Source organism: Trichomycterus rosablanca, chromosome 22 (assembly GCF_030014385.1).
Source record: "Trichomycterus rosablanca isolate fTriRos1 chromosome 22, fTriRos1.hap1, whole genome shotgun sequence".
NCBI classification, from domain to species: Eukaryota; Metazoa; Chordata; class Actinopteri; order Siluriformes; family Trichomycteridae; genus Trichomycterus; species Trichomycterus rosablanca.
In genome coordinates this window covers 7,708,246-7,830,141 of record NC_086009.1, presented here as the reverse complement: position 1 = coordinate 7,830,141, position 121,896 = coordinate 7,708,246, and the positions used below count along the sequence as shown (strand labels likewise).

At 41.5% G+C, this 121,896-nt stretch overlaps 7 protein-coding genes across 9 annotated transcripts; 2 read left to right on the top strand and 5 right to left on the bottom strand.

Moving 5' to 3' along the window:
• Positions 1 to 242: 242 nt before the first annotated feature.
• Positions 243 to 19,229, top strand: cramp1 (cramped chromatin regulator homolog 1). 2 transcript variants are annotated; one of them, XM_063018975.1, is made up of 20 exons: positions 243 to 339; positions 2,174 to 2,547; positions 6,678 to 6,880; positions 7,725 to 7,878; positions 8,003 to 8,083; positions 8,172 to 8,220; positions 8,334 to 8,419; positions 9,375 to 9,498; positions 10,285 to 10,366; positions 10,759 to 11,577; positions 11,673 to 11,838; positions 12,736 to 12,902; positions 14,145 to 14,216; positions 14,349 to 14,430; positions 14,560 to 14,667; positions 14,768 to 14,964; positions 15,166 to 15,352; positions 15,826 to 15,990; positions 16,618 to 16,754; positions 17,828 to 19,229. In XM_063018975.1, the coding sequence occupies exons 2-20, from the start codon at positions 2,175 to 2,177 to the stop codon at positions 17,939 to 17,941; spliced, it is 3,366 nt and encodes a 1,121-aa protein (XP_062875045.1). In that variant the 5' UTR covers positions 243 to 339; position 2,174; the 3' UTR covers positions 17,942 to 19,229. The 2 variants fall into 2 exon arrangements, with proteins under 2 accessions (XP_062875045.1, XP_062875044.1); XM_063018974.1 differs by lacking the exon at positions 243 to 339 and adding an exon at positions 1,625 to 1,777.
• Positions 19,230 to 20,373: 1,144 nt separating this feature from the next.
• On the top strand, positions 20,374 to 26,265 carry dhrs7b (dehydrogenase/reductase (SDR family) member 7B). The gene is made up of 7 exons (XM_062984737.1): positions 20,374 to 20,400; positions 21,689 to 21,846; positions 22,383 to 22,498; positions 22,993 to 23,203; positions 24,248 to 24,340; positions 25,273 to 25,425; positions 25,560 to 26,265. The coding sequence occupies exons 2-7, from the start codon at positions 21,693 to 21,695 to the stop codon at positions 25,754 to 25,756; spliced, it is 924 nt and encodes a 307-aa protein (XP_062840807.1). The 5' UTR covers positions 20,374 to 20,400; positions 21,689 to 21,692; the 3' UTR covers positions 25,757 to 26,265.
• Positions 26,266 to 28,280: 2,015 nt separating this feature from the next.
• On the bottom strand, positions 28,281 to 36,415 carry tmem11 (transmembrane protein 11). 2 transcript variants are annotated; one of them, XM_063018734.1, is made up of 2 exons: positions 36,311 to 36,415; positions 28,281 to 29,349 (listed from the first exon to the last, which is right to left on the bottom strand). In XM_063018734.1, the coding sequence occupies exon 2, from the start codon at positions 29,340 to 29,342 to the stop codon at positions 28,830 to 28,832; it is 513 nt and encodes a 170-aa protein (XP_062874804.1). In that variant the 5' UTR covers positions 29,343 to 29,349; positions 36,311 to 36,415; the 3' UTR covers positions 28,281 to 28,829. The 2 variants fall into 2 exon arrangements, with proteins under 2 accessions (XP_062874804.1, XP_062874805.1); XM_063018735.1 differs by lacking the exon at positions 36,311 to 36,415 and adding an exon at positions 35,822 to 35,883.
• Positions 36,416 to 36,607: 192 nt separating this feature from the next.
• natd1 (protein NATD1) lies at positions 36,608 to 41,546 on the bottom strand. Its single transcript, XM_063018736.1, has 3 exons — positions 41,363 to 41,546; positions 39,478 to 39,596; positions 36,608 to 38,793 (listed from the first exon to the last, which is right to left on the bottom strand). Exons 1-3 carry the CDS (start codon positions 41,457 to 41,459, stop codon positions 38,677 to 38,679), a joined length of 333 nt encoding a protein of 110 aa, XP_062874806.1. The 5' UTR covers positions 41,460 to 41,546; the 3' UTR covers positions 36,608 to 38,676.
• A 4,658-nt stretch (positions 41,547 to 46,204) lies between these two features.
• Positions 46,205 to 49,932, bottom strand: phospho1 (phosphoethanolamine/phosphocholine phosphatase 1). Its single transcript, XM_062984712.1, has 2 exons — positions 49,885 to 49,932; positions 46,205 to 47,513 (listed from the first exon to the last, which is right to left on the bottom strand). The coding sequence occupies exon 2, from the start codon at positions 47,477 to 47,479 to the stop codon at positions 46,634 to 46,636; it is 846 nt and encodes a 281-aa protein (XP_062840782.1). The 5' UTR covers positions 47,480 to 47,513; positions 49,885 to 49,932; the 3' UTR covers positions 46,205 to 46,633.
• Positions 49,933 to 59,456: 9,524 nt separating this feature from the next.
• On the bottom strand, positions 59,457 to 70,808 carry znf652 (zinc finger protein 652). Its single transcript, XM_063018876.1, has 5 exons — positions 69,636 to 70,808; positions 68,526 to 68,673; positions 66,142 to 66,257; positions 61,878 to 62,022; positions 59,457 to 60,321 (listed from the first exon to the last, which is right to left on the bottom strand). The coding sequence occupies exons 1-5, from the start codon at positions 70,587 to 70,589 to the stop codon at positions 59,762 to 59,764; spliced, it is 1,923 nt and encodes a 640-aa protein (XP_062874946.1). The 5' UTR covers positions 70,590 to 70,808; the 3' UTR covers positions 59,457 to 59,761.
• A 23,435-nt stretch (positions 70,809 to 94,243) lies between these two features.
• On the bottom strand, positions 94,244 to 102,066 carry phb (prohibitin). Its single transcript, XM_063018877.1, has 7 exons — positions 101,995 to 102,066; positions 99,605 to 99,703; positions 99,197 to 99,358; positions 98,744 to 98,886; positions 95,887 to 96,003; positions 95,709 to 95,804; positions 94,244 to 94,896 (listed from the first exon to the last, which is right to left on the bottom strand). The coding sequence occupies exons 2-7, from the start codon at positions 99,687 to 99,689 to the stop codon at positions 94,684 to 94,686; spliced, it is 816 nt and encodes a 271-aa protein (XP_062874947.1). The 5' UTR covers positions 99,690 to 99,703; positions 101,995 to 102,066; the 3' UTR covers positions 94,244 to 94,683.
• Between the last annotated feature and the right edge of the window lie 19,830 nt (positions 102,067 to 121,896).

Below are 121,896 nucleotides of genomic sequence, written 5' to 3'. Positions count from 1 at the left end.
GTATCGGAATAAAAATTTGAAGTAAAAAAAAAAAACGTCAGTATTGGAGTAAAAATTTGAAGTAAAAAAAAAACGTCAGTATTGGAGTAAAAATTTGAAGTAAAAAACTTCAGTATTGGACCAATCACAAACAAACAGTCACACGTCACTTGCAAAAACACGTGACCAGAGCTTATCCAATCAATGGTTTTGTTTTTGAGCGGGAGTGGGCGTGACTTGTTACAGCGAGGAGAAACAAGGAAGCAGGGTGCTGTCATTAGTGAAGCTAGGCTCTCTGTGCTGGATTTTCGTTTATGTGGATAGACCTCATTGATACTGATCTGAAATCCAACAGGCAAGGTAACAACTTCATATAGAAAATAGTACTTTTACGCGTTACTTTTGATCCCAGTGTCATTATATTATTATATATCTACTCTACTAGTTTCATGTGTAGATGGTGTGAGGTTAGCTGTGTAACATGTTAGCTTGTTAGCAGACTGAGCTGTTCTGATTGAAACTTGGTTAGCTTAGTACGGTTGCACTTGTTGTATGTATTATATTTTAATAAAACTATTTGATATTTTATCTCATTGTTGATCGGGTAAATTAGGAAAACATGCTTTGGTATGCTGGATGACATGGCTGAAGAAAAAATGACATTAATTAGGTGGTTACACTTGATCACTGGTTTTATGGAGGTTTATGCTGCTTTCGTGTTTGTTATTTATATGGCCAGGTAACCCAGACAGTGCCTGATCTTGCTACTTTTTAATGGGTGATTTTATATATATTTAATTTATATTTACCAGGCTGCTTTACAGCCCTGTAAATAATATACAGTATGAGATCATAAAGCTTAATCGTGCTGTTTGGTTTGAATGTTACTCTTGTATAACGGCACAACTGTAAAATTACTATGTAAAACTTTATTATAAATAAGACAAATCACATCCAGTGAAAAATACAAAAAGTACTGTATTTTATTTGTACTTTTCTCTTGATCGTATGTGCATTGTATGTTTTAAGGACAACTTATGTTGCACAGAATGGCACCACCTTAATTAGCACAATATACAATCTGTCAAATCTCTTTACACTGTAAAAAAACAACGAATATTTGTATCAGATCAGAGCATTAAATCGATTGCAATTTATTGCATTAATTATTAACGCATATATAATAAATGGAGAAAATGACAATATGCGGGTCAAACTTGCCTTGCTGAATAGGCTGATATTGGTTTAACATATTCACTGTATTGATCGACACCATTACTAAATGTTCACTCAGGTTTTAATAGGTAATAGTTAATGCTTTAAGACTGTAAGGATGATTTAGATTGTAAAACAGTTGTTAAAATGATGATGACGTAGTACAACAACAAAGTCCATTCATCGAGGACGTGCTGAACGGATTTGTGTTGCTCTTATACAAGCACAAACCTCGCTGAAATTCAGCACGCACACCCCGCTATGATCCGTTTGCCTGGTTTAAACGTGTATAAAGGTGCACATTGTGAATTACCGCAGTAAAATGTTTGTAGTTTAGAGTTTGTGCGTGTATTGAAGTTGATGTTAGTTTACTACAAGGCAATTGAAACAGTTGAGTTGAGGAGCTGAGGGTTCAGTCCAGGCAGCAGCTGTAGCAGTAGCGGTGAGGACAGAACGAATCTAGTTGAACCGCTTCTCTGGCTTTAAAATATGTTCAAATCGGTTCGAAACTGGTCTCCAAAATCTTTGGACTCATGGTGAAGAGAAGGAAGGTCTCGTCTGTTGGTGAAGAGCTGGAACATGGGTAAAGATGCTTGAAAAACATGCACTTTAAGTAGAGGTCGAATGCGCGAAAGATTTTCCGTCGTCGTCTCTGTGTGGTTGTTCAGGGCGCTAAAGTGTATTTCTTTCTGCACGTCGGATTAACCAAAGCACAATTTACAACTGAATTTAACTAATATAAGAACATAAAAGGATTCTATTAGAACAAAATGTGATGGTTTGTTGAAATTATAAGTGTACATATAGCTGTTTTTAGACGGAGGTTTGTCGGGACGGTGTGAGAGGATTTGAAACAAACAGCGGCGGCCATGTTGAGTTGAGCAGCCACAACGTCGTCTTTTCTAACTTCGTTTCTGTGTTTTTATTTCAACATAAATGTCTAAAACTGTTGTTTATTCGGATTTCTGTGTTTTATCAGGATGACAGTGGGCCATGGGGCCGGTTCGGGGCTCGAACAGGAGAACAAAGCGAGCGGAACGCTGGAGGCTTGCGAGGACGACGAGAGCACCGAGCAGCTACAGAGCGAACAGCCGAGCACAAAGAGGGACGCAGATGAAGCGCTGAGTCCAGACGCCTCTACATCACCGAACCCGGTCTCTACATCACCGAACCCGCTCTCTACATCACCGAACCCGCTCTCTACATCACCGAACCCCGGTGCACTAAGCTCTCCTCCTTCTGCTACCGACCAGCATCACTTTCTCCGCTCCAGCGTCCGACCACCGAGCAAGCGTCTCCGCAGAGACTGCACAGGACCCACACTTAACGGACAAAGCAGCACCAAAATTAAAGGTCAGTACAGCACATTCAGGTTCAGAACTTAACTGCGTCACATTGTCAGAATTTGACCAAATGACCTGCACATTAGAACTAGAATCTAGTTTTAACTGGCATCATCCTCCTGTATGTCCACTGAGCAATATTTATTGGTCCCACTGTTACAACTAAGATGTAAACATCTGGCAAATACACTGCCTGGCCAAAAAAAGGTCACACACTCTAATATTTGGTTGGACCGCCTTTAGCTTTGATTACGGCACGCATTCGCATTAATTTTCCCCCCAAGATCTTGTATCGATGATGGGAGATTCGGACCACTGCGCAAAGTCTTCTCCAGCACATCCCAAAGATTCTCGATGGGGTTCAGGTCTGGACTGTGCTCCCTGAACCACTCGTTCACAATCTGAGCCCGATGAATCCTGGCATTGTCATCTTGGAATATGCCCGTGCCATCAGGGAAGAAAAAAATCCATTGATGGAATAACCTGCTCGTTCAGTATATTCAGGGCAGGTAACGTTGCTGAACCTAGACCCGACCGACTGCAGCAACCCCAGATCATGGCACTGCCCCCCACAGGCTTGTACGGTAGGCACTAGGCATGATGGGTGCATCGCTTCAGCCGCCTCTCTTCTTACCCTGATGCGCCCATCACTCTGGAACAGGGTAAATCTGGACTCATCAGACCACATGACCTTCTTCCATTGCTCCAGAGTTTAATCTTTATGCTCCCTAGCAAATTGAAGCCGTTTTTGCCGGTTAGCCTCACTGACAAGTGGTTTTCTTAAGGCTACACAGCTGTTTAGTCCCAATCCCTTGAGTTCCTTTCACACTGTGTGTGGAAATGCTCTTACTTTCACTATTAAACATCCCTGAGTTGTACTGGAGTTTTTCTACCATTTGATTTCACCAAACGTTTAAGCGATCGCCGATTATGATCATTCAGGATTTTATTCCGACCACATTCCTTCCTCGAAGATGATGTTTCCCCACCGTCCTTCCACTTTTTAATAATGCATTGGACAGTTGTTAACCCGATTTTAGTATTTTCAGCTTCTCCTTAGATGTTTTCTCTGCTTGATGCATGCCAATAATTTGACCCTTCTGAAACAGATTAACATCTTTTCCACGACCACAGGATGTGTCTTTCGACATGGTTGTTTAACAAATGAGAAGCTACTCACTGCATCAGTTAGGGTTAAATAACTTGTTGCCAGCTGAAACATAATCACCCATGCAGTAATTATCCAATGGGAGGCTCTTACCTGTTTGCTTAGTTAAATCCAAGTGGTGACCTTTTTTTTGGCCAGGCAGTGTATGATGAAACACAATTGCTGAAACAGTTCCATGAAAGTGGATAGCACCGTCGCCTCACAGCAAGAAAGTCCTGGGTTCGATCCCCTGGTGTGGCGGTCTGGGTCCGTTCTTTGTGGAGTTTGCATGTTCTGCGTGGTACAAGTGAGGTGAATTGGAGATACAAAATTGTCCATGATTAAACTTGTGAACGGATGAATCTTGTGTTACGAGTGGCTACTGGTTCTGTCATGAATGTAACCGAAGTGTGTTAAACATGACGTTCAAATCCTAATAAATAAATAAATATTGTTCCCACTGTTACTAGTAAGGTGTAAACATCAGGCAAATATGATGAAACAAAATTCTATGAAAACAGGTGTGTCATAAACCATCTAAAACAGTTTCAGGTTGGACTTTTTACATAACTTGAGTCAGTTATGCTACATTCAACTCTAATCGTTGGAACTGTACATTTTCAACTTCCAACTAGAAAAAAAAAACAGCCGAAAAACTTAAGCCCAAAATAAGGCTTATGAAGTAATTTACCATGGATAGTCAACTACAGTAGTTGTTGGTTACATCTATAACATGTGCAGGTCTTGGGGGCAGTAATACCACCACCTCAACAGGGTTCTTTCCCCGGGACATTACCATACTAAACAAGGACTATTCCCATATCCCTCCACTTTAACAGAATGCACATGGATTTTAACACACATGCTGCACATCACATGCAGTCAATGCACATATGCACCTTATCTGCTTGTAAATAAACTCTGTTGCACATTCTTTTTTGTTGTACTTGTCTGTCAGTGTACTGTACATCTTCATTGCACACTTTGTGCTGTATTGCTTATTCTATGTTTATATACAGTGTTTCATTTTCTATTATTTAATTAGATGTTTGTGCTGACGCATGCAAATTCCTTGAACATCTGGTAGTTGGCGAATAGTAAAGATTCAGCCAGCTGTAAAAGAGTTGGTACTGAGATATAAAACTTACTACTGATTGTTAGTACAATTGCTGAAAACATAGTCTCAAGAACAAGGTTAACACCTTGAGAGTCAGCTCTGTCCAAACTTCCTAACCAGGAGAAAAATATTGATTTAGACCTCACTTTTTTATACTGTGCATACAATTTTAGAGGTTGTTTTTACATTTTCCACGAATGGCTCCAATGCAGCGAGTAAATGCATTTAAGAAATCATAACACTGGGCGCTGGAGCTAGCACACTACAGCGGAGAGTTTAAATCTCAGCAGAGCTCAATGCTTTTGTTAAAGCTCTGGTGCTACATGGCCCTTTCTGTAATAAAAAAAGGCAGGTCTTCTTTAACTCACTGTGTTGTTTATGGATAATGTAGACAAGCCATGTGGTTTCCCATTGTGGTTGCCATTTGATTTGCCGTCCATAATCATTAGCACAAAACGTGCATGCAGGTGAGATAAACGACGACCTGTCATGAAGCAAGCCTGATAAGAAAAGAATGTATCATGTGTGCTGTGCAGTTCTAGTGCCCGACCACGATCCCTGGCTGTAAATCCCTTCATTTCTTTGTTTGTTATTCGGACGCTGCGCGCCAGGCTTCAAACACAATTCCTGTTAAATGGGTTTGGACTTCGCGTCAGGATTTTCACTGTATAACAAAGTAAATGTGAATAAAGATTTGGGTTTTTCTGGTCTATGCTGGGGGCAGCGTTTTTGGCTTCTTTTTTCAAGCATGTTGTTTTTGGATTGGATTAGTGAGCAGCAGGTCTGGAACACCTCCGAATGACTCCTCACTCACGCTTCCTGAGGCGTGTGGATAATCTGCCAACATCCACTTTCGTTCATATGCCACAGAAAAAGTCCGTATTTATAATTTTCTTGTTCGTCGTCTATTTTTCAAATGAGAACTGTGCAACCCAGAGTTCGGTTTGGACTTCCAGTATAAATACAATTAAATATAATCCTGATGGACAGGTACATTTTTACTTTTGTCTGTATGTTCTTGGAGATACCTCTTAAAACATTAAAACATTTATAGGTACCTTAAAGCATCTTAGAATCAGATATCGACTCATATTTGGAGCACGTAAGCTCCCTGGTTGACCCTGATTTTGTTTAGCTTGTCGGTCTGAATAAAGTAATAGTATTTATTTAATTTTTTTTATTTTTATTTTTTATTATAATTTTTACCCCTTTTTCTCCCCTTTTTTTAGCGCATCCAATTGTTCAATTAGCATCGTGCTTCCTCTCTGTCTATGCCGAACCCTGCCCTGACGGAGGTGATTGAAGCTAACCCGTATCCCCTCCGAAACACGAGCAGCAGCCACATGCATCTTTGCCACCCACACATTGACGAGTTTGGCGCCACCTAGCGTTGCATGCGGAGAGACACACCCTAAGGGCACCCTCTCCCATCTCTGTGTAAGCGCCTCCAATCAGCCGGCAGAGAACGCAATCGCATTCTGACAGAGAGAGACCCACATCCGGTTCTTTGTCCCACCCCCCACATGAGCAACCGGCCAATCGTTGCTCATATAGCCACTCAGCTTCGAACCGGTAAAGCAAGGCTGGATTCGATACCACGCTTCTCAGAATCCAGCCCTGGTTGCAGCCCGTTTCTTTTTACCGCTGCGCCACCTGAGCAGCCCTTTTTGTCATTTTTGTATGCTGTAATACATTAGGTACAAGTTGGCGAAGGAAGGAAGGCGAAGGTTGTTATCCTGTTGCGATAATTAGGAAACGTTAAGGATTTCCACGACTAGATAAGTGTCGACCCTGACAATTTAGTGGATCCACACGACGAGGCTCTTTTTTATTTTCTCATTTTAGTTTGTTTCTAACCTTCCTTTTTGTGCCCCAGGAAGCGATGTGGTCCCGGCTGTGTCTTCATCGGGCCACGTCAGCGCAGGAGGAGGCTCTACACCTGGAGGCAGCTCCCGCGCGACCCCTAGGAGCCAGGGACCTGTGGAGAAAGACGAGGGAGGGAACCAGAAGCGAGCACGGAGACAGTGGGAGTCCTGGAGCACCGAGGATAAAAACTCTTTCTTTGAAGGACTGTATGAGGTATTGTGTTTCTTTCCCTGGATGATTAATGATAATACAGATTAATCTTTACGTTTCTTTGTATGCAGAGGAAAACAGTACCTATTTTAAGGCAGATTTAAAAAATAGGAAATATGATGATTATACAAATAATTAAAGAACACTTGAAGGCCAAAACAAACCTTAAACAGCTGTGTCAGTACCTCTGTATTGAGAATCACCAGACAGAATTCACAGTGTGCTCTCATACTAATGAGAAGACTAAGAGAAAGGCCAGCAGTTACCTGTACAGTTGCAGGATTACCTAAAAAAGCAGTAACAACAGTCATGCAATAAATTTCACCTCATTCTTCCCATAGTAGACCAAGTATGTTCAAGAAGTATGGAGGCGGAAGCATCATGGTATAGGGCTGCTTCCCTTCAAACCTTCAGTATTGGGGTATTACCTGTTCACAAGAAAGAAACATAAATGGAGTGATTGACATATCGGAGAACAAGTTGTTCTTATCAGTCAAGAAAAAAAATCTGGATGTTTAAACAAAACAATCAACCAGTCTATCAGGAAGGACCTCGGCACAGAATTGCCAGTCAGGCAAGGACCTAGGACCTAGGTCAGAATTGCACCATAGTGTTGCACAAAGGGCGTGCTATGTAAATGTGAAGTAGATATATGCACTGTAAGTATATTAAATAACAAAAACTAAAATAGAGTGGAAAAAGCAGTGGCTGAGGCTCCTCTCCAGTGTGGGTGTCTTGAATGCGAGGAAGGTGGCGAGTGCAGCAAGAAATGAATAGGAAAACTGTTTTAGGCTTTGCATTTGTCAGTCATCTAATTTCTGTATCCTGCTTTTTGTTGCACTTTCAGCACGGGAAGGACTTCGAGGCCATACAGAACAACATCGCTCTGAAGTATAAGAAGAAAGGCAAACCTGCCAGCATGGTGAAGAACAAGGAGCAGGTTCGACACTTCTACTACAGGACCTGGCACAAGATATCCAAGCACATTGATTTTAATAACGGTGAGTCACACACGCACACTGTTGTATGGCAGCTGTGATCCATGTGTTTTGATAGACATGTTCTTAATACAAAATTGCCTAAAATATACCAGTTATGAAATGTATTGTGCACTCTAATGCAAAGATTCCCGAGCACTGAAGAAATCCTCGCAGGAGCTCTACGGCCTCATTTGCTACGCTGAGCTCAGAAAGAAGGTTGGAGGATGTAAGTAGTAGCTCTTATCAGTAGGACTTTTTTTAATGGTTGCTAATCAATAGGCAGGAGTAACTGTTCTGTTTCTTATTCCTCTTAGTGATGGATGACAAGAACGTGGCCAAACTGAATGAGCTGATTCTTCAAGGGTATGTTTGTGTATAAAACCAACATTATTTGCATTGGGAAAAAATAGGGAAGGGATTGTGTAGTTGTTTTTCTAGATGATTATGTAACTCTGTGTGTGTATGTGTGGTTTCAGAGCTACCACGGTTCGGTCTAAAGGCAGGAACTTGAGGATTAAAGCACCAATGTGCCGTGCACTGAAGAAGCTGTGTGACCCAGATGGTGTGTACAGTATGTGTGTGTGAGAGAGATTAAGTGAGGGTGTGTGAATTTGTGAGAGGCAAGTTATCCTGGTCAGGGTCATAAATGTGGTTTCCCCAGAATCACAGACCCCGAAGAGGGTGTCAGTCCATCGAGGGGGTTTTTCACCGGTTACTGGCTGTGAGGATTTTTTTTTATTTATTTATTCATTTTCCTTAGAAGAGACACTTATTGCCATCCATGATCAGCTACCCCAATGCACCTTCACCGGCCAGCACAGGTTGGAATTACAGCAGCGTCAAGGAACCCTGTTTGACCATTGTCTTTTTCCACAGATACAAAGCCAATTAGGGCGGCACGGTGGCTTAGTGGGTAGCACTGTCGCCTCACAGCAAGAAGGTCCTGGGTTCGAACCCCAGGTGGGGCGGTTCCGGGTCCTTTCTGTGTGGAGTTTGCATGTTCTCCCCATGTCTGCGTGGGTTTACTCCGGGTGCTCCGGTTTCCTCCCACAGTCCAAAGACATGCAAGTGAGGTGAATTGAAGATACTAAATTGTCCAAGACTGTGCTTAATATAAACTTGTGAACTGATGAACCTTGTGTAATGAGTAACTACCGTTCCTGTCATGAATGTAACCAAAGTGTAAAAACATGACGTTAAAATCCTAATAAACAAACAAAGCCAATTGTCTGTCTGTGTAGGCCCCTAGCTGGTTGATAGCACAGCTGGGATTCGACCTCGAGAGCTTAAGATCCCATCGGTTGTGGGCTAGTATGTTAAACAACTGTGAAACCCAAGAGCCAATGCTGTTGTTTTAGTTTGCTTTCTACTTTCCTTTCATGCTACCGAGCTATTTATATGGTGAATTGGCTGCTATAAATCCCCCCTGGGTGTGACTAAATAAACATCAAGATCCAGAGCCACTCTGACTTGTATAAATAGGTTAGTAAAAGCTCATTTCAATTAACTGTTTTCAGGAGTAAGTGATGAGGAGGACCAGAAGCCAGTTCGGTTGCCACTGAAGGTCGCGGTGGAGCTGCAGCCACGGAGTAACCACTCTTGGACTCGGGTTCAGAGTCTGGCTCATAATCCTCGTCTCAGGTGAGTTTAATCTACCTCACACGGTTGTGTAGACCATGCCTAAAACACATTTTTACAGTCTTGTCTTTTACATAAGTCCTGGACCAGGCCCCCACTTGCCCCCTCTGTGAATCAAGAACTTCCATCAAACACATGCCCTATTCATGCCAAAAAATGAACACCATCAGAACATTCTACCATATAGACAACTACAAGAAAATCTTTACACCTCAGTAACAACCCCCCCCCCCCCCCCCCCCCCCCCCCAAAAAAAACAGCTTAAATTCCACTAGCTCTTAAAAACATCACGTAAGTTATGACAAAACGATTAAACTCCCTTATAGACACACAAACCTTCTAACCACTATTCACACAAGTAAAAAAAAAACCAGGCAAATCGACCCCCTACTTTGACTTTTAAAGACTGAATCTACAGTACTATCCAGCCATGATAATAGCCATAGTAGCTAACATGGCGATAAGAATTAAACAAACAAACATAAGTCCTGATTATGTATGTATCGCCAAGTGTCTGGAGATGTGCAGCGGTCAAATTACCATCAACTTGTAGTAGTAGGGCTGATTTGTTTAGAAATTGTATACATTTACTTATTTTCAGGATTATTTACTGCAACAATTTAGCATCATACAAGGAAGGTTTTCATCTTTTCAAAAATGTTGGTTTGTTTATTCTGTATCTCTTTTGTTTGCTTTTTTCAGCTAAATATATTCCTATTCCTGTAAGCGTCTGTGTTTTGTGGATGATCTTTTCCTGTTGTATTTTGATATCTAGAATGTTGTTTTTAGGATGGTCGTTGAGTTGCACAGGAAGGTGTCCAGCCTTATCGAATTCCTGAAACTAAAATGGGCGGCTCAGGACCAACGAATTGTATCCTTTTCCACACTGACACTCGCTGTACATCTCTGCTGCTAGGCAATGTCATCTGTTAATGTTCTAGATTAAACACAAATCAAGCAAAACAGGAACGTCGATGAACTTTAATTCCCAAGAAAGCCAAATTTTTAAGATATGACTTTACTGTGCACAGTAAATGCAAGTTAGTGCTGTTTCTGGACCTTGTTGACATTGCTTTAGCTGTGCATAGTACATACCATATATATATATGATTTTTTTTTTTACAGAAGCATGCTGTTTGATGAATGGTAGGTCAAGGGCATTCAGATGTCAATCCCAGTCAATCGCCCAGTTGCGTCATTACATCACATATTATGTCCATATTTGCTCTCATGGTTGTCAGCCCTTAATCCTAATGTGTGTAGCTTAAGAGCCTGGCAGAGCGAGAAGCTCTAGAGGGTGTGGTCCCACCTGGTGAATCTGAAGACCTGGTCCTATACCCAGCAGAGAACAGTACAGTCATCACATTGCCTGGCGTGGCACGTGTTGTACACTCGAAAGCCTCCTGCACTGTCCACTGGCAAGAGAGTGGACGTCCACGGCCAGGTGTGAGAGACCTGCCAGCAGCCCAGATCCTAGGAATCCAGCCTGTTCGCGGAGCGGGAAAACCAGGCAAGGGTGTCTCGGGGGGTGGAGATGTAAAAAGAGCTGATGGACAGGTACCTGAAAGTTCAGAAAACAGCAGCTATGCTTCTGGGGCAGAGAGCACTTTAAACCCAGCCCAGAACGGCACTCCTTTCGTCACTCTTGCTTCAGCGAATTCGCCTCCATGCTTAGGACCAGACAGCAGCGGGAATGAAACCGCAGACCCATCTGGCACAACTTCGTCTCAGACATGCACTAGTGGTGAGAGTAAAGAGACTGGAAATCAAGGAGATCCCATCCAGGTAGACCAAAGCACAGAGGTTCCAGATGGGTCTTCACCTCCTGCCGAGCCGACCGGCTGCGTCGAAGAGTCAGCCGCGACCGGCCGCTCCCCTCAGCAAATACGCGAAGAGGGTTGGAGCGCCCAGGCCTCGGAGAATGTGACGCTGGCAGAACTCTACCTCATGATGGGCAAGCCTGGAAAATTGCAGCTGGAATACGAGTGGCAGCCCAAGTCCCGTCCTCCAGCTCCAAACACCACTCGGAGTGTGCTTCGCAGCCTCCTCAGGCTGGTTACTTCAGAGGTCAACCCCAAACCTGTAAGTCACTGTGGATAGTTTTGAAACCAAACTTACTGCTTGTAAATGTAAAATAAATGCAAGAATTTCTTATTTTGGGCTGTGTCTGTCTCCAGGCTTCAGATGTGTGTTCAGTAGGGACGTCTCCGCTGAAGCCGGGTCAAGAAGAGCAGTCTCTGACACCACCAGGCAAAATTCAGACCGCGGGGGCTCGCAGTCCCAGCTGTGGCCGACAGCAGCACACAGTACGCTCCAAATTCCTGTCTAACGCAGCCAGCACAGGTATGTGTACGTAACATGAATGTGTTACACAGGGTTGTGTGTTTGATTTTCAGTCATCTGGATTAAGTTTTAGGGGTTCGTAATGCATTACTTATGTACTTCAGTAATTACTGCAAGCCAATCAGGGTTGCCTGTTCTTACTCAGATCCCTCTAAATTTTATTCCTAATTATATATTTTTATCGTTTATTATGGGTGGCACAGTGGCTCGGTGGGTAGCACTGTCCCGTCACAGCAAGAAGGTCCTGGGTTTGATTCCCAGGTGGAGCAGTCTGGCTCCTTTCTGTGTGGAGTTTGCATGTTCTCCCCGTGTCTCTGGTTTCCTCCCACAGTCCAAAGACATGCAAGTAAGGTGAATTGGAGATACAAAATTGTCCATGACTGCTTGAACAGATGAATCTTATGTAGCCAGTGACTACCTGTCCTGTCACAAATGTAACCAAAGTGTGTAAAACATGATGTTAAAATCATATTTAATTAAATAAATAAATATGGTTTATGATAGTTTTAACATTGTTTGTTCAGTGTATTGCTTGTCAAGCGGATTTGTCCTGTAGATCTGGCAACTCCAAGCATAGATGAATGCACAGGCTTTGAGGACGTGCTAAAGAATTACCGGTAGTAGTGAGCACACATTGTCATACACCCAGTGCGCTAGCCTAGCATGGCAGTTTGCATTTCATTAGGAGCTGGACAATCTGGGAGAACTGGCTGAAAGCCGCTTGGTTTCTCACTTTGCCGGCATTTGCTTGATTAACTATATACAACTTTGATAACTGAGGCATTCATATCAGACTTGTTGCAGGTTCATATTGCCACAGCATCTTTTATCTTATGTACATTTACCTCATAGTATTTCAGTGCCTATTACATGGTTAAATTTGTTGTTCGTCCACAGGTGGGCGGAATCTACCTCGTTCTCTGTTGGTAACTAGCAGTGATTGTGATGGTGGCGTGTTTGCTGTTCCAACAACCTTACCCCCTAACAGCTCCCGACACTTACGGATGTTCTCTCCTAACAAGGAGGCCGAGTTGGCCTTGCGCCAGCAGCTAGACTCCATCAGCGTAAGTTTCCTCCTAATGTTGCCCTCTGAAAGGAATAATGAGGTAGCAACAGATTAATAGACTTATTGGGATAGTATTGAAGTAAATTTAAGGATGGGGGGAAATGTCCTGAACAGTTAGCTATAGCTTTATCAGCTGATCGTGGCACAGTTGGGATCTAAAATGGGTCTCAAGCAGGGGGAAGGGACCACAATTTCCAAAACTAAGCACCTCTGCCAGTTGTGCAACACTCTTGCTGGTTGAGAACAGCCATAGGTTAGTGCATTATATTTCTCCCTCTCATGGAGCAGCAATTTTCTTACCTGCCCTTCCCTCGTTCAGACCGCTGAGACTCAAGAATTGATCCACTGTGTCTTCGTTGACAAGCACTACTGACTTGTGTACAGCACGTGTTTATGATTTCCTTGCTGGTTACATTATGAAAATGAAGCAAGAGATCTCACTTCCAGATGTAAACATGTTATTTACATTTTTATACTGATTATATTAAAACCTGACATATAATTGGTTTATAATTTTATTTAAACTGCCTCTTAAATCATAATAAAGTTGGCTTTGTGGCTAGCAATACTGATTTGAGATCGCATACAGCATGTGGTTATTTGATCTAAATAAGCCAACAGATCTTAACGGTAAGGGTCCTAGATGTGGGACAGTGGTAGCTTAGTTATCAAGGGACAGGGCTAGTGATCACAAGGTTGCTGGGTCAAGACTTGACTTCTGGGCTCTTAAGCAGGCCGCTCGACCCTCAGTTGCTTAGATTGTACTGTATTTATTCAAATTGTAAGCTGCTTCAGATAAAAGTGTCTGTGTCTGCAATTTTGTGCTGTATATATTTAAATCCAAATAAGCCATAACAGGATTGTTTTTAGACTTTATTTAAAACAAATATTAAAATACTGCAGTACCTACAATGCCGAAGCGAGAACGTGACCGAGTAATAGCAGATGTCATGGCTAAGTATCTGAGATCAAGAACTTGGGCACAGTCAGAGTAGACAATGTGCAACGCTTGTATTTGTTACTATGCTTTTATTATTATTAATTACAATGTTGTGATTAATGTGCTGGCTCAACACATGCCACACTATGTTTAAAGTTTAAAATGATCACTTGCAGGATGATTTCTACCTTATGTTGAGCTGAAATACAATTCCAGCAGCGAAAAATTGCCAGGGTTTCAGCTTTGACACTTGGCCGTGTACTACTGTACTAACATTAACACTGATGTTTCTATCCACAGCCGGATATTTTCCTTCCCAGGCCAAGGAAAATTGGAAGGGGTCGTCCTCTGAGGAAACCACTAGTCATACAAGTAAGACAGTCTATATAAATAACTACGTATTTTATATAATTTGTAATTTTGATTCTCATCGCAGAGGTTGTATTTCAATGGCCAGGGGTGCCCAGACATTTACGTATACATTTAACATTGCTTTTCTTGCAGAGAACATTGTTACCCCGAACAACAGGAGATTCCTCCCAACATGTGTGTTCCTTCTCAATTTTCTCCAACTCTTCTGCTACTGGTAACATACACAGCTTTAAGTATCGGCCTTCTATTTAAACATGAGTACTGTAGTGAGATTTCTTGACTGACTCTAATTGGCCCTGATTCAACCAAAATGAAATGTTTTTCTATTTATTTTTATTTGTAGGCACTGGTTCTTTTCGACCCATCCAAAGCCGACTCCCGTCCTCCCGAGGCCTTCCCCCTAAAGCCACATCCACTACGACGAACCCCACTTCCTCTACTCAGCTGTCCAGTAAGATTAGCTTTACAAGTCTTCTTAGTTTGAATAGACAGCTTTTCAATCTGCTTTTACCTTCTTTGCTTTAGTGACGTTTTCTGTTGTTGTACTATAGGTGCAATTGGCCTAGCAGCAAAGTCAGCAGGCATTATACCAGGCAGCCCTTGTCGAGAGATGGAACCTTCTGCTCTAGAGACCAACCTCCTGGGACCTGAGGCTGCCACATCACCAACCCCTGCTGAGCCTGAACCTGAACCTGAACCTGAACCTGAGCCTGAGCCTGAGCCCCACCCTGAGCAGCAGGAGCCTGAGGTATGTATAATACCATTTTTTTTTCTATTCATCACCAATTGTTCCTGTCTTTTGAAAATGTAGCAAAATTGTTAATACCTACCAGCATACACTTGTCAGTGTACTTCAAATAAATATATATATTTTAAATATACATTCTTATAATATAGTGGCATTGTGTTGATCTTGTTTTTCTTTCTCTCTTTCCTGCTGCTGTATTAGTGCTTGCAGAACGGTGTTCCTTCTCCATCTCCAGAGGCGGAAGACTCCCTATTGGCACCTCCAAGTGTTGCTTCTCTATTGGACATTTCTCTCCCTGGCCCCCCAGATGAATCCCTGCCTCCTGGGGAGCCTCACACGCACATTAGCGACTCCATCATTGAGCTCGCCATCAGTTCTGGACAATATGGTAAGCGTGTGTTGTCAATCATGTTTTTTTAGCCAAAATATTACTATGCCACACTCTCCCTGCTGTAAACGTACATATTTGAATTACATTTTTGAAAGTGTTACTTCAGTCTGTCCACAGTAATAAGCTACAAACTATTTTTGGAAAAGTTAGGACATTTTTTTAGGTTTAAGAAAATGAATAAAAGATTCCTTTTTTTTTTACTGACAGGCTTAGTTGTGTTTTGTAAATATAAATAATAGCCACACATGCCTGACATTGCCTTGCTGAAATAACCATGGACTTCCCAGGAAGAGACAATGCCTTGATAGCAGCATGTGTCTCTTTAAAATCCTAATATAAACCTCTGTGTCAGTGATACCTTCACACATAAGCATTTTTGAGTTTGTTGCAGGCATCACATTTAAAATGGCTTTTATAAAATCATTTCCCAGCTGGTGTTCAACTCTTTATTTTTCATCGTTCTTTTATAGGTGATGGACCAGGACTTTCTCCTCCCAGGCTCAATGGGAGTGACCGATCTAAGCTCATCCCCTCTCTCGGTGACAGCCCCGCCCACAGCTGGATGCCATCTCCTGCTCATGATCCCCAGTGGTACCCCAATGAATCTAGTGACTCCACTCTGGGTTGCTTACTCTGTAAGTCTCGCTCAAGCAGTTCTTGACGCTAGGAATTGTGACCACTAGTATAAAACAGCATAACACAATCACAGATTTAGACAGACTTGTATGTAATACAGTTTGGGACATATACCCAAGCTGTTTATACAAACGCTATATGTCCAAAAGTATGTGGACTTCTTATATTTATTTATTTCAGGGGTTTTTAGCAACTCCAATTGCTAACATGACTAAAATTAATTACATAATATAAATGCCCCTTCTTGTTCCAACTAGTTCAGTAATGACATGGTTTGTTGGGTTCGGTGTGGAGGAACTCCTGGGGTGAATTGGAATGTCAGTCGCGATTCAGGCTTTCTTGTCCGACGTCAATTTTTTTGTGGGTGGGGCGAGGTGGGGCAAGTCCAATGTTTTAAATTGGGATGCTTATCCAGCTTGTAGTAAGGTGTCCACATAATTTTGGCCATATAGTGTACAGCAGTCATTCATAGACAGTCTGCATTTTGTCAATGGTTTAGAGAATTGGGATATCAAAGGTAATCAGTGTGAACCTACCTTAAGGGTATAATTAGAATACTGGCTATGTTGTCTAACCTGAACTTAATTCGTTTTCGGCCTCCCCCTTTGCTCCCTCTATCTTAACAGCAAGCCTGGTGTCACCAGATAAACCTCGTAGGACTGCCCCTGTAGGACCCTCTAGTGGGACAGCCTTACTTGGCCCCAGTCTACTGGACAGCAACTCCCATGATTCATTTCAGGCTCGCCTGCCTGATGTTGTCGAGGTAAGAGTCTTCCATGGTTATTATTGTAGTCTCAAGTGTACATTTTGAATAGTAATGTAAACCGATGCGAGCAGTACATGTGAATCTAATATATCCCAGTTCTAGGATTGCCTCAAAAACTTTTGTCTAATTCTTGGAACTGTTGTCCAGCATCAAAACAAACATCAATTTACGTGCATCTAATAATAAAGTAGTATTAAAATAACTCTTTTACATATTATTTGAATCTGACACCCCCCCCAATTCTGCCTTATTTACATTAAACCCATTCTAAATTATCCAGGTGGAATAAAGTACAAACTTACAGAAAGGTTAGGATAAATAAAGATAAATAAACATGTAACATTTGATGCTCATATATTTCATAAGAAAAGACAGGTCTAGGCGTGCCACTTGTTTGCAAGGCAATGCATTACTAAATAATTTACCCTCCACCTCGCATAATATTATCACAAGATTCAGAAATGGATGGCCTGGCCATGTACTCAACAAACACAATGGGTGTATCTGAGGGAGGAGGGTTGAATATGAGTTTTATTGTCCGACCGAGGCACCAGCATGACCAATGTAGGTATAAAACAAAGAATAGCATGATCCTGTGTACATATCAAAGAGTGGAAATTGTGGGGTGGGGTGTTCACATGGGTAATAGATGTGTTACATAACATTTTCTTGTTTAAGAAATCAAATGGCCATTTAAACAAGAAAAAACGGCTCACCAATCACCTACCAGCATGTGGTTCCCACACAGAGCTTTTTCATGTACAGAGAGCCACACTAGGGCCCATGTGACCCCGCACAGGTGCACATCACAAAGCGCAGTGGGAAGAGACCTCATCCGACCTTCCCTTGCTTAAACCCGGCCACACTTAGTGGTGTGCTACTACATTACACCGCTGTGCCACCCAAGCGCCCCCATTGCATTATATTTTCATGCACATTTGAAACCATAGTGTGAAAAAATGAAAAACTAGGAGGAATTAGGAAGGGGTACTGTAATTTTGTACTGTATGCTGTGCACACCAGTGTACTTTGTCATTAGAATGTCTGATTATATATACTGATTTCTATAGGTGGATAATCAGCTGGCCTGCATGATGAGTGAGAACAGCGTTGACTACATTGCCCGCTTCAACGACCTCGCCCATGAGCTGTCTGTCTCAGAGCCGAGCCTTCCTCCCCTGTGATTCTGTGGTGTAAAAGGATGTGGAAAGCACGAAAACCCAATGTGTGGAACAGCCATGTGGGGAAATTTCCAGTTTCTTCTATTTAAAGGAGAGTGTGTGTATGTGAGAGTGATTCAGCTTATTGGAAGTGCAATATTTCTGCTGTGATCAGGATTGTGTGTGTGTGTGTGTGTGTGTGTGTTGATGGGTTGGTGCCTGCTCTTCATTTTCTGGCTCATCAGCTACACCCGGGACACTTTTATAAGCAGTTTGTTTACAGCGCAACCTCATGTACGTACAGATAACTATGATCTGCCGTATCGGAACAAGCCTCGCCTCCTGTAGATTTATTTGCTAACTCTGATGTCCGTCTCGTTCTGTTCGTTGTGTGAATGAGAGCGAGCCAAGTTTGCTGGGGGTGTTTTTGTGACTATGCTTTATAGATCCTGTAGATCTGTTCTTATTCGCCTCTATGAATCCTGAAAAAAGCCATACATGTCCATCCATGTGCAGTCTGTCTTTAACTTTGGCTTCGTAGTCTGATTGACTTGATTTTAATCGTTACACATTGAGGAAGATTTCTATTTATTATGGGATTAATAAGAACACATTGGAAAGTGCTCGAACACTAAAACAACTAAAGTGAAAATTGTAGTCCAAACCTGAGATTCCCTGTGACAAGTAAATAATAAAATAATCGTCGGTTTGATGTTTGATATTGAACACTAAGTATATGTTTGCATTTGAAGCCAATAATTGGATTGTTGGATGGTCATGCCTGTTTTGTGGCCCTTCTGTCTGTGATGGAAGGAATGTTTTTTTCTCATGTAAATAGACCAGATCAGATTCCAGTGTTGACTGCTTTTATATCATACTGTAAATTATTCGGATTATTTATTAATTTACATGTTGCCTGTGTTTTATTTCCTTTTTTAAGCTTCTTTCTGCTGTTTTAAAGATTTCTGCATTTGTACAAAAGGGGTTTTATGCCACCATGTAAATATAGACTTCCCACAAACATGTTCTGAAGTTCCTTGGTGTTCCGTCTATATAAGGTCTTGTTATTTTGAAATACTAAGTCATAATTTTGAAATTTTATTAGGCCTAGAAATGGCCTTCTATGCAAATTTCAATCCTACTATAAAGAATAAAGTTGTGAACACAGGAAAAAGTCTACATTAAACGTTTCTGCTTGTATTTAATGCTGAGGATTTGTTTCTTACATTCCCATACATTGTTTTACTCATTTATATTTCATTTCTCTCAAGTGAGGATAATGATTCTCTTTTTGTTGGTGTAGCCACATTTGAAACCCAATAAAATGCATTTTTTCAGTCTTTATTGTTATTTTAGCAGTTTAAGTGTAGTGAATAAATGAACAGTAATAACTGTAAATGGAACAGCTGAGCCATTGGGTGTTGCACATGTTAGTGCACCCTGCCAGTCCTAAGTTTGGATTAAAATAGGAGGGTTGTGTCAGGAAGGGTCAGATCTGCTGTGGTTACCTCGAAAACTACAGGAACAGCCGAAAAAAAGAAAAGTGTCAAAAGTGAAATAAACAAAATAGTCTGGACTACCAAAACAGGAAAATATTTCAATTTCAGACATAAAAAGGCTTTAACAGGCAGGGAACAAGTAATTGATTAACAACGTACAGCTGTTCTGTTACAGCAGTGGAAGTAAATTAATGCAGACAAACATGTTCTAGATTTCTCAAATTTTCTATTTTTTGTTTTTCCAAACATCCTGTCTGAATATGTGTTGGAACAGACTACACCCTCTAGGTCCGGACCAAAGACGAAAAGGACCATCCATACTGTCATCAGCAACAAGTCCAAAATCCAGGGTCTGTCATGGTATGGGGCTGTGTCAGTGCCCTTGGTAAAGGTCATTTACACTTCTGTGACGGCAACATTAATGCAGAAAAGTACATTGAGATCTTAGAGCAACATGCTGCCTTCAAGACGTCATCTTTTCCAGGGACGTCCATGCATTTTTCAACAAGACAATGCAAAACCACAAATGCATGGCTGGGAAAGAAGAGGGTACGGGTACTGCGGGTACTGGACCGGCTCACCTGCAGACCTGACCTGTCCCCAATGGAGAATGTGTGGAGAATTTTGAAACCAAAAATGTGACAATGACGACCCCGTACTGTTGCACATTTTAAGACGTGTTTGCAGGAAGAACGGGACAAAATAAAACCTGAAACACTAAATATAAATAGGTATCCTCGGTTCCAAAACGTTTTTAAGTGTGGTGAAAAGGAGTGGCAACATTACAGTGGTAAATGCTGTACTGTCCCAACTTTTTTTGGAATGTACTTATGACAGTTATGGCTTTCCAGACCAAATTATTACATCATCATGAGTAGCGGTTTGCGTGCAGCTCAGTGGCTCCGCCCATCTGGTAATACTGAATTCCTATTGGTCAAAGTGCCTTTGTCGCTTCCGTGTTGTTCACATGGACTTTAGCGTTAGGTAAGGAGCAATCATTTCGGTCCTGTTTGACCGTTGTATTGAAATATTTATCACCAGTTCATAAATGCGTTCTAATAAAATGACATTTCAGAGTACTCACGTCCTTATTTATATTATTACAAGTCTACATATAATTGTATAGTTGTTTTTTGTTTTGAAACTACATAGAACGGACGAAGCTAAATGACTGGTTAGCTTGTTTTGGCACAGTGTTCCGTACAGTCTGTTTTCTAGACCTTTTTATTATTATTTTTTTTTTTTCCAGGTAAATAAAACAATATAAAAATAAATAAATATATATATATATATATATACTTATGCACATACGTCTGTGTAAAACTTCAACTGTATAAAACACTGGTCTTACCTGAGTTAATCCGGGTCCTTTCTGTGTGGAGAGTGCATGTTCTCCCCGTGTCTGAGTGGGTTTCCTCTGGAGGCTCCGGTTTCCTCCCACAGTCCAAATACATGAAATTGAGGTGAATTGGAGATACAATATTGTCCATGACTGTTTGACATTAAACTTGTGAACTGATGAATCTTGTGTAACGAGTAACTATCGTTTCTGTCATTAATGTAACCAAAGTGTAAAACATGACTTTAAAATCCTAATAAATAAATACCTAAGTTAAAAGGTACCCCTTACACATCTAGCAAAAGCTTTATAATCAAACAAAAAGTATAATACAGATTCTTAAATTTCAGGTAAGTTAATAAAATGTGTCCTCTTAAACATTGGGGTTTTTCATCCATTAAAATACCGATTTGAAGTTGTCACCAAACACCTTTTAAAATTGTATTGTCTGAAATAGTCTATGCATGTTTATATGCTTATTTTGTGATAACAAGCGTATGCTTGCCTTTTTAATCAGTTGCCTTTAACAATTGGAGCAACTTGTTTGTTTAGATTTAACCCCTATCTTAAGACTTTCCTCTCTTAAGTCTTCTTAATAAGATTTTTTCCTGCAGCTAAGGAGGTGTAATGTCTTTAAATATGTAAGTGAATCTAGTGCCACAACATGTCAGTGTTCAATGAATTTGCTCAGGAGTCACCCCCCACACACACTCCAGACATAGCCAATCATGACGCATGGTCAGCATTGCTGTGATTCGAACCCGGATGTCGGTGGCACAAATTCCCACAGAGGAGTGAAGGCATCTATAGACTTTTAAATGTTCTTGTTGGATTCTTGCACACTTGATATATAATTTAAAATGAAGGTATAATTTAAAATCCCTGGTATATATAAACGGACTTGATCATGCATGTGTATTTCTCTTTGTGTAGGTAAATGGAGTGTTTAAAAGGTGTTGGTTTGGGGCCACTTGCTGCAGGGGCAGTTGGGTTACTCGTATTGTTGAGGATGATCCAGAAAGCAAGAGGGCAGCAGATTGTTCAAGACAAGGTTGTGGTTATCACTGGAGCCAGTTCAGGCCTGGGCAAAGGTAAGAAGCCTAAACAGTGAATCCACAAGAGATGAATAATGAATATGGGTATCATGTAGGAACATATGTTTGTAAGAATGGTACATAGTATGTAAGATTAACTAAAACTCTGTATGTCTGACCATCTTAACCTATGCCACCTGCATAAACAGATGTCACTATGCCATTGCCACCAACAGATGTTCATTCAATGCAACCACTGTGAACATGTCTGTTTTATGCAATCATCACATATAGATTTCTGTACTATGCCACCATCATTAACAGCTGGTAATACTATACCCTATAAGTGCACAGGTACTGTGGTACTATGGCGTAGTCATGGTATTATGCCTCCCTCACAAACAAATACTTGTACTATGCCTCCAGCATAAACAGTGCAAATAATATATCAGCATAAAGGACCATCAACTATCATATGCCCTGATCAGCCATGACTTTTGAAAAATCTCCAGTTGCAATATGTAGCTCTACTGGCAAAGTATAGTATTCTGTCCATGCACTGCATGTCTAATATAATGTTATCATTTTGTCAGAATGTGCACGAGTTTTTCACGCAGCGGGGGCTCGACTTATCCTGTGTGGACGGGATCAGACGAGACTTCAAGAGCTCGTAGAGGAGTTAAAAACCTTGACAAATAGCGAAACAAAGGTACATACACAGTGTATTTACATGCCCACTAACACTCTGGCTTTATATTTCTGGCTTGAGAACTGTTTTTGTACTAGCATTGACACCGAGGTGTTTAAAACTATCAACAACACTGCTCCACCTGATACTCATACCAGTACAAAACACACTACTATGCCATTACCACGAGTGTCCTGTTCGGTTGATAAATGGGATACAGGTCAATTATTGTATACCAGCAGCTTTAGCCCCATTGTGTACATACCAGAGAGGAGTACTTATTAAAGTGACTGATTAGTGTATTTTCATTCTACATATTTAGAGAAATAATTCTCCACTTTCAGGATTATTACTGAGTTTAACTGAAATCCATATCTGAGTTACTTACTAAAAACCATTAGGATGGTGTATACAGAATATTTAAGTAGGTCTTTCAAATGTGCTGTGTCCAGTGTCATTGAACTTCTAGCTGCTTAATTAATGCATTAATAGCCACTTTGTGAATTTATTTTCAGACCCATACCCCATGCATGGTAACTTTTGACCTCTCTGACATGGACCGTGTCACCAAGGCAGCAGAAGATATTCTGAAGTGTCATGGTCATGTGGACATTCTCATTAACAATGCAGGCATTAGCTTCCGCGGCTCCATACTGGAGACACACATCTCTGTGCAAAGGAACGTCATGGAGACCAACTACTTCGGTCCTATCGCTCTTACTCAAGGTAACAGCAGCAATAGAAATGAAAACAGTATGTGACATACTTTATTAAACTCTTTGTTAATATACTGTACAGTCATTTGGAAAAACTGGGACAGAAGTTGTGACTTCTTTGGGCTTAAGCATACCTGAAATGGACTGATGCGCAGTACAAATATATATTGTGCTCTGACAAGTCAATATTTTCCATTAGAGTAACAGATAATGTGTTCTCTTGCCAACAAAGTAAAGAACCATTCAGATTGTTACCAGTGTAAAATTTAAAAGCCTGGCTCTGTCTTTGTTAGGGGATGTTTTTCTGCCTGTTATATGGGTAACTTACACATTATGGCATAAGGGTACTATTCATTCTGAAAGATTAATACGCATTGTGAAGCAACATATGTTTTCAGCAATATACATTATTTTGTGACATTTCCAAGAAAGTTAGAACTGCACATAGATAGATAGATAGATAGATAGATAGATAGATAGATAGATAGATAGATAGATAGATAGATAGATAGATAGATAAATTATTGAAAGTGACACAAAATAAAGAATAAACACCTTAGAAGTACAACACTTACTGAGCTACCGGAGAGGCTGTCGCTTGCGACGGCGCCTAGACTGACCAGATGTTTGCATAATCAAAGAGTGCAGGTGCTAGACTGGCTTGCCTGCAGTATGGAAATGCCTTAAATTTAAAAAAAGTGGACATTATAAGGGTATGACAACAAGGTTGAGCACCTGTTGATTAGCTTAATCAAAGAAAAACAATCTGCTGTCTAAACCGAATGTATTGGTGTCTTGGTGGGTTAGTGTATTAGACTGTATTAGACTTGGCTTGTTTGCTTCAATTGAATTGTTTTGCTTATCGTATGTATTAAACTTATTTAGCATTAAACAGGTAGGTTTAGAAAGCCTGATTAGTGTAGCTGTGCTTGTTTGTAGTGCTGTTTATTGTCACTGTCTAGAGATTTTGTTGGTCAATGTAATGTTTTAGTAATTAAAACCATCAACAAACGTTAAATATTAGTTTCCTTCTGTTTTTTTTCTTATTTTCCAGCTATTCTTCCCTTCCTGGTGAAACGAGGCAGCGGACACATAGTGGTAATCAGCAGTGTGCAGGGAAAAATTGCCATTCCTTACAGATCAGCCTGTAAGTAAGCATGCACAAACGTTTACTTGTCTGTCTGACCTTGTTTAGCGCATGGCTTTCAGCCTAATTTCATCCACTTATTGTGCTTCCCAACAAATTTCAATATATCTAAGTCACATGCCTGATCAGAACTCATTGTCAGGTATCTAGCTGTGTACGTGGATGAAAGATTTTTCACTAGATCATGCTCAGATAATTCCCACATGGGGGATCACATGGTTGGTCATGTCATTGTGATAAACAAAGATAATGTTTTAAAAAATAGATATGTATATTGAGTGGAGCTATTTACTATGCCATGGTAAAAAAGGAATGACATTGCTATATCATTTATTCATTTATTTTTATGTTTTACCATTGCTTTATCTTGGTCAGGGTCACAGTTGGTCCTGTTTTTCCGGAATCACAAGACAAAATGATACTCTCACATAAAAGATATTTTTTCATGAAAGTGTATTAAAAGGGATTCTCTATATGTTGCTGTATGTTTATATTTACTACAAATGAACAAACGTATTAAAATGAAATGAGTTTTTCTGTTTGAACGATAAGTTCTGGGGAAACCGGTTCCACCATGACCCTGACTGGGCCAAGATAAAGCATAAAATCAAAAAATGCATGTTAGAATACACAGCTGGGTGACACGGTGGCTTAGTGGGTAGCACTGTCGCCTCACAGCAAGAAGGTCCTGGGTTTGATCCCCAGGCAGGGTGGTCCTGGTCCTTTCTATGTGGAGTTTGCTCGGGTTTCCTCCCACAGTCCGAAGACGTGCAAGTGAGATTAATTGGAATGTAAGTGTGTAAAACATGACATTAAAATCCTAATAAATAAATAAATAGAATACACAGATGTTATAAGCTGAATAACAGACCTAGTTGTTCGCTAAAATTAATTGTATTGACATTATACACAGATGTCTGTGCTGTTTTTAGATGCAGCCTCCAAGCACGCGACACAGGCCTATTTTGACTGCCTGCGGGCGGAGGTGGAAAGATTCGGTCTACACGTGTCAGTCGTCAGCCCTGGATACATCAAAACCAACCTGTCAGTTAATGCGGTTACAGGAACCGGATCCAAATACGGAGGTGAGGAAGTTAGAACCTTGGCTGAGGAGTAGTGTGTTTGTGCATTCGAATCCCATTCTGAAAAAGTTGCCAATATTGTTATATGACACGTCTTGTATAAAGCCTTTGCCTTATTCTGCTTTGTTGTTTCTTAGTGATGGATAAGACCACAGAGGCAGGAAGCGACCCGGTAGACGTTGCTCATGCTGTTCTGAAGGCTGTCACTCACAGACAGAAAGACGTTCTCTTAGCTGGGCTGCTGCCCACTCTCGCTGTCTACCTCCGCACTCTCTGGCCCAGTGTCTTCTTCAAACTCATGGCCTCTCGGTCCAAAAAAGAGAAGAAGGATTAAAGAACAGTAAGAAGTAGCCACAGGTGTTTAATTCAGAGAGAAATCACATGCAGTGTTTTAAAGATGTTTTATTGAGTTGCTATCGTTTAAAAAAATTTAAAGGTGAAGTACATTATTTATAGACTGATTATTATTGTAATGAATCTACAAGTTAAACTTCTTTCTTATCTTAGGGCCACTGTGTAGCCAGATTTGTCTATAGTGATTTACTATTCAGTGATGTTCTACCTACCTTTCAGTATATATTGTCATGATTTAGACCAGAGGATTCCCACACTTGGTGTTGACCTGAGCAACATGCCATTCTTTAAATCAGAGTCCATGTAATTTTGTTTTCTACTGTCACCTAGTTGGTTGATTCTGCAACTAATCATCAGTCAGGTAACCACTACAACAGCTAAGACTTTATTTATGTTGTGCATTGTATTGTTTTGCTTTAAACTGTGTTCTAATTTGTAACTGAACATGAGCTTGTTTGATATTTCATTTCTAATAAATGAGCAATAATGCATTTGCTTTACTAGGAGAGCTTCCACAAGATTTTGGGCCATGTCTGTGGGAATTCCACACACACACACACAAATCCCAGAGAGATTTGATGCACTTGTGTGTGGTGACACGTTAACTTATTACCAGTATTAAATGATTCGCAATATGAGCCACAATAGCCCTTCTGTTGGTCCATACCAGACTACATAGTCTTCATGTCCTCTGGTAACAACCTGTCAACGGTGCATGGCTTGTTCCTTATCAGACCGATGTCGGTGGGTACTCACTTTTCTGCCTGTGTGCGCCCCCTGCTGTTTCAAATGTGTTTCAATCACCAGGCCGCACAGAAAGAATAAATAATTAGAGATCGCTACATCAGCAATGAAAACACTACTTTTTACAGGTGTTATTGTTTCTAAACACCCCTAGGTGGGAGCAGCGTCTCATTGCAGAGAAAAAAGATCATTTGTGAGTAGTACAGTTATTCTATTTTTTAACCCCCCCCCCCTTGCCGGTCCATGAAATTATATCTTATATGAAACCGGTCCGTAGTGCAAAAAAGGTTGGGGACCACTGATCTAGCTATACCGATATGGCTCTGAAGTCACCTAGGTCTGTGTGCAGATTGCATGGCATGCACACCTCCCCTCCTCCCAATCTGTCTCTTACTGCAGTCAAGCCACTTGCTGTTTAATTTCTTTAGGATTTAAATTAGGAAGCTAATGCATTCTTAAAACTGTCTTAACTCTTACCAGATAATGTATTGTTAACATAAACCCTTATGGACAAGGTGAGCAGGTATGATTACATTATTTTCAATAATAAATTCAGCGAGATATTCTCTAATATCTCACATCCTAACACATTTATTAAATATATAGTATAGTATATAGTACTTCATATTGAGATATTGCACAAACCCTGATCTAATCCAGGAGAGCTGGATCACCACACACCCGCTATGCCAATGTTTCTGGCTGTTGCCAAACCTACAGCAACCTTGGCCAGAATGAAGCAGTTATGAAAATGTACCCTTTGTAACGATCGATATTTCAGTTTCAGAAATCCAAAATTAAAGTCATAGTTCATAGTTGAGAAAGCATTACTGTCTTTAAAAAGTGCTTTTATGAGCAGTGTGTTTGTTTTAACTGAACTGTTACAACTCTTTTACACACACCATAATGTTCATGTCACTTGGTAATCCCTGCAGCCCACTAGCTACCACTGCTACCCCAGATTAAGGCCCCTTCTGTAACATGTTCAACTGTATAGAGAGGCTGTGTTTAAAATCGCAATTTGATCTCTTTACTCTGTGTATAGTGTACAGTTTAAAGGAATTGGCAGACAAAAATAAAAAAAGACAATCAGTTCTGGTCTTTAAATTTAGGGGTCACCACAATAGATCATTCTGGTCCACATACCTGATTTGGCACAGTTTTTACACTGGATGCTCCTCGTGTTGCAACCCTCTTTTTGAACATTGACATTGGCTAGGTTATTCGAACACCCGGCCTACCCAAATAGTCAATCATGTCTGTGTAGACACCCAAATAGCCTATAGCACAGCAGAGATTAAAATGAACTGTTAAAGGCTTGTTTTAAGCAATCAAATTAATAAAATCTGATTCTTTTAATTATCCAATGCATGTAAACTCGTTTTCTTTTTTTTTTTTTTTTACATTATTTCTGTTAACACTGTGTAAGGTAAATATCGTTTGCTATGTGGTCACCCGGGTGGTGCAGTGGTCTATCAAGCTAGCCCACCACCGCTGAGGTCCGGGTTCAAATCTTACAATGCTTTTGATCAGCTGGGCGTCTACACAGACATGATAAGCCGAGTGGGGTGGGATGGCCGAAGACCTGTCCTGGGTATTCCTGCTTCGTTTCCTGAAGGAATTGGACTAGCCACAAAATATTTGCTGTAGTGTGTAGATACGTTTAAGGTTAAGTTAACTTGAGGGAGGGAGGGAAAGATTTTTTCTTAATTACCCAATAACACTGAAATTAAAGATGAAAAAACAATCAGAGATGAAAGTCAGGTTAAATCTCCTATTGTTTAATGAAAAGGTGAATCATCAAGGCAGGGTACAGTAAAACTACACGGGGGAGGGAGAGAGGAAGGGCTTGAAAAGTAATACTTAAAACATGTCTGTGTTCGCCTTTCCACCACAAGGTCACTGTCCACGTGCAGGAGCTCAGCGAGGAACATGGACAGATCAGAGGGGGCACAAGTGCATTGCTGTTGTCACTTAATAGTGCAGAAAAAGGGGGAATTCTGTCTCATTTTAACATAACCCCCCCTGCTGCATTGTTGTCTCATCTGTTAAATTCTCCCATCCAGTCTAATCAGCTGTTCTTCCACTGTTAGGGTGCAGATGGGAGAAGAGTTGAAGAGTAGAGTGCTGCTCCGTTCTTGCTGGTCTTTTCTTTAGCGTTTGTTCTCTCCATCCATTTGCATGTTAGTTTTCGACCGTGGTTGTCTGCTGTTTGTATTTAGTAGTGCTTCTCACCTCCCTTCCAGCATGTCTGTATGTGTGTGAGATGATGTATCAGTGCGTGTGTGCGCGTGTGTGTGTGTGTCGGTTCATACGGCATACAGTTCGAAGATCTTCTTCACGCAGTAGGCCAGGGCGGCGAGCGCTATCGTGTTGTGCAGTCTCTTTCTGTGCACGTCGTCGCGGCGCACCAGCACCACGGGTGAAGACGAGGTGAGAGTGTGCAAAGGAAGACGCGCCAGTTTGCGGCTGTCGTACTCCACCTGATACTTGCAGCACGGGTCAAACTGCCACGAGATGCCGTAGAGAGTGGCGCAGGCCAGGCTGATGGCGCCGGCAGGCAACGCTACGTAGCGCGAGTACTCTACGGGTAGTGCCAGTGGCGTCAGGAGGCAGGCGGCTCCAGCCAGCACGGCCGTTTTATGCAGACAGTTACCCACGGCGACCCAGCGGGCTGTCTCGTCGCCGATGCGTGTGGGTTCGATGACGATATAGCGGTACTGCGCCTCGAGCGCCTGCTCCAGCTCGTATTCGAACTGCTCTTGTGCATTCTCGCCATTGTAGATCTCATGCACAATGTAACACTCGGCCGCCGCCGCCATCACTCCCCTAGAAGACGATCAAAAAAAGGAAAAAGGTTAAGTTTCATTACAAAAATAGAAAAAGACTAGATGGCTACACAACAGTTTCTTATTAGGGATATTAATGATTAACCAGTAATGCTGTCAGAGTGAAGATAGAGATCACTACAAACACTAGGGTTAGACTGCTAAGTTGTGACTCACCCATATACTTACCTGTAATAGTGAACTTTATTAATTTAAACTTTAGATGGATTGTGTAGGTCTTATTGTGCTGTTTGTTGAACCATGCTGTGTGTAGAGATTTTGTATAGGTCTGTTATGCTGTTTTTATGAATCGTGTAATGATTCTATGTGTTGTGATGTTTGTTGAACCGTGTTGTGTTTGTGAATAGGTCCTGTTGTGGAGTTGGAGTTGAACCGTGCTGTGTGTGCAGTTCATTTCATGCTGTTTGTTGAACCGTGTTGCATGAATGGGTATTGTTGTGCTTAGGGCTGAGTGGTATGACCAAAAATCATGGTTTCACATTGTTTTTTTTTCTGTTACTGGGACTTTTTATATGTCTGTGGCTTATTCTACTGTCATACGTACATAGAACAGAACATAGAAAGTTTTAATTTTACCATGTATATAATGAAGGTTTTGAGTACTATACGCTTTGCTTGGCCCCACAAAATGACAGAATATATGATGGAATCAGTATGCATGAAACGGCTGCAATAAATACAATTTTTATTGTTTATTTAAGTATTGTACAGTTACCCTTAAGTCTCCCTTTAACAAATAAAACACCGTTTGCAAACTCCACTGTACAAAGTGGACAACTTTAAATATCTCAGATTCCAGTTCACTTATAACGTTGGTTTAGCAACTGACCTTAAGTATTTTGCCCCGCAAGACACACCTGGAATCCAGTGTTTTAATTTTTGCTCTAAAAGCTTCTCTCGACTGTCAATAGAGGAATATTATATGATTTGCTGCCTACTGGAGACTCGGGTATGGAGGTATTTGAAAAATCTGTATGGTATGGGGAATCAAAGACGGTATACCAAATGTACCGTCATACCGCCCAGCCCTAGTTGTGCTGTATGTTGAACCGTGTCATTCATAAAGAGATAGATACATACATACAGATAGATAGACAGATAGATACAGACAGATAGACAGACAAGCAGATAGATAGAAAGATACAGACAGATAGATACAGACAGACACAGACAGATAGATAGAAAGATACAGACAGATAAATAGATACAGACAGATAGACACAGACAGATAGATACAGACTGATAAACACAAACAGATAGACAAGCAGATAGATAGAAAGATACAGACAGATAGACACAGACAGATAGAGACAGACAGACAGATAGATAGATACAGACAGATAGACACAAACAGATAAATAGATACAGACAGATAGACACAGACAGATAGATACAGACAGATAGATACAGACAGATAGACAGACAAGCAGATAGATAGAAAGATACAGACAGATAGATACAGACAGATAGACACAGACAGATAGATAGAAAGATACAGACAGATAGATAGATACAGACAGATAGACACAGACAGACAGACACAAACAGATAAATAGATAGACAGATAGACACAGACAGACAGATAGATAGATAGACAGATAGACACAGACAGATAGATAGAAAGATACAGACAGATAGACACAGACAGATAGATACAGACAGATAGAGACACAGACAGATAGATAGATAGATAGAGATAGATACAGACAGATAGACACAAACAGATAAATAGATACAGACAGATAAATAGATACAGACAGATAGACACAGACAGATAGATAGAAAGATACAGACAGATAGACACAGACAGATAGAGACACAGACAGATAGATAGATAGATAGATAGAGATAGATACAGACAGATAGACACAAACAGATAAATAGATACAGACAGATAGACACAGACAGATAAATAGATACAGAAAGATAGACACAGACAGATAGATAGATAGATACAGACAGATGGATAGACACAGACAGATAGATAGATACAGACACAGACAGATAGACACAAACAGATAAATAGATAGACAGATAGACACAGACAGATAGATACAGACAGATAGACACAGACAGATAGATAGATACAGACATATAGATAGATAGATACAGACAGATAGACACAGACAGACAGATAGATAGATAGATACAGACAGATAGACACAGACAGATAGATAGATAGAGATAGATAGATACAGACAGATGGATAGACACAGACAGACAGACAGATAAATAGATACAGACAGATAGACACAGACAGATAGATAGATAGAGATAGATAGATACAGACAGATGGATAGACACAGACAGATAGATAGATACAGACGCAGACAGATAGATACAGACAGATAGACACAGATAGATAGATAGATAGATAGATACAGACAGATAGATAGATACAGACAGATAGATAAATAGATACAGACAGACAGACACAGACAGATAGATACAGACTGATAAACACAAACAGATAGACAAGCAGATAGATAGAAAGATACAGACAGATAGACACAGACAGATAGAGACAGACAGACAGATAGATAGATACAGACAGATAGACACAAACAGATAAATAGATACAGACAGATAGACACAGACAGATAGATACAGACAGATAGACACAGACAGATAGACACAAACAGATAAATAGATACAGACAGATAGACACAGACAGATAGATACAGATAGATAGACAGACAGATAGATACAGACAGATAGATAGATACAGACAGATAGACACAGACAGATAGATACAGACAGATAGACACAGACAGATAGAGATAGATAGAGATACAAACAGATAAATAGATACAGACAGATAGACACAGACAGATAGATAGATACAGACAGACACAGACAGATAGCTAGCTAGATACAGACAGATAGACACAAACAGATAAATAGATACAGACAGATAGACAGACAGATAGATACAGACAGATAGACACAGACAGATAGATAGATAGACAGATAGACACAGACAGATAGACACAAACAGATAAATAGATACAGACAGATAGACACAGACAGATAGATACAGATAGATAGACAGACAGATAGATACAGACAGATAGACACAGACAGATAGATAGATACAGACAGATAGACACAGACAGATAGATACAGACAGATAGACACAGACAGACAGACAGATAGAGATAGATAGAGATACAGACAGATAGAGATAGATAGAGATACAAACAGATAAATACAGTGTATCACAAAAGTGAGTACACCCCTCACATTTCTGCAAATATTTCATTATATCTTTTCATGGGACAACACTATAGACATGAAACTTGGATATAATTTAGAGTAGTCCGTGTACAGCTTGTATAGCAGTGTAGATTTACTGTCTTCTGAAAATAACTCAACACACAGCCATTAATGTCTAAATAGCTGGCAACATAAGTGAGTACACCCCACAGTGAACATGTCCAAATTGTGCCCAAATGTGTCGTTGTCCCTCCCTGGTGTCATGTGTCAAGGTCCCAGGTGTAAATGGGGAGCAGGGCTGTTAAATTGGGTGTTTTGGGTACAATTATCTCATACTGGCCACTGGATATTCAACATGGCACCTCATGGCAAAGAACTCTCTGAGGATGTGAGAAATAGAATTGTTGCTCTCCACAAAGATGGCCTGGGCTATAAGAAGATTGCTAACACCCTGAAACTGAGCTACAGCATGGTGGCCAAGGTCATACAGCGGTTTTCCAGGACAGGTTCCACTCGGAACAGGCTTCGCCAGGGTCGACCAAAGAAGTTGAGTCCACGTGTTCGGCGTCATATCCAGAGGTTGGCTTTAAAAAATAGACACATGAGTGCTGCCAGCATTGCTGCAGAGGTTGAAGACGTGGGAGGTCAGCCTGTCAGTGCTCAGACCATACGCCGCACACTGCATCAACTCGGTCTGCATGGTCATCATCCCAGAAGGAAGCTGACGCACAAGAAAGCCCGCAAACAGTTTGCTGAAGACAAGCAGTCCAAGAACATGGATTACTGGAATGCCCTGTGGTCTGACGAGACCAAGATAAACTTGTTTGGCTCAGATGGTGTCCAGCATGTGTGGCGGCGCCCTGGTGAGAAGTACCAAGACAACTGTATCTTGCCTACAGTCAAGCATGGTGGTGGTAGCATCATGGTCTTGGGCTGCATGAGTGTTGCTGGCACTGGGAGGCTGCAGTTCATTGAGGGAAACATGAATTCCAACATGTACTGTGACATTCTGAAACAGAGCATGATCCCCTCCCTTCGAAAACTGGGCCTCATGGCAGTTTTCCAACAGGATAACGACCCCAAACACAACCTCCAAGATGACAACTGCCTTGCTGAGGAAGCTGAAGGTAAAGGTGATGGACTAAACCCAATTGAGCACCTGTGGCGCATCCTCAAGTGGAAGGTGGAGGAGTTCAAGGTGTCTAACATCCACCAGCTCCATGATGTCATCATGGAGGAGTGGAAGAGGATTCCAGTAGCAACCTGTGCAGCTCTGGTGAATTCCATGCCCAGGAGGGTTAAGGCAGTGCTGGATAATAATGGTGGTCACACAAAATATTGACACTTTGGGCACAATTTGGACATGTTCACTGTGGGGTGTACTCACTTATGTTGCCAGCCATTTAGACATTAATGGCTGTGTGTTGAGTTATTTTCAGAAGACAGTAAATCTACACTGCTATACAAGTTGTACACTGACTACTCTAAGTTATATCCAAGTTTTATTTCTATAGTGTTGTCCCATGAAAAGATATAATAAAATATTTGCAGAAATGTGAGGGGTGTACTCACTTTTGTGATACACTGTAGATACAGACAGATAGACACAGACAGATAGATAGATACAGACAGACAGATAGATAGACACAGACAGATAGCTAGCTAGATACAGACAGATAGACACAGACAGATAAATAGATACAGACAGATAGAGAGACAGATACACAGACAGATAGATAGATACAGACAGACACAGATAGATAGATACAGACAGATAGACACAGACAGATAGATAGATACAGACAGACACAGATAGATAGATACAGACAGATAGACACAGACAGATAGATAGACAGATAGACACAGACAGATAGATAGACAGATAGACACAGACAGATAGATAGACACAGACAGATAGATAGACAGATAGACACAGACAGATAGATAGATACATACAGACAGATAGACACAGACAGATAGATAGATACAGACAGATAGATACAGACAGATAGATAGATACAGACAGATAGACACAAACAGATAAATAGATACAGACAGATAGATAGACACAGACAGATAGACACAGACAGATAGATAGACACAGACAGATAGATAGATAGATACAGACAGATAGATAGACAGATAGACACAAACAGATAAATAGATACAGACAGATAGACACAGACAGATAGATAGATAGACAGATAGACACAGATAAATAGATACAGACAGATAGACACAGACAGATAAACACAGATAGACAGACAAGCAGATAGATAGATACAGATAAATAGACACAGACAGATAGATAGACAGATAGATAGACAAACAGACACACAGACAGACAGATAGATAGATACTTTGTTAATCCCGAAAGAAATTAAGGAATAGAGAAATTGGAAAGGTTCTGTTGTGCTGTGATGTACATATATGTTTGAACCCATGTTACATGTATAGATATTGTAGGAGTCCCGTCGCAGTATTTGTCACAACTATGTTGTGTATGGATATTAAAAGAAGTCCTTTCATGCTGTTTATTGAACCGTGAGTCTAGAAGGAATAGCATTTTGTCTCTGTGTACTGTACACTGTATATAGCTGAGTTGACATTCAAACCTTCTTGTAAAATGGACACGTCATAAAAATAAGCTAATAGGTAACAAATAAATAGTAACTAATTCGTCGGTAAAACAGATGTATTTTTTTTTCTCATTTTAATTGTTTTAAAACAATTCCTAACCCAATGTTTGGTGTGCACTGCATTAACAAAATATTTAAATAAATAAATAACTGCCTTGTTGTATTAATTTAAATGTTATTGCTTACCCAGAATAGTTAGATAACTGTAGACTTGGTTAGCTAGGAATGCTAACCAAACCGTGCTATGTCACTTTGACTGACTATGTCACTCCTTTACAGCTTTTACAAATATTTCCTGCTATGTTTTTTAATTTCTTTTAAAAAATATGACACTGTCATACAGTTTTTAATAATTATAACTAATTCTAGCCAGCGGATACCGTTTCGGTTGTACAGTTTTCTGCGTTAGCATACTGGCTATTCATCAAAACATCACATGAAGCAAAACAAACCCGTATTTTCAGACTTTATGTAGCTTTCTCGCACATTGCACGGCGCAGGCTTTAAACAATACTGCACTGCACATTTACCACATTAAAATACGCGTATTTAAGTTCGTAAAGACAGCGTGTATGAACTAATTCAGGGCTAACTGACCTCTCCCTGTTGACTGGGACACCGCGCCTCCTTCCAAACGACGCCATCTTGGAGAACCAGCGCGATGCCGTGGTGCAGTGATGCACACTGGGTAGCGTAGTTTTCTACTCACTGATTTCCACTCACACGCGACTATATTAAACTACACTTTCCATCGGCCGATTCACTTGCTACGTATCTACACGTTCATTATTGTGTTTTAAGATATTAATGAATTTAAAATAAAGCATTTAAACAGTCTGTTTATATACGATCTGATTGATATACCATAACTTGAATAGTAAACGATTTAAACCCAAGAGATAAATAATTGATTATATTTTTACTTTGCTCTGTAATGACCAATCAAACACAAGGACACTACATGTAACTGTCAATAGCATGCAACCCTGCAGTTCTAACACCCATGCACACACAACACGAGGTTTCTCTCAAGGCCATCAGTGTTAGAACTGTGGAGGATTAGGGAAACACTCGGTTGAAACTCACCCATACTGTGTCCTCCTCACGCTGCAGGTCTGACTGTGGACCCGCTGGCCGTGGCTCGCTGGGAGGAGAAACAGCGATGGTTAAACTGGTTAACACGCCCCCCTTACCGAAAACCCTTCCATACATTCAGTAGAAAGACCTGCATACAGATCCAGATTTGCCATTCACTGGATGCATTCAGACAGTGGTGTATAAAGTACCTGAAAGCCATACCTGAGTAAAAGTACAAGTATTTTACCAGAAATTTATTTTGATAGAAAAGTCACCTTTCAGATCAGTACTAATAAATATAATATGTTTGTTTATTGTTATTGTTTATTAGAATCTTAACATAGCTGTTTTACACTTTGGTTACATTCATGACAGGACAGGTAGTTACTCATTACACAAGATCCATGAGTTCACAAGGTTATATCGAACACAGTCATGGACAATTTAGTGTCTCCAGTTCACCTCACTTGCACGTCTTTGGACTGTGAGAGGAAAACCGGAGCTCCCGGAGTGTGTTGCAACCATGGGGGAAAGTAAGAAGCTGACACACAAGCTAAGCATGTAGATTATTCTTTAATCGTTTTAATAAAAGCAATAGGTATTAGGAGACATTCAAGACCTTGAACGTTCCTAGAGGCAGAACTGGGAATACTATCCGGAGGTTCCAAATCTACCCAACCCCATCTGCTTGGCATGCCTGTCTGGCCAATAGCACCACTGAGGTTTTGAGCACTGGATCCCAGAGGTAGTGGGCTAGCATAATTATTACAATAATTATAACATAATTATGCACCATCCAACCTGTTATAATCACATTCTATATTTTTTTTTTTTCTCATGATTGGTAGATGTATCATAGAGGAAATAGAAAATTTCAATAGTTCCTTTATTGTTAATATTAAATTGATTATTCATTTTCATTAACATTTTAGTAAGGGTTGTGGTGGGTCCTGTGCTACTCAGAACCACTGGAAGCAAGATAAGAATAAATATTAAGATGTAAATACAACTGGTAGCAAGATTACTTGGTACATCTATTTTTTTTTATTTAAAACACGAAAAAAACAACACAGAGTACATAAACGTGTATGTACTCTGATGAATTTCAGGCAAAACAGTTTCCGACTAACCTCTCAGTATTGAGAGCACAACCTTCATTCTCATCAAAGTGGTTGATGTTGCTAGTGATGAAAGAGTGCCAAGGTAGATCTTTGCGCTGTCATCTGAGCACCTTATTCACCCTGTTTATTAGTGGGCACATTAAAGACCATTTCAGGCCTTTACTGAGACCATATATATATACATTGATAAGGCTATGTGGGAAGGAGGCTGCAGGAATAGAACACACATCACAAGAGACTGAGGATGCACTGTATGGCCAAAAGTAAATGCACACCTGACCAGTTGGACATCCGGTTCCCAAACCATGGGTGTGAATATGGAGTTGGTTCTCCACTTTGAAAATATATCAGCAGTTGTAGAGTGTGTCGTGAAAATCTGTGTCCGTTTACTTAAAAGAGAATTTGTCACATTAAGCACCAATGTCGGATCAGAAGGCCTGGCTGGCAACTGATGTTCAAATTCATCTTAAAGGTGTTCAGTGGGGTTGAGGACCCAAGTCATGCTGGAACAAAAACAAGAGCTGGGAGCATATACTTTAACTCAGTTGTACACACTTGTTAGCAATGGGTGTGGCTGTAATAAGGAGGAGTTTTTAAACACTTTTGGCCATATAGCTTAAGTAACACGTAGCCATTACCTGATCACACCCAAACAGCCATTATAGGCTCCCTAAAGGGCAGTGCTGACTGGTTGAAGTGTCAATCCTGAGAGTGTCTGTATCATAGTCTACTGTACAGAAGAGGATTGTCTGAGGAGTCCCTGGATTTCACACAGCACCTACCACACACTCACCCACACATATGAAGTACATAGCGGGTGTGGCACAATGTTACAGTGAGCTGTGCTGTTTTTGCATGCACGTGGAAGTGTTTCATCTGTCTGTGTATAAGCACCAGTGTACCTGAAGGCAGCAGGCTGGAGTAGCATGTGGAGTGTGACAACCCTGTAACCCAATAAAAGGTTTTTGTATATCGTTTCGGGCACCCATAGAACCCTTTGTGTTGACGTGAGGGTCCCTTAACCAAAGAGACTGGTCCATTGCAAAGCGCTGTTATGAAGTTCCCATCAGAAACATAGTCTGCAATAAAGTCTTTTGCAGATTATATTAGTCCTGTCATGTTCACACTATCTGTCATTTACACACACAATATCTCACTCTCGCACTAACCATTGGGAACTCCCATCAACCCTCACCCCAGTCACAAATTCCCCACCTTATCAGAAATGTCTTTTACTCCTGGTTGGCATCTGTTTTAGTGGATGACATGCTCCAGGTAGTTTGGGTGAGGGTTTTCCTTCACATACTTTTGAATGTACCAACAAGTCAGGTGAGCCTTGAGGTCCTCCTCAACCACAAAATCCATTGCTGCCTACAAAACAAACCAGAATAGCATGTCAACATCCACCACAAAGAAAAACAAATGCTATCAACAGAATTACAAGCAAATTTAGTCATTTCTATTACTCAGTGTAATTCCTCTAATGCAGGCTTTACGCCCATGCTGGCACAGAAGGCCGGCACCCCAGTCATACAGCAGGATTTGCTGTTGCAACTCCAAGAAGATAAATCCCCATCCGACCTTTTCTTCCTCAGACAAAAACAACTGTGTCTGTATAGCGTTTCAATAGGCCAGTGGCACCCAACCAGTCTGAACTCAGTTTTCTGTTGTAATGGGATTAGATTGCGGCACCACCTAAGCACCAATGGTTTCTGAAGTGTTGCTTTCTGATCTGGAAAGGGTTACAAAGCCATTGCTAAGGCTCTGGGACTCCAGGGAACCACAATGAGAACAGCGGTGAACTTTAACAGGCCAACCAAAATTTCACCAAGAACGCATTGAGGTCACAAAGGAACCAAAACAAGCACAACTTTAAAAGCTGCAATTTGTGTTTACTTGTGTTGTCTATGTTGTTACATTGTTATTACACTGTTACAATGTAATGTAACAAATTAGCACAAATATAAAAAAAAAACTTAAGTGAGGGGCAAATATTTTTCACAGTACTGTGTATATTAATTGATAATTAAAGTGCAAAATTTTGAAATACTTAACCTTGGCCAGGTGCTTGGCGATGCCACGTCCCCTGTAAGCATCTGGAACCTCAGTGTGTTGCAGGTCCACTGTCTTCTTCCCCACATATTCATACAGCAACACGGCTTTATCATAAGAACCTATGATAGAAAAAATTTTGATCAATATGCAAAAGGAACCTGCTCCTATGTCCACTATTAAACCCTTACAACTCATCCAGAATGCAGCCGCTCGGCTGAGGGGGAGGGGGTTGGGTTTCTGGAGTACATCTCTCACCATCTTACGACGCCGTGATAGGAGCCATACCCCAATCATATGTGAAAGGCACACATGACCATTGTAATTAATGGTCATTGTGATTTGCATATGGACCTGATCACCGATTTCATTGTTATGCAGTGGGCAGTGATCGGTCGTTATGTAAATCGTCTGCATATAAAGTAGGGGTTATTCACCACCAGCTCAGACTGAAGAAGTCACTTGGATGAGTGACGAAACGTATCTCTACAACAAATTTGAGTCCAGATGAACTTATTCAACCAGGGGCGTAACTACCGGGGGGGAAGCAGGTGCACAGCACCACCACAGAGCAGGTATTATTTAGGCGGTGGATCATTCTCAGCACTGCAGTGACACTGACATGGTGGGGGTGTGTTAGTGTGTGTTGTGCTGGTATGAGTGGATCAGACACAGCAATGCTGCTGGAGTTTTTAAATATCGTGTCCACTCACTGTCCACTTTATTAGACACTCCTACCTAGTTGGTCCACCTTGTAGATGTAAAGTCAGAGACGATCGCTCATCTATTGCTGCTGTTTGAGTCGGTCATCTTTGAGATCTTCATCAGTGGTCACAGGATGCTGCCCACGGGGCGCTGTTGGCTGGATGTTTTTGGTTGGTGGACTATTCTCAGTCCAGCAGTGACAGTGAGGTGTTTTAAAACTCCAGCAGTGCTGCTGTGTCTGATCCACTCATACCAGCACAACACACACTAATCTTGTGGGGGTCCTGACCATTGAAGAACAGGGTGAAAGCAGGCTAAAAAGTATGTAGAGAAACAGATGGACTACAGTCAGTAATTGTAGAACTACAAAGTGCTTCTATATGGTAAGTCTTTCAGGATGAACTCAAGTTCATATGCGTGTGAAGGCAGGTGAGCGAATACTTTTGGCAATATAGTGTGTGTGTGTATATATATATATATATATATATATATGAAATTTGTTGAGGGGGCACAAAAATAAAAGAGGTATTTATGATGGGTGCTTATAAACAGCTACGGCAAAAAAAAAAAAAACAACCACTAAATGTAGTATCACGAATTAAAAATAAAAAACGTAACATACCACAGATAACAGTGCAGTGGAAATGGGACATAAATAGGGAAAGTCTAAAAATACACGCAACGTAAAAAAAGCGTTAAACACCAAAACAGCCCCATATTTTCCCAGGAACATAATTTGTTATTGTTGTAACAGTAAGTTTAACGAAAACTGGCTTGTTTTGGTCCTGCTGGCGAACAGTAAACATAATAAAAGGTCATTTGCGCCATTAATGAAGAATTAAAACGGTTTACGACAACTATGTGGAGCTGGTCGCTGTTAAGCAAATATACATCACTAGCTAACTATGCTAAGCTAACCCTAGAACTTGTTTAGCTAATTAGTTTAAGGTGCCTGTTTATACACGACACACTTTATATAACCGGGTCAGTCGAGTTAAAACGTTACACGTATATAAGGACGCATCTTGATATATAAAAACAAGTTTTAAATATGGAAATATGACCGTAAACAAACACCCAGGTTAGATAACTAGCTCAGTAAGCATCTCGCTAGACAGCTAGTGTGTATAAACAAAACAAAGCCCGAACAGACTGTAGTGTAAACAACTTAAAAACACTGTACCGTTCAGACGGATACTGAACTGTCGGCGCTTCTTATCGTGTTCCACTCGGATCGGACTGTTGATCTCAATCACATTGATCTGAGCAGCTTGGGCCATAATGTCTCACAGCGCTCAATTCAGCGAGAAACGAGGCAGCAGCTCAGATCCGCACTGTACTGCACCGCTCAGCCATCAGGCACAAAACGCTCCGTCCATGGAAATCAGCTGTGAGGTCACGTGGGTCGTCTCCACCAATCCAAACCGTCTCTCAATGTTTTGATCTTCAGCCTCGTGGTGGCGCCTACTGAGCATCGCCGCCAGGTGGCGCATTTTCACCCCGCAATCCTTTCAATTTGATTGTATTGTTTATTTTTATCAAGCGCTTTATGGTTAGGGTCACTGTGGGTCCGGTTATACCAGCAAACTAGGCAGGAATACTCTGGACAAGGAGCCAATCCTACATGTGTAGACGCCCTTTAAGCCAAAGCGTGATTTCAACCCAGATCAAAATATTTAGGCATGTGTCTTCGGGCTTGGGACCAGCACTAACAGTGCACTAATTCATGCACCCCCAATGGATAATTGTTTTTGTTTGTTTATTGTTTATTAGGATTTTAATGTCATGTTTTACACACTGTGGTTACATTCATGACAGGAACGGTAAGTTACTCATTACACAAGGTTCATCAGTTCACAAGGTTATATCGAACACAGTCATGGACAATTTTAGTGTCTCCAGTTCACCTCACTTGCATGTCTTTGGACTGCAAACCGTGTAGACACAGAAAGGACCCACACCACCCTACCTGGGGATCAAGGACCTTCTTGTTGTGAGGCGAAATCAGCCGCCCTAATTTGACTGTATTGTTCATTTTCATCAACTGCTTTATTCTGGTTAGGGTCACTTATGGTCACTGTGGGTCCGGTGTTCTGTCGATTTATCCTACACATCGAAATGTCCAACCGAGGATGCGCACATCTGTTTCGACTCATTGAGTAAAACGCCTATAATTTTGTGCTATAATAAGATATAGATCTATCAAGATGTGCTACTACTAGTTATAATAAGATACACTTCTATCGAGATGTGCTATCAGTAGTTATAATACTGCATTTGAATAATGTGGCAAAATAACACAAGTAAATCTTGTGGGGTGAACAGTTAAAAATATATAAAATATTTTTAAACATTCCACAGTAAGCAGTTGCATTGGTAACAGGTGAGGGAATCATTGTTGGCACTGATATGTGCATCCCAAATGGCTAGCTTGGATGCCATGAGATAGTTGTCAATTGGTTAAAAACTAAATGCTAGATTCATATGCAAAACAATTTAGGTTTTACCATCTACTGTACCTCGTATTATTAAAAGATTTAAGGAATCCAGACAAATCTCTGTATATTTCTATCAGTTTTCTTTTTTATAAACATGCCAGCAGTTCCATTCCACATGACAAATACCTACCACATCTTATTACCTAGTATATACCAAATCCAGTTTCATATACTAGATATTTAAACATTTAAGACTAGTAAATAAATTGAATGCAATTCAAATCAGTCACAGGTTCAGTGTAGTTTATTCCGTTTAATTCCATTCCAGGTGCTTTACAGCCATGTTTTTTATATTTTATTTGGCCCAATACAGCTCCAGAGTAGTAGGTTTAATCATCACCTCTGTCTACTATGTGAAGTTTAGCAAGTTTTCTCGTAGAGTTCTCCAGTTTTTTTCCAAGTAGGTAGGGCTGGCTTCTAAGAAATTGCTACGAGGTGTGAGTAGAGACACATAGGCATACATAAAATCACAAAAAAGCAGACAAAGGCCTGGTACTCAGCATTCACAACTGATGGTGTCTGAGGGAGGAAAGGTGTCTTCTGCAACATCAGCTTCTGCTGTCTGGTCAAGGCACTGGCACAAGTACTGGAAGGCAAAGCATGATCCTCTGTTCGCAGTACTTTTCCACAAGAGAATGCACTGTAGACTGGTATGAGGAGGCAGTTGACAACTTCACATGTGCTTGGAAGCAGGTGCTAGTCTAGGCCCTCTTTTGCTAGCAAGAGGGTGGTGCAAGCATCATATATTGTAATATGTAAATGTAAATAATCAGATTGGGGAAAAAGGGTCCAAAAAAAAGAAAAAGAAAAGAAAGACAGAGAAAGACTGGCAGATATACAAATGTATGTAGGCCAACAGACATACACATAGACATACAGAAAGACAGACAGATAGACAGAGACAACAACAGACAGACAAAACCAAACTGAAATTCAAAGACACACAATGGCAGACTGAATGACAGACAGAAAGACCAGCATACAAACTGATACAATAAATAAAAAGAGACAGACAGACACACAGACATGCTGGCAGATTAAGGCCAAGGCACACAAAAAACAGCCAGGATTACAGACTTAGAAAAACACTGGCAGACAAACAGACAAGGACAGACAGAACAAGAATAAGGCAGAGATAGATAGACAGACATACAGGCTGACAGACCCAGACAAAGGCAGATTGAAAGACAGACAGGCAGAAACTTAGAAAAACACTGACACTAAAAGAAACAGACAAAAAGACTAAAAACAGAAAGACAGAGAAACAGACATATACAGACTGCAGACTCAAACAAGGGCAGGCAGAACGACAATCAGGCAGATATAGACAGACAGACAGACATACAGACTGGCAGACTCGGGCAAAGGCAAACAGAAATACAGACAGAAAATGCTGACAAAGTCAGACAAGAACAAAAATAACAGGTAGAGATAGACATAACAGGCTGACAGACTTGGACAAAGACAGACAGACAAAAACCAAACTGAAACAAAGACATACAATGACAGACTGACTCAGACAAACAGAAAGATGGGTGGACAGATATAGACAAATGCAGACTGAAAAGAAAGAAATACAGATAAAGACTGGCAGATATACAAATGTCTGTAGGCTCACAGACAGACATACAGAGACAAAAACCAAACTGAAACACACAGACACACAATGACAAACTGACTCAGACAGACAAATGCAGACTGAATGGCAGACATGATGAGATACAGACAGAAAAACAGGCATACAAACTGACAGACTCAGACAAAGGCAGACAGAAAGACAGATCCAGACAAAGAGAGACAGGCAGGCAGAGTAAGGCCAAGTCACACAGAAAGACAGACAGCCAGACTTAGAAAAATAGACAAAGAGACAAATACAGACTGCAGGCTCAAAGGCAGAAAGAATTAGAGATATATAGAGAGACAGACAGACTCAGACAAGAGCAAACCAAAAGAGAGACAGGCAGAGTTAGACAGACATATAGGCTGGCAGACTCAAGCAAAGGCAAACAAAAAGACAGACAGACAGTGTGTGGTACCGACTGCATCTTTTCACCTGCACGAAGCGAGTATATAAGAGGATCAGCATTGTGCGCGGAGAGCCACACCCTGATCAGCAATATTCCTCAACTGTGCAGACACCATCAATCAGCCAGCAGAGGTCGTAATTGCACCAGTTATGACAAACCCGGTCTGGCTTTTCAACAGCCAATGTTGTTCACGTAGGCGCCCAGCCCTGTGAGTGTCTAGAATAAAAATATTCTTACCACTTTGCTTTAACATAATTCTACAACCCTGCTAGCAATGTATTAATACAAAACACTTTACTAAAAGAAATAAATGCACATAATATAGGCCTTTCTTGGATGATGTATACAAGCAACACACACAAAGTAATTAAAATAAAAAGACACTAACTACCATTTTAATAAAGAATAAACAAACATGAAAGAAACTAAAATTCTGTCAGAATAAAAGGTCTAATACTGTATATTTGTTATAGATATGATAGGATAGAATTTATACTGCACCCTTTGCCTTTAGAAACTCTCTGTGTCCATTGTCCAGCTTTTAGACATAACTCACATGTGTACCTAACAAGACTTGACACTTTACTGAAGTACAATAATGTTAAATATTAAAAAAGAAAAAGCAAACTGACATTTCCTGCACTCATGGACAGAATGCCAATCTCTGATTGGGCCTCGTCTAAGACATAGCCAACCATTTCTGTATGCAGATGCCTGGCCGGCTGATAGCACTGCTGGGGATTTGAACTCTGGATCCCAGTGGTAGTAGGCTCGCATAATTTACCCCAGTGCCACCCAAGAATACAAGCTAAAAAAACAGTTTTGTTACTTTTAATTTCCAGCCAGCAGCATATTCTTTCAGACAGCACTAACACTCAGTCTTGGTAGATCAACCAGTGAGCAAAAGTTGCTGTTGCATGGGCCACACTTGCCAAAGACAGTGCCAATTGTGTCTATTGAGAGCCTGCCCGTGCCGATGGCACCACTGAGACTGAAACTTGACTGGTCTCTAAACTGTGGCTGCTAACTGGTCCCCCCCCCCCCCCCCCTTTTTCTCCCATAATCTAGTCGTGTCCACCTGAATTACCCTGAATGCGTCGTCTATACTGATTCGACCCTTCACCGCTGACTGAGGACGCCTCTCAACTGACATACGCCCCCTCCGGCACGTACAGTCAGTACAGACTGCATTTTTTACCTGCACGAGTCGAGTTCATATACTGACAGGCACTGTGTACGCCCTCAGTCAGCCAGCAGGGGCCGCAGTTGCACCAGTTATGAGGACCTATGATCCGACTTTTTACCCCTAACCCTGAACAACAGCCAATCGTTGTTCATGCAGCCGCCAAACCCAGTCGGAAGGCAGAGCTGAGATTCGATACGATGTATTCGAAACCACAACTCTGGTGCGCTAGCGTACTTTACCGCTGAGCCACCTGAGTGGCTTAAAATAGCTTTTTTAACCCTCAAAAAGCTAGTACTCCAAAGTGGGTATTAAAAATGAAGTTTTAATATTGTGTGGATAAGAGAATATTACATTTATGGCATTTAGCAGACGACTTTATCCAAAGAGACTTACTTTACAGTTACAGTACACCGTCTGAGCAATTGAGAGTTAAGGACCTTGCTCAAGGGCCCAACAGCAGCAACCTGGAAGTGGTGTGACTTGAACCAGCGACCTTCTGATTACTGTCCCGTACCTAACCACTAGGCTACAGCTTGCCTAAACTGTGATAAAAATAACTGTCTGCATGAAGCAAGTACCGCATTGTATTTAACTACGTAGTGCACTATACAGGGTGTAGAAGCCATTTCTATACGTAGTGGACAGATGTAGAAAGCATTTAGGATTCTGCCAATTCCACACAACTGAAATTACACAAAAATGTTTGAGAACGGGTGGAATTTGTCAGTGTTATGGTCAAGTTTTTAAGGCCTTTCTTCCACGATCTTCCTAAGCCGGTTTACAATGTCCTCCCCGCTACTCCATGGCACGACATTGGCTTTAAACTCTCCGGGTTTGGCCTCATGCATCTCTTGGATCAACCTATGCATGGGGAAGTTACGCCGGGGAAATGCCACATCACGTGGTGCCAGTGTCAATGACGGGCAGAAATCATTAGCACCATCACCTACATAAAGCACCCTCTGGTAGTGCCTGCCGCCTCTCTCGAGCACCCGCTGAGCCGTGTACCGCCGCACAATCTCTGCCTTGCACATGTTTACCGGGCACCGCTGACAGTCGTGGGAGTGGAAGGGGCGAAGCTGCAGCTGTCCGTTCTCATCAAAATGAGCAGGATTTGTAAAGATGCGTAAGAAAAGTGAGCGAAGGCCAAGGTTCTGCAGCCAGGTCTCGATGAACACGGTGTTGGCATCAGACACGCAGATGACCTCAAAGTCCTGTGGCGGGCACGACATCAGGAAGCGCAGTAGAGCAGGGATGCCCGGGCAAGGTGGCAGACGCTCTATTGTGTTACGAATGTTTGATGGTGCGACCCCTTGCTCGGCAAGGTATGCCAGTACTCGCTGCATGTACTCGTTGTACCTGCCTGCTCTGTATGTGTCTTTGAGCCAGCCAGGCAGAGAGCCACCGGGTGCTGCCGAAACCATTGCATCATCGCTGCACTCGTCCACAAGCGTCTCATCAAAATCAAAGAAGATCAGGAAACGCCTGTCGTTCGGGGGCAGGGCGTGGGCTCTAGCGCCTTGTGTGGGGAATTCGTCTTTTGGAGGATGAGGCGGGTTAAAACAGCAGTTGAAGACGGAGTCCCGCATTGTCAGCAGTGACCTCAAAGGCTTTCTCTTTAATCTGTAGGGTAACAAGAAAGCAGTTTTAATAACAGTAATAATACATAATACTATTAATAATATTAAGAAGAAGAAATATAGCCACAAATGACAATCATCTGGGTCTAAGCATGTGTGGTCAACCAAGAAATTGACATATTTAATTCCCATAATGATTGTTTAGTGCCAAGCATACCAACTGCCCACATAAATCCAATTGGCCAAGAGTGTTAACAGTACTATCTATTACTGGTCATGCCCATGAATGACTGTTTCTCTCTCCATTTTATGTCTAAAACAACCTTTAGAAGAATCCATGAAGGCATTTATGACCTAAATCTGTTCAAAACTAAATACGCTCAGCACTATGGGACACTCTGTTGCTGTTGTTAAATGATTAAACTAAAAACACGTTTGTGGATTACACAAACTGTACTCAGCTTGAACCCTTGGGCCATTGTTAATCTGCTTTATATCTGCTCAGCACGGGACCAGTAAAAAACGTTTGTTCAAGCGTATTATTAAATATGCTTAAAATTCCACCTTGATAAGCGAGTTCTCTTTTTGTATTCATTGTGTTACACATTAGTAGTAGTTAGTGTAATAAGATGTGTCAGCATAACAGTTCAAGACTTTATAATTACAAGGACTGAACAAAATAATACTTAATATGTTACTAAACAGATCAACTTAATTAAAATATTAAGAATGTACAGAATACATTACTAAATAGGTCAATAGAATAAAAAACTAAGAATGTACGCAATAACCTGTGCTTACATTACTAAATAGGTCAATACAATAAAGCACTAAGAATGTATGGAATGCTGTGGCACTACATTACTAAACACAACAATAGAACAAAACACTAACGTAAAAAAATACTGTATGCTTACATTAACGCTACACTACTAAACAGGTCAACAGAATAAAACACTAAAAGTGTAGGAAACACTGTATGTTTTTATCACTAAACAGAGAAATAGAATAACACACTAAGAATATACTGAATATTCTGTGCTGTATAGAATATTGTATGCTTACATTACTTAACAGGAAAATAGAGTAAAACACCAAAGATGTATAGAATACTGTATGCTTATATTAGAATAAAACACTAAGAATGTACAGAATACTGTGTGCTTACATTACTAAACAGGTAAACAGAATTAAAGATTAAGAATGTGTGTAATACTGTATACTAACATTACTAAATAGAACAGCAAAATAAAACACTAAGAATGTACAGAATACTGTGTGCTTACATTACTACACAGGTCAACAGAATAAAACATAGACTATACAGAATATTGTGACACTACACTACTAAACAGGGCAAAGAACAAAACACTAAAATGTATAGAATGCTGTATGCTTACATTACTAAACAAGTAAATAGAATAAAACACTAAGAATGTACTGAATATTCCATGCTGTATAGAATATTGTATGCTTACATTACTTAACAGGACAACAGAATAAAACACCAAAGATGTATAGAATACTGTATGCTTATATTAGAATAAAACACTAAGAATGTACAGAATACTGTGTGCTTACATTACTAAACAGGTAAACAGAATTAAAGATTAAGAATGTGTGTAATACTGTATACTAACATTACTAAATAGGTCAATAGAATAAAACACAGAATTTACAGAATACTGTGAATAATGTGTGCTTACTAAACAGGACAATAGAATATCGTCTTTAAGAATGTATGCAATACTCTATGCTTATATTACTAAACATGCCAATAGAATAACACAGACTGCACAGAATATTGTGACTACATTACTAAACAGGGCAAAGAACAAAACACTAAAATGTATAAAATACTGTATACTAACATTACTAAACAGGTCAATACACTAAAATGTATAGAATACTGTATACTAACATTACTAAACAGGGCAAAGAATAAAACACTAAGAATGTATGGACCACTGTGTGCTTTCATTACTAAACAGAGCAATAGTATAAAACACTAAGAATGTACAGAACATTGTGTGCTTACATACTAAACAAGGCACCAGAACAGAACACTAAAATGTATAGAATACTGTATGCTTACATTACTAAACAGGTAAATAGAATAAAACATCAAAGATGTATAGAATACTGTGTGCTTACATTACTAAACAGGTAAATAGAAAAGTAAAATAAGACACAAAGTTCAATTTAGTTTTAGTGTTTCATTTAGTTGACCTGTTTAGTATTGTAAGCTTACATTACTAAACAGGTCAATAGAAAAAAACATACAATACTAAACATGTCAACTAAATGAAACACTGAAACTAAATTGAACTTTGTGTCTTATTTTACTTTTTTTAATTGTAAGAAATTATTTAACGTACAATAAATAAATAAGTAAGAATAAAAAAGTGGTTTACCTGACAGAAAACACAGCTGCATTTAAGAGCAAACAGATGTGTTCCAGTTGCTGTCCTTGCCGGCTGATGCTGTAAAGCTTCCTCTCTCAGCTGCTCGGCTTTTATACCATGTAAGGCAGCCATGCTCCTCCTTGCTCTCAGCCCACACATTCACACTTTGAATACTGAACTGATGAGGTGAGATTTCAAAAAACGTGGAGTACCTGTTCTGTAGGGCTTAAAGTCAATAATACATATATAATGTACTGTAATAACAAAAGACGAAATGTATCTATCAGATTAACTTTTGCCTCTATTTATTTATGAACTTATTTCCTAACTTAACTGTTCCATTCTTCCATTCTTTTTCTTGGTCACCTTGAAAAACTGTGAGGCAACATGAAGCCTATTTGGCTGTGGATAATGTTTTTTGTGATTGTTGGAATACATCTGATCATTTAGACAAAATTTTTGTTCAGCCGTGTCCGGTCATCCATGTGATCTTGGAGGAAACTGCATTTGTTGGACCAGTCAACCTACTTCTGTTGTTCCAATGTCCAGTTCCAATTCTTTTTCTTGGTCATCTCGAAAAACTACATTTACATTTTCAGCATTTAGCAGACGCCTTTATCCAAAGCGACTTACAATACTGTGACAGTATATATTGTCTAAGCAATGGAGGGTTAAGGGCCTTGCTTAAGGGCCCAACAGTGGCAACCTGGCAGAGGTGGGGTTTTAAACCAGCAACCTTTGGATTACCAGTCCAGTACCTTAACTGCTAGGCTACAACTGCCCTAAAAACTAGGTGACAATATGAAGCTCATTTGGCTGTGGACAATGGTTTTTGTGATTTTGTGATCATCCGTGTGATCTTGGAAGAAACTGCATTTGTTGGACCAGTCGACCTGCTTCCATTGCTCCAATGTCCAGTTGCAACAGCTGTGTGCCCATTGTGGGTGCTTTTAACAGTGGACAGAATTTAACATTTAAACTTTGACTGGTTTGCAACTACGCAGCCTCATGCACAGTGTTAGATGTACTGACTTGGAGTATTTTAATACTACAATTATTAAAATCGAGTGCAATTGAAGCCACCATAGCCCTTCTCTTGGTCCTTACCAGATGCCATAGTCCTCTTGCATGGATGAGTCTTGGCTGGCAAACAACCTGTTGGTGGTTCATGGCTTGTCAATCACCCCTTGCTGTTTGAGAAATACTTCAACCCAGTCATCTAGCCATAATGATTTTGTTCTCATCAAAGTCACTCCAATATTTATGCCTGCCTATATATTCTGCATTAACACATGTAAACATATCAGCTCTTGGACCAGCTACAACCTAAGAATAAAATTATGCTTCTTTTAACATGGACACAACATTCGCAAACTGCCTTGTCCTATTTTTCCAAATAAACCTTGATGGTCCTTTTCATCCGCACCTTCCCCCACTTCACCATTTTTCTTTACTTGTAACCGGCCTCTAATAACAGACTGCTTGGATATTTTAAGCTGTGGTGGAAAAGCACAAAGTTACCGAGTCTTACCAGCACACTCAAACGCCCAACTTGTATTTTACAAACTTGCACCCTCCTTAAGACTCCGAGAATTGCTGAATTTTGGAATTTGTATGCACCAGATGGTGTCCGAAAGCTAGACATTGCCAGTGTGAAATTCTTACAACATATTTAAGGGTGTGTGCAGGTCTCCTCAGAGATAACCATCTAATTTCTTGATATAATTATGTTTAATCATAATTGTGACTAACTACAGCTTACTGTGCCCAGTGAAAAAAGGTAGTTTGACTGCACCAGTTGGATTAAGGCCAGAAGGATACTGTTCTGTTGAAACATGGGTTACATTGTCCAGTCCAGGGTGGCAGCCTTTAAATCCATGACAATGTAATACTAGATAGATAGATAGATAGATAGATAGATAGATAGATAGATAGATAGATAGATAGATAGATAGATAGATAGATAGATAGATAGATAGATAGATAGATAGATAGATAGATAGGAAATTAAATAAATTAAAGAAACATTACTTGCACAAAAAAAACTGGGTTTGGCAAGCAGAATAAAAAAAGCAAGATTATTAAAATTGCGACTGTTAAGCCAACAATAGATCTCCACTGTACAGTGTGAACAAGGCTCAACCTGGCAGTACTTTATCACACTGAATTACAAAAGAGCAACATTTACTGAACTAGTAAATAGGCTCATCAGCTGTTGATCACTCTGTGGGCTTTAAGTATTTACATAGTATGGTAATAGGCCTTCAGTGACCTGTGTTTTGCTAATGTTTTTGTAATCTTATCACTTTTGTAGTCCACCACAATCATGCTGAGCAGCTGTGGTTTTCTAAAATTTACAGAAAAGGGTCAAAGGGTGGAAAATAGACAAACAGGAGCTAAAGTGTGTTTAAGCAGTAGGACAGAAACTACTGAATCTTTAATTTTTGAATGGTCTAAAAACATTATAAAGTAAACCTAAAAAATGTAGGCTATCATAGACCTCTCATGGTGAAAGTGCAAATGGAGAAACTTGCAGACCCAGTGGTCACACAAATATGTATAAAAATGTGTATTAATAAAACACTTTCTGAAAATATAGTAAATATAAAATGCATAAAATTAATTTAAAAAGTCATCATTAACCAACTAACTTTGCTAGTGTCACAAAACCATTAGGATTAAAAGTAAAGATTTGGAAGCAATATGTAAAAGATGGAAAATTAACAGCTGAATATGCTAACATTTTTAATATTGTGGTATCCTGTATAGCCAAATGTGCTGAATTGTGGTGAATTGAAATGTCAGTTGCAATTCTGCTGAATTACGATGGTTTTCAAATGGTATGTCCAACATTGGTCATGTGTCCTCAAAGTTTTGGCTATATGGTGTAGCTTGGTAACACAGGACAATGACTGCAATGAAGACAACACAAGCCATGATTCAGTATGGTAAGGAATAATGATTTTTAACTAACGAACTGATTCAGTATCAGTGTAGAACAGATGCTTAAAGTTTGAATTTGACTCAATTTTCAATGCCTGAAATAGATGAATCAACTCTTTGGAATCGACTCATACAGTTCAGTCCACATGTGAACCACCTCATTCCTAATAATGACTAAAAAGCAACAGTCACTGAACCGATTCAGTATCAGTGTAGAATAGATTCTTAAAGTTTAAAAGTGATTTAATTCTCAATGTCAAAATCTGATGAATCAACTCTTTGGAATCGACTCATAACATTCTGTACACATGTGAACCACCTCATTCCTAACTATTAGTAAAAAGCAACAGTCCTACCTTCTGAAGTCACATGATTGAACTTATTTAGTATCAGTGCAAAATAGATTCAATTTCCATGCCAAAATCTGATGAATCAACTCAGGAATTGACTCATACAATTCAGTCCATATGTGAACCATCTTATTCATTTACATTTACGGCATTAAGCAGACGCCTTTATCCAAAGCGACTTACATTACAGTTACAGTCTGAGCAATTGAGGGTTAAGGGCCTTGCTCAAGGGCCCAGCAGCAACCTGGCAGTGGTGGGGCTTGAACCAGCAACCTTCGGGTTACTAGTCCAGTACCTTAACCACTAGGATATGGCTTGCCCTAATAATTCCTAATAATTACTAAATGCAACAGTGCTACCTTCTGAAGTTAAGTCAATTAAGTTAAGTGATTCAGTACCAGTGTAGAATAGATTCTAAAAGTTTGAATTTGACTCAATTCTCAATGCCTGAAATTGATGAATCAACTCTTTGGAATCGACTCACACAATTCAGTACACATATGAACCACCTCATTCCTAATAATTAGTAAAAAGCATGAGTGCTAGTGATTGAACTGATTTAGTATCAGTGTAGAATAAATTCTTAAAGTTTAAATTTGATTTAATTCTCAATTCCAAAATCTGATGAATCAACTCTGGAATCGACTCATACAATTCAGTCAACGCATGAACCATCTCTTTCCTAATAATTACTAAAAAGCAACAGAGCTACCTTCTGAAGTTAAGTCACTGAACCGATTCTTCTGAACTTAATTTTCAATGCGTGAAATTGATGAATCAACTCTTTGGAATCGACTCATACAATTCAGTACACATGTGAACCATCTAATTCCTAATAATTAGTAAAATGCAACAGTGCTACCTACCTAGAACAGATGCTTAAAGTCAATTAAAGTCAATGAATCAGATGCTGAAATTGATCAATCAATCATTGAATCGAATCATTCACATGTGAATCTCTTCCCTAAAAAAGCTCATTTATATAAAAAAGGCACAAAGAACACGTGGGGCAAAGAGCCACCAGCAGCCACCCACACAAACCCTCCAATAATAAAGACAGCACAATAGTAAATTTGGCTACTTACATTGTTTACTTTTTAAAGTTATCAGAAAGCATGTTAAATGAACATTATAAAAAGCCCATGAGTGATACATTTCTGTGATCAGCTCTACACAGAATCAGAAGATTAAAACATCCAAACAACTTGGAAGTTGGCAAAGGCGCACTTGTGAGTACCATACACAGTGAATTAACCACACTGCTACAGCTAAGTGGCAGAAACAGGAATAGTTAACCTCTGTGGGTTGAAATATTCCTCCCTCTAGAGTAGACATCAACACAGTCTGCTTATATTACTCAGCTAAAAGACGTTTTAGTAGAAAGTGCATTCTGTCAACCAAACAAAAAGGAGAAGAATCAGGAAAAAAATGTCCTATTTTTGTTTAAGGTAACATGGCTGAGAAAGGGACGCCATCAAATGTCCTGTCACATCCACACACTAGCCAGAGTCTCTGCATGTATGGAGGAACATGCTACTCTTTCTGTATTCCTCCACCACCACTTTAGAAGTCATTGTTTCAGCGTCAAGGAGGCAATACCAAATCTGGCCTTTCATATTTCAGACTCAGTCAATTGTCCGTTCAGCAGCTAGCCAGGCTGTCGGCGCCCTTAAGACTTGAAATCAACAGGCGAGCCTATAAGACTGCCACACCACCCGAGTCCAGGTCAAAAACTGACCAGCTAAGCTTAAATCTAGCAGAAAAAGGAAAGTCTCATTTCTTTCCAAGGATTCTCCCCCTTTTCCAAACTCCAATCCGCTTGAAATGAATAAGAATGTTTGTCAGTTTAACTCACATCTGTAATGCAGCAGTAAAGTGCAGAGAACAAATGAACTAAATAGGGTCAAACAATGTCAATTATGTTGCCGAAAGTATGTGGAAACTCCTCAAGGTGTTTCAGCCACTCAATGCTAACAGATTCATTAAATCAATCATACGATAATACGATACACTGCATGCCTCCAAATTGGCCTACAATGTTTAAGTGAGGTCAAAACATGGATTAATAAATCTGAGCAAAATACACCATTGGGATGAACTAGAACACCAATGGTGAGCCAGGTCTTCTTTGAATGGGTATAAATTCCCAGACCCACTCCAAAATCCTATTCAAAGCTTTCCCAGAAGAGTGTAGGCTGCTATGGCCATCAAGGGATGGGACCTCAACTAGGTCATTTACAGATGTCCACATACTTCCGGCCATAAAGTGTACACACACATCAGACATTAGATAGATGTAAAAACCTGAGGCCCTTATTTACTAAGATCCCAAATAAGTTTTTCATTTATTTATATTTAGAAACCGCTTGACTTAGCGCAGGGTCGCAGTGCGTCCAGGGCCAGCTCCTGAACACTGGGTGCAAGGTGGGACAAAATACTATAAACTGTGCCAATTAGAGTAGCCAATCCATCTGCTGGTAGGTTTTTGGGAAAGAAATCTGTGCAGACACAGAAACAACAAGAGATACAAAGACCTAACAGACAGTGTCATACAATTGCAGCATGTTTTTTCTTTGTGTAGAAGCATTGTGGGTTCTGTCATATAATAACCAACAATAACTAAATAAAATAAGACAAGCCAGCTTTCTTTATGATGTGAATGGGCTATATCTAAACCACTAACACACCACCACCATGTCAGTGTCACTGCAGTGCCGAGAATGAGCCACCACCCAAATAATACCTGCTCTGTAGTGGTCATGGGAGAGTCCTGACCATTGAAGAACAGCATGAAAGGGGGCTAACAAAGCATGCAGAGAAACACATGGACTACATTCAGTAATCGTAGGACTACAAAGTGCTTCTATATGGTAAGTTGAGCTGATAAAATGGACAGTGAGTGTAGAAACAAGGAGGTGGTTTTAATGTTATGGCTGATCACTGTATTTCACACCCAAATTACATACTAAAGATGACAAATACACAAAACGGAGAATATATTATGTTGGTCGTTTGATAGGAATTTTTCCATATGTTGATCAGTTTGTACATTTTTTGCAGATGGCAAAAGATATACGAGGGATCTTCAAAAAGTTTCCGGTAGAAACAGTGAGGGCGGGAGGTGGAGTAATTGGTCGTGTCTGAGAGACTGATAGAGAGCTTATAGTCTGGAACTAGCGCCATCTGATTTTCATGTGATGATGTGAAAGCAGCGGTGAATCAGTGCCTACGCACTCAACCAAAAAAATTTTTTGCCGATGGCATTAAAAAGTTAGAAGGACGCCGCTCATGTGGAGCAGCGGTAAAAACACACGCTGTTCACCAGAGCCGAGATCATGACTACATCGTATCGAATCTCGGCTCTGCCCGCCGGCTGAGGCCGAGCGGCCACATGAACAACGATTGGCCTGTTGTTCAGATAGGGGTGGGATTAAAGCCGGATGGGGACTCTCTCTCAGACTAGTGAGATTACGACCTCTGCTGGCTGGTTGGTGGCGCCTGCACGGAGACGGGAAAGGAGTGCGGTAGAGGGTGTGGCTCTCCGTACACAGCGCTGTACTGCACTGCACTGCACTCGTCAAGTGTAGGTGATGAGATGTTCGACTGCTGTGCACGTGTCGGAGGGGGCGTGGAGCAGCCTCGTCCTCCCCAATCAGGAGCAGGGACCAGCATTAGTGAGAGGATGATTGACGGGTAGAAATTGGATGCGCTAAAGTGGGAGAAAAGGGGGTTAAAAAAAAAAAAAAAAAAGTTAGAAGGACGCTGGGAAAAATGCATCAGAAGGTGATGTCATTTGTTTTTAAAATTCTTAATAAATAGAATTTAAAAAGTGTGGAAACTTTTTGAAGAATGCTCGTACATAATATATTTGTATTTTTTTATTATACAGGCCATATTACACATCACGTACCCTTTATTGTTATTGTTTATGATTATGATTAACCATTTTTAGGCTTTTCAGATCATTCACAACATGATATCATACTGGTAATGGCTTGCATGATATCACAGTACACTTGCAAACCCTTAGTAAATGAGGGCCGGAGATCCTAAACAAGCAGCTTTTAATATCAGAACCTACAAAGGCATAATGACACCGCTGTTCACTACAGCACCCTTTCCACACATTCGCTTCCATTTTTGTCTCTTTCAGTCCAGGACACACTCACACACTTTAAAAAAAAACCTTAAAAACAGTAATAAAGTGTACAAATACAAGATCAGTTAAGTGGGTTAGATTACACAGAACATAAAGAATGAGTTTTTTTAATCGATTCTTTCAGTCTTGTATGACACAGCGCATCATACTGTATAATCTCTTTCCTTTCACATGTCAGTTATTAAACACAGACCCAAACGTTCTGAAAATGTATCACTGATACACACAATGATGGGTGTTACATAATCTAGTCATGATCAAGTGCCCCGGTCTGTATGCGCACACGCACAAGCGTTTGTTACGAATCGGATCCGTTTTTACCATGTTCTCTAGTAAATGTGTTGAACCCGTAGAACCTTGGCAGCAGCAGCTGGATATGTTACAAGAGAAAGAGACTAAGATAGAAAAAGAGATTAAAGGTGCACCAGCTTAAAGCTGCAGTATGCAAGTTCCAAACTTTGTTTATTCTGTCATTTCCTATTGATTTAATTAATTTATGCCTATTGCAGATTCATTGCTGGGCCACTGACAGTGATGTCACTTCTTAATAAATCAAAATTGTACACGCCGGGGAAGTTGGGGTAGCACTGTCGCCTCACAGCAAGAAGGTCCTGGGTTCGATCCCCAGGCGGAGCGGTCCGGGTCCTTTCTGTGCAAAGTTTGCATGTTCTCCCCGTGTCTGTGTGGGTTTCCTCCAGGAGGTCCGGTTTCCTCCCACAGTCCAAAAACATGCACTCAGGTTAATTGGAGACGCTGAATTGCCCTATAGGTGAATGGGTGTGTGTATGTATTTGTGTCTGCCCTGCGATGGACAGGGCGCCAGTCCAGGGTGTTACTGTGTGCCTTGCGCCCATTGAAAAGCTGGGATAGGCTCCAGTACCCCCCGCGACCCTGATTGGATAAGCGGTTAAGACAGTGAGTGAGTGTACACGACGGGGTACAACGTGGGGTTTTAGGCGCTCAGACATTTACATTTTCAGCATTTAACAGACGCTTTTATCAAAAGCGACTTTCAGTACTGTGACGGTATACTGTCTAAGCAATTGAGGGTTAAGGGCCTTGCTCAAGGGCCCAACAGTGGCAACCTGGCAGTGGTGGGGCTTGAACCAGTGACCTTTTGATTACTAGTCCAGTACCTTAACTGCTAGGCTACTGGCCCACCTAGCTATCGCCTGACCTGGCGTCTAGACAGACATCAAAAGGCAACTTCTTGAAACAGATTAGCGCTCTCTCCAAGGCATTCTTGCCTTGCACCCAGTGTTTCATGGAGGAACTGGACCCGTCTCAGACCCTGAAAGCCTAGTGGTTAAGGTACTGGACTAGTAATCGAAAGGTCGCTGGGTCAAACCCCACCCCTGCCAAGTTACCACTATTGGGCCCTTAAACAAGACCCTTAATACTCAATTGCTTAGACAATACACCGTCACAGTACTGTAAGTTGCTTTGGATAAGAGTGTTCTACGTGACTTTGGTGGAACTGAACCCAGGACCTTCTTGCTGTAAGGTGACAGTGCTCCCCACTGGATCACCATGCCCTGTTCATGAGGGTTCAAGGATAAATTATTCCTAGCGTGACATTGCGCCATGTCAGGGCACAAGCAGGTAATGACCAGCTCAGTGTGCTTTAATGGCCTTTCCCTTGCATGTCTTTGGACTGTGGGAGGAAACCGGAGCTCACGGAGGGAACCCACACAGAGACGGGGAGAACGTGCAAAGTTCACACAGAAAGGACCCAGACAGCTCCGTCAGGGATTCGAACACGGGACCTTCTTGCTGTGAGGAGACAGTGCTACCCACCGAGCCACCATGCCACCCTATTTTGGACAATTAAAACTCCATAGAGATGATCACTAGGGCAGCTGTAGCCTAGTGGTTAATGTACTGGACTAGTAATCAGAAGGTTGCCGGTTCAAGCCCCACCACTGTCAGGTTGCCACTGATGGGCCCTTGAGCAAGGCCCTTAACCCTCAATTGCTTAGACAGTATTAAAAGCGTCTGTTAAAGGCTGAAAATGTAAATGTAATGATCAACACGCTCTGCTTTTATTTGTAAATTAGCTGTAAATACCACCTGTAAAAGGGGTAATTATTTCCACACCCCCTTCCCAGACAAGAACAGGACCTAAAAGCATTCCCTCACACACAACAAGGCTACTTCTTGCACTTTTGAGTTACATACTGCAGCTTTAAGTTAAGTGGCATGTTCTCATCATTATGATGCAACTGGAACTCTTACAGTACAAGGTGTAAAATGCTAATGCTAATGTTTTTAAGAAGGTTCACTGAGGTCAGCAGTCAAGCTCACTTTCTGATCAGCCGAGCTTCTGACGAGAAAATGCATAGGCAGCACTGAAGTGTGTACCCTCACGCGTGAGTTTTCCTTGATCACGTCGACGCAGTATCTGCGTGTCTGCGAGGCAGAGGTGCGGTCACTTTTAGTGCTGCTGTGTCGAACCCGGCCTCAGGTATGCGTCCTCGCGGGCGCAGTGGTTGATCGGTTCGCTCTTAAAAAGTGCAGGAGGCGACGGCAGGAGAGAGGACGGGACGGAAAGGTGCTGAGGGGCGCTACCGGTTATGGCCGCGTGGCCGGGGTGATGCGCGTGGGTTTGATGTTGATGATGCGTGGCCGCGGCCTGCATGTGCAAATGGGAAAAGCCGTGTCCGATTCCGGAAGCCAGCATTCCCGAGCCCACGGACGAAGGATTGGACGCGGGTGGAGAAGATAAAGGTGGGCTGGAAGCATGGCCCGAGGAAGAGGCGGGGTTGCCGGGGAGATGAACACCGAGGGGCATGTTGGAAGGCTGTGGAGTCATGGGGCTGGTTACCCGGAAGCACTTCTCGCGGTGAGCCTTGAGCATGTTGGAGAAACGAAAGCGCTGGCCACATACCTCGCAGGGGTAAGGCTTTTCTCCCGTGTGGGTGCGCCGGTGGCGCTTCATGTTGGGCCGACTGGTAAAGCTTTTCCCACAGATCTCACAGATGAATGGCTTCTCACCTATGGAAACAAACAGAAAGCAGAATTTTTGCACATGCCACAACCACAAGACATAAACCGTGACTTACAGTACTGCAACAGTCCATATTGTCTAAGCAATTAAAGGTTAAGGGCCTTGCTTAAGGACACAACAGTGGCAACCTGGCAGAGATGGGGCTTAAACCAGTGACCTTTCAATTACTAGTCCAATACCTTAACTGCCAGGCTACAACTGCCCTACTAAAGTCTATAGTATAGTGGTATAGTCTATATAATGATTTGATATAGGGCACTAAAGTGGTGCAGCGGTAAATTGCACTAGCCCAGTGCCACAGGGATCCAGGGTTCGGTCTGGCGTCTACATGCAGTCATGATTAGCTATGTCTGAGATGGATTTGTGGGTGTACGCCCCCTGATGGATTGGCGTCCTGTCTGAGGTGCATTACCGCATTGCGCCCAGTGATTTCAGGAAAACCGCACCCACCGTGACCCTGACCAAAATAAAATGATGGTAAAACATGAAACTGAATATTAAGTAGATCGAATTATTTACCAGCTGTATGGTAAATATGGTATATGTAAGGGCACTTATAATTTCTGCATGTTATAACTATCACTTAACATTTATTATTGAGATAAAAGGAGGGGCAAGCACTTAAAAAGCTATGAGTAATTTATTAATAATTTAATTAATTTATTTATTTGGATTTCCCCCCTTTATCTCCCAGTGTAGTCATTTCCACTCCCCCATTCTGAATCCACTTGCAGGACCCCCTGATCCAATCAAGCCGGATCACTACACGCCCACTCCAAAATACCAGTGATGGGACCTGTAGGCTCCATGTGACTTACCAACCCCCCATGTATGCGCTTGGATCGGTCCCAGAGACCCCATCTGACCTTCCCTTCCTCAAACACAGCCAGCTGTGTTCGTGTGGACGCACGACCAGGTCGCAGGTCGCTGCCTTTGAGATTCTAACTCCGCAGTAGTGTGCTAATGTGTTAATCTGCTGCGCCACCCAAGTGCCTTAACCCTAGATTACCAGTATGGAACAATAAACCTACCTATGGTGGAATCACTGAGCTTATACATGACTTTCAGGGATCCCCAATTGAGGGTAAATTTTCCTTTAAACCCTTATATCTACTGTGCTTTTCTTTTTTTCTAGAGTGAACCCTGCCACCCTCCATCTGTCCAAGCTTTGTATTCCTTAACCAGAATAAACCTGATGTTAAATCTATTCTACAAGACATACGCCAGTATATCCCTGTTAATTGCGCTATGTTCAATATGGCTCGGCTTTTGAGCTGTTCTGTTGTAAAGCTGTAATTCACACTAGCCAGCCAATCAGAGACATGGCTTTTGTGTAAGTGTTATTAAAGAGCACATGTTGGGAGGTCAGGGTGTGTCCCACCACAAGCATTTACATCTGTTCTGTAATGTTCAAAAAAGAAATGGGGGGGGGGGGGGGGGGGGGAGTAGAGCAGACTACTAATTTTGGTGGTGTGTACATGGCACCATTACAAAATGTCCCAACTTGCTGGAAATGGGGTTTGTGTTGGTGTGTGTGACCCACCTGTATGCGTCTTCATGTGTTCATCGAAATACTGCTTCATGTTGAAGTCTTTGCCACACCACTGGCACATGAACTGCTTGTGCCCGATGTGGATGCTCATATGAGAACGCAGCTGATACTTATACTGAAACCTCTCATCACAGTTCTACACACACACACAGAAATAGACAGGGTGGGTGAAAGCAGTACACGATATACACGAAGAGTGCTTTGTAATATAAGCTGCATAGCATGCTATTACATCTTATAAGCCTGTAATTACAAAGTTATTTAAATCCGACTGAGCCTGACCCTGCCCGAGACGTGGCCGCTCACACGCTGTTCTACAAACACACACAGCCTGGGCTTTTGACTGAATAAGCAGCCCCACCCACACCTAGCCCTGTTTGAGGCCAAAAATAGGTTACAACGTTCTTCATCCTCAGAATTAATGATAAGCAACTTCCAGACACTGATTAAGCCTGCTCTACAGTTAGCAGAACAATTAAGTTACAAAGGAAGCCCAGTGTATAATCAGAGTCTGGAAGACTAGCCTAAACAGGTTCAGATTAAAAAGGTTCTGGTTCTAATCCTGGAGCCAGGACATGCAAATGAAAAACCACAAGCCAAACAATTTGGCAAACCCTTCTGGAAAACCCTGGAACAGCCAGACTGGTGTCTGCTGTCAGTACTCTGGTGAGAGTCAGGATGCACCAGTGTACATTCTATTTTTGCAAAGCGGCAGGTTGGCTGGGTCAACAAGTGTGACATTATGGTTCATTGGACCAGCCAATAGCAAATTCACAAAGCAGCATTGATTGGCTCATGAAGAGTCGGTCCTGCCTGGTGAAAATAAGCAGCTGGCGACTGCAAGAGTGTCGGAAGAAGCTGCGGCTCCACTCGGTCAATGTGCTTACATTTACATTTTCTGCATTTAGCAGATGCTTTTATCCAAAACGACTTACAGTACTGTGACGGTATACTATCTAAGCAAATAAGGGCCTTGCTCAAGGGCTCAACAATGGCAACCTGGCAGTGGTGGGGTTTAAACCAGTGACCTGTACCAAGTCCTGTACCTTAACCACTAGCCCAGGCACTACGGACCGCTTTCATATAAGATATAATTTCACAGACTAGTGGGGGCGGGAGGATTTAAAATACAATAACAATAGAATGGAAACTCAGGGTGAATCTTGGGCTTTTTTCGCTGCAACGAGATGCTGCTCCCACCTAGTGGTGATTTGGGACAATAACACCCAAAAAGTATTGGAAATGTAATTGCTCTTGCTCTTGTAGCAATCTCTAATTGTTCATTCTTTTTGTGCGGCCCGGTAATAAATGACCCACGGACCGGTACCGGTCTGCGGCCCGGTGGTTGGTTCTAACCTACTAGTTGGCGAAGAGTCAACTAGGTAGCGGTAATTATTTAGAAAAAAAATGAAATTGTATGGTTGAACATTTAAATTACAATATTTATTTATGAGGATTTTATTTATTTCTTTATTTATTAGGATTTTAACGTCATGCTTTTCACACATTGGTTAAATTCATGACAGGACAGGTAGCTACAGGTTACACAAGATTCATCATCAGTTCAAGTTTTAATGTCAAACACAGTCATGGACAATTTGGAATCTCTGATTCACCTCACTTGTATGTCTTCCCGCAGGAAACCCACACAGACACGGGAAGAACATACAAACTCTAGACAGAATGGACCAGGGAAGGCTTCATCTGGGAATCAAACCCAGGACCTTCTTGCTGTGATGAGTGACAGCAACCAAGCCACTGTGCTGTCAGTATTGCTAAATCCTGTATTGCTTTTAATGACTTCAACCTACTTGTATGTAAATGTATACCTTAATAGTATAATGGTTTAGAATGATGACTATAATGACTGTAATGTACAGTAGACCCTCGTCGAGAAGAACGATCTTTTTCAACTTAACGTACGAACAAATTTCGGATTAGGAACCGAAATTCGCGAAACACGTGACGTCACGAACAAGTTGACTCTGACCGTCTCTCTCTCGCTCTATATTTACAGTACAGGCCAAAAGTTTGGACACACCTTCTCATTCCTGTGGTTTTTCTTAATTTTTTTTTTATTTTCTACATTGTAGATTAATACTAAAGACATCCAAACTATGAAGGAACACATATGGAATTATGTAGTAAACAAAAAAGTGTTAAACAAACCAGAATATGTTTTATATTTTAGATTCTTCAAAGTAGCCATCTTTTGCTTTAATGACAGATTTGCACACTCTTTGAAATTTTCTCAACCAGCTTTATTAGGTTTCCACCTGGAATGGTTTTCAATGAATGTTTGTGCCTTGTCTAGAGTGAATTTTTGGAATTTGTTGCTTTTTTAATGTGTTTGAGACCATCAGTTGGGTTGTGCAGAGGTAGAGTTGGTAAAATATAAAACATATTCTGGTTTGTTTAACACTTTTTGGTTCACTACATAATTCTTCATAGTTTGGATGTCTTCAGTATTAATCTACAATGTAGAAAATAAAAATAATCAAGAAAAAACATTGAAGAGAAGGTGTGTCCAAACTTTTGGCTGGTGTGTCCAAACTTTTGGCCTGTACTGTATATACTGTATATATACAGTGAGCGAACATTCGGACAGCGGACGGTGTTTTCTTTATATTTTGTAAAATTCTATATTAAAATGTCCCCAGAGAATGTGCAGAGAAAGCCAGTTTTTTGTTGTTGTATAATTATTCCTGCCAGTAGATGTCACTGTGTATCAGACAGAGGGGACATTACACCTACAAATTACACCTACAAAATACAACACTATTGAAATAAAGAAGGAAATAATAGAGAAATATGAGTTATTGTTGTTTCTGTTAGATACAATGTATTATGGTGTATGGTACAGCACACGTACTGTACTGAAATGTGATGTGTGTTTATGTACAGTACAGTACTACTGTGTATTGTTGTTTATTACAGTAATGACTATTCTATAATTTAAGATTAAGGGAAAATATACTTGTATTCATAACAAAAAAGACCATTTAAGACATTAGAGAGGTTAGGCAAGTGGGTGGTTTGGAAGGTCTGGCACGGATTAATTCTGTTTACATTATTTCTTATGGGAAAAATAGGTTTAACTAACGAACATTTTAACGGAACCACTTAAATTCGTAAGTCAAGGGTCCACTGTACTACTAATGATGACTATAATGTACTACTAATGTACTATACTACTACCGTATATTTGGAGAGTTTGATTCATTTGTTTATTTAAATGAAGCCCTGAATAAACAAATGAATAAACCAATAAAAGCCTTTTCAGAACAGCCTTTCCAAAAGAAGGCGGAAGGGTTCCATATTAATTCATATGGTTTTTGGACTGGGATGTCCAACCTAATTTGGGTAATAAAGTTTATTTGACAAATACAAATCTATATTCGGCTTTAAACAGTGTACTACCACCCTGGTGGTTTCTCTTTCCGCTCAGAGTTTGCAACACTGCATGTTTATTATGCAGCTTTAATGTAAATACTGGGTTTTACAGAGCCTGATTTTCATGTCGGACAGGAAAGCCGACGCCCGTCACCTAAACAGGAACATAAAGTTCTCTGCCTGTGCCTACACAGCATTATACACTGATTAGGCATAACATTAAAACCACCTCCTTGTTTCTACACTCACTGTACATTTTATCAGCTCCACTTACCATATAGAAGCACTTTATAGTGCTACAATTACTGACTGTAGTCCATCTGTTTCTCTACATACTTTTTTAACCTGCTTTCATCCTGTTCTTCAATGGTCAGGACCCCCACAGGACCACTACAGAGCAGGTATTATTTAGGTGGTGGATCATTCTCAGCACTGCAGTGACACTGGCATGGTGGTGGTGTGTTAGTGTGTGTTGTGCTGGTATGACTGGATCAGACACAGCAATGCTAATGGAGTTTTTAAACACCTCACTGTCACTGCTGGACTGAGAATAGTCCACCAACCTAAAATATCCAGCCAACAGCGCCTCGTGGGCTGCGTCCCGTGACCACTGATGATGGTCTAGAAGATGACCGACTCAAACAGCAGCAATAGATGAGCGATCGTCTCTGACTTTACATCTACAAGGTGGAACAACTAGGTAGGAGTGTCTAATAGAGTGGACAGTGAGTGGACACGTTATTTAAAAACTCCACTGCAGCGCTGCTGTGTCTGAAGTCATTACTCATCACTGTCTCATTAGACACAGTCATGTGATGATACATGCATGTGTGTGTGTGTGTGTGTGTGTGTGTGTGTGTACCTCACAGCGGAAGGGCTTCTCTCCGGAGTGCTGAAGTGAGTGCACCTTCAGAGACATGCTGCGTTTAAAAGATTTCCCACACGTTTCACATGTAAATGGCATGTCCTTAGTGTGTGCTGAAAAGAGATGAAGAATGTCACTTTTCTAATCATTTTTGCAAACACACCAAGCATAAATTGAAGATAAACCCAGTGTGCAGGATGCTTAACCAAGGTAGAACAAAACTGGCCTGTGTATATTAAGTGGCCTGTGTATAATAAGTGGCCAGATCTAACTGCACGCATGTCCATGAAAACATGCAAACTCCACACAGACAGGACCCGGACTGCTCCATCTGGGAACTGAACCCAGGACCTTTTTGTTGTGAGGCAACAGTGCTACCCACTGAGCCACCCAACAATAAAAAATAAATAAAATAAAATACCATCAATGATGGATGTGGTCTTTGCTTTATGGTCCAGTAGGGGTCTAGTTACGCTGTTGGATATCTACCTTGACAATGACTTTGCCTCATTTGATCAGCACAATAATGTGATATCCCAAGACCACATTTTTACAGATATTTACAGCTCTGAAACTTCATAGCTTCCAGCTCAGACTGCTTCCCAGTACGCCCTCCCACTACTCTATTGGACTTAGTTTAATTCATAGGCTAATAGTAAGGCTATAAGTACAATATACGGCCAGCTTGACAAGTCTAACTCGACACCACTGGACATTTCTTGGTCATAGAAACTTGTGGTGATCAGGGATGTTGGGTTGCTGTCGTCCTGCCTCTCTTGTCCGATCACTCAGGTTTGATGATGGTGGGGAGATGGGCGCTGATGTCCTGTGAAAGCCTTCATGACCTTGTTACCTGCTCGCTCTCCCTTTTAGTTATGCTGTAATAATTAGGGCTGCCGGAGTCTAAAACTCTCTGTAAAACTGTTTGTCAACTAGCATTGTACATTATTAACTACATTCACTGTTGTTTTACCCCGAGGGCATTCTGATGGAAACCTGTTTACCTGCCGAGGTTAAGGATTAAAGTCGAGACTGCCGGGACAACGATGCTGCTCCTGTCAGATGTGACGGGTCTGGAGTAATTGCAACGACAAGAAATCACTACAGACTTTATTGAAGACTAGAGCGGATAACAACTCTATTATTATTTAATTGTTTATTTATCTATTTATTACCAGTTATGACTTTTAGATCATTTAATTCTGTGTTTGTATGATTTGTGTAAATCGTGTATTTATTTAAAGTATCCTCCAGGCCACCCAAGAAGGATGGGCCCTGCTGAGTCTGGTTCCTCTCAAGGTTTCTTCCTGTAATTTTCAGGGAGTTTTTCCTTGCCACAGTCGCCCTCGGCTTGCTCAACAGGGGTTTTTGTATCTGTTGGTCCTGGATTTTGTAAAGTTGCTTTGAGACCATGTATATTGTAAAAAGCGCTATATAAATAAAGTTGACTTGACTTGACTTGGACCTTTGTAAAGGCAAATGGGAATAAGATGTCAACCAAACTATGGCACAAATTAATAAAGAGAATTTTCTCCTCATCCATTTGTCTAAGACATGCGGTTATTCAGTTCAAGGCTGTACATCGGCTACACTGGACTAAGGTCAGACTCTCTAGGATTAGGGCAGACAAAGATCCCGCATGTGACCGATGCAGACAGGACCCGGTCTCTCTACCGCATATGTTTTGGACATGTCTGAAGCTCCATATTTTGTGGCATACAATCTTTGAGACTTTCTCAAAAAATTTTGGGACAGTAAATGACCCATCTCCGTTCATTGCCTTGTTTGGTGTGGCACCTGAGAGTAGCACCATCAGCAGGAAAGAAATCGGTGTTATGGCTTTTAGTTCTCTTGTTTAAATGGAAGGACTCTGATCCACCCACATACAACCAGTGGTTTACAGAAACTACTAATCATCTTAAACTAGAGAAGATCAGATATACTGTCAGAGGGTTTACTGAGAAATGTTATAATATTTGGCAGAATTTCCTGGCATAAATTGGGGAGATGGGGGTCAACAGCAGGGAATTATAATTAATATATGTAACTTCACTGTGATGGTATTTATTGTTTTGTTTTGATTGGATACTGGCTGTACGTTAAGTTTACATTTACATGTCTGGTTAAGGGGAGAAGGGGAATTTCTTAATTATTATTTCTTTTTTCTTATTCTTAGTTAAAAAACTAAATAAATAAAAACTATAAAATAAAATATAAGTAGCAAAAATCTTGGAAAAAGTAGAAATGATTTAATGTGACAGTAAAAAAATCAGTGGACTTTTTTAAGTGACCCCAAAGTTAAAGAAATGTATAAAAAGTAAAACTGTAATATAAAAAAAAAAAAAAAAAAAAATATACACCTCTGAAATTTCATTACTTACCGACCATGTGCTTGCGGACATGCGCCATCGTGTAGAACTTCTTCTCGCAAATCTCGCAGGCGAATTTCTTTTCAGCATAGCCGTGGACGATCTTGATGTGCTCATGAAGTGACCACAGTTTTTTAAAGGATTTATTACACGATGCACACTGAGGAACAGAAAGCACAATTATAAAAAACACAAATATATCTGTACACTTTGCATTCATCATGAAGCAACAAGCCATACTGTACCAGCTTCTTTTTTTACCTTTGTTTCCCTCTGCTGGAAACATGAGAACACTGCTCCTGTCCTACCAAAGAATCAACTCAATGGTTTGACTGTAAAACGTCAATTATTATTACATCATAACATACACCAGGTGCCACATTAAAATTGGCTTCACTTACACTATATGGCCAAAGGTATTTGGACACCTGACCATGAGCTTGTTGTACATCCCATTTCAAATTACAAATGGTATTCAAATACAATCAATCACGCTCTGCAAACTTTCCTGAGAGTAGGATTCTCACAAGACTTGGAAGTATGTCTGTGGAAATTTGTGACCACTCAGTCAAAAGAGCATTTGAATGGATGGGCACTGATGTTGGTCAACACAGCCTTATCGATGCCATAATTCCTCATCTCTGTGCGGTTATGAGGAATCCCCTCTGGCACCCACCCGACGAACACATGCCAATCATTGTACGTGTAGGCGCCCAGCCTGCCGGTAGCAGAGCTGAGATTCGAATGGCTTTTTGGATATTTTTTTATGCATTTTCTCCCAATTTAGCATAGTCAATTTGTCTTCCGCTGCTGGGGGATCCCTGATTGCAGTCGAGGTGGTTATATTGCTGCTCACACCTCCTCCGACCCACGCACAGCCCTTAGCGGAACCCTTTTTCACCCATGCATTCTGCACAGGCGCCTCTCTATCTGCCAAACAGGGTCCTTACACGGCGTTTGAAAACCCCACCCACATAGTCCGGTCATCCCGCCCTAGCAGAACTGTGTCTGCTGCAGGCACTGCCGATTGTGCCCGCTAGAATTGTTAATAACATCCCTATTATTATCTAATTGTGATGCTGTCTGCTTTGTATTATTATTCCAAACCCCTGACCCTCTCACCTGAATGTTCTTCTCGCAGTCAGTCTGCTGGTGCAGGGTCAGCTCGCTTTCCAGCACGAACTTCTTCCCGCACTTGTCGCAGATCTGCATGCGCCTGTGCGTGACGTTCATGTGCTTCTCCAGGTACCAGCGGGTGTTAAACACGCGTGGGCATTTCTCGCATGCCAGAGTGCCGCGCTCCTCACAGTCCTTTACTGCTCCTGAAGCCGAAGAGCCGGAGCTCTTAACGCCGCGGCCTGACCTGGGTCGCTTCAGGGGTGGAACTTCTGCGCTCCTCCTTCGCCCTCTGGTGGTCACACCGACTGTCTCGGGGGCCACGTCGGCATCGAGGCTCTTTTTCTGGGTCCGGTAAGATCTCGTCCTCCGGCTTTCTTTCTCATCTTCGTCCTGGTCCTCTATTTCGTCGGGCTCTTCCTCGGGACTGTCATCCTCTTCTATGCTATCGTCGTCCTCTTCCTCTTCTTCGTCCTCCTCGTCTTCCTCATCGCTGCCGCTCTTGTCCACCTCTGCGGGAATGTTCTTCTCTCCTTTGGAGACGTGCAAGGTTTGGTTGTTTAGGTTCACCTCTACAATGATCTGCGCTCGTTTGAACTCCTCCTCTTCCTCTTCTTCTTCTTCTTCGTCCTCCGTCTCTTGGGACATCCCTTTGTTTCTGCTCTTCATTCCTCCCTCGCTCCCGGCCGCTCCGGAACCTTCTTTGTAGAAATGCTGAAGTGGGGCAGGATTCGGCTCGAGGGGCAGCTCAGAAGGGACTGCTTTGGTGCTCATCTTGTTATCGACGAGCACCGAAAAGGGTTTGGACATGCCCTCCTGCTTGAAGAGCTTTCCTGAGAGGTCAGTGTCTGCTAGATTGGCATGGTGGTAGTAGGCCTGGGCAGGATGACTCCTCGGGCCCTCCTCCTGTGACATGGCTTCTTTTACCGCCTCTTCTTTGAGTGTCTGGGACGATTTCATCAGCGCTTCTCTGCGTTCTCGAGGGGTGCAACGTCTCCTACAGGTGGCGCCCAATCTCCATCCCCTCCCGCGAGGGGAAAAGGAGGAAAGATGCCTCAGCCCAAACCAAACCAAGCCTCCATATCCTCCATGATTAAGAAATAAACACGCATTGAAGAAAAAGATGGTGGGTTCAGGCCAACTTTTCAATCAGGTGGTAACATTACTGCACTAGATCTTAGATTTAAGCCTTTATGGACTGGAGGAATTGGAAATGATACCTTAACCTTGGTTAATGTGCTGAATCAGCTGAATGAGCAAGCATCTGTGCGCTAAGATTAGCCTCTTGTGGTCCAACCAACCTGCCGACTCGGTTTCAGAAGCACGCTGTTACACGATGCCTGCACGAGCAAAAAGAACAAACAAACAAACAAGTAAACAAAAAGCTTCAGTGCAATTCAATTCAACATAAATAAATGCAAAATATGACACAAAAATTGAACTGTACAAAGCCTAGCAATGAATATAAAATAGAATTATCATCCATAAACAGGTTATTATGCAATATCTTACTAGAAAAAAACTCAAATAAATTTTATATAAAACCTGAACTGACGGCAGAAACCGGCAACGCCAATAATATTCTCCTCACGCGGCAAGTCAGCTTTTCGCTCCTGATAAACAAGTGTAGTAGACAGAATCGAAACTATAGTCTGGTTAAGGTGCAGAGATCTAAAAATCTCACTACCGCGCACACAAAAATATAGGCGTACGCTCACGCTCTCACACACCAACTCCTGACCGCAACCGTTTCACTTCAGTGTGGGAGCGTGTGTGAGCGACTTCAATTAAAACCACGAAGGAGCTGAGTAGAGAAAACTAAAACAACACACACACACACACACACACACCTTCACCTGGATATGTGTGCGGCCGACTGCTTCGTATACAAGTCACCGAATAAACTGAAACATAAATGTGTCAATCGGTGACTTTATTAAGTCAGAAGTTTTAATACGCTCAAGAGTATAGAGTGTTTCTACTTGTACTTCGGTTCCCTTGGGCCAAACCAAAAAAATAAATAAAATAATACATTGTTACACTTTAGTCGTGGTTTGCTTAACCAACTGCAAACACAGCAAGTGATTAAATTGATCCTCTGCACAAACCAAAGAAGGTATGTGTTTAGTGTCGCATCTTGTGACATGACGTACTGTTGGTTGGGTGGTTTATTGGATGGATGGATGGTTTATTAGATGCATAGTTGGTTGGTTTATTGGTCAGCTGGATGAATGGTTGGGTGGTTTATTGGATGGATGGATGGTTTATTAGATGCATAGTTGGTTGGTTTATTGGTCAGCTGGATGAATGGTTGGGTGGTTTATTGGTTAGATGGATGGTTGGTATATTGGTTGGATGGATGGTTGGTTGGTCTATTGGATGGATGGATAGTTGGTTTTATTGGATGGATGGATGGTTGGTTTATTGGATGGATGGATGGATGGATGGATAGTTGGTTTTATTGGATGGATGGATGGTTGGTTGGTTTATTGGATGAATGGATGGATAGTTGGTTTTATTGGATGGATGGTTGGTTTATTGGATGGATGGATGGATGGATAGTTGGTTTTATTGGATGGATGGATGGTTGGTTGGTTTATTGGATGGATGGATGGTTGGTTGGTTTATTGGATGGATGGATGGATGGTTGGTTTATTGAATGGATGGATGGTTGGATGGATAGTTGGTTTTATTGGATGGATGGATGGTTGGTTTATTGGATGGACAGATGGTTTTTATTGGGTGGATGGATGGTTGGTGTCTACTGGATGGATGCATGGATGGATGGATGGATGTAGGGGTGGTTGGTTGGTTTACTGGATAGATGGATGGTTGATTGGTTTATTGGTTGGATGGATGGTTGGTTTCTATTGGATGGATGCATGGATGGATGGAAAGTTGGTGCCTATTGGATGGATGCATGGAGGGTTGGTTGGTTTATTGGATGGATGGATGGTTGGTTGGTTTATTGGATGGATGGAGGGATGGTTGTTTTATTGGATGGATGGTTGGTTTATTGGGTGGATGGAGGGATGGTTTTATTGGATGGATGGATGGTTGGTTTATTGGGTGGATGGAGGGATGGTTTTATTGGATGGATGGATGGGTGATTTATTGGATGGATGGATGGGTGGTTTCTATTGGATGGATGCATGGATGGATGGATGGATGGATGGTTGGTTGGTTAGTTGGTTTATTGGATGGATGGTTGGTTAGTTGGTTTATTGGATGGATGGATGGTTAGTTGGTTTATTGAATGGATGGTCGGTTAGTTGGTTTATTGATGGATGGATGGTTGTCTGTTATACTGGATTGATGAATGGATGGATGGGTGGATATTGATGGATATGGATGAACTTGAATTTGAAAGTTAAGTTAGTTTAGATGACTTTGGTTCGTATTGTGTTCATACTTGAAACAAACCGCCCCAGAAATTGTTAAGAAACGGACAGAGAACCCCCCACGTCAAGCAATCTCGGCCAGCTTATTTAGAGCACACAAACGTTTTAAAGAAAGCGTTCACACCTACTCTTCTACTCAATCAAAATCATTAAGATCCGACACCTCAGACTTCATGTCAGGGAGTTGTTCTGTGCTACCAAATCTACACACTATATAAGTCAACATCTATATCTAATCAAGCCTAAACTGCCGCTGGGAACCCCACCTTATGTGTGTGTGCTCATTTAATCAAAACAAAACCATTTTTGGTAACTTGTGTGGCCTCAACGTATAAATGCATTCAGTCCGTTGACAGCGATGCACTACAGACAACCTGTGAAACCACAGCTTTCAGTATGACTAAGTTCTCATAGTGGTTTGAAGTCATGTTTTCAAGGAATGTTTTAAATTATTATCATTATCTAATCTTACAAATGAAAATTTTGCATTTTGTTATTTATATATCTGTTGTGTTAAATGACTACAATTCAAATATCCAGTAGGGTTATTGGGCTTACTGGTATTTACAGCAAATCATGGTTGTCTGTGGCTTATGTCATGATCTCTTTGATAAGGGGATGTTGAGCCAGTAACTGACAAATAAGTCACTGTTCGACCAGGGCTCAGAAGGCACTTGGCAGAACATGGCAGAACGTCAACCTAGCCATTGGGGGGGCACATATCAGTGCCACATACCCCCCCCCCCCCCCCCCTTTCCTGAGATCCTTCTTTAACAAGCTCCAGGTCTATACATTCTCTTTATCCTCGTCTTGTCTCAGTGGACCCGGAGCCTATTTACAATTACTGGGTGCAACAAAGGAACACCACATGGACACTAATGGCAGCAATGCATCTTAGGGCATTACCCACTCACACCTGGGGTTCTTTAGAGTAAACTATGCCAGATGTTTTAAGAAGGCAAGTACATTAAAAAGGACACCATCACTACCAGCTGCACCAGTATACCGGTCTACTTAAAAATACTGGCTGCAACAAAGGAACACGACCTGGACACTAATGGCAGCAATGCATCTTAGGGCATTACCCACTCACACCTGGGGTTCTTTAGAGTAAACTATGCCAGATGTTTTAAGAAGGCAAGTACATTAAAAAGGACACCATCACTACCAGCTGCACCAGTATACCACTGCTGTATGTTTTCGTCTTGTCTTTTGTCTTTCATATCTAATAAATGTATTTGAAACATCACATCAGATAGTCGGCAGACTTTTGCCCGAGTATCTTTTAAGTAACTCCAAACAAACACAAGAATCCGTTAAGACAAACAAGCGTATCACTACTGAATAAACAACCATCACCTATCAACAGGGCAAACACAAATGAGAAAAACAATTCTGTTTAACCACGCTCTACCCTTAACGGCCCCAGCCTCGACTTCCTGAGTCTCAGAGCATCAACTCTGCATGAGTGCGTATTGCATGCCGCCTGCATGTCTCTATAAGCAAAGCATGGGTCATTGACCATGCTTCTTTAACGTACTGTATAACATTAACCTAAATGCATGCAAATGCAACAAATAGCCATCAATCTGACCGATCAGTGCGGTGAAAACCAGAAAACTTTCACTCTACGCTCTCCCACATACACCCACGCCTACACCCACACATACACACCGAGCTACCTTCCCTGCACTCACTGCAGCGTTCTGAGAATCGGCTTGTAGGCACCAAATACGAGACCACACAACCTGTGCATGAAGGGTCATATTAATGCGTTTGCGCCTGTGCAGAGCTAAGGCTGTATGCTTAAACGATTGAATGCACTTATTTACAATAATAGGGACAATTTAGGGACAATCTAACATGTAGCAACATGCAAAATCCGTCTTCATTGCCTCTATGCTGTAGAACACTTGTATTAAAGCATTTTATGAATAGCACAGGTGTGTGGGTGCTGTGTATGTACATGTCCCTCATTCTCTCAACAAACCAGGAGTAGTCTGTATGTCTGTGTGTGCATCGAAACCTAAACTGTGACTGACGTGTTGTACTTTTGATGCCAAAAGAAGCAATCCCAAATCAGCTCTATCTGACTCTAGTTTCTTGGGATTAATTAAATGCATTTCTGAGCCTTTATATTTATTATTTACCTTTTACCCCATTACCAAATGTACAACTTCTAATTCCTCTGTGCACTCTGGCGACCCCTGCTGCATGCACAGAGCCACAGGCAAGAACCAGCCTCCTTAGACATATACGAAGCCCTCAGCTGGTTCTTTACAGTTTTGCTGTCGTTTAGACCCAGTGGTTTAAATATGCTCAAGATTCCAACCACAAACAATCAAAGCTGCTCGGGCATTAAAACCTCACTGTTTATACCTCGGTGGTTATATTTACATGCAAATCTTTTCGCCCACGTAAAGATTGAGGTCAAAAGTATACATACATTGAAACTATGTTCATTTAAACTCATTTTCTTTTCAAAATTCGTGACATTTGATCCTAGTACTCATTTCCCCTTATTCAGTGAGGACCACCAGTACATTTTAAGAATGTGGAATGTCAGAATAATACTACAGACAATTATATATTTCAGCTTTTATTTCTTTCATCATGTTCCCCATGGCTCAGAAGTTTACATACACATGGTTAGTATTCTATAGCATTGCCTTTACACTGTTTAACTCGGGTCAAATGTCTCGGGTAGCATTCCACAAGCTTTTTACAATAAGTTGCTGGAATTTGGGCTCATTCATCCTGACAGAACTGGTGGAACAGAGTCAGGTTTGTAGGCCTCCTTGTTTGCACACACTTTTTTCTATAAGATTGAGGTCAGGGCTTTGTGATGGCCACTCTATTACCTTCACTTCGGTGTCCTTAAGAAATTTTGCCACAAACTGGAAGTATACTTCACTGTCCATTTAACTTCTTAACTTACTGACTGATGTCTTGAGATGCTGCTCCAATATCTCCACATAATCTTCCTTCCTCATAATCTCATCTATTTTGTGAAGCACACCAGCACACCTCTGGCAGCTAATGCCAAGTTCACACTACACGACTTTCCAAGTCGTCAGGTCGCTGTACAGTTCACACTACACAACTGGATCTCTTGTAATCGGGAGTCTTTCAAGTCGGTGTGGCTTTCATACTACACGACTGATCGGCGATAAATGGTTTCACACTACACCATCTATCGCCAGGCGAGCTTTTCTGGTTTCCCAAACTACGTTCTTCACGGTTGGGATGTTATCTTTGGCAATAATGACATTAATTAACAATTTTATTCTGGTCAGATGTCTAGGGGTTCAGTTTCACCATGAAACAACGGATGCAAAGTAGGAATATCCTAGATCTTGCAAGCTTTGGTCACGTGCAGACATAGCTACTAATGTCTGTGTAGACGTCTGTGTAGACGTCAGGCCGGTTGATAGATCAGGGTTCGAATCTCAGCGCTGGTGGGTTAGCGTAATAGACTTCTGCGCCACCTAAACGCACCAATTTTTTTAAATTATTTGACTGTCCAGGTTATGTGCACTTTAGTAATCTGATTTTAGAAATCATTGTTTTCTCAGACAGGCAGTGTGATACCTGTAGCTGTTTTCTTTCTAGTTGTGGGCTGGTACCATCTGTATATTTTAAATTAAAAAAAATTAAAGGAACTATTTACATTAATCTCATTCAAGCATCATATTATTAACTTTGGGTGACCATATGTCCTCTTTTTTTTTTTTTTTTTTTTACCCCTTTTTCTCCTCTTTTAGCGCATCCAATTGTTCAATTAGCATCGTGCTTCCTCTCTGTCTATGCCGAACCCTGCCCTGACGGAGGTGATTGAAGCTAACCCGTATCCCCTCCGAAACACGAGCAGCAGCCAGATGCATCTTTGCCACCCACACATCGACAAGTTTGGCGCCACCCAGCGTTGCATGCGGAGAGACACACCCTAAGGGCACCCTCTCCCATCTCTGTGTAAGCGCCTCCAATCAGCCGGCAGAGAACGCAATCGCATTCTGACAGAGAGAGACCCACATCCGGTTCTTTGTCCCACCCCCCACATGAGCAACCGGCCAATCGTTGCTCATATAGCCACTCAGCTTCGAACCGGTAAAGCCCTGGTTGCAGCGCGTTTCTTTTTACCGCTGCGCCACCTGAGCGGCCCTCTCTTTTTTAAAAAATGTGTCCAGCCTGTATTTCTAAATCACCAAAAATGTCCAGGATTAGGCTTTTGTACACTGATTTCACCTTTCTCTTTAGGTCCCGTCTTCTCGTACCTCTCTTAAAAAACGCCCAAGTGCAAATAAAAATTCACAAATGAATTACAGAAAGAAATCCTTGGGAAGCAGAATGCATGACCTGCAAAATGTCCAATAAGGTGCTAGATCAACAAAACACAAAACTGCAGCTACAGGAGAGAGTTTGTCAACTAAAGGAACTATTTTGTGGAAACAGGTAAAACAGAAGATGCTGTTACTGCTGCAGAGGGAGTTTTTGCATTTCACACCACTAAGCATCACAACAATTAGAGATCAATGGACTTCACGCCTGCCTTGTTAAAAAGTCTTTCCCTGATTCTGAAACAGCGTAAACTAGGGTTGCCAACCGTCCCGTAAAATACGGAATTGTTCCTTATTTGGAAACTAAACGCCGCATTCCGTATTGAACAGATACGAATGTGCTTTGTTCCGTATTTTTATCAATGGAAGAGAAATGCGGCAGATTAGACTGAGACAGGGCAAATGCATGTATGAAACAGAAGGAAACTGCCGCTACCGTGGGAATTAGAAAGCGTTTGGTTATTATTTTAAGTAGAGTTCACTTTTAGTCTCAGTAACGCCGTGTGTGCGCAGGCATATCAGCACAACAAACTATAGGTTATTCCACTGTTTGAGTAGCGCAGTGGGCAGAGCGCATCGCGTATATTTTTCCGCCCTAGGTTCGAATCCAGCTTAGGGCAAAACTAAAGTAACACAAGCAGGGCCGGCGCTATGGGGGTGCTGGGGTGGGCGTTGCCCCCACCCAGATTTTCTCACTGGCCCCCTAAGCAACACAGTCCAGAACCGGGGCTGCATGTAAGTGTGAAGATCGATTATGTAAAAATGTTGTTTGCACTATTGAGGGCAGTGATAGCTCAGTGGTTAAGGTACTGGACTAGTAAACAGAAGGTTGCTGGTTCAAGCCCCACCACCACCAAGTTGCCACTGTTGGGTCCCTGAGCAAGGCCCTTAACCCTCCATTGCTCATCGTGTTCAGCTCATTGTGTAAGTCGCTTTGGATAAAAGCGTCTGCTAAATGCTGAAAATGTAAATGTATTGAGAAAAAAAAGATGTTCTTTATGCATGTTGTTCTGCCTAAAATATGGTTCTGATTGATTATTATAAAGAATGAAAATAATGTATATTAAACAGCCTAAATAAAACATTTTGATTATGTTCCTATGACTGTGTAAGACCCGTTATATTTTTTATAGGTGCAACCCTAACCACCTACCCCTAACCGCCTACCCCAAACCACCCCAAACCACCCAAACCCTAACCGCCTACCCCCCCCCCCCCGCTCCCACTCAGGTAAACACCTGCCATCCTACCCCCCCCACCCCCCCTCATATGCCTTCTGCCAACCCGCCAGCCCAGGGTGTTCCTTATTTCCAGTTCTGAAAGTTGCCAACCCTAGCGTAAACATTTCCAAATGTGCATACTAAGCGCCCCATTTTGAATTCGAAATAACTCTGCTGATGAATTGTTTTATTTGTTGTTTTTATTGTTTGGGTCCGAACGCTAAATGAAAGGGAATAAGATTATCTGATCATAAAGGCGTAGCTGTCTTGTTAAAGAGTAGCTGTTTATTTATTAAAATTTAATAACAGTAAAATAAAAGGTTTACTGAAGAGAATTTAAATGGTAATATTATCAGTATTATCGAAATATTCGATACATGTAAACGCATTTAGTGATACCGTCAGATCCCTAGCTGTGTAAAGGGGCCTTTTAGGTAAATAGGAACAGTAGAAAAGCTCAACTATACCAATGATGAATTATTATTAATAAATAATAACATTAATTAAAAAAATATATATAGGCACAAATTCTGGTTGTGTTGACAAGTGAGTAAAGCCTGAAACTTGTCAGAAGTGGAAATTCCTCAAAAACTAACTGCATTAGCTTTAGCAACAAGACGAGTGTGTTTTAATACGGGCCTTGCGCCCAGAACCAAAATAAATCGAAGTGGTCGGGAAAAAACAACAACATTGTGGGTTAACCTCTAACATTTTATTTCTAATGGTGGACAGAAGCTGAGGTGCTTCGTTTTTGTCGTCGCAAAGAAAGGGTTAAAGCCGAAGGAAAAGGGTTAAGCTGAAGGAAAGCTTGGTTGGTCAGAAGACGAAGCTTGCAAGGCCGAGCAGCTACTCGGTTAGCACGCAATGCTAGCACCTCCGTGCCTGCACGAACAGCTGTGTGGAATTCGAATGGATGCAGTTAGTTAGCGAGCGGCTAGCTAGCCAGGCAGCTAAATAGAAATGCTTATACTGTATAGTCTTTGCAGTTTCTACACGCTGTGTAATTTTCCTCGCTTGACCAACTTTAACCACAAATTCCGTGCAGGGTAATTACCCCGACCACGCAATACAAGATCAGCGGTATCTTTCTAGCCAGGGACTTTCACTTTTTAACACCAAAAACCGCCCAGATTTAACACGATGCACTGAGATTTGTGCAGATTCATTCACATCGCTGGGTCTGCATGCATGCCTGCGCATTTCAGCTCCGACAGATGACAAGGCTGGGTAGGATTGTATTCGCAAGCGTTTTCTGCTGTAAACAAAACGTTTAGAAGAGTGCACGTCCTCTTTCCGAACAAAAAACCTACAGATTGCAATGCAGAACGACGCTAAAATGACTAAAACACTGATGACACCTTCCTACCTTTGCAGATGCCGGTGTGATCATTTCTAGAATGTTTTGCTCTCGATGAACGACTGTCATCTTTCTACATAAATGCTTATGAAGGAAAAAGAAGTTATGGTGAGCTCCGACTGTACTGGGTTATTCACTCCCCGAAACACGAGCGCCCTCTCCCTCTTATCCAACACTCCCACCTACACAACCACGTACACACAGCCAACATCCATGCAACTGTAATGCATTCTCTCCTGCACTTCTACAATTACACACACACACACACCTACACAACCACGTCTACACACAGCCAACATCCATGCAACTGTAATGCATTCTCTCCTGCACTTCTACAATTACACACACACACCTACACAACCACGTACACACAGCCAACATCCATGCAACTGTAATGCATTCTCTCCTGCACTTCTACAATTACACACACACCCCTACACAACCACGTCTACACACAACCAACATCCATGCAACTGTAATGCATTCTCTCCTGCACTTCTACAATTACACACACACACACCTACACAACCACGTCTACACATAGCCAACATCCATGCAACTGTAATGCATTCTCTCCTGCACTTCTACAATTACACACACACACACCTACACAACCACGTCTACACACAACCAACATCCATGCAACTGTAATGCATTCTCTCCTGCACTTCTACAATTACACACACACACACCTACACAACCACGTCTACACACAACCAACATCCATGCAACTGTAATGCATTCTCTCCTGCACTTCTACAATTACACACACACACACCTACACAACCACGTCTACACATAGCCAACATCCATGCAACTGTAATGCATTCTCTCCTGCACTTCTACAATTACACACACACACACACACACACACACACACCTACACAACCACGTCTACACACAGCCAACATCCATGCAACTGTAATGCATTCTCTCCTGCACTTCTACAATTACACACACACACCTACACAACCACGTCTACACACAGCCAACATCCATGCAACTGTAATGCATTCTCTCCTGCACTTCTACAATTACACACACACACCTACACAACCACGTCTACACACAGCCAACATCCATGCAACTGTAATGCATTCTCTCCTGCACTTCTACAATTACACACACACACCTACACAACCACGTACACACAGCCAACATCCATGCAACTGTAATGCATTCTCTCCTGCACTTCTACAATTACACACACACACACACACCTACACAACCACGTCTACACACAGCCAACATCCATGCAACTGTAATGCATTCTCTGTCCTGCACTTCTATAATTACACACACACACCTACACAATCACGTCTACACACAACCAACATCCATGCAACTGTAATGCATTCTCTCCTGCACTTCTACAATTACACACACACACCTACACAACCACGTCTACACACAGCCAACATCCATGCAACTGTAATGCATTCTCTCCTGCACTTCTACAATTACACACACACACACACACCTACACAACCACGTCTACACACAGCCAACATCCATGCAACTGTAATGCATTCTCTCCTGCACTTCTACAATTACACACACACACCTACACAACCACGTACACACAGCCAACATCCATGCAACTGTAATGCATTCTCTCCTGCACTTCTACAATTACACACACACACCTACACAACCACGTACACACAGCCAACATCCATGCAACTGTAATGCATTCTCTCCTGCACTTCTACAATTACACACACACACCTACACAACCACGTACACACAGCCAACATCCATGCAACTGTAATGCATTCTCTCCTGCACTTCTACAATTACACACACACACCTACACAACCACGTACACACAGCCAACATCCATGCAACTGTAATGCATTCTCTCCTGCACTTCTACAATTACACACACACACCTACACAACCACGTACACACAGCCAACATCCATGCAACTGTAATGCATTCTCTCCTGCACTTCTACAATTACACACACACACACCTACACAACCACGTCTACACACAACCAACATCCATGCAACTGTAATGCATTCTCTGTCCTGCACTTCTATAATTACACACACACACCTACACAATCACGTCTACACACAACCAACATCCATGCAACTGTAATGCATTCTCTCCTGCACTTCTACAATTACACACACACACACCTACACAACCACGTCTACACACAGCCAACATCCATGCAACTGTAATGCATTCTCTCCTGCACGTATACAATTACACACACACCTACACAACCACGTCTACACACAGCCAACATCCATGCAACTGTAATGCATTCTCTCCTGCACTTCTACAATTACACACACACACCTACACAACCACGTCTACACATAGCCAACATCCATGCAACTGTAATGCATTCTCTCCTGCACTTCTACAATTACACACACACACCTACACAACCACGTCTACACACAACCAACATCCATGCAACTGTAATGCATTCTCTCCTGCACTTCTACAATTACACACACACACACCTACACAACCACGTCTACACACAGCCAACATCCATGCAACTGTAATGCATTCTTTCCTGCACTTCTACAATTACACACACACACACCTACACAACCACGTCTACACACAACCAACATCCATGCAACTGTAATGCATTCTCTCGTGCACTTCTACAATTACACACACACACACACACCTACACAACCACGTCTACACACAACCAACATCCATGCAACTGTAATGCATTCTCTCCTGCACTTCTACAATTACACACACACACACACCTACACAACCACGTCTACACACAGCCAACATCCATGCAACTGTAATGCATTCTCTCCTGCACTTCTACAATTACACACACACACACACCTACACAACCACGTCTACACACAACCAACATCCATGCAACTGTAATGCATTCTCTCCTGCACTTCTACAATTACACACACACACACACCTACACAACCACGTCTACACACAGCCAACATCCATGCAACTGTAATGCATTCTCTCCTGCACTTCTACAATTACACACACACACACCCCTACACAACCACGTCTACACACAACCAACATCCATGCAACTGTAATGCATTCTCTCCTGCACTTCTACAATTACACACACACACACCTACACAACCACGTCTACACATAGCCAACATCCATGCAACTGTAATGCATTCTCTCCTGCACTTCTACAATTACACACACACACACCTACACAACCACGTCTACACACAACCAACATCCATGCAACTGTAATGCATTCTCTCCTGCACTTCTACAATTACACACACACACACCTACACAACCACGTCTACACACAACCAACATCCATGCAACTGTAATGCATTCTCTCCTGCACTTCTACAATTACACACACACACACCTACACAACCACGTCTACACATAGCCAACATCCATGCAACTGTAATGCATTCTCTCCTGCACTTCTACAATTACACACACACACACACACACACACACACCTACACAACCACGTCTACACACAGCCAACATCCATGCAACTGTAATGCATTCTCTCCTGCACTTCTACAATTACACACACACACCTACACAACCACGTCTACACACAGCCAACATCCATGCAACTGTAATGCATTCTCTCCTGCACTTCTACAATTACACACACACACCTACACAACCACGTCTACACACAGCCAACATCCATGCAACTGTAATGCATTCTCTCCTGCACTTCTACAATTACACACACACACCTACACAACCACGTACACACAGCCAACATCCATGCAACTGTAATGCATTCTCTCCTGCACTTCTACAATTACACACACACACACACACCTACACAACCACGTCTACACACAGCCAACATCCATGCAACTGTAATGCATTCTCTGTCCTGCACTTCTATAATTACACACACACACCTACACAATCACGTCTACACACAACCAACATCCATGCAACTGTAATGCATTCTCTCCTGCACTTCTACAATTACACACACACACCTACACAACCACGTCTACACACAGCCAACATCCATGCAACTGTAATGCATTCTCTCCTGCACTTCTACAATTACACACACACACACACACCTACACAACCACGTCTACACACAGCCAACATCCATGCAACTGTAATGCATTCTCTCCTGCACTTCTACAATTACACACACACACCTACACAACCACGTACACACAGCCAACATCCATGCAACTGTAATGCATTCTCTCCTGCACTTCTACAATTACACACACACACCTACACAACCACGTACACACAGCCAACATCCATGCAACTGTAATGCATTCTCTCCTGCACTTCTACAATTACACACACACACCTACACAACCACGTACACACAGCCAACATCCATGCAACTGTAATGCATTCTCTCCTGCACTTCTACAATTACACACACACACCTACACAACCACGTACACACAGCCAACATCCATGCAACTGTAATGCATTCTCTCCTGCACTTCTACAATTACACACACACACCTACACAACCACGTACACACAGCCAACATCCATGCAACTGTAATGCATTCTCTCCTGCACTTCTACAATTACACACACACACACCTACACAACCACGTCTACACACAACCAACATCCATGCAACTGTAATGCATTCTCTGTCCTGCACTTCTATAATTACACACACACACCTACACAATCACGTCTACACACAACCAACATCCATGCAACTGTAATGCATTCTCTCCTGCACTTCTACAATTACACACACACACACCTACACAACCACGTCTACACACAGCCAACATCCATGCAACTGTAATGCATTCTCTCCTGCACGTATACAATTACACACACACCTACACAACCACGTCTACACACAGCCAACATCCATGCAACTGTAATGCATTCTCTCCTGCACTTCTACAATTACACACACACACCTACACAACCACGTCTACACATAGCCAACATCCATGCAACTGTAATGCATTCTCTCCTGCACTTCTACAATTACACACACACACCTACACAACCACGTCTACACACAACCAACATCCATGCAACTGTAATGCATTCTCTCCTGCACTTCTACAATTACACACACACACACCTACACAACCACGTCTACACACAGCCAACATCCATGCAACTGTAATGCATTCTTTCCTGCACTTCTACAATTACACACACACACACCTACACAACCACGTCTACACACAACCAACATCCATGCAACTGTAATGCATTCTCTCGTGCACTTCTACAATTACACACACACACACACACCTACACAACCACGTCTACACACAACCAACATCCATGCAACTGTAATGCATTCTCTCCTGCACTTCTACAATTACACACACACACACACCTACACAACCACGTCTACACACAGCCAACATCCATGCAACTGTAATGCATTCTCTCCTGCACTTCTACAATTACACACACACACACACCTACACAACCACGTCTACACACAACCAACATCCATGCAACTGTAATGCATTCTCTCCTGCACTTCTACAATTACACACACACACACACCTACACAACCACGTCTACACACAGCCAACATCCATGCAACTGTAATGCATTCTCTCCTGCACTTCTACAATTACACACACACACACACCTACACAACCACATATACACACAACCAACATCCATGCAACTGTAATGCATTCTCTGTCCTGCACTTCTATAATTACACACACACACCTACACAACCACATATACACACAGCCAACATCCATGCAACTGTAATGCATTCTTTCCTGCACTTCTACAATTACACACACACCTACACAACCACGTACACACAGCCAACATCCATGCAACTGTAATGCATTCTCTGTCCTGCACTTCTATAATTACACACACACACCTACACAATCACGTCTACACACAGCCAACATCCATGCAACTGTAATGCATTCTTTCCTGCACTTCTACAATTACACACACACACACACACCTACACAACCACGTACACACAGCCAACATCCATGCAACTGTAATGCATTCTCTCCTGCACGTATACAATTACACACACACCTACACAACCACGTCTACACACAACCAACATCCATGCAACTGTAATGCATTCTCTCCTGCACTTCTACAATTACACACACACACCTACACAACCACGTCTACACACAGCCAACATCCATGCAACTGTAATGCATTCTTTCCTGCACTTCTACAATTACACACACACACACCTACACAACCACGTCTACACACAACCAACATCCATGCAACTGTAATGCATTCTCTCGTGCACTTCTACAATTACACACACACACACACACCTACACAACCACGTCTACACACAACCAACATCCATGCAACTGTAATGCATTCTCTCCTGCACTTCTACAATTACACACACACACACACCTACACAACCACGTCTACACACAGCCAACATCCATGCAACTGTAATGCATTCTCTCCTGCACTTCTACAATTACACACACACACACACCTACACAACCACGTCTACACACAACCAACATCCATGCAACTGTAATGCATTCTCTGTCCTGCACTTCTATAATTACACACACACACCTACACAACCACATATACACACAGCCAACATCCATGCAACTGTAATGCATTCTTTCCTGCACTTCTACAATTACACACACACCTACACAACCACGTACACACAGCCAACATCCATGCAACTGTAATGCATTCTCTGTCCTGCACTTCTATAATTACACACACACACCTACACAATCACGTCTACACACAGCCAACATCCATGCAACTGTAATGCATTCTTTCCTGCACTTCTACAATTACACACACACACACACACCTACACAACCACGTCTACACACAGCCAACATCCATGCAACTGTAATGCATTCTCTCCTGCACTTCTACAATTACACACACACCTACACAACCACGTCTACACACAACCAACATCCATGCAACTGTAATGCATTCTCTCCTGCACTTCTACAATTACACACACACACACCTACACAACCACGTCTACACACAGCCAACATCCATGCAACTGTAATGCATTCTCTCCTGCACTTCTACAATTACACACACACACCTACACAACCACGTCTACACACAGCCAACATCCATGCAACTGTAATGCATTCTCTCCTGCACTTCTACAATTACACACACACACCTACACAACCACGTCTACACACAGCCAACATCCATGCAACTGTAATGCATTCTCTCCTGCACTTCTACAATTACACACACACACCTACACAACCACGTCTACACACAACCAACATCCATGCAACTGTAATGCATTCTTTCCTGCACTTATACAATTACACACACACACCTACACAACCACGTCTACACACAGCCAACATCCATGCAACTGTAATGCATTCTCTCCTGCACTTCTACAATTACACACACACCTACACAACCACGTCTACACACAGCCAACATCCATGCAACTGTAATACATTCTTTCCTGCACTTTTACAATTACACACACACACACCTACACAACCACGTCTACACACAGCCAACATCCATGCAACTGTAATGCATTCTCTCCTGCACTTCTACAATTACACACACACACCTACACAACCACGTCTACACACAACCAACATCCATGCAACTGTAATGCATTCTCTCCTGCACTTCTACAATTACATACACACACACACCTACACAACCACGTCTACACACAGCCAACATCCATGCAACTGTAATGCATTCTCTCCTGCACTTCTACAATTACACACACACACACACACACCTACACAACCACGTCTACACACAGCCAACATCCATGCAACTGTAATGCATTCTCTCCTGCACTTCTACAATTACACACACACACACACCTACACAACCACATATACACACAACCAACATCCATGCAACTGTAATGCATTCTCTGTCCTGCACTTCTATAATTACACACACACACCTACACAACCACGTCTACACACAACCAACATCCATGCAACTGTAATGCATTCTCTCCTGCACTTCTACAATTACACACACACACACCTACACAACCACGTCTACACACAGCCAACATCCATGCAACTGTAATGCATTCTCTCCTGCACTTCTACAATTACACACACACACCTACACAACCACGTCTACACACAGCCAACATCCATGCAACTGTAATGCATTCTCTCCTGCACTTCTACAATTACACACACACACACACACCTACACAACCACGTCTACACACAGCCAACATCCATGCAACTGTAATGCATTCTCTCCTGCACTTCTACAATTACACACACACACACCTACACAACCACGTCTACACACAGCCAACATCCATGCAACTGTAATGCATTCTCTCCTGCACTTCTACAATTACACACACACACCTACACAACCACGTCTACACACAGCCAACATCCATGCAACTGTAATGCATTCTCTCCTGCACTTCTACAATTACACACACACACCTACACAACCACGTCTACACACAACCAACATCCATGCAACTGTAATGCATTCTCTCCTGCACTTCTACAATTACACACACACACACCTACACAACCACGTCTACACACAACCAACATCCATGCAACTGTAATGCATTCTCTCCTGCACTTCTACAATTACACACACACACCTACACAACCACGTCTACACACAACCAACATCCATGCAACTGTAATGCATTCTCTCCTGCACTTCTACAATTACATACACACACACACCTACACAACCACGTCTACACACAGCCAACATCCATGCAACTGTAATGCATTCTCTCCTGCACTTCTACAATTACACACACACACACACACCTACACAACCACGTCTACACACAGCCAACATCCATGCAACTGTAATGCATTCTCTCCTGCACTTCTACAATTACACACACCTACACAACCACATATACACACAACCAACATCCATGCAACTGTAATGCATTCTCTGTCCTGCACTTCTATAATTACACACACACACCTACACAACCACATATACACACAGCCAACATCCATGCAACTGTAATGCATTCTTTCCTGCACTTCTACAATTACACACACACCTACACAACCACGTACACACAGCCAACATCCATGCAACTGTAATGCATTCTCTGTCCTGCACTTCTATAATTACACACACACACCTACACAATCACGTCTACACACAGCCAACATCCATGCAACTGTAATGCATTCTTTCCTGCACTTCTACAATTACACACACACCTACACAACCACGTACACACAGCCAACATCCATGCAACTGTAATGCATTCTCTCCTGCACGTATACAATTACACACACACCTACACAACCACGTCTACACACAACCAACATCCATGCAACTGTAATGCATTCTTTCCTGCACTTCTACAATTACACACACACACACCTACACAACCACGTACACACAGCCAACATCCATGCAACTGTAATGCATTCTCTCCTGCACGTATACAATTACACACACACCTACACAACCACGTCTACACACAGCCAACATCCATGCAACTGTAATGCATTCTTTCCTGCACTTCTACAATTACACACACACACACACCTACACAACCACGTCTACACACAGCCAACATCCATGCAACTGTAACTGTAACTGTAACTGTAACTAAAACTAACGTTTCTGTCATGAATGTAACCAAAGTGTATAAAACATGATGTTAAAATCCTCAAATATAAATAAATCCACATTTACACATACACCCTCAGATGGCAATGTCACGAGTGCAACAACCTATTCTATTCTATTCTACTCTAATACATTTACACACACACACACCTACACAACTGCAGCTGCCTTTTTCCTGCCCTTCCACTTTCACACATACATCCTCAGATGACAACATTACAGTGCAATAACCTCCTCTTCTGCGATTATACATTTACACACGCACACGCACACACACACACACACAATCTTCACAACTGTAAGGCAAGGCAAAGTTTATTTATATAGCACCTTAAAACACAAACCTTGGTTGACCAAAGTGCTGTACAGGCTCAGTATACTATGTAACATACTGTAAAAACCATCAAGAATACACATAAATCTTACAATACCATGAAAAACATAATAAATTACATTCTTAAAACATAATACATATTAAAACTATTAATTACAGTCGCTCCACCTTTCAGCCAGTGTTAAACGCCAAAGTAAACACCAAGTGATTGTGCAGTCCTAATCTGGGAAGGCAAGTTACTAATGCAAAGGTTCGATCACCTCTGCTCTTGAGCTTAGACCTTGAGGTTTCCAAAAGCATTAGGTAGACAGACCTTGGGGCTTTCAGCAGAATACGAACTTGTAAAAGTTCTGCAATGTATGATGGTGCCATCCCATTTAAGGCCTTAAAAAACAGCAATAATACCTTAAAACTGAATTATTGAATCACGTTTTCTTTCCCCCAGTTAAAAGAAGGGCTGCTGCATTTTGCACCAGTTGCAACTGACGAAGGGATGATTGGTCTACGCCCACATACAAAGTTATAGTAGTCTTAAAGAGAAGATATAAAGCATGTATAACCCTTTCAACTGCAGCTGCCTTTTTTTTTGTTACTGCACTTCCACTTTTACAAATACATCCTCAGTTGGCATTGTTGGCACAAGTGTGACAGCCTCCTCTTCTGCACTTTTACAATTACACACACACATCCACATCTACACAACTGCAGATGTCATCTTTCCTGCACATCCACTTTCAGCCACGGTATCTTCTCCTGCACTTCCACTTTCACACATACACCCTCAGACAACAGTGAACAGTGCAAGAGAGGAGACCGGTACGGTCCCGGTATTATGGTGTGTGTATGTCTGAATAGTGGAAGTGCAGGAAGGGAGGTTGCAGCTATGTGGGTGTGAGTAGCTCAGTGGTTAAGGTACTGGACTAGTAAACAGAAGGTTCCCGGTTCAAGCCCCGCCACCACCAAGTTGCCACTGTTGGGTCCCTGAGCAAGGCCCTTAACCCACAATTTGCTCATTGTGTAAGTCGCTTTGGATAAAAATGTAAATGTAAATGTAAATGAGTATGTGTGAATTTGGAAGTGCAGGAGGAGTGGCACTTGCAAATGTGTGAAAGTGGAAGAGCTTTTGTTTGATGAACTGGAAACAGAAGTTATTGTGCCATTGGTAAGACTGCAGATATCAAAGCTTACAAATGCGTTTTGTTGCATGTAGCACTTTTAATTCTTTCTTCTTTTTAAAAATATAAAATATAAATACACACTCATCCTTGCAAGCTAGTTTGTAGATAAACTTGGGCCCTCTTGCATTAATGGGACCTTTATGATCTATACACAGATTTTCATTGATGTTTTAAAATAAGTTTGCATTTCTTCAAACGGTTCATAATCATAATATAACATGGCATGTTTTGCATTTTCTCCAGGCCATTCAAGAAGGACAGGTCCCTGCTGAGTCTGGTTCCTCTCAAGGTTTCTTCCTCTAGTTTTAAGGGAGTTTTCCCTTGCCATTGTCTCCCTCGGCTTGCTCAACAGGGTATTTTTGGTCTGTTGGTCCTGGATTCTGTGAAGTTGCTTTAAGACAATGCCCATTCCAAAAAGCGCTATACAAATAAATTTGACTTGACATTATTGGCACAGCTTTTTAGCTTCGATTTCTGAAACTGACTGACACTTTCGGTTCTAAAATGTGCTAATATTTGAATCTATTTGTTCATTTACTTGTGCAGGGTTTCCTGTGCATCTGGCTGTCACATAACCAGAATAGATCTACCTCTTGCCCCTGGAAGTAGCAGGGTGTTTATTAATTGCTGCTCCTTTTTTCGATACATTCGGTAGTTGTGGTATACAGCACTTGTTTTCATAATGCCTCTGGCTAAATGTTGTTTTGAATGTGTTCGATTTTGGCTTTAAAGTTAAGGTTTTCATCCGATTACTTTGTGATGAAGAGCATGGTTGTGCAAGCCACTCCCTTAGGGTGGCCAGCCGTCCGGCTTTAGGTCGGACAGTCCGGTTTTTCAGCTGCCAGTCCTTCGCCCATGCAACGCTAGGACGGACACTTAAAAATCCTCCTTTTGGAGTGAACTGGTTACATTTTTGATCAATATTATCTGTCATTGGCTCAGGTACATGTCAAAACAAATGCTTTGTATTTCATTGGTTTAACAGCCTCATTTGACTGCATATAGTGCTACATATCGTGGGCGGACCTTCTGCGATTGGCCAGTGATTGGGTGGTTGAATTTCGCCCGCTTGCTCTGTTTTGCATACACCTCTACTTGAGTCAATTAGTCAGCTCTCATGCTCAGGAACACTGTGAAAATACCAAAAAGAACTTAAATATCAAAAGTAGACAACATTTGGTGAGTAAAACAGTAATTTGTTATAGAATTCTTGCTTAAATTGGTCAAAAACTCTGTTATATGGGTTATGGTTTCATTCTGTGTGTTGCAGTATCATGTCCCCCTGTTCCTGGTATGACGCCCTCCTTTTGGGGGTGTAATGTCCTCCTTTTTGTGACTATGAATGTGGCCACCCTTCACTCCCTTGTCACATAAACCTTCCTGCAGGTCTTTTTACTACATGTGGTATGGCCTTTCTGGGCATTTCTTGCTGTTATTATGGAATTTAATGAATCTAAATTGAGCTGGCTTCTGGCGGCACCACTGGAAGGCAAATACTGGGATCAAACCTGCATGCTCCTGACAATAGAGCGAACACTTTAACCTCTTTCTATCTTACAGCCAGCCCTGCTGGCTCATGGGGGGAGCTCTCGAAATATTTATCGATACGCAACAATTGCTGCTGGTCCATACCGATGACGTTTATGGAAGTGTGTCCTCCCTCTAGCTATTGATAGACGTCTTTCGGTAATGTATTGGGATTTCTGTGGGCATGCATAAACTTTTATTGGATGGTTAAAGGCTAATGCTGTGTCACCCCTGAGCCAAAATCACATCTCTTGCTTGACTTAGCTGTGAGATCCTGGTGGGATTGATTTATCCATTAATGAACCTAGAGCCCTTTATGTGTTTGGGTTCTAAAATGACCACAGGAGGAGCAGATTTATATGGATTGCTGTAAATGCTTCAAACGCATGGGGTGCTATTAACAATATCCTTTATGAATAAACAGTGATACAACTGCTCATTCATTTGTATAATACCTGTAGCTGTTATTATAATCATGTTTTGACTCAGACAGTGCTACTGATTAAACCTAATGAATTGGACTCATCCAAAAAGTTTCTCTTCCTGTTTACACACAGGAGGTAAAACTTTATCAAGACTAAGAGGTCAAATTATAATTATTATGTTAAATTCTGAATGCAACAAGACATTTAATTACAAACGTGCATAGATGTTGATTTAGATGAGACCACCCAGTTTGCTTAACATCATCAGGCAGTTGGCTCTGTAATTTAAAAATAAAAGGGAAACACAATGACAGTTGATTCAGACAAAAATAAACCCACAGAAGTGCTGGTAAAACTAGAAATTACCCTGAATCCCTGTAGCAATATACCAGTGGTTCCCACATTCCCCACTCACCCGAATTTTGTTATACATTGTAATCCACACATAACAGTAACGTCTTAGTTAACAAAACAATTTCCCAGGCTTGAGTCCAATTGAGCATCTGTTGGACCACCTCGATCGTTATATTCAATCTATTGAATCCTCCCTCACGCACCCTCCAGCAGCTGTGGGTTGCACTGCAGTCAGCATTGCTCCATATACCTGCAGCACACTTGTCATGTCACATTATTAAGACCACTTCCTACTTTCGACGGCTATGGCAACGTCATGGTCTGGGGAATGTTTTCGTGGCATTCTCTGCGGCCATGCATCCCTGTGGCAGAAGGCACTCTCAACCGATTTGGGTAGAAATCCATCATTGCAGATCAAGTACACCCATACGTGCTGATTGTCTTTCCTGAAGCAGATTGGATCTTCTAGCAAGACAATGCGACACTGCTAGAAATGACATGGGTTGAAAGAGCATGACCAAGACTTCCAAGTACTACCCTGGACCCCTAATTTCCCAGGCTTGAACCCAATTGAGCATCTGTGGGACCACCTTGATCGTCGTGTTATATTGAATCTATTGAATCCTTCCTCACGCTCCCTCCAGCAGCTGTGGGTGGCACTACAGTCAGCATGGCTACAGTTACCTGTGACGACCTACCTGGACCTTATTGCGTCACTCCCAGCCCCGCACACGGCGGTTACTCTGGATGTAAGCCGGTGGTCATAATAATGTGACTCGACAGTGTATTAATCCAATCTGAACAGGGCTTAGGAACCAAAGCTGGATTGTAATTTCTGCTTTAAAAAACATAAATGTCAAAACGTAACTTCAAATTCACACAGAAAAGGTTGTTATCCTTCAGTAGAAATCTTTTTATTATGACTTTATCACTTTATAACATTTGGAATGGATGGGCGTTCCATAGTCTTACTTCTCCAACACAATTGGGAGGAACACAAACAGGAGAATACAATCAGGCTAACAGCAGCACAGAGAGAGACAAATGGCGCCATTAAGCCCACATTTCACTCTAGTCTAAGTTTTATTTTCTGAAGACTTTAGTGCTGTTGGGGTAAACTGCTACCATTAGACTCTACTGCTTTAACAATGTATACAAAATCAAACGTATTACATTTAGCAAACACACACACAAAGCAGTGCTGCTGGATTCCCTAACCATGCTCTGAATCCCTCTCACTGGTGGGAAATCCCCAGTCCATCTGTGAACACCTGTTGTGGAGCTCAGTCTAGACCAGCAGGTATGTGTGTGTGTGTCCAGCAAGTGTGTTTACTGAGGAAGCTGCAGCAGCGTGCCCTGGCCAGAGGGCAGATAGGTGACGTTGCGCGAGCGGCTGAGCTGGAAGGCGATGTCCTCGGCTGCCTCCAGTTTTCGCAGCTCCACTAACCCGTCTCCCGCCACGGCCAGAGAGTCGGCGATCAAAAGGGCGGCCTGGGAGTCACCGGCCGCCGAGATGATGGCTGCCTGCTTCTGCTGCTCCGCCTGCATGAAAACGAACACAGATATGTTAGGTTTTAATGATGCACCGCAACTCTGGGGTGTATTTTTCCTAAGTGTGAAGTGTCCCGATTTAGTGTAGCCAATTGTTCTTTCGCTGGTGAGGATCCCGATTGCATCAGAGGATTGCATCAGTCCTCGACCCCCTTTTTTTTTTTTTGCCGTGCCTTGGTGGATTCGCACATGAGGCTCCTCCACTTGTGCACAGGCACCTCGGGCTGCTAACCGAAGTCCTAAATTAGTCCGATCTTTTTCCACCCAGCAGACTTGATGACAAATTTTGTCTGCTGCAGGCACTGCCAATTGTGCCTGACCGGTGCCAGAGCTGAGATTCGAACCGGGAAATTCAGAATAGCCCACAGCCCCACCTAGACACCTTGCAAATATTTCTGCCGAATCATTACTTGACCAAGCCACTCATGTCTATGGCATTAGCCATGGTCACAAAGGTCTAAACATCTACCCGTTGAACCAAGGATACAAAAAAAAAAAAACACACAGTGAGTGGCACAACGGTCTAATGCTCTAGCACACCCTTGCAAAGCCTCAACAGAGCCATCAACCTGGCTGAGCATCCACATAAACACAGTTGGTCACGTCTGAGAGAGGGAAGGAAAAACAGGGTCTATTTCTGCTGCCTTTTTATCATTGGTAGGTGATAAGAAGCGGCGGCAGATTGCATATGTCTCAGAGAGAGCATGTGGTGATCCGGCTTTCCTTTTGGCTCTCAGAACGGGAGTTGTGCAACCGATTAGATTGGAAAATAAAAAAAGTGAAAACGTAATAATCTTCATCACCTTCTCGACAACGAATCTCGCTCTTTCAGCTTCCTGCTGGGCCACCTGCTTCATCTCCACAGCCTCTGTGAACTCTTTACCGAATGTCAGGTGTGTCTGAGGAGAAGGATGAAGAGTTAGCACTGCGATCGAAAAATGTCAGAGAAGATCAAGAGATAAGAAAAGGAAGAACGGTTACCAGGGAGACATCGTCGAGGATGAGGCCGAATGTGGATGCTCTCTCGTTTAGATCTTCACTGACCTGCCTTGAGACAAGCTCTCTCTGAGTGATCAGCTCTCCTGCATCAAATCTGGCCTGAACAAATATACATAGACCAACAGTTTTACTCCCAATGTCTCATTGATAGGAATATGCATGACATAGCTGTCTTGGGTTTTAAATAATTACAACACACTGTGTCTAAAAAATGACATGAAGACGCAGTGGTGCTACCAGCCTGGCCAGGCACTTAAAAGGCAATTTCACAAATAGACTTGTACTCATCCTGGCATCCTATTACAGCACCACACTCAAATTCAGTGAGCTCTTAGGTACTCTCAAGTACAATTTATTTCACAAATGGTTGAACCTTTAGAAATTGAACTAAGTTTAAATATAGTGACTCGAATGTTTCATTGTCACTTTGTAGTTCTACAATTACTGACTGTAGTCCATCTGTTTCTCTACATACCTTTTTAACCTGCTTTCACCCTGTTCTTCAATGGTCAGGACCCCCACAGGACCACTACAGAGCAGGTATTATTTACAGTGCCTTGCAAAAGTATTCAGCCCCCTTGAACTTTTCAACCTTTTGCCACATTTCAGGCTTCAAACATAACGATATGAAATTGTAATTTTTTGTGAAGAATCAACAACAAGTGGGACACAATCGTGAAGTGGAACGAAATTTATTGGATATTTTAAACTTTTTTTAGAAATAAAAAACTGAAAAGTGGGGCGTGCAATATTATTCAGCCCCCTTGCATTAATACTTTGTAGCGCCACCTTTTGCTGCGATTACAGCTGCAAGTCGCTTGGGGTATGTCTCTATCAGTTTTGCACATCGAGAGACAGAAATTTTTGCCCATTCTTCCTTGCAAAACAGCTCGAGCTCAGTGAGGTTGGATGGAGAGCGTTTGTGAACAGCAGTTTTCAGCTCTTTCCACAGATTCTCGATGGGATTCAGGTCTGGACTTTGACTTGGCCATTCTAACACCTGGATACGTTTATTTGTGAACCATTCCATTGTAGATTTTGCTTTATGTTTTGGATCATTGTCTTGTTGGAAGATAAATCTCCGTCCCAGTCTCAGGTCTTTTGCAGACTGCAACAGGTTTTCTTCCAGAATGGTCCTGTATTTGGCTCCATCCATCTTCCCATCAATTTTAACCATCTTCCCTGTCCCTGCTGAAGAAAAGCAGGCCCAAACCATGATGCTGCCACCACCATGTTTGACAGTGGGGATGGTGTGTTCAGGGTGATGAGCTGTGTTGCTTTTACGCCAAACATAACGTTTTGCATTGTGGCCAAAAAGTTCGATTTTGGTTTCATCTGACCAGAGCACCTTCTTCCACATGTTTGGTGTGTCTCCCAGGTGACTTTTTATAGATATCTTTGAGAAATGGCTTTCTTCTTGCCACTCTTCCATAAAGGCCAGATTTGTGCAGTGTACGACTGATTGTGTCCTATGGACAGAGTCTCCCACCTCAGCTGTAGATCTCTGCAGTTCATTCAGAGTGATCATGGGCCTCTTGGCTGCATCTCTGATCAGTCTTCTCCTTGTTTGAGCTGAAAGTTTAGAGGGACGGCCGGGTCTTGGTAGATTTGCAGTGGTCTGATACTCCTTCCATTTCAATATGATCGCTTGCACAGTGCTCCTTGAGATGTTTAAAGCTTGGAAAATCTTTCTGTATCCAAATCCGGCTTTAAACTTCTCCACAACAGTATCTCGGACCTGCCTGGTGTGTTCCTTGGTCTTCATGATGCTCTCTGCGCTTTAAACAGAACTCTGAGACTGTCACAGAGCAGGTGCATTTATACGGAGACTTGATTACACACAGGTGGATTCTATTTATCACCATCAGTCATTTAGGTCAACATTGGATCATTCAGAGATCCTCACTGAACTTCTGGAGTGAGTTTGCTGCACTGAAAGTAAAGGGGCTGAATAATATTGCACGCCCCACTTTTTAGTTTTTTATTTCTAAAAAAAGTTTAAAATATCCAATAAATTTCGTTCTACGTCACGATTGTGTCCCACTTGTTGTTGATTCTTCACAAAAAATTACAATTTCATATCGTTATGTTTGAAGCCTGAAATGTGGCAAAAGGTTGAAAAGTTCAAGGGGGCTGAATACTTTTGCAAGGCACTGTAGGTGGTGGATCATTCTCAGCACTGCAGTGACACTGACATGGTGGTGGTGTGTTAGTGAGTGTTGTGCTGGTATGAGTGGATCAGACTCAGCAGCGCTGCTGGAGTTTTTAAACACCGTGTCCACTCACTGTCCACTCTATTAGACACTCCTACCTAGTTGGTCCACCTTGTAGATGTAAAGTCAGAGACGATCCCTCATCTATTGCTGCTGTTTGAGTCGGTCATCTTCTAGACCTTCATCAGTGGTCACAGGACGCTGCACACAGGGCACTGTTGGCTGGATATATTTGTGGTAGGTGGACTATTCTCAGTCCAGCAGTGACAGTGATGTGCTTAAAAACTCCATCAGCGCTGCTGTGTCTTATCCACTCATACCAGCACAACACACACTAACACACCACCACCATGTCAGTGTCACTGCAGTGCTGAGAATGACCCACCACCCAAATAATACCTGCTCTGTAGTGGTCATATAAGAGTCCTGACCACTGAAGAACAGCATGAAAGGGGGCTAACAAAGCATGCAGAGAAACAGATGGACTACAGTCAGTAATTGTAGAACTACAAAGTGCTTCTATGTGGTAAGTGAAGCCGATAAATGGACAGTGAGTGTAGAAACAAGGAGGTGGTTTTAATGTTATGGCTGATTGGTGTATATCCTTATATAAACCCAATACTTACCACAACAGATTTCAGCACTTCAGTGGTGATGGAAGGAAGAACTCTTTCATCATAGTCCTCTCCAATGCTGGTGAAGATCCTTGGTAGTTGACCTGCTACCGGCCTGAACAATATTCTCAATGTGATGTTCACGTTCTGAAGATCTGACAAAAAAACAATTACACACTGAATAAGTACACACTGTGGCAATCGTTATATTAATATAATACATTACATTTAAAAACCCTTGAGAGGCCCGGACAACCTTGCAGGGTTAAACTCTCATAACACAACACTAAGTGACTCTTTACGCAAGTCATTGCCAGTCATCAGGTTCATGACAAAGCCAAACCCTAACCAACCATTAAATTTCAGTTTTAGGAAAGGCTAGAAGCAGTGTACAGACTGTTTGTGCTCTGGGTTAAAATGATGTCCAAGGCCATGATGAGACTCACTGGTCAAAATGACTCTTACCTTTGCTTCCAGTGACGACAGGGACGTTGCGTGGTCTGGACCTGCAGTCGAAGATGATTGGTTTCTGAACCCATGGAATCAGGAAATGTGTTCCTTCTCCAACCACAGCCTCCTGAACTCCTCTGAAGCGGTCAAAGATGACAGCCCTGTGACCAGCATCAACTGCAGGACAGAGACAGAGAGTACAGATACTACTTAGAACCGAAACCAAATACAATTCAAAACCAGTTGGTGTAAGGCAAGCATTCTTAATTCTTTGTGCTAAGATGGACATGGAAAAAATGCGCTAGCCCACTATTTAATACCAGTGGTATTATAAGAACTGAAGTAAATTTAAGTTAGACTGTATTACACTGTATTTCCAGAATATTACAGTGATCTGAAGTGCATATAAACCCTGATTCTTACCATTATAGAGGGCAGAGTTAACCACGCCTCCTCCGATCGCCAAGGCCAAACCTAACTTCCCGATTGACTCGAACAGCTTCGCCATGGTGTGTCAGGGGCCTAAAATTTAAAAGATTTGTATTAGATAAAGGTTAAATTACATTATGCAATAATTATAAAGCCAACTAGCCATTCCAGCTCACAACTAACAATGTGCCATTTATGCTTTATTATACAGGAATCTATTGGTGTTCATTAGATTACCCAGAAGGTCAAGGAAGGGTAACAGGTCAGTAATAAAAATAAATACCTCAGCAAACTGTCTCTTATTGTCTGACAGCTTTTGCTAAATTACTATATATGTGGGACAACATAGGCTGTGTATAGTGGTGGCCCTGGCCTGGTCGGGCAGTCTAAAGAGACAACTGACCATGATTGATGGTGCTGGTCAAGGTGCCTGCATGAGAGGTGGAGTAAAAACTTCAGTCTAAAGTTTTCCTTTAAGCATGTTACAGCCCCAGGACTGGATCACACAAGTAATACAAGTACACACATTTGTAAGGGCTACATCTGTCATGGCAATTTTGGGATGTTAATGATTTATCAACACCTGAGACTGGATGAGAGGAGCACATACCTTTGTCCAAAAGGTCATTTTTCTAAATATGCTAAATTTAGAATATATGTACAGCACTGTATACAAAAACATTCATTTATGATCTATTTCTAATAATTAAAGCTATTGCAAGCTATTGTCTTTTAATTTGTATATCATGACTGACCACAGCTAGTGACTTTTTTTTGTTCCCGTTTAAATAGGGATAGTTTGACTGCACCTAATAAAAATGACACAAAACCATTGACTCGTGCCAAGGTCAGAAGAAAACCTAAATTGTTAACCGACAATACGAATAAATTGTTGTTTGTTTGTTAGGATTTTAAGGTCATGGTTTACACTTTGGTTACATTCATGACAGGAACGGTAGTTACTCATTACACAAGATTCATCAGTTCACAAGGTTATATCGAACACAGTCCTGGACAATTTAGTATCTCCAATTTACCTCACTTGCATGTCTTTGGACTGTGGGAGGAAACCAGAGCACCCGCAGGAAACCCACGCGGACTCTACATGCAAGGAGAACATGTAAACTCCACACAGAAAGGACCCGGACCGCCCCACCTGGGGATCGAACCCAGGACCTTCTTGCTGTGAGGCGACAGTGCTACCCACTTATCCACCGTGCCACCCTAAATTGTCTGTGTAAATTCAGGAACATGAATGACACTGTGCACAGTCAAGCAAGCTATAAGTCATCATTTGCTTATAGACTGCTGTATATAAAAAACACCCCTACTCTGTTTTCTCCCTCTCTGTCCACATGATCAGAACGCTTAATGGTACCTTAATGGTTAAACAGCATCACCTATGCCAATGATGATGCAACACTTGCTTGATCATGGATAATGTCATTCATACTTTGGAGCAAACATGTTTGGGTGGACGAATAAAAACAGGTCTGTCTTGAATAAATAAGAGGCTGCTAATCATAAGATGACTATTCTTCCTGACCTTGGCAATAGGCAACTGTCTATTGTATTGTATTTGTATGAGGTGCAGTCAGACTAACCTTAATTATATGGGCAGAGAGATTATGAGCTCAAGTGAATAATAATATTGACTTAATAATAATAAGGAATTAAGAGGTCTTACCACAAAGATAAATAACATTAAAGAACGTACCACACCACCAAATCAGTAATATCAGTTTCTGTATGTATATTTTGGATAAATAAATATGCATCTTCCATGACACATGTCAAGGTCCCAGTGCATGTCAAGGTTTGACTTTACCTGGATGTGACATCCAGAGTGTTAAGTACCTTAACATTGGTACCTTCAGTACCACTATATCAGATCACACATTAGAAACAGTCTTCTATTAAGAAAACTATTCTAAATATATAATAATAATAATGTGGATGAATATGATTATGCTTAAACTGACTGCAAATAGAACTTGGTGGATAAACGTGAGCACTATTAAAAGGCCTCCTGCCCGGCATTAAGCCTTAACATACATTAATTTCTGTCAAAGAAATAAATCGAGGCTACAAAACAATAACTACAGTTTAATCGATTCATTATAAAAATAATTGCATTTCTTAATAGCACTTAAAGCTGTAACTAATCTTACTCTAGATAGCATGTTAGCTACATCTAGCTATAGCTTTTGCAACCAATAGGCAATCGCACTTCTGCGCCATCAGCTCAAAAGACTAAGCTGACATAAAACGACACAAAAGTTTGATCATTAATCAAATATGCAGCATATCATGTAAACACGCTAGTAATTACTGTTGTTCAAAAGACACAAATGTGTGAACATGAACGTAGCATGAGCACTCACCCAAGATCTGTCGGTTCACTGTGACCTCCACAAGAGCCTGCGCATCAAACACATGAGCACGCTTGCTCCCTACGCATGCGCAACAAAATCAAAAACGCATACCCTGATTGGCCAACGCTCAATCAGGCTTCTGAGTGTCGAGGTGGTTTATTGGTTCAAAGGGGGGAAAAGCGTGTCGAGTTCCAAATGTCATGCTACATCCTGCGCCAGCACTGTAGCGTACATAGAGTTGAAGTTCAAAGCGACATGTTGTCATGGAGTTCTTTAAATTGTTGCAATTTTGGTAACTTTTCATTTTATTTACTAAATGATAGCAACAAATATGTTTTTTGTAAAACACTGAGACTCCGCTCTTGAGTTTGAGTTTGATCCAACCAAGACGGTTGTGCCACCGAATAAAGATATTAAGCTGTGCCTGAGGGAGGTGCAGGAGGGAAGGTCTCAATTTAGTGGTTCATAATTTTGAAAAGGTGTGAGAGAAAAAATTGTACTAAAAATTCTTGAACTAAAACAAGCGAGGAATTTCATTAGTTGAGAAAACTTATAAGCAGTAAAAATTAAAAGAGGTTTAGTGTTACTTTGTCGATCCTTTAATACAGTCACGTTAAGCTTTTTTTTTTCAATGTTAACAATAAGCGTTTTAAAATCCAGCATGTTTTAAAAAACAGAATGGTTATTCCACACGAATGCAGATTCAACATAGATAAATAAAAAAAGCTGAACATGAGTTTAAGGTAAACGTTAAGTTTAAAGGTACAAATTTCTCGACAAAGGGCGTCAAAGATTTTGAGTTTAGGGGACCTTGAGTTACAAGGTACCACTGTACCTAAACTGAGCTATGGTTCTTTTCTAATGAATCATGCCTGTTCAGGGATCTGCATGTAGTTTGTTGTGGGAAGCTATGTTCTGTAGGAGCATATGGATTGTTAGAATCTCTGTAGACCATCCATCCATCCGTCCGCCCGCCCGCCCGTCCGTCCGTCCGTCCGTCTATCTATCTATCTATCTATCTATCTATCTATCTATCTATCTATCTATCTATCTATCTATCTATCTATCTATCTATCTATCTATCTGTCCATCTATCCATCCGTCCATCTATCTATCCATCCATCCATCTTTCTGTCCGTCCGTCCGTCCGTCCGTCCGTCCGTCCGTCCGTCCGTCCGTCCGTCCGTCTATCTATCTATCTATCTATCTATCTATCTATCTATCTGTCCATCTATCCATCCGTCCATCTATCTATCCATCCATCCATCCATCTTTCCGTCCGTCCGTCCGTCCGTCCGTCCGTCCATCTATCTATCTATCTATCTATCTATCTATCTATCTATCTATCTATCTATCTATCTATCTATCTATCATCTAATTTGCAGTAACTCTAGGTGGCGGGAATGAACTTTATTGCATTCTCCTTAAAACCTCTGTATATATAGGGTACTAGTAAACAATATGCTTTTAGTTCTTGAGAGCTCACTGAAGAATGCAGACGTTATGTATGCCATTTGGTAAACATCTGCTTGTAATCCAAATGTAATAAGATTCTATGTATTTTAGTAATGTATCATCTTTATTAAGGATCCTATGGGAGCATGAGTTCCCCTAGTGCAGTGGTCCTCAACCTCTTTTTCTCTTAGACCCTATTGTGTTTAAAAACTTTCTTGGACACTTTGACACTGGTTATGGTATTATTCTTATGCTTTCAGCAAGGATGACAAAAGGGATTGTAGTCTGCACAATCAAATATCAAATATATGTGTATAGAGTCCAGCTGTACGCCCGACTGCGGGCAGAGGGCGCTGTTGCGGCAGGCGTGCGTGGACTGCTGGAACTCCAACTCCCAGTCAGCTTAGCGCGAATCAGATCTAATAGGGAACAGCTGAAGATCATCACTGATCACGAAGGACTCCCGCCCCTGTCTGCATTTAAACAGATGAGCGGTCGCACTCGCACCTTCAGCCTGCTTTAGCGCTACATTGCACCTGTTATTTTGTTAGGGAGAGCCGGTAACGTCAAGCCGCATGGCGGGGCGACGGTTAGTGATGGGCTGATGAAGCCTCGTGAAGCCTTGACGCTTTCCATCAAATTGGTTCGAGAAAAGGTTCATTTCTCGAGGCTTCATTTGCACACAAACCCCCCTGCTGGTCAAAACTATTATTGTCATTTCAACTGATGTGATGACCCCTGCCTCCCATGCAAGTGTTAACATGGGAATAATCACTCCCAAGAATAGAAATAAAAACATCTTAATATGATTTTGTGTGGTTAATTCATCCATCCATCCATCCATTCATTCATGATTTCATATATGATTTTTGTTAAGTGGGAAAAAGTAATATAGGTCTATTCATGTTTAAATTTTAGTGGTGTTTTTATAGGATTGTGTTTATGAATACTGGTGAGATGGACTTTATTCATTTTGATTTAGAAACAGTATTTTTTCCACTGTGCTGGGACTCATGGCGCTTTAAATATGCTCATAAATCGCGCCAGTACTCGAACCACTTCCTGAACCGGCGAGCACACGTCATCCGTGACGTCACTTGTTCTTAAAGAAGCAAGCCTCGATACGCGCTTCACGAAAGACTTCCTAGATTTCTCGACACACGCTCCGAAGCCTCGGCACAGTACGACCCATCACTAGCGACAGTAGGGCACTGCCCGAGGTAATTTCTACTGTTAGGGAGAGCCGGTAACATCAAGCCGAATAGCGGGGTGACTGTAGGGCACTGCCCGAGGTAATTTCTACTGTTAGGGAGAGCCGGTAACGTCAAGCCGCATGGCGGGGCGACGGTAGGGCACTGCCCGAGGTAATTTCTACTGTTAGGGAGAGCCGGTAACGTCAAGCCGAATAGCGGGGTGACTGTAGGGCACTGCCCGAGGTAATTTCTACTGTTAGGGAGAGCCGGTAACGTCAAGCCGAATAGCGGGGTGACTGTAGGGCACTGCCCGAGGTAATTTCTACTGTTAGGGAGAGCCGGTAACGTCAAGCCGCATGGCGGGGCGACGGTAGGGCACTGCCCGAGGTAATTTCTACTGTTAGGGAGAGCCGGTAACGTCAAGCCGAATAGCGGGGCGACGGTAGGGCACTGCCCGAGGTAATTTCTACTGTTAGGGAGAGTCTGTAACGTCAAGCCGAATAGCGGGGTGACTGTAGGGCACTGCCCGAGGTAATTTCTACTGTTAGGGAGAGCCGGTAACGTCAAGCCGAATAGCGGGGTGACTGTAGGGCACTGCCCGAGGTAATTTCTACTGTTAGGGAGAGCCGGTAACGTCAAGCCGAATAGCGGGGTGACTGTAGGGCACTGCCCGAGGTAATTTCTACTGTTAGGGAGAGCCGGTAACGTCAAGCCGAATAGCGGGGTGACTGTAGGGCACTGCCCGAGGTAATTTCTACTGTTAGGGAGAGTCTGTAACGTCAAGCCGAATAGCGGGGTGACTGTAGGGCACTGCCCGAGGTAATTTCTACTGTTAGGGAGAGCCGGTAACGTCAAGCCGAATAGCGGGGTGACTGTAGGGCACTGCCCGAGGTCATTTCTACTGTTAGGGAGAGTCTGTAACGTCAAGCCGAATAGCGGGGTGACTGTAGGGCACTGCCCGAGGTAATTTCTACTGTTAGGGAGAGCCGGTAACGTCAAGCCGAATAGCGGGGTGACTGTAGGGCACTGCCCGAGGTAATTTCTACTGTTAGGGAGAGCCGGTAACGTCAAGCCGCATGGCGGGGCGACGGTAGGGCACTGCCCGAGGTAATTTCTACTGTTAGGGAGAGCCGGTAACGTCAAGCCGAATAGCGGGGCGACGGTAGGGCACTGCCCGAGGTAATTTCTACTGTTAGGGAGAGTCTGTAACGTCAAGCCGAATAGCGGGGTGACTGTAGGGCACTGCCCGAGGTAATTTCTACTGTTAGGGAGAGCCGGTAACGTCAAGCCGAATAGCGGGGTGACTGTAGGGCACTGCCCGAGGTAATTTCTACTGTTAGGGAGAGCCGGTAACGTCAAGCCGCATGGCGGGGCGACGGTAGGGCACTGCCCGAGGTAATTTCTACTGTTAGGGAGAGCCGGTAACGTCAAGCCGAATAGCGGGGCGACGGTAGGGCACTGCCCGAGGTAATTTCTACTGTTAGGGAGAGTCTGTAACGTCAAGCCGAATAGCGGGGTGACTGTAGGGCACTGCCCGAGGTAATTTCTACTGTTAGGGAGAGCCGGTAACGTCAAGCCGCATGGCGGGGCGACAGTAGGGCACTGCCTGAGGTAATTTCATCTGTTAGGGAGAGTCGGTAACGTCAAGCCGAATAGCAGGGCGACGGTAGGGCACTGCCCGAGGTAATTTCAACTGTTAGGGAGAGTCGGTAACGTCAAGCCGAATAGCGGGGCGACGGTAGGGCACTGCCCGAGGTAATTTCTACTGTTAGGGAGAGCCGGTAACGTCAAGCCGAATAGCGGGGCGACGGTAGGGCACTGCCCGAGGTAATTTCATCTGTTAGGGAGAGTCGGTAACGTCAAGCCGAATAGCGGGGCGACGGTAGGGCACTGCCCGAGGTAATTTCTACTGTTAGGGAGAGCCGGTAACGTCAAGCCGAATAGCGGGGTGATGGTAGGGCACTGCCCGAGGTAATATCTACTGTTAGGGAGAGCCGGTAACGTCAAGCCGAATAGCGGGGGGATGGTAGGGCACTGCCCGAGGTAATATCTACTGTTAGGGAGAGTCGGTAACGTCAAGCCGAATAGCGGGGCGACTGTAGGGCACTGCCCGAGGTAATTTCTACTGTTAGGGAGAGCCAGTGACGTCAAGCCGAATAGCGGGGCGACTGTAGGGCACTGCCCGAGGTAATTTCAACTGTTAGGGAGAGTCTGTAACATCAAGCCAAATAGCGGGGCGACTGTAGGGCACTACCCGAGATAATTTCTACTGTTGGGGAGAGTCGGTAACGTCAAGCCGAATAGCGGGGCGACTGTAGGGCACTGCCCGAGGTAATTTCAACTGTTAGGGAGAGTCTGTAACGTCAAGCCGAATAGCGGGGCGACGGTAGGGCGCTGCCCGAGGTAATTTCATCTGTTAGGGAGAGTCGGTAACGTCAAGCCGAATAGCAGGGCGACGGTAGGGCACTGCCCGGGGTAATTTCAACTGTTAGGGAGAGCCGGTAACGTCAAGCCGAATAGCGGGGTGATGGTAGGGCACTGCCCGAGGTAATTTCAACTGTTAGGGAGAGCCGGTAACGTCAAGCCGAGTAGCGGGGTGATGGTAGGGCACTGCCCGAGGTAATTTCAACTGTTAGGGAGAGCCGGTAACGTCAAGCCGAATAGCGGGGTGATGGTAGGGCACTGCCCGAGGTAATTTCAACTGTTAGGGAGAGCCGGTAACGTCAAGCCGAGTAGCGGGGTGATGGTAGGGCACTGCCCGAGGTAATTTCAACTGTTAGGGAGAGCCGGTAACGTCAAGCCGAATAGCGGGGTGATGGTAGGGCACTGCCCGAGGTAATTTCAACTGTTAGGGAGAGTCGGTAACGTCAAGCCGAATAGCGGGGTGATGGTAGGGCACTGCCCGAGGTAATTTCTACTGTTAGGGAGAGCCGGTAACGTCAAGCCGAATAGCGGGGTGATGGTAGGGCACTGCCCGAGGTAATTTCTACTGTTAGGGAGAGTCTGTAACGTCAAGCCGAATAGCGGGGTGATTTTAGGGCACTGCCCGAGGTAATTTCTACTGTTAGGGAGAGTCTGTAACGTCAAGCCGAATAGCGGGGTGATGGTAGGGCACTGCCCGAGGTAATTTCTACTGTTAGGGAGAGTCGGTAACGTCAAGCCGAATAGCGGGGTGACTGTAGGGCACTGCCCGAGGTAATTTCAACTGTTAGGGAGAGTCGGTAACGTCAAGCCGCATGGCGGGGCGATGGTAGGGCACTGCCCGAGATAATATCTACTGTTAGGGAGAGCCGGTAACGTCAAGCCGAGTAGCGGGGCGACTGTAGGGCACTGCCCGAGGTAATTTCAACTGTTAGGGAGAGTCGTAACGTGAAGCCGAATAGCGGGGCGACGGTAGGGCACTGCCCGAGGTAATATCTACTGTTAGTTTGACCCACGTTCTTTCCTCTATTAATTAATTCCTGAGCACCTTTCTCATGTACGCGTACTCTCCCTTCCTCTGTCTGTTTCTTCCCCCTAGAGGTAGTGTTTAATTACTGCTAGGATTGTTGGAACTAAACCCATCTGTTCGTTCTGTGCGTTTGGGTCCAACCACACTCCTCCACATATCAATATGTCCATTCTCAAAGACCCAATGTAGGCTATAGGTTTGCTTCTTCAAAGGTGCAACTGAAGCTATGATTCCCAAAATATGGTAAACACCCTACTAAACATGAAGCTAAGTGAAACAGAATCTAGAAAATATACTTAAGATCTGCCTGGTAGATGTGTGCTTGTCAATGTGTTAAGTTTATGAAGTGAGAGAATTTGCTTGTCTGATATATTCAGCTGTTTTGAGTATTAATCTGAGCTTTTCTATTGCTGCCAAGTTAGTGCATTCATCAGGATCAAATTTACTTAAAATTTATAGTGGATGCCCTGCTATGAGCTCAAGAATCCTTGTTTTATGCATGTTGATATAGCAGTATCAGCGTATTAGTGCTTATAGCCCATTACACAGCGTGGCATATTTTTATACAACGAAATCTAATTAGATTAAGATTTTAGTTTTTTAAACAAGGGATACCGTTTCATCATGTCTTCACTTATTTTTTTCTTTTCATGTATAATGTATACATGTATAATGTCTAGGGGCTAAGGGTAAGGCTAAGGGTAAGGGTAAAGTCATGCAGTACCATGGTAACATCAGCAAAGCGGATGGGCAGAAACTCTATGCCAGCTTTGTTGATAACTGTCAGAAAAAGCTGTCTTCATCAAGTAAATGCTGTGAGGCCGGGACAGAAGTTAAATATGGAACGTACGGCAACAGACAGGTCCTGAAGCTGGACACGAATGGACCTTGTACACATTTAATGGAGTTTTAAGAGCTTGATGTGTCAAATAAAAAGGACCATTTATTTAATTTTATTAAATAATTTGTCAGAAAAAAAAGTAGGCTATAGGCAGTTTAAAATATATCTATATTTAAAATACCCACTCTTAATTAAATGCAACGAGACCCCCCTTCTAGGCTCAGCGGTTGAGAACCTTCATGACTCCTTGGTTAAAACCCTCTGTAATAAAAAACAAAAAAGCAGAGTTTGGTTTTTAAACAAAATGACTGAAGTTATAAGAAACTGACCTCAAAACATCATTCCAACTCCACCCCCACCCCAGTATCATTTTGGTAGCTTACATTTTCAAAACGTCACTTTGCAGAATGTTCTTCCTTATAGAAACAGACACCTTTACACTTCTTCCAATAAAACATTTATATTAAATTGACGTGTTGTAGTAAAACGATAGTGTGTTTGAAAAGTGCGAGAAATCTGAGCAGTGTTTCTTAAAGGACAATGAAAAGCAGACCACTGAGTGGCTGACTTGTCGATGTGTTTATGAAGTGAGAGAATTTGCTTGTCCGATATTCAGCTGTTTTGAGTATTAATCTGAGCTTTTCTATAGCTGCCAAGTTAGTGCATTCATCAGGATTAAATTTACTTTAAATTTATAGTGGATGCCCTGCTATGATCTCAAGAATCCTTGTTTTATGCATGTTGATTAAGCAGTAGCGCTTTCAGTGCCACCCTCTGAACCTAAAAGGCCGTATTAGTGCTTAGAGCCCATTACATAACGTGGCATATTTTTATACAACGTGAAGGGTTTTATTAGATTAAGACTTTAGTTTTTTAAACAAGGGATACCATTTCATCATGTCTTCACTTATTTTCTTCTTTTCTTCTTAACCATGGCAAAACAATTCATAATCCAACTGTGTTTCCATATGGGGTTTTTTCTCTGGGGGGGGCTCATATGCAATATTCTTCCATATTTCCTGTCAAACAGCAGCTGCTGTGAATTGTCAGACTCAAGTTGTTTCTGGCAAAGCAGGTCCAGGGGTTTGACACACACATTTCTGACTGATCTGATCACCCAGAAGAGCAGTAGGGGGCAAATATGGCAGTCATCAGAAACAGAGGACTTGTGCATAATCTATAATAATTCTAACCATATTCCCACAAAAACAACTTAGCTGTTGCAGTCCAACTAATTTGCTCTATGCTCACGCTGAGACTTATTCACATAAAGCACATAGTAACCATTTTACAGAAATCATAAAGCTAAATTGTTTTTTTATATATCGTCTTCCACAGCTATTATAAATGCTAATAGCAGGACAAAACAAAATGCAATTGAAAATGTGAAACAAAAGATTTAAAGATCTTGCTGCTCTCTGTGATTGGTCCAGACGCCTACACAATTAAGGTGTGTGTGTTTGGGAAGGGGGGGGTTGTTGTAACATAGAGCATAGTGTGACTCTCCATATGCAGTATGGCTCTCCATATGCAGTATGGCCTTGTGTGGGAACCCAACACTGGCCAGTGATGAGAGGCGGCACCACATTGGACATGTCGGACTTGGGTTGTGCAAGCTGCAGCAGATTCACAATCGGGAATTGGGAATTAATAAATTGGGAGATAAAGGGGGGAAAATTCCAGAATAAGATAACATCTTACATCAAATTGAATGTTTTTTTAGAAAGAAAACACACACATCTCACAACTATTGCAAAATCTTCAAATGATGGCAAATAAAACGTAACTAAAGCATTTTGTTATGCATTTTCCTCCCAGTTTTCGTCCCAATCTAGTCATATCCAATTACCCGATTTTGCCTCTGTTGCTGCAGACTTCCACTCCTGACCAAGGAGGTCGCAATTGTCATACGCCACCTCACTGTCACGCACCGATCTCCATTATTCCCTGTCTCATTCTGTAAGTGCAATCAATCACCCAGCAGAAGTTTTACTTACAGCATATATATATATATATTTTTATATATATAGTATCCACAATTGGTGACCCACACTTTATAGCCAAACATAAGTAAATACCTGACCATGAGTTTGTTGGCTCATGTTGCTCAACGTGGCTTTAAAAGCCTTCACACATCTGCTGGGGCTTTTATTAAGATCTAAACTGTGTCTGTGGAACTTTGTACCTGTTTAAAAAAAGCATTTGCAATTGACCTGGCTCTGTGTAGGCTCCGAACCATTGTGCTAGTCTAATCGGCAGCTATAGTAAACGTGTAGTAGAGGTTATGCTATTGCTAATAAACAGATTTTGAGTAGTTATTGAGTTTTTGAGTAGGACAATTGAGGTTAGCGTTGCATTAAAACATAAAAGGTAGTTTGGTAGCCAATAGGTACATCACATTTTGGGAGTAAGTGAAATCCAGTAAATCTAGAGGGTTTTGGATTTTTCTGCAGCTAATAGTTTTGCCATATTGAGCTTAGACGTCTTCACCCTGCTGTCAAACATGAGCAAGTGCTGCCACAGATGTACATAAATCAGTACCCCAGCCCTAGTAATATTTCTACAAGTGCTGAAATTACTGTCTGCACTTAGCTTTTCAGCCTTGGGCTTTTTTACAGAAGCTTGCTGCACCTTAAACAGGATAAGTAATCGGCAGACTGGAATGCAGTCTGTGGGTTTTGTGTTCAGAATTTTAGGATCCGGGGGCAGAAACAAATCAAGTTCTTGTAGAATAACTACCGTTCAGCACATTGTACTTGAGAAGAACTGTCGGATTGGTGGCTGTTATGTGACAGCAGAGGCTTGGAGAGCAGGTTGGAACTGGGGATTTCTAAAACAATAAAAAGTAGTACTGAAAGTAAATAAAAGTAAAATCTTTTAGATGATTTTTGAGACATGAAGTAGACAATCGTGAATAGGAGGCTAAGTTTGAAATTCAGATCTTTGAGGCTGAACATCCACATCTTACAGTCTTATTTTGTATGCGGATCAGCACTGTGTTTGGAGGGACACACCCTGACAGCACTCTTTTCCCCGTCTCTGTGCAGGCGCCATCAATCAGCCAGCAGAGGTCGTAATTGCATTAGTTATGAGAGAGTCCCAATCCGGCTTTTAATATCCCACCCCATCTGAACAGGCCAATCGTTGTTCATGTGGCCGCTCAGCCCAGCCGGCAAGCAGAGCTGAGATTCAATACGATGTATTCAAGATCCCAGCTCTGGTGTTTAGCATGTGTTTTATTGCTGCGCCAACCTGAGCGGCCAGAACAATACTTAAATATATTATTGACTATTTTGTACAACAAATATGAACAAGGCTACATTCATTACAATTGTTTAATCGCAGCGCTGTACCCCTACAAAACATGTCAGAAAAACCAATGTGCATTAGTGCCCTTACATAAAGGCACCAATAGTTAATGCAGGGTAATTTATTACTATTAATTAATTACTAGAAACTATTATTGTTTTCATTTAACTTCAGTTCAATGTTTTAATGTATTTTTTTATCCTGATCTGGGTTGTGGTGGGTCCAGCTTTCCTGGAATAACTGGACACAACGCAAAGCACACCCCAGACAGAATGCCAATTCATCGTGAGGCATTGGTCATCACATAATGTAATATTTTTTAATTAGAATTGAATGGGCTACAACCAGTTCTTGTTTTCTTTTTTATATAACACACCCCATCTGACGTGTGTGCAGCAGCAGCAGCAGCAGCCGCCGCCGCAGCCGCCGCCGCCGCCAACCGCTTCTTATCACCTATATGAGGCAGGAGATCACATGGAGATCCGTATCATGCATGGAGAGTCAAGCACAGTCTCCATTGTCCCCTGTCTCTGTGCAGGCACCATCATTCTTTGTATACAGTAGGTACCTACATGGCCTACATGGGTAGCACCTTCGCCTTACAGCAAGAAGGTCCTGGGTTTGATCCCCAGGTGGGGCGGTCTGTGTGGAGTTTGCATGTTCTTTCCATGTCTGGGTGGGTTTACTCCGGTTTTCTCCAACAGTCCAAAGACATGCAAGTGAGGTGAATTGGAGACACTAAATTGTCTATGACTGTTTGATATAACCTTGTGTAATGAGTAATTACCGTTTTCGTCATGAATGTAACCAAAAGTGTAAAACGTTAAAATCCTAATAAACAAACAAACTATTAATTGTGTTATTAATTGTTATTACTAATAATATTTTTTATTTAACTTCAGTTCAATGTTTGAATGTATTTTTTTTTATCCTGATCTGGCTCACGGTGGGTCTGGCTTCTTCGGAATTGCTGGGCACAGCGCAGAGCACACCCCAGACAGAACGCCAATCCATCGTGAGGCATAGGCCATCATGTAATGTAATGTAATCATTTTTAATTCGAATTGCATTTTAATGTATTTTTCCCCAGTCAAGTCACATCCAATCTGGCTTCCTCTACTGCTGCTGATCCCCATTCCTGACTGAGGAGGGCTGTGACTATCACACGCCCCATCTGACACGTGTGCAGCAGCAGCCAACTGCTTCTTATCACCTAGATGAGACAGGTTCATATGGAGATCCGTATCATGCATGGAGAGTCAAGCACCGATCTCCATTGTCCCGTCATTGTTTGTGTAGGCACCCGGCCTACCGGTAACAGGGCAGAGATTTGAACTTGCAACAAGTTTGAGATGACGGCACTGGTGTGCTAGTGTGTTGTTTTCTCTTTTTTAATATCATTTTAAATACAGAATTGTTAGTGGACTTGCTGTCAAGTGACCGCTGATTTGTAATGTAGTTAATCTGGGTAAATCAGATTTGCACTTTCTTCTATAACAATTCGACTAATGTCTACCAATTTAATCTTATAAACAATGCCTGGAAGTGATAGATTTAAAATAAGCAAATAGGCAAAAATAAATGATCTGACCCAGAAGAGCCATGTTTGTTTTAACTTTTCTTATTTCACCTTAGGAGGGCGCTGTCTGCCACAATATTGTCCTGCTCTCTTAAAGAACCCACACCTACAGATCTGTGTAGCTGCAATCACAAGTGTTACATTACTTTCATCCATAATGAAAAACCTTCAGTGTGAAGGGATTTGATATGATTGGCCAATTTTTAATTCCAGCAAAGCTTTAAGCATCTTTCCAGGCTCTTGGCATTCATTTGATTAAACCCACATGCTGCTTGTTTAAAAAAAAAAAAAAAAAGAGCAATGAGGATGAACATTTCCCAGGCACAAAGTCCTCATTTTGATGTAATTAATGGGCCTGTAATGCATTCTGTTTAGCACGAACTCTTTATGTGGCAACAAAAAGGTCAGAGACAAAAGACTAGAGTAAACAAAGAGTTTCGGAACTTAAAGGGACGGGAACCTTCCGCGGGGCCTCCATATCTAAGCATCAGTATTCCAGGTTGCTACCGACTGATTATGATGCTCGAGCAGGTGCTGTGGACTTGTTCAGGGCCAATCTGTTATTTGATAAAGTAAGGGAGGATGGAGATAATCTAATGGTGTGTGTAATATTTTCAAGGTTGTTGCTGGACAAATCTCATAGTGTTGGTGTTTAATAGTGGCTGATGGGTAAAGTTTGAACCTTTTGACTTATGAAAGTGTGCATGTAGGTCAGCAATAAACAATATTTTCAAAATGTGGACATGGTTTAGTTGTCAATATAATTTTAAAATTCAAAATACCAAATTAATTGGAACTTTCATGTTTCAAAATCAGTGATAAGTCATAACATTAAATTCATTAATTCATTGTCTGTTTTGCCACTTCTTTATCCTGGTCGTGGTCTGATTTATTGGGCAAAAAGCAGGAAACACTCTGGACAGGTCGCCAGGACAGACACACACACAGACAGACACACACACAGACACAGACGGCAATTTCCAATGAACCTGTCTGCATGTGTTTGAACTTTTGGGAGAAATCCACAGAGACGTGGGGAGAACCCAGAAAGTTCTAGCTGTGAAGCAACAGTGCTACTCACCAAGTCACCCCATTACATTAAATAATAAGAGGAATACAATAATAATAATAATAATAATAATAATAAGAACAATCATAATAATAGTAATAATAATAATAATAATATGAATAATTATAATAATACGAATAATAATAATAATAAAAACAATAATAGTAATAATAATAATAGTAATAATAATAGTAATACAAAGAATAATAATAACAATAAAAAATATCATAAAATAATAATATTAATAATAATAATAATATAATAGTAATAATAATAAGAATAAATAAATAATAAAAAAAGGAATGGAAAGTAATGTAAAGATGAAGGAACTTTCTAACAGATGGAATGAAATGAGCAAAAAATATAATGAAAATAGTTCCCATTACCATTTACAGCATGATAATGTAGAACTTTAATTTTATGTAAAATGTTTATACAAATAAACAGACAATATTTTTCCCTATCATATTTTATTGAATGTGAGTATATGCACTTACAGTATAGCAAAGTATAGCACTAGGGTTCTTCAAAAACCAACTTTTAAATGCCATCAGCAAAAAATTTTTTTGGTTGAGCGTGTAGCCACTGAAGCATCACTGCTTTCATATTATCATCACATGAAAATCTTCTTCCCCTTAAAGCTTCTTTGAACAGTCCAAAAAGGTGGAAATCAGATGGCGCTATATCCGGACTATAAGCTCTCTCTGTGTCTTTCACACGACAAACTACTACTCCTCCCGCTCTTACTGTTTCCAACAAAATATAAACGTGCTGAAAGTTTTTGAAGATCCCTCGTGTGTGTGTGTGTGTGGGGGGGGGGGGGTATATGTATGTATATGTATGTATATGTATGTACAGTATATGTATGTGTATATGTGTGTTTGTGTGTTTGTACGTATATATGTATTGTATAGATTTGATCTAGCTTTAGCAGTTGGTAAAATGCAATAGGAGATACACCGATGTTTGAGTCTCTCCCTGCATTTTGGTACTAGCCTTGATGTGTGTTTATGGGAGTATCTGTTTAAAAGCTCTAAAGCTTGCAGCTGGGATGGAGCGCTCACAGACTCCAACTCCCATATTAGTACCAGCCGTCCTTATCTACAAACTGCCGGAAAGGGTTGTGATACGCTTGTTTGTCTCTCCTTACACCCAAGCTAATTTACTGTGTGCTATCAGACACGTGGGGCAGAACCTCCTGTGCTGGAGGATGAGCAGAGGATGGCCTGGATAAGGGCTTCAGATGGCCTTTAGCCTACTAATCCCACAGCAACTTTGGATCTGCGATTTGTATGGTAATATAGGTTTAATTTTACACTGCGGTGCAGCAGTGGTCATTTAATTAACTTTTTTTGTCAAAAACATACATATGTTCAGTAACACACACACAGGGCCTATAGAAAATCATCATACCCCTTTACAATATTACATTTTTTGTCTTACAGCCACAAATTAAAGCCACTGACATTTGAATCCTGGATCTCTGGATCTCAGTGATGGTGGGCTAGTGTACTTTACTGCTGCGCTACCCAAGCAACCCTGTACAAAATGTAAATTACGACTAGCTAGAATGCAAGTATGCTCTGTGATAGACTAGCGACCTGTCCAGGGTGTTTCCTGCATTTTGCCCAATAAATCAGACCTACCACCACCCTGACCAGGGTAAAGCAGTGGTAAAACACGCAATAAATGAATGTATTTTACTATATTTTACTTATTTTGAACCTATATTAAGTATCATGTTGTTGACCGAAGGATCTTAAGTTTTCACCATGGGGTGTATATAGTTTCACTATGACTCTTACTACTGTTTCTGTATTACTAGACATACTGCAAAAATATTGCTTCATTGTTCTGAGAGGATTTAAGGAGTCCTGCTTAGTGATTCTGATGGTAGACACATACAGGCGGGAGGGGATCAAGTGCTGAAAAACCCTCCTCTGTCTCAGAGTCAAGGCTGTAACACTAAGATAACATTTCTCCAGAGATATGACACTTCTGTCTATACACACACATTCACACCTATATCCACCTAACATGAAAGTGGGGACTATATGACGTATATAGTACCATTGGGGACACAGCTGTTCATTCATTATTTTATTAACTGTCAATCATTGTCTGTTTTACAACAGCTTTGTCCTATTCAGGGTCACAATGGGTCCGATTCACTGGGCAAAGGACAGGAAACGCTCCGGACAAGTCGCCAGCTCATCACAGGTCACACACACACCTTAATTAACCTGACTCTCCAATGAACCTGATTACATGTCTTTGAACTGTGGGAGGGACACACAAAGGGACAACATGCAGACAAGGGAGAACATTTAAACTCCACACCGAAAGGACTTCTGGAGTCTCAGGGACCCCAAACAGAACATGGTTAAGTCCATGTTTTTCTTAAACAAGATCAGACCTGAATTAGCATGCACTACAACATTGTGGCTTCATTGACACAGAGTGTGTGTGCTTGACTGGCCTGTCTGCAGTCCAGATGTGTCTGCTATTTAAAATGTACAGTATATGAATCATTAAAGAGAGAAATCAGACAATGTTAACTGCAGACTTGTAAAACTGCAACAACTGGTGTCCACAGATCACAAATGATTTTAAAAGTGTAATTAATAGGAAAGAATATACAATGGTAAACATCCTCTGTTAACTTTTTATGAGTGTGTTGTATGTGACATCAAATTATATATTTCTACAAATATAATGAAGTTGGACAAACATGATGACATTGCATTTTATTGCGTTTAAAAAAATGTCCCAACTATTTCTGAAAATTAGGTTTGTACACAGGTACTCCTCCACAGAAAAGCCTTACTTTACTTAATAAAGTAAGTAAGTGACCACCTTGCTCGTGATTTCCCAAAACCAAGACTTGGTGTTTTGTGCTGTGGGTCTTCGCATTTAAATGTGCATTTTTTTGCACATCCAAGATCAGCAAAAGTGTAGCAGACCATGATCCACACTGACTCCCAGAATGTTATTCCAGCACTCACTTCAGCGATATTTATGACTGTTTTTATAGCGTGGACATGGTGGTAGGTGGAAAATGACCATGAAACGTGGCATAACACACATACCGTCTCCAGGGAAAGACTTTGACAAATATGCAAAACGAAGGTGTGTGTGTGTGTGTTACTCAGGACACTCAAACTAATGTAACCAAGTCTTGGTCACAAACTGCAAACTCTTCTCTGCAAATTCCACTAAATTTTCTATAAATGATTGGAACACTACACACCACACCACAGCAAGTCATTCTAGGTCTCCATAATATATGATTCATAAAGGAATAATTCAGCTAAGCTCATGATATTCTTGTAACACTAACAAACGTACCTTGCAATCTGTTGTACACAGAGCATGGAAAATATGACTAACTTCAAAACGTGCTAAAATGATTTTAATTTCTACGTAGCTCAAGTTTACTGGTATAAACAAACCTGACATCATTATACTTTCTGCATATTTTCCATTATATTTTAAATGTAATTCATGTTCATGTAACTCTGTGTAGCTTAGTGGAGCTTCTGTCTGAAACAGAATGCATGTTTATCATAGTATTAAACATGGTAAGGGACACACATATTTGATTAGAGCATTGTGGTTATATCTGAAGGACAAATTAATATATTGAAGCTTGGTTGTACCATTTAATAAGAATCATATTTATCTGCCATATGTGTACATGTATTAGCACATTTACATACAATTATTACACAAAAAAGGTTAAATTATAATAGAGTTAGAGTAAAACAGTAGATCACTATTATTGTGTAGGACAGCACGATACAGACACTATCTAATAAATCACACATATATAATAAATAACATTGCATGCATACAAAGTGGCCAGTGAAAGGAAAAAAATAATAGTAACACTTTGTTCATGCACTTATTCATTGTCTGTTTTACCCCTGCTTTTTTAAATATGCATTTTCTCCCTATTTTCCTCCTGATTTAGCACACTCAATTTGTCTTTCGCTGCTGAGGGATACCCGATTGCATCTGAGGAGAGCACGTCGCTGTACACTCTTCTTCCGACACGTGCACAGCCCTCCTCTTCTCGCCCCTGCATTCTGCACAGGCATCTCTCTGCCAATCAGGGCCCTTACACATAGTCCAGCCCCCACCCTGCAGATACGGTGGCCAATTAGTATCTGCTGCTAATTGTGCTGCCGATTATGCTCGCAAGATGGCAATGCCGAGTTTCGAACTGAGGAGTTCAGAATCTCGGTGCTGGTGTGCTAGCAGAATATCCCGCTGCGCCACCTGGGCGCCCTACCCCTGCTTTATCCAGTCAGGGTAATGGTGGGTCTGATTGATTGGATGAAAGACATAAAAGTCCATCACAGAGCATAATAATACTACTTATACTACTGCTACTACAAATAATAATAATAGAAAGAAGTGTATTTTATTTTCAGGTCATAAGTGGTGTGTTACTCCACAATAGTCCAGAATAATGACTAGACAGCTTTTAGTCATAAAAACAGAAGTTCTTGATAAAAGCTTTCAAAACATTATCTTATGTCAGCAATGTCAGTTTTTTCCTGCTTGCTTTTCTATGCTGAAGATATACAGATCCTGATGATTTGCCAATGTATCTTTTTTAAAGTGTAGCAGGGCTAAGGTAGGGGCTCTGTTGGAGTTCCTCTACAATAAACCCACAAAGATTGTTGTTATTGACCTCACTGTGCACAGGGGCAAAGTCATGCTACCGTATGGTGATTAATTTGACCTCCAAACCCACTCTAGATCATCAGAATTAGCCCTCCAGGAGGTTCAAACTGTTAAAAATATGTATTTATTTAGTTTACTTTATTATGAAGCCATGCATCAGATTCACACGCTCTGAATTACAGAAATCTGTTTTGTTGCTGTTACATTAGAGTTTCCGTGAGTCATAAAAGCTCACATGTGACATGTATTTTTTTTTTCAAATATAAGCTCATTTGACAGAGAGGTTTTGACGTAAGTAGTACTCATTTGATTTGGTGCTGTTTTTCCAGTTTACTTGACTATAGCCCAAATGGTTCTGTGCCAGATTTGAAATGTTGCATGTGTTGAATTTTTCTGTGCCAGATTTGAAATGTTGCATGTGTTGAATTTAGCAGACCATGTTCTACATTATTTTTTGGAAACTCATACATGAATGAAAGCCAGAGAGTATTGGGCAACTGGATAGGGCCAAATAAAACACAAACTGACTATTAATTTATCCAGAATTACTTTCTCAGCCAGTTCAGTACTCAAGTTATTATTACCATTTAATATTGTGGTAATTAATGGTTTTTAATATCTGCTGAGACAAATCGGTCTTGTTCCACCTCTTTAAAGCAATATTGGTATAAAATGCTGTAGCTAGACTTTTGGCAGAGACAACCTAGCACTCTCTCAAACATCTGTTAAAATCGGCCTTGGCAAACAGATCAGTTGGACAGGCATTTCTCTCTTTTTATTTAAGGGGGGAATATTGACTTGAGAAAACAAATACAGCGCTCCTCTATTAATGCAGTGGGGATTTGTGTGCATAAAACACCTCCTATAAAACAATCACCCAGCACAAGCTCTTTGTACCTGCCGCACGCATTAGTGTAACTCACGCAAGGTTTAATGTATTCCTATATTTATTACAATTATACAGGGGCAGTTATAATCAGTACACTGATGTAAGATTATAGATTGATAGACTGCTAATGAAAATTCCTCTCTGCTTTCCCTTTTATGAGTAATAAAATGCCATTTTTGTAAAGCCCTGCAAATTGGATTGCATGTGTCAGTATTTGCAGAACCTACAAATATCCAGAATGCTTGAGGGAAAAGTCTTACTGTACCAATTGATGCTTGTCTGAGTTCTCTCTGACCTAGTATAACAGCCTATAAAAAGGGGCATTGCCAGTCTGTAACTTTTGGAATTTTAATCATGTTTTCCTCAGTAAGGAAAAGTATATAACCAGTTTAGTTTGTGATTATTTAACATACTTACAATTCATATATCCATGTTGAATACAATTTGTATATTTTTGTATGTTTTATGGACTGTTTAGAAAGCCAAACTGTTAGGGAAACACATTCAAATACCCCTAATAAAACTGTTTATCTGCTACTCCTGGTTGCACTATGAATGTTAAATAAATGTTCTGTTGGCCGAACAAAGACTTCTGATAGCTGTAAACATCTGGTAGCTGTAACGAATGGTCGCAAAGACGTAGTATGATGCAAGTGCAGGTTTTTATTTACAAAGGTCACAAAATAGACAGTAGTTAGTCGATCTAAAATGGGCCTAAACAGGTTAAGCAAAATCTCAATACCAAGAACGAATAACAGAACTAATATGTTCAAGACACTATAGTAGGCTCTAAAAACCCTTCCATACATGCTCTGGTGACTCTCTGATACTTTACACTGGTTTGCAAACACAAAAAAGAATTAAATAGACAGAAAACAAGGCAGAAAACAAATGCTAACTTAAAACAAACAGGTAAAACAAATCAACATGGAGACTCAAAATGGGTGTTTAAACTAAGACTGGGACTGAAAACGGGTGGGAAGTGAATAAGGCTAGGACCAGTGCAAAGCGCTAACAGTAGCAATAATGAATAAAAATGAAATTTCTTAACTGTCAAAGATATATTTATTAAATTTAGAATTATCTGAAATATCTCAAAAGCAGTCACACAAAAAAGAGACGTGTTTGCATACTTTTTTTTGTTAATAAAGTACGTTTTATTACAAAGCTAACACACAATGCGTGTAGCTATAAACTAAATGTGGATATATGTACTGGAACTTCAACAAACAAGCAAAAATGGTTATATACTTAATTATTTTACTGTAGACATGCTTAAAAAGACTTGTAATTTCATAAATGGACTAATGGGAGCACTGTTGCTCTACTGGTGGACAGCTAGCAAAGACTGGAAATGAAAAGTCAAGCTGTGAAAGGAGAACGTGTCTGTAGGTGTCAATAATAATAAGTCAATAATCTAATATGGTGACTGT

Bases quoted from the DNA above. Each gene is read 5' to 3' on its own strand.
- cramp1 (XM_063018974.1), top strand. From the start codon at position 1,728: ATGGTGAAGAGAAGGAAGGTCTCGTCTGTTGGTGAAGAGCTGGAACAT. The intron at 11,839-12,735 runs GTATGTGTACGT...GTTCGTCCACAG, and splicing joins GTCTAACGCAGCCAGCACAG to GTGGGCGGAATCTACCTCGT. The intron at 14,217-14,348 runs GTAAGACAGTCT...CTTTTCTTGCAG, and splicing joins GGAAACCACTAGTCATACAA to AGAACATTGTTACCCCGAAC.
- dhrs7b (XM_062984737.1), top strand. From the start codon at position 21,693: ATGGAGTGTTTAAAAGGTGTTGGTTTGGGGCCACTTGCTGCAGGGGCA. The intron at 21,847-22,382 runs GTAAGAAGCCTA...TCATTTTGTCAG, and splicing joins CAGTTCAGGCCTGGGCAAAG to AATGTGCACGAGTTTTTCAC. The intron at 22,499-22,992 runs GTACATACACAG...ATTTATTTTCAG, and splicing joins TGACAAATAGCGAAACAAAG to ACCCATACCCCATGCATGGT.
- tmem11 (XM_063018735.1), bottom strand. From the start codon at position 35,868: ATGGCGTCGTTTGGAAGGAGGCGCGGTGTCCCAGTCAACAGGGAGAG. The intron at 29,350-35,821 runs GTCAGTTAGCCC...ATCGTCTTCTAG, and splicing joins GTCCCAGTCAACAGGGAGAG to GGGAGTGATGGCGGCGGCGG.
- natd1 (XM_063018736.1), bottom strand. From the start codon at position 41,459: ATGGCCCAAGCTGCTCAGATCAATGTGATTGAGATCAACAGTCCGATC. The intron at 39,597-41,362 runs GTACAGTGTTTT...TTTCTATCATAG, and splicing joins GTTCAGTATCCGTCTGAACG to GTTCTTATGATAAAGCCGTG. The intron at 38,794-39,477 runs GTTAAGTATTTC...TTTGTTTTGTAG, and splicing joins TCGCCAAGCACCTGGCCAAG to GCAGCAATGGATTTTGTGGT.
- phospho1 (XM_062984712.1), bottom strand. From the start codon at position 47,479: ATGCGGGACTCCGTCTTCAACTGCTGTTTTAACCCGCCTCATCCTCCA.
- znf652 (XM_063018876.1), bottom strand. From the start codon at position 70,589: ATGAAATCGTCCCAGACACTCAAAGAAGAGGCGGTAAAAGAAGCCATG. The intron at 66,258-68,525 runs GTAAGTAATGAA...ATCTCTTTTCAG, and splicing joins TGTCCGCAAGCACATGGTCG to CACACACTAAGGACATGCCA. The intron at 62,023-66,141 runs GTACACACACAC...GTGTGTGTGTAG, and splicing joins AGAAGCCCTTCCGCTGTGAG to AACTGTGATGAGAGGTTTCA.
- phb (XM_063018877.1), bottom strand. From the start codon at position 99,689: ATGGCGAAGCTGTTCGAGTCAATCGGGAAGTTAGGTTTGGCCTTGGCG. The intron at 95,805-95,886 runs GTAACCGTTCTT...CCTTCTCCTCAG, and splicing joins TCCTCGACGATGTCTCCCTG to ACACACCTGACATTCGGTAA. The intron at 94,897-95,708 runs GTGATGAAGATT...GTTTTCATGCAG, and splicing joins CGAGATTCGTTGTCGAGAAG to GCGGAGCAGCAGAAGCAGGC.